This window comes from Hevea brasiliensis, chromosome 15 (assembly GCF_030052815.1).
Source record: "Hevea brasiliensis isolate MT/VB/25A 57/8 chromosome 15, ASM3005281v1, whole genome shotgun sequence".
NCBI lineage: Eukaryota > Viridiplantae > Streptophyta > Magnoliopsida > Malpighiales > Euphorbiaceae > Hevea > Hevea brasiliensis.
In genome coordinates this window covers 69,824,716-69,968,894 of record NC_079507.1, presented here as the reverse complement: position 1 = coordinate 69,968,894, position 144,179 = coordinate 69,824,716, and the positions used below count along the sequence as shown (strand labels likewise).

The 144,179-nt window shown below is 34.5% G+C and overlaps 10 protein-coding genes, 1 non-coding gene and 2 pseudogenes across 15 annotated transcripts; 9 read left to right on the top strand and 4 right to left on the bottom strand.

Annotated features, from left to right (window-relative positions):
• The first annotated feature begins 10,798 nt into the window (after positions 1-10,798).
• Positions 10,799-10,905, top strand: LOC131174297 (small nucleolar RNA R71). Its single transcript, XR_009144545.1, has one exon. It is a non-coding gene; the product is annotated as a small nucleolar RNA R71 (small nucleolar RNA).
• Positions 10,906-13,360: 2,455 nt separating this feature from the next.
• Positions 13,361-18,304, top strand: LOC110640936 (beta-glucosidase 18-like; annotated as a pseudogene).
• A 1,468-nt stretch (positions 18,305-19,772) lies between these two features.
• LOC110651723 (uncharacterized) lies at positions 19,773-25,216 on the bottom strand. 2 transcript variants are annotated; one of them, XM_058136573.1, is made up of 12 exons: positions 24,987-25,216; positions 24,804-24,887; positions 24,068-24,163; positions 23,908-23,983; positions 23,727-23,816; positions 23,528-23,598; positions 23,300-23,407; positions 23,059-23,196; positions 21,931-22,033; positions 21,359-21,576; positions 20,244-20,321; positions 19,773-20,099 (listed from the first exon to the last, which is right to left on the bottom strand). In XM_058136573.1, exons 1-11 carry the CDS (start codon positions 25,053-25,055, stop codon positions 20,253-20,255), a joined length of 1,122 nt encoding a protein of 373 aa, XP_057992556.1. In that variant the 5' UTR covers positions 25,056-25,216; the 3' UTR covers positions 19,773-20,099; positions 20,244-20,252. The 2 variants fall into 2 exon arrangements, with proteins under 2 accessions (XP_057992556.1, XP_057992555.1); XM_058136572.1 differs by having other exon boundaries at positions 19,773-20,321.
• A 21,593-nt stretch (positions 25,217-46,809) lies between these two features.
• LOC131174118 (CLAVATA3/ESR (CLE)-related protein TDIF-like) lies at positions 46,810-47,148 on the top strand. Its single transcript, XM_058137184.1, has one exon. It carries the CDS (start codon positions 46,810-46,812, stop codon positions 47,146-47,148), a length of 339 nt encoding a protein of 112 aa, XP_057993167.1.
• Positions 47,149-66,519: 19,371 nt separating this feature from the next.
• On the bottom strand, positions 66,520-68,121 carry LOC131173904 (glycine-rich protein 23-like; annotated as a pseudogene).
• A 13,790-nt stretch (positions 68,122-81,911) lies between these two features.
• Positions 81,912-90,107, top strand: LOC110636203 (transcriptional corepressor LEUNIG_HOMOLOG). 2 transcript variants are annotated; one of them, XM_021785786.2, is made up of 19 exons: positions 81,912-82,070; positions 82,172-82,263; positions 82,422-82,493; positions 82,611-82,708; positions 82,981-83,090; positions 83,188-83,477; positions 83,556-83,610; positions 83,731-83,842; positions 84,448-84,497; positions 84,582-84,851; positions 84,961-85,029; positions 85,232-85,462; positions 85,977-86,118; positions 86,196-86,305; positions 86,829-86,978; positions 87,427-87,582; positions 87,687-87,803; positions 89,440-89,637; positions 89,806-90,107. In XM_021785786.2, the coding sequence occupies exons 3-19, from the start codon at positions 82,462-82,464 to the stop codon at positions 89,947-89,949; spliced, it is 2,334 nt and encodes a 777-aa protein (XP_021641478.2). In that variant the 5' UTR covers positions 81,912-82,070; positions 82,172-82,263; positions 82,422-82,461; the 3' UTR covers positions 89,950-90,107. The 2 variants fall into 2 exon arrangements, with proteins under 2 accessions (XP_021641478.2, XP_021641476.2); XM_021785784.2 differs by having other exon boundaries at positions 83,556-83,631.
• Positions 90,108-95,939: 5,832 nt separating this feature from the next.
• Positions 95,940-99,880, top strand: LOC110636218 (cyclin-dependent kinase inhibitor 4). Its single transcript, XM_021785828.2, has 3 exons — positions 95,940-96,601; positions 98,923-99,126; positions 99,271-99,880. The coding sequence occupies exons 1-3, from the start codon at positions 96,087-96,089 to the stop codon at positions 99,347-99,349; spliced, it is 798 nt and encodes a 265-aa protein (XP_021641520.1). The 5' UTR covers positions 95,940-96,086; the 3' UTR covers positions 99,350-99,880.
• Positions 99,881-102,197: 2,317 nt separating this feature from the next.
• LOC110636193 (26S proteasome non-ATPase regulatory subunit 1 homolog A) lies at positions 102,198-109,254 on the top strand. Its single transcript, XM_021785768.2, has 13 exons — positions 102,198-102,462; positions 103,837-103,906; positions 104,569-104,674; positions 104,948-105,059; positions 105,132-105,300; positions 105,466-105,941; positions 106,069-106,204; positions 106,336-106,584; positions 106,676-106,896; positions 106,977-107,235; positions 107,384-107,616; positions 107,767-108,286; positions 108,522-109,254. The coding sequence occupies exons 1-13, from the start codon at positions 102,317-102,319 to the stop codon at positions 108,843-108,845; spliced, it is 3,021 nt and encodes a 1,006-aa protein (XP_021641460.2). The 5' UTR covers positions 102,198-102,316; the 3' UTR covers positions 108,846-109,254.
• Positions 109,255-110,567: 1,313 nt separating this feature from the next.
• Positions 110,568-112,944, top strand: LOC110636184 (transcription factor FAMA). 2 transcript variants are annotated; one of them, XM_021785757.2, is made up of 5 exons: positions 110,568-110,721; positions 110,898-111,022; positions 111,124-111,810; positions 111,969-112,397; positions 112,572-112,944. In XM_021785757.2, the coding sequence occupies exons 2-5, from the start codon at positions 110,999-111,001 to the stop codon at positions 112,659-112,661; spliced, it is 1,230 nt and encodes a 409-aa protein (XP_021641449.1). In that variant the 5' UTR covers positions 110,568-110,721; positions 110,898-110,998; the 3' UTR covers positions 112,662-112,944. The 2 variants fall into 2 exon arrangements, with proteins under 2 accessions (XP_021641449.1, XP_021641448.1); XM_021785756.2 differs by lacking the exons at positions 110,568-110,721; positions 110,898-111,022 and having other exon boundaries at positions 111,061-111,810.
• A 1,786-nt stretch (positions 112,945-114,730) lies between these two features.
• Positions 114,731-116,564, top strand: LOC110636229 (60S ribosomal protein L13a-4). Its single transcript, XM_021785844.2, has 4 exons — positions 114,731-115,089; positions 115,488-115,604; positions 115,702-115,789; positions 116,272-116,564. Exons 1-4 carry the CDS (start codon positions 114,818-114,820, stop codon positions 116,413-116,415), a joined length of 621 nt encoding a protein of 206 aa, XP_021641536.1. The 5' UTR covers positions 114,731-114,817; the 3' UTR covers positions 116,416-116,564.
• Positions 116,565-117,164: 600 nt separating this feature from the next.
• Positions 117,165-123,221, bottom strand: LOC110636227 (uncharacterized). Its single transcript, XM_021785842.2, has 14 exons — positions 123,071-123,221; positions 122,910-122,986; positions 122,665-122,776; positions 122,327-122,409; positions 121,841-121,906; positions 121,147-121,247; positions 120,804-120,922; positions 120,229-120,269; positions 119,749-119,837; positions 119,009-119,171; positions 118,806-118,922; positions 118,332-118,376; positions 118,121-118,249; positions 117,165-117,802 (listed from the first exon to the last, which is right to left on the bottom strand). The coding sequence occupies exons 1-14, from the start codon at positions 123,126-123,128 to the stop codon at positions 117,668-117,670; spliced, it is 1,335 nt and encodes a 444-aa protein (XP_021641534.2). The 5' UTR covers positions 123,129-123,221; the 3' UTR covers positions 117,165-117,667.
• Positions 123,222-128,344: 5,123 nt separating this feature from the next.
• Positions 128,345-130,031, bottom strand: LOC131173882 (uncharacterized). Its single transcript, XM_058136518.1, has 5 exons — positions 129,812-130,031; positions 129,651-129,727; positions 129,405-129,516; positions 129,067-129,149; positions 128,345-128,646 (listed from the first exon to the last, which is right to left on the bottom strand). The coding sequence occupies exons 1-5, from the start codon at positions 129,867-129,869 to the stop codon at positions 128,467-128,469; spliced, it is 510 nt and encodes a 169-aa protein (XP_057992501.1). The 5' UTR covers positions 129,870-130,031; the 3' UTR covers positions 128,345-128,466.
• A 4,323-nt stretch (positions 130,032-134,354) lies between these two features.
• LOC110636202 (protein PHR1-LIKE 3) lies at positions 134,355-141,183 on the top strand. 2 transcript variants are annotated; one of them, XM_021785783.2, is made up of 6 exons: positions 134,355-134,771; positions 139,476-139,552; positions 139,642-139,696; positions 139,971-140,040; positions 140,123-140,192; positions 140,486-141,183. In XM_021785783.2, the coding sequence occupies exons 1-6, from the start codon at positions 134,576-134,578 to the stop codon at positions 140,933-140,935; spliced, it is 918 nt and encodes a 305-aa protein (XP_021641475.2). In that variant the 5' UTR covers positions 134,355-134,575; the 3' UTR covers positions 140,936-141,183. The 2 variants fall into 2 exon arrangements, with proteins under 2 accessions (XP_021641475.2, XP_021641474.2); XM_021785782.2 differs by having other exon boundaries at positions 134,381-134,771; positions 139,959-140,040.
• The last annotated feature ends 2,996 nt before the right edge of the window (positions 141,184-144,179 follow it).

Below are 144,179 nucleotides of genomic sequence, written 5' to 3'. Positions count from 1 at the left end.
GATATTGACCGTTGATACGGTGTGTCCGCAAGTGCACGGGTCACAGTAGTATAGTTTTAAAAAATGATATCGATCCCACAGGGAATTGTGCTTAAATTGGAAATAAAGGTATAAGCTAATTAGAATGACAAAATTTAAAAGATATTAAAAATGAAATCTAAAAATTAAAATTGGTATTTAAGGAATTTAAGCTAAATCAAACAATTAACTAAAATTAATTAAACTAGATTGCCAAAATTTAATTTGAAATTTCTATTTATGAAATTGAGAGGAATTAAATCTAAATTCAATAAAAATTAAAGTGATTCTAGAGATTGGATTTTTCAATATTGTTTGCATGTGGTTTATCCCTAATTTAGCCAAACAAATGAAAATTGCAATTTTGAGGGAAATCAATTCTTAAATTTTTGAAACCTTTTTCAAGCATTTCAAAGTTGGTTTTCATTAAATCAAACCCTGTTTTCACGGTATTTCAAACCTAACAAAAACCCAATTAAAGCTCTAATTGATTTTTTTGGAAAATTCCCCTTAATCCTCTTAGCTTATTTCTAACACCAAGAAAATAAAGTTTATTGCAAGATTATCTATCCTTAATATTCACTTTTCAGTCCATCTATTAAGGATTAAAGCTTAACTTAATGAGGGCCCATTCATCAAGCAAGGCAACAAGCTCACAAGCAATAAATCAAAATGTAACAAATCCCATTTAAATGGCTAAATCAGTTCAAAACCACAATACAAATCAATATTTACAAACCCATCTCTAGAATCTCAATCAACTACTCACTATTTATAGTTTTAAGACAAACCCAAATGTATAAATGAAGAAATAATGGAAATGTAAGCTAAGGGGTAGAAAAACCCAAAAATATGCAGCAGAATCTGCTGCAAAAAAGTGCAGAAAATGGGTTCTGCAGCTGCTGGAGAAAATGCAGAACGTGCTCCCTCCTTCTCTCTTTCTAATCTTGCCAAAAATGCCTCCCTTGCTCTCTATGGAAAGAAAATGATAAAATGAGACTTTATATAGGCTAAGGGTCTGCCCTAGAATGGGTAAAAAGGGGGAAGGTTCCAGAGAAAGTGAGGTAAAAAGCCAGAGTAACGGAAATGCCACGTCAACTATTTCCAGTAAAAATGACATAAGCCGAGTCAGTTGTGTCGTGGGTTGTGTTGCAGGTTGTGTAGCTCTCGGCCTGAATATCTGACGATCGACACAACCTGCGACATAAGCTAATTCGGTTGTGCTGCAGGTTGTGTCGCTCTCGGCCATTTTTTACTCAACTTCAAAATTTTTGCAATTCGACTTTAATCTCCTCCAAATGGCTACTCTGATCAAAATACATCAAATTTCTCCAAATTTACCCTACAAAACAAATAAATTCCAAAAATTAAACTAAGAAATGTGAAAATTGTAAAATTGACTAAATATATACTAATATCTATAATAATGGCTATGAACAAGGGTAAATTATGTGCAAAAATTACTCCTAAATGATGATATTAAATGCATGCATCAAATTCCCCCATACTCAAACTCTTGCTTGTCCTCAAGCAAAATTTCATTGAAACTCATTTGGAAGGGAATAGAATCAGTCTTTGAAAACACAAAATTCACTAATCCAAACTACCAACTTACCTCTAGCCTCCAACATTCTAAGTTCCCACCAGCAAAGCACAAAGAATGAAGCAATCACTCTCAACAATTACAAAATAGCTAAGAATTAACTAATCAACCCAAGCAACAAATACCAACCAACTACAAGAGTCAATTGTGCCAAAACAAACCTAAATGAAATAGATAGCCAATGTGTCTCAAATAGAAGGTGAGTAATGTATGGAAGATTATGTTGCCAAACCCATATGCAAGCATAAAAGATCTAACTCTACTAATGTAACAAGCATTTTTCAAAGAATCATTAGGTCTTTTTAAGGGTTGTAATGGGGTCATATAAGGTAAAATTGTGGTTAACAAAGAAAGGGAATAAGGTAAACAAAATATGAGAATAATATTAATCATGAAACTCAAAGTGCATCCATTTTTTTTTTAAAATTTTTTTTTTTTCATCAAGAGGAAAGAAATTCACAATGAATCTCAAGTGCTATCACAATGATTATATAAAGGGACTACTTTTTATACTTTTTTTTTCTCTTTTTTTTATTTTTATTTTGTATGTGTCCCTATTTCATGTCACACCCAAAATTACCTTTGGGATATTTTGGCGACCATTTTTTTTTATCAACTTTTCACAATTACTCTAGCACTTTTCAAGATGTTTCAATCCTCCGAGTTTTTTTTTTTATCATTATTTTTTATGCACTTAATTGCTAAAATATTATTCTCATAGATAGGTGGTAGTGTTTAGGTTTAATGGCTAGGTAAATGATTTGGGTTCCAAAGAAATTAGGGAATTAAGGTTCAAGGGGGTTTGCAAGGATTGAAATGAGATTAAGGTAGGTTAAGGCTAAATGTGAGGTTTAAAATATGAAGGAATGCCTAAATCATATTCTTATCAAATGCAAGTTAAAAATTTCGCTTTGAAAGATCTAAGATGCTTGTTTTAGGAATGGTGAGACGACAATGACCATTTTCTTCCTTAAAGGCTTATCCAGACACTCAAAACTCAAAATAACTAATCAGAATCTGCATACCTAGATGAATGTATTAATTTTCAGCTATTAAGTAAGAGAAAGAATGATGCTTAAGACTTTGTACCCAGCTGGAACTTTCATTCCACTAACCATCTAAAGGCAAGTTGGATTGCTTGAATAAGCAACTTATGAAATTCAAAGACTGGTTTAAAAATTCAAAAATTTTAAATGAATGAATGAAATGCATGAGTGTATAAATGTATAGTCAACCTATATGTAACTAAGTATGCATAACTAAGTATATGAAGCTATATGCAAGTGTATGTGTGTGAATATGTACAAGTATGAAGTAATGAATGAGTATGTCACTATATGCAAATGAAAAAGAAAAATAATTTTTGCAAAAAATTTACCCTCTCCCCCATACTCAGAATGAACATTGTCCTCAATGTTAAAAGAGTGCAAGGAATGGGATAATTTGGCTATATGTGCATAAAGAATTATTACCCTGTTGCATAAGCGATAGCACAACTTGTGTTGAAAGTGACACAAGCTGAGATGAGAATTGTTACCTCATTGAAGTGCAGCCAATTTAATTAGATAAAATTTGGACAGCTACTGCACTCATTGCAAAAGAAACAGTGCGATGGAATCCATTAAATCAATTAAACTCAAAAAGTTGAAATAGGAAGTTAAGCTCAAAAATGTAACCATCAAGTGTAAATCCGAAGTAGCACATAAAAGCAAGTGAGCAATGTACTAAAAATATAAAAGAAAAATGTATTTTATGAGGAACTAAAAAAAACTGAATAAGTAAATGGTTTAAGTAAAATAAAAACAACACAAGCAAAATAAGTTCAAAATATGAAGTAATTAAGCAATGAAATTAAAGACATGAAATGTAAATGGAGAATAAAAGCTGGTCAGTCAGGTATGAGAAGTCCTTTGCCCTTGTCATCTTGTGGAGGTGGTGGTGCTTGTGGTGGTTGCTGTGGAGAGATGATGCTCAAAACCAGTGCCTGGTTTGTTTCGATCTTCTCCAGCTTAGCTCGCATGACTTTCAACTCGTCTTGCATTTCAGCACTTCTATCCAAATATATGTCGGCTAAATCTCGTAGTGTCTGAAAAGAGACATCCGTCATTTGCCGAAAAGAATAGATTTCATCACTGAGATTCTCCATGAATGTCAAAAGAGTTGCTAAGGATGGTCCAGAAGCTGTTGATGAAGCAGGTTGAGCAGCTGGTGGAGATCGGCTTGAAGGTTGTGTAAAAGGCTGTGCAAATGGTCGCTCAGATGCTGAGGAGGAGCTAATTGCAGTGGGAGAACCAGGTGGTGGCTCTGTTAGTGCAGGAATCTCATACAGCTTGGTAGCCTCATTTTTTATACAAAATTTTTGGTTGGCCAAATGAGGTCCATCCAAAAATAACAAACCAGTTGGAAGAGCAGGACACTTGTGCATTTGAGGATTAAAGCCAAAATAATGTGCAATGGGTGTGACCAAACCTCCAAAGTCAATGTTACCAGTACCTCTAGTGGTCTGGCGGACCACATGTCGGCAAAAATAATAACCAGGGGAAGCTTTTTTGCCAGTTTTTGCACACCACAAAAAGAATAGATCATACTGTGACATTGTGCCAACACTAGATCCTCTGCCTAAAATTGTATTTGCAATTAGTCGCTGAAGCAATCTCAAGGCATGATTCTCAATCTTGGAGGCCTTACTGTGTCCTGGTTTGAAGGTACCTGCTGAAGGTGCAATTCGCTTCCAAAATTCACACGCATTATAGTCCCATTGGCTAGTAGGTATTTTGAACAGACCATCAGGTGAAAAGCCAAATATATGGTGAAAATTATCCATAGACAGCACCCTATCTTGACCAAGGCATCTAAAATGGATTGTCAAGTCATTGTCCAAGGCAATTTTATGCTCATTAGTGGACAGGGAGGCCATAAATTCCTGCACTAAAATGGGGTAAACCAGTTCCTGTTTATGTGCAAATCGCACCCAACCTAAAGCATCTAACAGAGTCTGCATTTCATCATAAATCTTTAAGGATTTAAGTGTAGACACATCCAAATACCGAGTTTGAACCATTTGTCGGGCGACAACTCTTGCCTTATTTTTCTTCATATCGGCAGTAGGTAATACCCAGTGTGTAGCAGTAGGCGAAGAGAAAGGGAATGCAAAGTTACCTTTAGATGTACCAGGGCGCTTGACCGCTGACTTCGGAATGCCACGTCGGACAGCAGGTGCTGCCGGCATTGGGGGCAGAATTGGGGGTTGTTGTGCGGTCGGGTCGGGTCGCTTCCTCTTAACGCCGCCCGTTGATTTGTGAGGTTTAATACTTTTCGCCTTTTTCTTCTTGAATGTGGCGATCGGAGCGTCAGCAGAATGGGCAGGCGATGGGTCGGCGTGCATGGGTGGGGTGCCTTGGGGCTGCGGCGGCTGTGAGGAGTGGGGAGGCGAGTTTTCGAATGATAATGGGGAGTCGGACATGGCGAAATGGAGGGGCGTGATCGGAAAAGGAGAAATATGGGAAGAATGGTGGGTGGTGGAGGCGACGGTGAAGATGAAGGTGACGACGGGATGGGAGGGTTGTGTCGAGAGCGATGTCGAGAGGGAGAAGGGGTTATGGGTTTACGGGTTGTGGGCTTGGGGATTGGGGTTTAGTCGGTTGGGCTGGTTTTAGGTTTGGTTTCGGGCTTGTAGGCTTTGGGTTTTTTTTTTTTTTAATCGGTTGGGTTTTAGATTTAATTTTTGGGTGTGGGCTTTTGGGTTTTACTGCTGGCCCATTCCGGTGAAGAAAGTTTTTATCCCGTTTATGTCGCAAGTTGTGCAGTCTGCTGCCCAAAAATGACCGAATTTCATAGCACCTAAAAAAAATTGAAACAAATTATATTTCGAATGATTAAACCTTTATAACATGAATTCTAATTGTTCAATTTGTCATGTTCATCAAGTTCTCATAAAAGAATAATTTTTCAAAGCACCAATTCACACATCCAAATTCAAATAATTTTCCTTTTAATCCAAGATGTCAAATTTGGAAAAATTTTCTCTTGAAATTAACCAAAAGGGCAATGAATCCAGCAAAAATCACCAGCAAATACTCAACAAAAGAAAGATGAAAATTATAAGTGAACAAATTTAAAACTAAAATTTAAAGCTAAAAATAAAATTTTTATTGCTCATTTGCTTGCAATGCATTGTATCCCATCTGCACAAGGAAATTAGAACAATGTTAAACTCTGAATAAGGAGTATAGAAAAACTTAAAACAAATATATATATGAAAGAAATAAAGAATCAATAAAAAATTATGAGTTATGCACAAAAATACTAAGTTTAGGTCTTTAGCTTGACCATACTCACTCAAGATGTTATGGAGAATGAGAGAGATAGCAAGTTGCTATCTTCTCAATTGGCTCACCAACTGAATAGTGCCTCAACCTTTGCCCATTTACCTTGAAGTTACCCGATTTTTCACCAAAGATTTCCACAGCACCGTAAGGGAAAACTTTCACAATTTTAAATGGACCTGACCACCTTGATTTTAGTTTTTCTGGAAAAAATTTCAACCTTGAATTGAATAAGAGAACTAAATCTCCTTCTTTAAAGTCCTTTTTCTTGATATGCTTATCATGCCATTTTTTTGTTCTTTCTTTATAGATCCTAGCATTTTCATAAGCATCAAGTCTCAATTCTTCTAACTCATCAAGTTGCAAAAGTCTTTTGTGTCCAGCGGCTTGTAAATCAAAATTGATTGCTCTTATGGCCCAATAAGCTTTATGTTCTAATTCTACGGGCAAATGGCATGATTTCCCAAAAACTAACCTATAAGGTGTAGTTCCTATGGGGGTTTTAAATGCTGTTCTATATGCCCAAAGAGTGTCATCTAATTTAAGGGACCAATCTTTTCTGGACTTATTGACAGTTTTCTCCAAGATTTGCTTAAGCTCTCTATTTGTGATTTCTACTTGGCCATTTGTTTGAGGGTGATATGGTGTGGCAATCCTATGCTTTACCCCATATTTTCTCATCAATTTTTCAAATTGGTGGTTGCAAAAATGGCTACCACCATCACTGATTATGGCACGTGGGGCACCAAATCTAGTTAAAACAAATTTTTTCAGAAATTTCACCACTACTTTTGCAACATTGGTAGGTGTAGCAATAGCTTCTACCCATTTAGATACATAGTCCACCCCTACCAAGATATATTTATTCCCATAAGAAGATGGAAATGGCCCCATGAAATCAATTCCCCACACATCAAATAATTCAACTTCTAATATGGACTGTTGGGGCATCTCATCTCTCTTGGAAATGTTGCCTACTCTTTGACACCTATCACACTTGCTTACAAAATTTCTCACATGTTTAAACATATTAGGCCAATAGAAACCTGATGTTAAGACCTTTTCAACAGTTTTTGAGACACCAAAATGACCACCATATTCAGAGGAATAACAATGGTAAATAACATCATGTATTTCTTCCTCTGGTATACATCTCCTAATTATTCCATCATTACATCTTCTAAACAAAAGAGGTTCTTCCCAAGAATAAAATTTAACATCATGCAAGAATCTTTTCTTTTGCTGCCAAGATAAATCAGGTGGCAAGACACCACAAGACAAGAAATTTACAATATCAGCAAACCATGGAAGTGCAGAATTCAACACATACAACTGTTCATTCATGAAAAATTCATCAATTGGCACAATTTCATCATCTTTATTTTCAGTTTTTATCCTAGAAAGGTGGTCAGCCACCACATTCTCAACACCCTTTTTATCTCTTATTTCCAAATCAAATTCTTGAAGTAATAAAATCCATCTAATCAACCTAGATTTAGCTTCTTTCTTGCTCATTAAGTATCTTATTGCTGCATGATCAGTGAAAACTATTACGTTTGAGTTGACCAAATAAGAACGAAACTTATTGAGTGCAAATACTACCGCAAGGAACTCCTTTTCAGTTGTGGCATAATTAACTTGAGCTTCATCAAGGGTTCGGCTTGCATAGTAAATGGCATAAGGTTTCCTATCTTTTCGCTGGCCAAGGACAGCTCCAATAGCAAACTCGCTTGCATCACACATAATTTCGAATGGCAAAGTCCAATCCGGGGGTTACATGATAGGAGCTGTTGTTAAGGCCGTCTTTAACCTGCAAAAAGCAACCATACAATCTTGATTAAAATCAAATTTAACATCATGATTCAAAAGATTTGTTAAGGGTTTAGCAAGTTTAGAAAAATCCTGAATAAATCGCCGGTAAAACCCGACATGTCCAAGGAAACTCCGCACTCCTTTGACAGTGGTTGGAGGGGGCATTTTTTCAATAATTTCTATTTTAGCTCTATCCACTTCCATTCCCCTATTTGAGATTAAATGCCCTAAAATGATTCCCTCTTGGACCATAAAGTGGCATTTCTCCCAATTCAACACCAAATCATTATCAGCACATCTCTGCAAGATTTTAGACAAATTAGTCAAGCATGAATCAAAATTAGTGCCATAAACTGAAAAGTCATCCATGAAGACCTCCATAATTTCTTCAATAAAATCAGAAAAAATGGCCATCATGCACCTTTGAAATGTGCCAGGCACATTACACAATCCGAATGGCATCCTTCGATAGGCAAAGGTGCCATAGGGACAGGTAAAGGTAGTTTTTTCTTGGTCATCAGGATGTATTGGAATTTGAAAGAAACCAGAATATCCATCTAAGTAACAAAAGAATGAATGCTTGGCTAATCTCTCTAACATTTGATCCATAAAAGGAAGGGGAAAATGGTCTTTTCTTGTGGCATTGTTCAACTTCCTATAGTCTATGCACATTCTCCAACTGTACTTGATTCTAGTGGGTATTAATTCATTATTCTCATTTTTAACAACTGTCACTCCACCTTTTTTTGGTACAACATGCACAGGACTAACCCACTCACTGTCAGAAATGGGGTAAATAATTCCAGCAGCTAGTAATTTTAGGATTTCCTTTTTCACAACATCCTTCATTGTAGGATTCAATCTTCTTTGGTGTTCAATGGAAGGTTTACTATTTGGCTCTAGGAAAATCCTATGCATACAAACTGTTGGACTAATTCCCTTTATATCATCAATTGCATAACCCAAAACTCTTCTATATTCTCTCAAAACTCTCAACAATTTTTCATTCTCAATATCAGTCAAACATGCATTAATTATAACAGGATATGTTTCATTCGGTCCAAGAAAAGCATACCTGAGGTTGGAAGGAAGAGGTTTAAGATCTACCTTTGGGGCATCCTCTACCTTTAATGATGGTGGTTTAATCTCTAAATTTTGTACTCCTTCAAGTTGAAAAATTGTGGCTTCAGGATGTGGTGGAGAACTCTCCAAGTGTTGTGCAAAAGCAGCTATGTTGTGATTATCATCATCAATGCTCCTGCCATGGACTAAGCAATTTTCAAGTGGGTCTTGTAGGTAGCTTTTTCTGAAATGCTCTTGAACAATCTCATCAATAATGTCTACCCGCAAACAAGACTCAACTTCTTCATGTTTCCTTTTCATGGCAGGATTGATGTTGAATATCATTTGATCATCTCCCACTCTAAGTGTCAATTTCTCACCCTTTACATCAATTAATGCACCAGCTGTTGCCAAAAAGGGTCTTCCCAATAAGATAGGAACTTTTGTGTCTTCTTCCATATCTAGAATGACAAAGTCCACCGGAATGTAGAATTTCCCAACCTTGATAGGCACATTTTCTAGAATGCCTTCCGGATATTTAATTGAATGGTCAGCCAATGAAAGATACATGTTTGTGGGCTTCAACTCTCCCATATTCAACTTCTCATATATTGAAAGAGGCATTAGGCTGACACTAGCTCCAAGGTCACATAAGGCATTTGCCACACAATTATCACCAATATGACAAGGAATGGAAAACACACCCGGATCTTTGAGTTTGGGAGGTAACTTCTTCTGAATTATAGCCTCGCATTGCTCTCCCAAGTTGATGGTGTCATAATCTTCTAGCCTTCTCTTGTTGGAAAGAATCTCCTTCAAAAACTTGGCATAACTTGGCATTTGGGATAGTGCCTCAGTGAATGAAACATTGATATACAACTTCTTTAGCACTTCAAGGAATTTGCCAAATTGTTTATCTAGCTTATGCTTGATGAATCTTTGAGGGTAGGGAAGGGTGGGCTTGTAAGGTTCAGGTGGGATGTATGGTTTCCCTCCTTCATCTTGCTCACTTTTGCTTTCTTCTTCTTTTTCATTTTTCTTGCTCTCAACTGAATTTTCTTCTTTTGTGCTCTCTTTTTCTTCTCTCTTGTTTTCACTCTCTTGACCAACTTTCTTACCACTTCTCAAGGTCACAACCTTACATTGTTCATGAGGGTTTTGTGGTTGGCTAGGTAGTTTCCCATAGGAATTGCTTCCAGATGAGCTTGCTTGTTGAGCCAATTGAGTCTCCAACATGCGGTTGTGGACTTGTAATTGATCCATGGTTTGTCTCATGTGTTGCATTTCTTCCTCCAATTTGCTATTCATCTTACTTTGTTCAGCAAAAAATTTCTCCATCATGCTTTCCAAGGTTGGCTTCGGTTCATGAGGTGGAAGGGATTGTTGTGCTCTTGCTTGATATCCAGGTTATGGCTGCCTTGTGGGCTGAAATTGAGGCTGAAGTTGAGGCCTATTTTGCTGCATATACTGCTGGTTATGAGCATAATTTGAGCTTTGGCCTTGTTGAGCAAAAGTTGCTTGTGGTCTCCATGTTGAGTTGTTCACATTAGAGTAAGAATTTCCCATAGGTTTCTGTTGATAATCTCCTGCATAAGCAGCTTGCTCTTGCAAATAATCATCACCATAAGAAGAATAATCAACTCCACAACTTTGGGTTCCATTTGTGAAGGCAACTTGTTGCATAGTTGTAGGAGTTGAGTTTGTTGCCTTTGTGCAAAAATCACTAAGAAGCTGAGTCAACTGATCAAATCTTGCATTCATGTAGCTAACTGAGTCAAGTTCATAAATCCCAGCTTTCTTTGGCTCAAGTGCTCTAGGATTTCCCCATAAATGGGTATTATGAGCAATCTTCTCTAATAAATCATAGCATTCTTCACTTGTCATTCTCATGAAATCTCCTCCTGCTTGTGAATCAATTGTGTTTCTTATGGCTGGAGTAACTCTGGTGTAGAAATTCTGAACAATCATCCATTTTGGTATTTCATGATGAGGACATTGCCTTTCAAGCTCCTTAAATCTCATCCAAGATTCATACAAAGTTTCATCATCCCTTGGCTTAAAAGCTACCATCAAATTCCTCAAATGAGTGGTCTTCCCAGGTGTGAAAAATTGAGATAGAAAAGCTTGAGATAGCTGCTCCCAAGTAGCTATAATAGCTTGTGGAAGTGAGTCATACTACTCCAATGCTGAATCCCGAAGAGAGAATGGAAATAAGGTGAGCCGAATTACTTCATCTGAAACTCCAGGTTGTCTTTGTGTACCACATATCATCAAAAATTTCTTCAAATGAGAATGAGGATTTTCAAGTGGACTCCCTCCAAATTGTGAATTCTGAACCATTTGAATGAGACCAGTCTTTAACTCAAATTGATTAGCTCCAATAATCGGTCTATTATCTCTCACATCTGCACATCTAGGAAAAGCATAATCCAACATGGATCTTCTTTGAGGATCATTTTGATTAACAACTACATTTTGCCCGTTTTGCTCATTTCCTCCATTGTTTCCACCAATAGCTCTATTTTGATTCTCCATATTTTCAATTGTCTCCTCTTGCTCAAATCTTTGTTGTTCTTCTTTTTCTGCTTCCTTTCTTCTCTTGTACTCCTTTTTGTTGGCTCGACAGAATTTTTCAATTTCTGGGTTGAACAACAATTCAGTGTCACTTGTGCTTTTCGATCGTCTCATAAACAAGAAAAGTACCTGAAAAACACAAGGAGTAGTAGTGAAAATAAAAGAAAATAAAAATTCTAATTAGCTTAAAACAATTAAAATCCAACTTAAAAATAAACAATTCCCCGGCAACGGCGCCAAAAACTTGATACGGTGTGTCCGCAAGTGCACGGGTCACAGTAGTATAGTTTTAAAAAATGATATCGATCCCACAGGGAATTGTGCTTAAATTGGAAATAAAGGTATAAGCTAATTAGAATGACAAAATTTAAAAGATATTAAAAATGAAATCTAAAAATTAAAATTGGTATTTGAGGAATTTAAGCTAAATGAAACAATTAACTAAAATTAATTAAACTAGATTACCAAAATTTAATTTGAAATTTCTATTTATGAAATTGAGAGGAATTAAATCTAAATTCAATAAAAATTAAAGTGATTCTAGAGATTGGATTTTCAATATTGTTTGCATGTGGTTTATCCCTAATTTAGCCAAACACATGAGAATTGCAATTTTGAGGGAAATCAATTCTTAAATTTTTGAAACCTTTTTCAAGCATTTCAAAGTTGGTTTTCATTAAATCAAACCCTGTTTTCACGGTATTTCAAACCTAACAAAAAGCCAATTAAACCTCTAATTGATTTTTTTGGAAAATTCCCCTTAATCCTCTTAGCTTATTTCTAACACCAAGAAAATAAAGTTTATTACAAGATTATCTATCCCTAATATTCACTTTTCAGTCCATCTATTAAGGATTAAAGCTTAACTTAATGAGGGCCCATTCATCAAGCAAGGCAACAAGCTCACAAGCAATAAATCAAAATGTAACAAATCCCATTTAAATGGCTAAATCAGTTCAAAACCACAATACAAATCAATATTTATAAACCCATCTCTAGAATCTCAATCAACTACTCACTATTCATAGTTTTAAGACAAACCCAAATGTATAAATGAAGAAATAATGGAAATGTAAGCTAAGGGGTAGAAAAACCCAGAAATATGCAGCAGAATCTGCTGCAAAAAAGTGCAGAAAATGGGTTCTGCAGCTGCTGGAGAAAATGCAGAACGTGCTCCCTCCTTCTCTCTTTCTAATCTTGCCAAAAAATGCCTCCCTTGCTCTCTATGGAAAGAAAATGATAAAATGAGACTTTATATAGGCTAAGGGTCTGCCCTAGAATGGGTAAAAAGGGGGAAGGTTCCAGAGAAAGTGAGGTAAAAAGCCAAAGTAATGGAAATGCCACGTCAACTATTTCCAGTAAAAATGACATAAGCCGAGTCAGTTGTGTCATGGGTTGTGTTGCGGGTTGTGTAGCTCTCGGCCTGAATATCTGACGATCGACACAACCTGCGACATAAGCTAATTCGGTTGTGCTGCAGGTTGTGTCGCTCTCAGCCATTTTTACTCAACTTCAAAATTTTTGCAATTCAACTTTAATCTCCTCCAAATGGCTACTCTGATCAAAATACATCAAATTTCTCCAAATTTACCCTACAAAACAAATAAATTCCAAAAATTAAACTAAGAAATGTGAAAATTGTAAAATTGACTAAATATATACTAATATCTATAATAATGGCTATGAACAAGGGTAAATTATGTGCAAAAATTACTCCTAAATGATGATATTAAATGCATGCATCAACCGTCATGTTTGATCATCATATTTGACCACAATACGTGCAATTGCATTGGCAGGCGCATATCCATCAACTAGTAATTAAAAAAATATAAACAATGCCAATGAATTCTCTATATAAAGGTTCGACATCCCAGCATTAACACAAGCCAATTAAGAAGAAAGTTAAACTCATTATTAGTTGTGCAAATGCGAGAAGAAAAAAGAATAGCATTAGCAGTGAAGGATGAAGAAAGCCAGTTTTGTTTTGGTTCTCTTCCTATCATCAATAGTGTTGATGATAGATAGGCGTTCATGTTTGGATCGTGGCCAATTCCCTCCATCTTTTCTCTTTGGGACTGCAACTTCTTCTTATCAGGTAGCTATATATATGTATGATTCTCTTCTATATATATATATATATATGAACTGAATTAAACAAATTTATACCATTACAATCCAGCAAGCAACATTTGCTTTGGTCTATATATATTCTACACGTAAGCAATGTAACTATTACGAAGTCTGCTTGCAAAGAAGCCATCCAAAATTTCTGCATATATAAAAATAAATAATTCCTACATACATATGTCCTAGTATGTATTTCTTTTAATATAAAATTCTTGAAGGTCTGCTGGCAATGAAACCATCCAAAATTTCCTTTTAAACTGATGAAAAATGAATCCATTCAATGTGTTAGAAGAAAATCCCATATTTCTTTTGCAGAGTCATAATTAGCAAATTGGATGTGGATGGACGAGACAGAGGTATTGCGAAACGGTGATGATCGATGATTTTTACTATTCCAATCCTCAAGACGGTCCAAATTTTGCATTAGTTTCATCGTTCTCTCTTGTCGGCGTAATGATATCTCCGGTAATAATACGCCAAAGCTTGCGACCTATCAAAAACTTTTCATTCCTTGAACCCAAAGATTATAATTGAAACCAGTCGGAATCATTGCAATAGGTTTTGAAATATCGATTTCTCCATTGATAACAAGATGAAAAGAAAAAATTGGTATAATAACAGAATGAAAGAATGAACCAATAGAAAGAGAAGAGAGACTCCAGAAACTAGAAATAAAAGCTTTACGGCTCTAATACCATGTTAGAAGAAAGAATACAAGTAATGAAGGAAATAATTGTGTATTTGTCTGTGTCTTATTTACAGAGACATTATATCTATTTATACATGAGAATATGAGCTAATTTAGACAAGAATAATAATTACTGTAATTATGCTATACAAATCTCTCATAATCATGCTAATTACTGTAATTATGTTACACAAATCTCCTATAATCATGTTAATTGCTGTAATTATGCTAGACAAATCTCCTATAATCATATTAATTGTTGTAATTATGCTACACAAATCTTATAAATTCTCTCATAAAAATATAATTTTCTGAGAAATTTGTAACCATCCTGGACAAACTTTCTCATAGAACATGTACTTGAGTTGCATGCAGACAATATTTCCCATACATAAATTAATTTCTACATATGCTTATTCCTGCAGATTGAAGGAGCATTCTCGGAAGGCAACAAAGGCCTCAGCAATTGGGATGTATTCACCCACTTATCTGGTACAAATATTCTCTTTTTTCTATTATTTTTATTTATATATTACCTGCCATCCTATGGAATTACTAGTTCTTGACATATAGTTGACTTTATCTAGTTTGCTATTGGTCAAATTCTCATTTTGCTATTTATCCGCTTACTTCAGGTTATTTAATTTTTCTCAACATGAAATTAGATCACTGACTAAAGTCTTATTCTAAGATTACGAGTGAACCATTAATGACCAACATCAGTCACGTGATTGTATTCGCCCTCTGAGTTTTTTTTTTTTTTTTAAATTTTGTTTTTCTAATTAATGAAACTTCTCAATTAATCTCCTTTTCTTTTCCTTTTCAACTTACATTATGAGTGGAAGGTCGATGTATGTATAATTGATATGTAATTTTTTTTCATGTAGCAAATTCAAAAAAAAAATGTGACCACTGTTGTTATCAGGAAAAATCGCGGATGGAAGCAATGGGGATGTAGCAGATGATCATTATCATCTATTTTTTTGTAATTGATCATTTTCTCCACTTAAATAATTGTTTATCAGGTTAAGTTGTATTAGATAGGTCTCAATAAAAGGTGGGAAATAATAGGAGGTGATGGTTCTTCTTTCCCTTCTAAAACTAATAAAAAAAATTACTCAACAATATAATATATTGACAATAAAATATTGAAAATATTATAAATTATGCTTGTATTATGAGAGGACGATATCGAGTTAATGCATTCCCGTGAAGTAAATTCATACAAATTCTCGATTTCATGGGTTAGATTTATTCCAAGTATGTTCCCCAAGAATGTTGCTTTGCATGTGGATTTCTTTTTTATTTCTTGATGTTTTAATTAATTCTAATCTTAATTAAAGAGGGTAGATTTGGAGAAGTCAATTAAGAGGGCATTGCATTTTACAACAAACTTATTGACGCTCTTTTTCTTAAAGGCAAAACACATTGTCTCATGTTATGCTACTTTGGCACTTCGGTTTAACATTTTTTATTAATTATCAATTTTATATATGCCTCTTTAATCGTGTAGGAATAGAACCAGTTATTACTTTGCACCATTTCAATGTTCCTCAAGAACTAGAAGATCGATACGGTGCTTGGCCAAGTCCACAAATACAGTAAGTTTCCTCTCGGCTCATGTTTTATTTAACAAATATATATTAAAGAAAATTTTGGAAAAAAAAAGTTATTTGAGTTTTTAGCAATAGAAAATAGGCAAATTATATGTTTAGCATTACTTGCAGTTGCAATCAATATTAATAAGCAAGATTATTTAGCATTTACTTTACAATATTTATCTGGTCGTAGGGGTGATTTTGGCTACTTCGCAGATATCTGTTTCGAGGCTTTTGGACACAGGGTGAAACATTGGATTACACTCAATGAAGCTAACATGGTGGCTCAATATGGCTACTATAGTGAAATATGGCCGCCAAACTGATGATCTTACCCTGCAGGCAAATGCAAAGCTGGAAACTGTGACTTAGGGGGTGTTTGGTTTATCTGTTAGGTGTAGCTAATAACTGATAGATATTTAAATAGGCAAATTATAGTATTTGGCAAGCTTAAAAAAATAGAGTTGATAACTGATGAGCAACTAATATGATACCCATCAATTTGCAGTTGTCTTAGCTAAATTTTTTTTAGAAATGATAAAATTATTTGATTTTATTTTTTATTTTGACTATATTATCATTTTTTATTTAACTTGAAAATTAATATTATTAATATTTTTATTTTTTTATTTGTAATTTTAACATTTTAATTAATGTATTTCAACTTTGTTAAAATCTTTTTTATTAATAACATAAAATATAAAATATTTATTTATATCTAAAAACATAAAATTAATTATAAATTTTTCTATTAACAATAGTAATTATTTTATTATTTTATCTATATTTTGAAAATTATTTAATTATCTTAAAAAATAATTATTTTCTTATTTCAATAATAAAATAAATGATATAATATAAAAGATTAATAATTATATATTTATTTAAATAATATAATATATTAATTTAATAATTATATATTTAATTTAATAATAAGATAAATAATATAATGTAATAAATTTATAATTTTATATTTATTTAAATAATAAAATAAATTATATGATATATACCCTTATTAGTCATTTCACATATCAACAGCAACAGTTAAATATAATTTTACCAAACACTCAACATAAAACATCTATAATCAGCTATCAATTATCAACTATCAGTTGTATTCAACAATTAAACCAAACAGGCCCTTAGAACCCTACATTCCTGCTCATAATATGATATTGGCGCATGTCACAGCAACTGAAATTTATAGAAAGAAGTATCAGGTATTACAAACAATAGCACATCAAATACTGAGTAAAGAGAACTCTTTCTCTTGCTATGTTTACTTAATAAAATTATTACATGAAATAGGAAAAACAAGGAGGGAAGATCGGCATTGTACTACATATCTATTGGTATGAGCCATTGAGAGAAATTCCAGCCGATCGTGTGGCTGCTCAACAAGCTCTAGGTTTCATTGCGGCTTGGTAATTAATTACTCTTAATTCAAGTTTTATACTTTAAAGTTGTTGCTTCCTCTTAAATGAATTAATTGGATTTCAATTCTTTTGTTTTGTGTGTAGGTTTATGGATCCCATTATGTTTGGAGAGCACCAACCAGAAATGCAACAAATAGTAGGCATAAGGCTACCATCATTTTCAGCGGAGGATAAAAGGAAATTGGCAAACAAATTGGATTTCATTGGAATCAACCATTATAGCACCCTCTACGCAAAGGATTGCTTGTTGGCACCATGCAATTATCATGATGATTTACTTAAAGATACATTTACTTATGGAACTGGAGAGAAAGATGGAGTTCTTATCGGAGAGCCGGTAAGATCTTGCAGAAGCTTACAATCTAATAAATAAAAAACCAAATGATGATAACGATAACATTGCTTCTTTTTTTTTCTTTAAACAGACAGCAATGCCTACCTTCTATGTTGTTCCAAATAGCATGGAGAAGACAATAATGTACTTCAAAGATAGATACAACAACACGCCGATGTACATCACAGAAAACGGTATATCAGTAAATCCCAATTACCATTTTCTTAATTATTTTCTTCTAACTTAATTATGTGTATAATCTAGCAACAGTCAAACAGAGATTAGTAATGCAGTCTCAATACTTAAAGAAATATACATTACTTGCAGGATATGCACAGCCTGATAGCAGAAACATTGAAGATATGCTCAATGACTCGAACAGGTTAAAGTACATGCAGGGTTATCTCACTTCTCTAGTTTCAGCAATAAGGTAAATTCGCGTTTCCTTGTCTATCCATATTCTTGAAAATCATGGGTTATTATTTTAGGTGAAATGGTGAGCATATAAGGGTTAATAATAATTACAGGAATGGACCAGATGCATGTGAGGGGTTACTTCCATTGGTCTCTAATAGATCATTTTGAGTGGACTTGTTGTTATACAATAAGCTTCGTATTGTATCATGTAGACAGCACATCAATGCAGAGAACACCAAAAAGATCAGCCAAATGGTTCCAGCATTTCCTAAAAAATGAATCTACTTTCCTCCATGCTAGGGAATAGCAACAGAACAATATTGTGCAAATGTTCATTCATTTATTTATTGATGTCATGCCATGTACCATAATAGCCAAGCTTCTGTTCTTTCCATGTACAAGTTATTAATAAGAAAGCTATATTCTTTTAGTACATTTGACTCTGATTAAGATTCGAACTCGAAAGTTTATAGTTCTGTAAAAGACTTCAATACCATTTAACTAACTACAGTTTATTGGTAGAATTTAGCTATATTTTTACTTCACATTATCTTTTCTTTACCAGAAAAATAAAAATGCAAGATATATCTTAATTGAATTATTACAATTGAAAAATTGATCAAAGTCAAAATGTATTTGTTAATATAAAATAAATAAAATAAACAATGAAGAAAGCTAAAACTTGAGAGCCTTTGGCATCGAGACTTCAATTCTATCTAATTTTACCAACGAGACCAAAATTTTATTAACCATGTTACCCATTGTTTTAGATGTTGCTTTTGGGAGTTTGCATCTCAACTAGGTTTAGCAAAACCTTTTATTAATTGAAATAATGTTTAATTATGTCATCAACCAATTTGGCTCAATAAATCTACACATTTTTGTTTAAGTTCACATAGGTTTAAGTTTTTGTAAAGGTAAAATAAATGATTATTTTTTAATTTAAAATTTTTTAATCAAAATAAAGAAAAAATAAAAATTTAACCTCAACTATAAAAATGAAGAAAGCTAACCAAAATTTAAAAATTCTCAATCAAGGCAAAAGCCCAGCAGAAAAATCAAACACCAACTGCCCAAAAATTTGTCCCCACCCAGTCGTCTCTATCAGTTGATCGTTGTCACAGCTTAGAACATTCTGGCTGTCCTCCTTCCCCCCTAAAATCTTCACAGCCCTTTGGATAAATCTCCTTGTTATGGCTCTATAGATGTTCAATTTTATCTAACCCATCACAGTCATTTATCACGTGCACAGATACTCTCTGATATTGCTCGATTCCTTTTCAATCTCACCAGCAAGCAAATCCTATACTCAACCCAACGGCTTCGTCGAGCTATGACCCAATTGGATCTTCTTTTACGGACTTCAACCCAAGTTATTCCTTTGCCGCTCTAACTCGATTGCAGAGCCAGACATACAACTCCACTTTTAGTATTGAACTATTCAAAACCGTGAGGGGGAAAGAGAAGGGTAGACACAAGTGAAGAAACACCAAGGCAGAGACCGGGTGAGGAATCGAGCAGCGGGTGAAGAAACTAGAGTTTTGAGCCCATTCCTATCCCATCAGATCACATTCTCACAGTGGCCTGTACAGGGCAATATGCAGATCGGTCATTGTTAGGTTTGTCTCAAACTGTCACGACAGGCAACCTAGTCCATGAATCGGATAGCTCAACCAAGGCAAAGGCCACCAAACGGTTCCTCTTGTCTATGGATTGTTGGCATTAAGGCAAGGCCCATAAAACATCAATTATATCTTCAAACATTACTAGAAATATAAGAAGGGAATCTCAACAATTTTCTTTATTCAAAATCTCATATGACATCAATAAATGAAAAAAAAAAATCTGAATAACTAAAAACACATATCAATATGATGATAAAAACATATTACCCAACAAATGCACAATATGACAATCTATTTAACCGCCAACTTAAATTGTTGCATAATCATCTTCGTTCCACATTTCAATTCCCCACGCCCATGCCCCAAAGTACAGTGCCTAAAACGACCTTGCATCAACCAGTAACTTTCTTGTATTTTTCTTGGTTAAGCACCGGCTACGGATGCTTAAAAAGAGGGCACCTGATTTGCCAAAGCAACCTACCCAATACCACACGATAATTAGGGAACAGGTTTCACCGTAATGTAAACAGCCATGGGTAATAAGAAATCTACAAATAACTCCCATAAAAGGCCCAATGCCATCCCGTGCCACTTCTAGTAGCAAAAAGATTCATCAACTACCTTTCAACTTTAGTCAAGCTTGACATTAGAGTAGAGAAGCGTGTCCTTGGTGAGTGGCATATTGAGCAACAGATATATCTACAGCACAGAGAAAACGAAAATCTCAGAAATGGTATTCATTCTACTGAAATCTGCTGAAAAGATGTAGATATATATATACATATGTCCCAATAGAAGACAGAATATATATGTGTGTGTGTGTGTGTGTGTGTGTGTGTGTGTGTGTGTGCGCGCGCGCGCGCGCAAATTTTGCATTAAGAAGCCCCATGGGCACAAACCAAATATATAAGCAATAAAAAATATGTAAAAATAATATAGCATGAAAACCATAGATGCCGTGAGTGGAAATTAAGTTTTAATCAACTGATGCAAGTCCTGAAAGCCAATATACTTTAACAACATAGACAATTTTTCTATTGAATCTTTACCCTGTGTTTTGCATCTTACCTCCAACATATAATAATCTCAGACAACAAAAGAGGATATTACTGGCATCAATTAATGTGTCATTGACATGTACACTACAGGATAATGGCCTGTATTTTTACCAGATGCATAATGAAGTGTGTAATTCAGATAATACATTAATGCAATAGGTCCTTATAGTGCAGAGTTAAACATTAACAAGATCCAGTGAACATGATTTTCCATGTCAATTTTAAGTCACAGCAAATGTTGACTTGCCATGTGAAGGAAATTACAATTAATAAATGACATGACCACTTGTTCTATGTAGCAGGCAAAGACTTGTTACATTATTCCTATATACAAGATTGCCCCTACTCTTCCCACTAAGCAATTAACAATTCCTACTCTTCCCACTAAGCAATTAACAATTGCTACACTTTCTCTACACACTAGACATATAAACAATCTCTATTTCACTCTTGCAACTGAATATTTTAGTAAGCAATTTCCAGTTTTTCATGCTTTAGAAATATAACAAAAATTAGGAGGGGAGTGGTAGGTAGGCAGAACAAGAGCAGGTAAGAGAATGTTTATGTCAGCACATTTCATTTCTGCTGTCTTTGTAACTAGATCAAAGAACTTTCTTTTAGGTGGTGGAACAAGAAAAGGAAAAAAGGTGCACAAATTTTGTTGTTAGATAATCTTACCCCTAATAAAGTAGAAATGAGAAGAATAATTCCTGTCACCCAAGCCAGGGTCTTTCTAACCAAGGCTATTTCTGCAATGGTTGTTGCATTAGTTGCATTTGATCCTTCTTTCTCTGCCAACCAACGTGCAGATGGCTGAGCAGTCAACATCAAATTCAGCATTGTTCCTGATTCTGGAGAAGATATCTCATTACAGATGATAACTCCAACGATTTGACCTGCCAATTACCATTATTGCCAAAGTTGACAAACAGCAATAATTACTAAGAAACAACAGCATAATTTAATCACAAATACCGGCAGTAAATATGAAGAAAGAATTGTTACGTGAAATTAAAATTACTTGTAAAATGCATAAAAAGCCACATGGTTCTTTTCAAATTCTACCGTACTTGTCTAATTAAAATAACTTATAATTGTCACACAGACACACAGAGTCTAGCGGGTTGAACGAGTGTAAACAATAATCAGGAAAATTAGGTTTCTTGTTTCACATAAATGGCAAGGACAATTATAATATTTTAGCTTAAGAAAAGGATTATATAATCATCCTCAAAAACAAGAAAACCAACCTTTGTATGCTGCTTGGAATGAATCAAGCATTTTAGATAATGTAGCAAGCAATAGCACCAATCCTTGCTTCACAACATCACGTCCATATTGCTCTTGCAAAGCCTAGTATATTAAATAAATAAGAGACAAAGTAAATAGGTATCCAAATGGGATGATAGATAATTTTACATTTCTCAAACTTGGATAGCCAACACAACACCACTGGTCCACCACCAAAACTCCAACATTTCAAATCATATAAATTAAGAATGAGATGCAGCAATGCTATAATCAAGGTTGTCTAAATTTTTTCCTACATCACAAGCAATAAAATTTTACTAATTAAAAGATGGAAAATGTGAAAAATCTCTATCACCCAACAGAACGCGAAGAGACCCATTATCCAATATTTTTTACAAGTCATTATAAGATATTTGCTCGAAACCCCTTCAGAAACCAAACAATAAAAAACTAAACAAGAAAAATAAGCATTTAGGTTTTTAAGCCTCAGGGATTGCTGAGTTCAATCTGTTCACAATTCTTTCATTTTTCCTTCAAACATCACAAATTCAGATTAAAGGAAAATCTCTGAAGTGATGATTATCTAGACATAAAAGTTCCAACTGAGCAAGAAATTCTATCAAGGGAAGAGTAAAACCCAGGAACCCAAACAATGTGTCATATCAGAACAGAAGCGTAATGAGGAGATGATCAACTGACTTCTCCAAGTGGGACAAAGAAGCTGATAAATTATTCCTTCATTCTGCTCATCAGCAAACTCTAAACGATAAGGACAGTTTTTGGGAAATAGAAAGATGATCTCTATTCAGAAAGCAATCCTTGCTTTACAATCTGTGCCACAAAAGTGTTTCTGCTAAATACTACTACAATGCATTCATAAGGCAGGTGATCCATGTGCGGTTTAATTATTGTTAGATATATCTTTCTTATATATATTTTTCATAACAAACACCATGGATCATGTCAAGAATCATTTTTCCTTGTTAACATGCACTTCAGGGGTTTTTTTTTTTTTTTTTTTTTTTGTATTACGTAAACTCTTAACTGATGCAGAATGGGACAAATGAATTCATTCTTGCAAAATAATATATAAAAATACAAAAAAGGAGGATGCCAAATGTCATCACCTTAATGCCATCAAAACGACCTACAATTAACTCTGCAGGTCCTTGACTAGCCTGCAACAGATCTTCATGCATTTCTATTGCTCTTTTACTATTGCGGAACAAAGCCAAGAGACTTGCTATGAATTCCTGGTCTGCTTTCTGCAAACAATAAAATGTTATTCTTAAAATAAAATTCCAAGAATTAAACCAAGAGTTTCAATCTGAAATACAGTGAATCTGTTAGTAACAACAAACAAAATACCTTTGAAACATAAAGATTCATATCAGAACCACTAGCCAAGGGGATGATCAACTTTCCATTTTGTGGTTCCAAAGCATCAATACTATATGAACCACCCAACCAAGATGCCTAAAATAAATAAATAAATAACACCAAAGTCACACATATAAAATGTATAATCTATGACTTTGAAGAGGCCAGCAGCAAGGAAATGAGTAATGAGACAGGGTAACACAAGTGAAAACTAACCAAACTACTTAGTTCCTCGTCATTGCAATCTGCTACTTTTTCATCTAAAGAAACAACAGAGACTTCTTCACCTGCAACAGATCTCATAAAACACTCATTCATGAGAAATTAAGATCATGTGATCCAAATGCAACAAATAGTCACAATCATGTACAGGTTACTTATGAGCTATGATTCAAGTCTACAAAAGGGCAGGTACCTGGCAGTTCAATTTGCGATTTATCCAAATCAAGAATAACCTTGCTTCTATAGGCATTACTGAACATGGCATTTGCTGGAGCAACCAAATCTGCATGTTAAAAGAAATTGATAAATCCTAAGCAGAAAAAAACAAATAAAGAGTTCATATAATAATTAATTTCAAAACAAAGTGCTAGGACCATTGACTCCTGTGACTTCCAGCATGAAAACAGAGCGAGGCCTATCAAATGGATTCGGCATGAGAACTTCATTCAACTGCAAAACGATCACAAACTTCAAGAGCTTAAAATACAAAGAAACTGAAAATTTTTTATTTGCAAAACTTATAACTGCAAGGACCTTAGATGAACCAGCAGCTGAAAGTGTAGCAGGTGGTGCAAAACCAAGCAATACAGACACAGCAGCACCCAGTTCCAGCGGCGACATTAAGTGAGACTGAAAGTGAAAAATAGTTATTGACAGTGAGAAACACTGACAAAAAAAACACATAATTCATTATAGATCCATTATAGATACAGGTATATGTCATAATAAAACAGAAAAATAACCAGGGAACAACTGCTTCATGTATTATAAATGTATATCCCAAACAAAAGGCATATTGCAAAATCAAGATGCAGTTGCTGGACCTCCCAGACAATGCATCATAACATATATTTTCTCATCAATGAAAAATGGATATACTGCCTCATATATAAGAAAGAGACCAAATGGCATATCCCCGACGCAGCCATTTCCGATGGATAACCTTATCTCTCCAACGGGGAGATGCCCATGGAAAATATAAGAATCCAGGAGCTAATTCCGATTCGAATATCATCTTTTCCTGTTCGCTTTACTCTCATTTCTAACAGAGAAACTCTATCGATTCATGATGTCTAAAGAAAGCGTAAATCATCACATCATTTCGCGTTCCTGATAGTTTAACTAACAATCAAGTAACTGCCTAAACGCATAGTGACCAACATAATCAAAACAAATTCCGCATAAATTTATATAAAAATTCTCCATCAAGCAACTTTCATTGAGGAATTGCATCGGCTAAAAAAATAGAAAGAGAAGTAAACAAATGAACCTGAACGACATCGTTTGCTGATGGAGTACGAACATATTGGCGATTTTGGCCATCAATGAAGAAAACTGAACCACTGGTTTCAGCCTGGACTCCATAATCAACCGAATCAAGCCACAAAATTAGCTGATCAAATGAATTGAGCTACACATATACGTGTCTAGGAAATAGAGCGAGAGAGAGTACCCTAGCTAGCGAGCAGATAATAGAAGAGACGATAAGCAGGCGGAAAACGCTGCGTATATGAAAATCCATTGCTCACAGATGCACAGGCAGAGAAAGAGATCTGGTTTCAGGACCGAGATGACAATATGCAATGGAGAGAGGACGGGACGAAGTTTCGTTTGTCCGTGCAAAGCAAGAGCGACGCCGTTGGGCTAGATTGTGCCGAACGACGTCACTTAATGCGAGATTAGGCTCATGAATTTAGGCTAGTGCTTTTGAGCTTCTCAAGTTTGCAAACTGGTTAAAAAGTTACAGCGTATTAATGGGCCCAAATTGTGTATCAATAGGTCCGATGGATAAATCTCTTATAGGCCCAGAAGAGCAACTAATGGTCTTTGCATCTTTGAAGGTTAGCTGTTTATACATTAAACATCCGAAATCGATTTAAAAAAAAAATAATATATATATAAAGTAGTGTCATAGAATGGAAAAACCTAATTATAAAAAAAAAATAAAATAACTATTGAAATTATAATTTAATCAAAGCTTTTAAATTTGATAATTTGTTAAAATAAAATATTTTATTACTTTATTCAATGCTAGAAATTAATTTGAAAGTGCATTTATAATGTGACCCGTTAATTTTTTTATTATTAATGAGCGAAATTCATACATTACATAATTGTATTTTTAATGAATAAGACCCATATACAAATGATGTATGATATATTGTAATTAAACCAATAAAAAATAAAATGTGATTGCCCATTTTCAAACTATTCTAGTTATCTCACTTGACGTGCTATTTTTTAATTAATACAATGTACATTACAAATTTTTAGATAAATATATTATGAATGAAATTAGAATTATTAGCTCAAGGAGTAATAAGGACGAGTCCGCCTCTCAGGAGAAATAAGGATGCCGTGTTTTTAGGCTTGAGTAAAGGAGTGATAAGGTGAATTCTGTAAATATTGTATATTTGAATGAGTCTTTGTGGTTGAGATTCTTTGGGTAATTCGTTCCCTTCCAAGTGATAGTCTTCATTATTTTTCTCCTCCTTTTCAGCAACCTCTGTTATTATTCTTTTTATTTAAGATGAATGTATACTGTCAATTGGATTAATTGAGATTTCACAGTAATAAAATTACATCTTCTTCAGTATGTTATCTTGGTATCAGAGCCTCAACGACCGCTCACCATGGCTTCTTCTCTGAATGTAGCCAATTTTGTTATCTTAAAGCTCAAACAATCAAACTATCCTCTGTGGAGAGAACAACTTTTGAGTTTAGCTGAAAGTCAGGAATTGTCGGATCATTTGGTTAATGGCTTTCCTGAAGATCAGAAATTCGTTACCCCTCCCAATCCAATTCCGTAAAACTATCAACCACAAAGAATCGACATCTTCAAGGCGTGGCAAAAGTCTGATAGATTACTTCGTGGGTGGATCTATGGCACCCTTAGTGAGGAATCACTCGGACTTGTCATCGGACTAGAAACAGTTCATACTGTTTGGAGTGCATTAAAAGATGCATATGCACAAGATTCTCAAGAGAGGGAATTTACCCTCAGACAAAGAATTGACCTATTTTCGCAAAGATGAAAATTGGTCCATCACTGAACATCTGCGTTTGTTTAAAGAACTCTGCGACAGTTTAGCCGCTATCGGGAAAAAAGTACCCGATGAAGAAAAAGTCTTTTGTCTCCTTACGATGCAGGACCCAAAGCGAACGCTTACTACGACGATGCTTAAACCACCGCGACCCAATTTTAATGAACTGGTCTCTCAACTTAAGAATTTAGACCAGCGACGAGTGTGGTTTTCCACACAGAACGAATCTGGTCTTGATCAAATTTCGCATGTGGCTTTTTATGGAAATCAACAGAATTCATCCGAATTCCTCGAATCGGCGTCCTAGATTTAATTCCCAAGGGCGTGGTTTTCAAGCCCAGCAAACGCAAAACCCTTTTCCAAACAAAGAGTCGTATTCTTCCCAACGGCGACCTCCCCCGGCTGGTCGTAGAAGAATGACACCAGCTGAACGAGAGCTGTATAAGAACGAAGTGTGTCAATACTGCAACAGAGATGGTCACATCGCGAAGATTTGCTGGTGGATTCCACAAGAAAAACAAAGCAGCCCTGCTCAAGCTCTTTCGGCACTCACATTGGATACTGATGTTGTAGATACTGACTGGGTTGCAGACTCTGGTGCATCGAATCATATGACAGGTAACAAAAATCTATTCCATAAACTTACTGACTATTATGGACCTGATTCCATAACCATCGGCGATGGAACGTTTCTATCCATCGATGGTGTTGGAATGACGTCTATAGAATGTACAAAAATTATCACTTTCAAATGTCTTTCTGTTCTCGCTCTAAAAAGAATTTACTTTTCGTAGGCCAATTATGATGATTATCTTGTGAATTGTGAATTTTCTAATGTTTCTATTTCGTTAAGGATCGGCAGACGATGTGCATCGCTACAAGGGCCACGGAAAAATAACCTTTATATCTTGTCGTGAATCCAAAGCATATTTTTCCAATCGATTTAGGTCCGAATGAGACATATGGCATCAACGATTAGGACACCCTCAACCTTCTCGATTTCTATTTTGTTTAATAAGAACCTTATTGATGTTAAAGGTTCCTTGCATTCTAAATTTTTATGTGATAGCTGCCAATTAGGCAAATTGAGCAAATTTCCATTTAGTTTGTCTTCCAATAAAAGTACCATTGTATTTGAAAAAGTTCATTGTGATTTATGGGGACCAGCCCCTGTTTTATCTTTTGCCAAATTTAAATATTATGCTTGCTTGGTAGATGACTATTCTAAATACTCTTGGGTTATACCACTAAAGAAAAAATCGGATTTCTTTGTTGCTTATAAAGCTTTTGAGCTTTGTGCTAAGACAATTTGGGAAGACCATCAAGGTTTTCCATTCCGATGGAGGAGGTGAGTTTTTGAATAATGCTTTATCTTCACATTTTCTTTCACAAGGTATTAAACATCAAGTGTCGTGTCCTCATACACCCGAGCAAACAGGTGCTGTCGAATGACGACACCGTTTTATTCGTGAATTAGGATTGACGATGATGTATCATAGTCATGTGCCATTGTCTATGTGGGTCGATGCTTTTCAAACTGCTGTTTTTAATAAATAGGTTGCCTACTACGTGCTAGGGAATGAAACACCATATTTTAAATTGCATGGAACTCATTTTGATTATAGCTCCTACGTGTCTTTGGTTCTAAGTGTTTTCCATATATATGGGACACAAGAGGTCATAAGTTTGATCCTAAGTCTTGTTTATGTGTTTTTATAGGGTATAGTGAAAAACACAAAGGTTACAAATGTTTCAATCCCAAAACTAAGAAAATAATAATATCTCGACATGTGAGCTTTGATGAAAATGTTTTTCCGTATAAATCGCATCTCCTAATAAAATGTTTGTTGACAAGCTTATGGATTCTTGGTTACCATCCACGAGATTACCGATTTTCCACTAAGTTCTGAAGAAAGTGCAGTCCAGATGTATTACCGTTCCTATACCAAAGAACACATGACAATCGGACTATAGGAGATCATGAAACAGACCGATCCTACAAGTGAGTCTCCACTAGCACTCATCATTCACACTCGATCTTTGTTCAAGATGACGGATGCATCTAGAACAGTCGAACAGAGCAAATTGTCTCCACCTCCATTGTTTTTGTCAAATAGAGTTGAAGACACGCTTCAAAATTCCTTAGCACAGAGGACGTTGTTGGTAAACAAGTTGTCGCAATTGAATCGAACTTCGGTGTTTTTGTCATCTCCAACTAATACTCATGTACCGGTACTTCTATGATTGATGGTAATCAGAATCGCCTACCAACAGTTCATACGGATCAAGAAGAGTTGCTTCCTCAAGTCTGCTCATCATCTTTGGCTGAAATATCACCGAACAAGTTCAGACGAAGCATTGCACCTCGACATTCGATGGTCACCGTGTCACATCCCGAATAGTTAAGCCAAACCCAAAGTATGCTCTACATGTGTCTATATCTCCGATATACCTCCCGAGCCTAAATCATAAGAGTGCTCTTGCACATCCAGTTGGAAACAAAGCTATGATAGAGGAGTATCAAGCTTTACATCAAACCACACTTGGGAACTTGTTCCTAGACCAGCGCATGTAAATATAATAGGGTGTAAGTGGGTTTTTAAAGCTAAAATAAATTCTGATGGGCATTTGGATAGATTGAAAGCTAGACTAGTTGCCAAGGGGTTTCATCAACTAGATGGTGTTGATTACACCGAAACCTACTCCCCTGTTATTAAACCAGGAACCATACGCTTAGTTCTTTCTGTGGCTTTAGTGAAAAATTGGCCAATTCGCCAATTAGACGTGAAAAATGCATTTTTGCATGGATTTATAATAGAAGATTTATATATGGATCAGCCACCTGGAATGAAAGATCCTAATTATCCTAATCATGTTTGCAAATTACAATGAGCATTGTATGAGTTTAAAACAGCTCAGAGAGCCCGGTTTAATAGGTTGAGTATGTTTTTAATTGATTATGGTTTTTTTGCGCTTTAGCCGATCCATCCTTGTTTGTCATGCATACATCGATGTGTGTATTGGTTTTATTAATTTACGTGGATGATATGTTGTTAATGGATCGTCTATGGCTCTAGTTCGTAATTTTTGCGTGTCTTAAGCAAGGAGTTTTCCATGAAAGACCTTGGGCCATTGCATCATTTTCTAGGCATTCAAATTCAATCGATCGACTGGGTTACAATTGAATCAAACCCGTTATGCCTATTCAATTTTGGAAAGAGCTCGATGGTGGATTGTCAACCGATGCCCACTCCACTTGTTCAAATGACACGATGTCGCATGCACTGACACCATGGCCGATCCCACCTTCTTTTGAGGGCTTGTGGGTTCGTTCTGATTTGACACTAACCCGATCGGATTTGTCCTATAGTGTCAACTATATTTCTCAATTCATGCAGTCCAACTTTGTCTCACTTAAAATATGTTCGTCGATATTACGATATCTCAAAGGAACAATACATTTTGGCTTATTTTTTAAAAAGATACCTCACTTGTTCTTAGTGCATTTTCCGATGCAGATCGGGCCTGATGTCCAACCACACGACGCCTACTACAAAGCATCAGATTTCTTTTCTTGGTTGCAATATCATTTCTGTGTGCCAAGAAACAACACACTGTTGCGCGTTCTAGCACCGAGGCCGAGTATCGTTCCATGGCTCACATCGCAAATGAGCTTACTTGGCTTGGATATCTCTTACAGACTTGCAAATCTATCCCAAGCAGCTGCCTATTTTATATGGTGATAATCTTAGTGCACTACATTTAACAGTCAATCCAGTATTACATTCACGCAGTAAGCATGTTGCTCTTGACTATCACTATGTTAGAGAGCGTGTTGCTCAAGGGGTTTTGATCACAAGATACATTCCTCAAAGATATCAAATCGATATATTTACGAAGTCCATGACAAAGGCTCGCCTAGCACAATTTCGACGCAAACTATGTCTCCACCCTGGACATAGTTTGAGGGGGGATATTAGCTCAAGGAGTAATAAGGACGAGTCCGCCTCTCAGGAGAAATAAGGATGCCGTGTTTTTAGGCTTGAGTAAAGGAGTGATAAGGTGAATTCTGTAAATATTGTATATTTGAATGAGTCTTTGTGGTTGAGATTCTTTGGGTAATTCGTTCCCTTCCAAGTGATAGTCTTCATTATTTTTCTCCTCCTTTTCAGCAACCTCTGTTATTATTCTTTTTATTTAAGCTGAATGTATACTGTCAATTGGATTAATTGAGGTTTCACATTAATAAAATTACATCTTCTTCACTTTGTTATCTAGAATAACTAAGGGGCGCAAAGTTGATGAGTTCATGAACATTTCTTTCCATATTAATAAAATTAAACAATTTATGAATTAAATTATTTATAGCAAGATATATAACCATTTAGGAAAAAAAAAATGCACCAATGTATAATAATAACATGCCTTATTTCTGAAATTGGGTATTTAATGGTTTTAGTTTTTCTAATTTTTTGACTAGTCTAGATAGGTTTAGCCTTATTTGATTTAATTGTTGAATTTAATTGATAGCTAATAACTGTTAATGTTAATTAATAGCCGATGATAATTGATTTATATTAAGTGTTTAGTAAATATATGTTTAATTATTATTGTTATATATAAAATGATTAATAAATGTATATATTATATAATTTATTTTGTATTAAAATAAATATATAATTATTAATTTATTATATCACTGAAATAAATAAATATAAATTAAATTATCTAAATTAATACAATAATATATATATACAGAGCAACGGTGTAATATCATACAAAATAAAAGTAGTTGTGACCGGTGAATTTGGTACTCTCCAATTTATCTATTCTCCACTTGTTTAAATGATTATATAAATAATATATCAAATTATGATTCTCTCTTCCTGCACTGAATATCTTGAAAAGTTTCATTTTATATTGAGTACCCAAAACAACGTATAAACCAGTAAATAAAATAGTTATTATTGTCCAAAAGTTCAAAAAAAATATCCAACAGTTATGAAACAGCTTATATCTTAGAGTTGTGATAGGTATTTTATCGGCTGCTTACCAACTATTAGCTATATTTTTTAAGATTTACTAAATACTTAGATTCAATTGTTTATATTAAGGGTAAGTATTATTTAGTTCAAATAGAATAAATCGAATCCAACTACATTAATTAGGTAATTCGGTTCAATTTTTAAAATAATTCGGTTCGATTTGGTTTTATATTACAAAAATTTAGATTATTTTGGTTCTGTTCAATTTTAAAGAGAAAAAATCAGTTAAACCGAACCGAACCGAATAATTTTATTATTTTTTATTTGATTTATTTTTGTGGAGAATTTATAAATTATATGTAATTTTATATATATAAATTATTTAATTTCATTGATTATTAGTTATTAGGTATTAAAATCAGATCAAATAACTTGAAAATCAAGTCAAAATTAAAAAATCAATTAAAATTAAGAACCGAATCAAATTGAAATAGAGCAGTTCGGTTTGTTTCTAAAATTTATAATTCAATTTTCATTATTTAATTTGGTTTAATTCGATTTAAATCAAATGTTCACCCTTAGTTTAGATATCTATTAATTTATTATCTTAAATAGCTGAACTAAACATCCCTTAGTAACTAAAGTTATATCTACTTACTTTATAGGTGTAAAGTTTAAATCTCCACTCTCTTATTCCTTATATTAAAAGATAAAAAATTTTAACTTTTAATGTTTCATTTTAAACGAAAAAATAAACGAAAAAGATTATATCATGAAAGCATATATAGAAAATATGTGCACTGGACTTGTTCAAAAAATGCACAAACACACACACATATATATATAAACAAAAGAAATTGACAAGTGACAAGCATTATCCATAAAGTTAATAAAATAGAATCATAAAAAGATCACAAAAGCTAGCAAAAAAAATTTTGTGAAGATCCCCTGCGTAACCTTTTGCACTACAAATTTCACCTGCTTAGTGTCCTTCCCAACAAAACTTCTTATCACACGCTAATGTACAATACTTTACATATGATTATGTCCGCATCCATCTGTAAAGACATTTCCATTTAAAGCATGTATCAAGAATTCACGCAGATTTGATGTGTTGGTTGCCCTAAAGCAAATTTTTACAGCTAAGCTTGGAAGGGTTATATAACTCTAGCTTGGGACAAGGAGTAGTGCCAGCTGGGGTACGTGCAGCACAGGAGCTGGTCTCAAAGTTAAGTACAATTAGTCTTAATTTGCGAGAACCGATTGAAAGACCAAAGTGCCTAATGGAGTGGTAATGCTTTGTGATTCCGAAGATCAGTAGGAAGGAAGTTTGTGGCATATTAGTTGGCCAATAATGAGGTGAATGTGACTCCCAAACTTGCATAACATTTAATATATGCTTCTTTCATACATGTAATCATAGAAAGCTTGATCTCATATGAAAATAAATTCATTAACTGTTAAATTAAATATTTTTATATAAATTTATGTATTCTACATAATTATGTACACATATTGATATAAACATCACTCATGAATTAAATATTTAAATATTGATTCGTAAGCTTTCTATAGTTATTTTAATTAATTTTATAGTCTTTAATTAATACATTTAAAATGTTTTTATAACATAAATTAAATAATGCGTTGTGTGAATATTTTTATTATTTTATTTTAATTTTATATTTATAAAAATGATGTAAATGTATACAACTTAATATATTTATTTTTTAAAAACGTTTGCAAGAATTTATGTGATGGCATTGGTATATATCTATATATATTACGAGCAGGTCTTATATAATCGCCCCGTGGCATAATGGTAAATTTGGAACATTATTACTTGCATATCCGTGTATTTCACACGTGCCAATTAGCATTTTTCCTCGAGACATTGAGAGAGAATTATGTAAATACATACTGATTAATAGTTGGTAAATGCGATTATATAATTAGATAACACGTGTGGAATATTGTTAGGTATGCATCAAAACAATGTTTGCCTAACATTATAATGCGCGGAAGGATAAAAGACAAAAATAAAGAAAGAAATTATTTATTTATAATTTTATTGTTTGGATGAAAGGAAAATAAATTCGAGAGAAATAAAATAATCTTAGTTTCTCTTCTTTAAAAAAGTTAAAAATATGAGAGGAAATAAAATATTATGTATTTTTGCTTCTAAAAAAAGCCTAACTATAAAAATAATTCCTAAAATGTTTTAAAATGTTATCCAATTTTCATTAATTGAATTTTGAATTTTATTTTTTGATTTATTTATAACTACTATTAAAAATCATTCAACTTCACCACATTTACTAACCCTTTCATAATTTTATTTTAATAATTATTGAATATCAAATAGTAATGAAATTTGAACAGTAAGAAAAGAGAATGTGTTATTAGAACCGTCTAATTTGACCAATAGATAAGAATATTGATGAACCATAGATATCAAAGTGAAATTTGAAAGTAGTTGATGATAATAGTTAGGTTAGATTAACAAGAAAAAAAAAGTGAAAAAATATATTGAAAAAAATTAAATAAAATTAAATAAAGTCAAGGGTCAAAAGTTCACCAATCAAGAATTTGGAATACATCAATGACTTCATTATAATGTGACGAACTACGTAAACATAATGAATATATTTATATATATTTATATTAAAAATTTATCTTTAAAGGGGTTAAAAATAACTATTTAACTAAATGAAATATTAATAAAAATATAAAATATTAAGAAATTAAAATTAAATAATATAAAAATATGAATGAAATTTATATAAAAGTGTAGAAATTAAAATGAAAATTTTAAAAAATATATTAAAATTTATAAGCAAATTTTAATTTAAAAAATTTTTGACCTCCCTATTTTTGCTTATATATATATATATAATTTATTAAAAAAAATATTTAAAAATATTGAAAATGATGAAACAAATTTCATTACAAATTTAATTCCACGTTTAAATGCGATGGATGTAATTATTTTTTTATTTATTAATGATTTAAGTAATTAAATGTTTTGTATACAAAAAGATAGTTGTGAAAAGGTAATTAACGTGTTTTCTATTTTAATTGCATGATTGGCTGGGGTGAAGGATTGCTTAAGTGTAAGTGTTGGTAAGATAAATTTTATCCTCTTATGTGTGCGTGCATCCTTGACAGAAAAAAAGAAAACTACAAGATCAAGACGACAACGAAGATGACGGTGAACTTGTCTTTATTAGGGTTGATAGCGGAAACCTTGAAAATGGGATTGGGAAAAATTAATGCAATAGAGAGAGAGAGAGAGAGAGAGAGAGAGGCTAATCTCTGATGATTGAAGAAAAAGCATGTGTGAAAGCTTTACGTGGAAAACATGTTGCTTTTTGCCATGCAACGGACGTTTTTGCTTTCTTTTTCTTTCCAGTATTTTCAAAAGATGATCACTCTGCTGGCAAGTCGTAATGTCCTACAGCCCACTGACAACCAGGCCACCATCGCCCAACATATATTGTACGGAGAAATTATCTCAAAGCTTGAACGCCGTAATCACATCATTAAACAAAAACCAATTTTACTGGATTAATAACCTGTTGTGGTGAAGAATAGTTTAATTTCATGATTTGGACTCAGAATAATTGATTTTTTTTTATAATTAATTTTGATTAAAATTTGAACTTAAAATTTACATTAATTGAAAATAATTTTATTATCGTTAAATTAAAATTTATTGATAAAACAGTTGATTATTAATTATATGAAAGACTGCTTCGGTGTTAATCCGAAATATAAGAATAAATCGCAATATATTCAAACAACCCAGGAAAATCAAAACAAAATAGTGAAATATTGATGCAAGCTCTATGCATCACTTAGTTATTTTTAGGAGAAATTAATTATTTCTACTGCCCTGTTTCATTTTTAATATATAGTCACCTATGTTGTCACGACCCAACCCATGGGCCGGACCGGCACTAGGACCTGGGCCAGCCTAAAGCCCCCGAGGCCTGTAGTAAACCTAACTATTCACTTAACCCAACTCTAAGGCCCATTTGGGCTCAATTTTAAGAAATCAACCGGACAGAGTCCGACCATAAAGTGGACCTTTCAACGGGGAGTTTTTGACTCACTCGACCTGTAAACAAAATATAACATCAATTGGGGAGCTCAGCTCACCCTCCACATACTCATCATCATAAAAATAAATTGGAGCTCAGCTCCCTCATCCAATCCATCAATCATGCATAGAATATTTTTACAGGTCCACATAACAATTATATTACAGACCCGAATCATTTAAATATTTCTAACACATGCGAAAAATCTAGGAGTAAATAAAATTACACAAATATTGAATAACAACCTACGAAGAAGAAAAGCAGGTTAACCATAATAAAATCCTCCTGTAGCCTGAAAAAAATATTGAATAGGAGTGAGCGTTCGACTCAGAGAGTAAAATATCAATTTTAACCATAATCTCTATAACTATCTAGAACTAGTGCACCCTGTAGAGTGAAATGCAGCATCAGCAATAAATTCACCTCATAACATCAAAAAGGTAATTTTGAGCACTCATGCACCCAGCAATATCAATCATATATATATGGGAGCTGATCCCCTATACAGCTCTCTTTATTCCAACTGTGCCAGCGAAGAACTCAGCTCGGACTTCCACTTAATAACCAAATCGGGGTCCCAGCGAATAACTCAAGCCGTGTCTACCCCGAAGGACCGGGTCCCAGTGAAGATCTCAAGCCGTGTCTACCCGTCCTATCCATAGTCCACACCACATCACACGCACGCCAACGCACACACACTGCTCCAAATTACCATAACAACATACATGGCACTTTCACAGTTATGAATGCAACATAAATCGTGCCTAAAGTTTATCTACATAGATATATGCATATAAGTGATGCATGGGCATGCTTGAACATATAATAATAGTGAAATTACAATTAAAATTAATATTTTACTCACAGACTTGACAACGGTTACTGTGGCGGCTGGGCGGAGGAAGAAGGCTGTCCCGGCTCACCTGACAATTACATTATAATTATTTAGTACAAATGACTCAATACAAATCAAGAAAGACCAAGTACGTCCTAAGTCGTGCCGAAAATCCGACAGAGTCTCCCCTATACCTAGGACCTACCCAACCTGCAAAATGGCTCAAAACACACTTCTATATTCACAATCCATATATCCACAACTCAATCACATCACACAGCCCCTCCTGGGCCCATCAAATCAGTCATCCATCACAATATGTAAAATTTCAATTTAGTCCTTATAATTGATCATTTTTGCAAAAACTAACCAAACAAGCTCTAAAAATTCTAAAACTTTGCCCCGCGGTCCTTAGCAATATTACTAGGCTATTGCAAAAAGAATCATAATTTTCTGAGCTACCACGAATATTTTATGAATTTTTAATCATATTTAAGCACTAGAAAATTACGAAAAAGCAAGGTTCGGGTTTACCTTTGCCGATTCCGACTTCGGGAACGTGCTCAGGACGTCTGACAATGGGGGGTAGCCAAAACTTCGGTCCAATTTGGAGACTTTTCCGGTAATAGGTCTGTCTGGCCGGAAATTCACAAACCCGGTCAACTGTCGAATTTCCGGGGGTTAGTACATAAATTTTTCAGAATTTTCTAAGCTCATTTAATGCTCGGAAAAACACTGCGAAGTTCCGTGGGACCCACAGAAAAACGGTGTCGAAAAAATTTGAAATTTATGTCGCCGCGAAGCTCTCGACGAGTGGAGCCCTCTGGTACTCTCGGTTTTCTCGTGGGATTCACGGTTTGCAAGAAATCTAGCCCGAAAGTCAAAATGGGTTAAAACTTCCCGGGCAAAAATTGGACAAACCGCTGGTTGGATTTCAGTGTTCTTGGTGTCTATGAAAAGCTCTCGCCGAGTAGATAATTTTAGACACAAGACCCGATCCAATTGGTGGCCGGATCAGCCGGATTTTGGTCAGGAAGTCCAGGCGTCGCGCGCGCGTTGCGCGTCCTTTCTGAGGCCGTTTTCCGGCGTTCCAGGCGGCGGCCGGCTGTGGGGGAGGACCGAGGTGGGGCGCCGGCAAGGTGGGAAGGCAGGGGAGGCGGCGGCGCAGCAAGGGGAGGAGGGAGGAGAGAGAAAAGAGAGAGAGAAGGGAGAGGGGTCAGATGCGCGCGGGAGGAAGAAGGAAGAAAAAGAAAAGGCCGGTCCGATTCGACCGGTCCGATCCGGTCTAGTTCGATTTGGCCGGTCCGATTCATGATACAAAATTTTGAATTTTTACTCTACCTCGGGACCGAAAACGAGGTCCAAAAATTTCAAAAAATTTCCAGAAAACTCAGAAAAATACGTAGACTCCAAATATATTTTTAGTTTTGCTACGTGGTCTTTAAATTAATTTTTAAAAATCATCAAAGTTTATATTTTCGGAAAATCGAACCCGATTTTTAAAATCCGAAAAATCTCAAAAAAATTTCTAAAATTTAAATAAAATTAAAATACCAAAAATACTCATAAAATAATAAAATTTAAAATTTTGGGGTGTTACATTCTTCCCCCCTTACAGAAAATTCGTCCTCGAATTTTACACAAGGCAGAATAAAGTACATGATTATACATTGAACAGATAAGGGTACTTGCTACGCATGTCCCGTTCTGACTCCCAGGTGCACTCTTCCACTGACTGGCTCCTCCACAATACCTTAACCATAGGGATCTGTTTTGATCTTAGCTGTCTCACTTGGTAGTCCACTATGGCTACAGGTTGCACCTCAAATGTCAAATTCTCCTTTAGCTCTATTAGCTCCGGCTGTAGTACATGAGAAGGATCTGGAATATATTTCCTGAGCATGGAGATGTGAAATACGGGATGAACGTGAGAAAGGTTGGGTGGTAGCTCAAACAGGTAGGCAACTGCTCCAACTCTATCCGTAACCTCAAAAGGTCCAATATACCGAGGTGCCAACTTGCCCTTCTTTCCAAATCTCATGACTCCCTTCATTGGAGAAACCTTCAAAAATACATAGTCGCCTACTGCAAACTCCACATCCCTCCGTCTGGGGTCTGCTAACTCTTCTGTCTACTGAAAGCTGTTTTCAATCATTCCCTGATTAAGGGAACCATCTCTGATGTGTACTGCACTAGGTCTACATCATGTACCTTCGCTTCCCCCATTTCTGTCCAACACAGAGGAGACCTACACTTTCTTCCATATAGTGCCTCATAGGGTGCCATCCTATCTTTGGAATGGTAACGGTTGTTGTAGGCAAACTCCACCAAAGCTAGCTGATCATCCCATTGACCTCCAAAATCCAAAACACTCATGCGAAGCATGTCTTCCAGTGTTTGGATTGTCCTTTCGGATTGTCCGTCTGTTTGAGGGTGGAAAGCCATACTAAAGTTCAACTGTGTGCCAAGTGCCTCCTGCAACTTTCTCCAAAACCGATAAGTGAATCAGCCCTCTGCCGGATATTATGGGCGGAACTCCATGCAATCGACTATTTCTCGAATGTAGAGTCGGGCGTCTTGTGCCACGTAATATGTAGTCTTCACAGGCAAAAAGTGAGCTGATTTGGTTAGACGGTCCACAATTACCCATATCGAATCATATCCTCGCGTGGTACGAGGCAACCCAGTCACAAAATCCATAGTGATCATCTCCCACTTCCATTCTGGGATAGGGAGCTCTTGCAGCTTCCCTGACGGTCTCTGGTGTTCAAACTTCACCTTCTGACAAGTCAAGCACTTGGACACAAAGTCTGCTATGTCTCTCTTCATGCCATTCCACCAATAACTATCTTTCACATCATGGTACATCTTGGTGGAACCTGGGTGGACACTGTACAGGGTATAGTGTGCCTCTTGCATGATTTCATTTCTGAGATTGTCCACATCGGGCACACATATCCTAGAACCTTGCATAAGGGCGCCATCATTGGCAAACCCGAACTCACCACCTTCACCTTGCTGTACTCTTTCTATGATCTTCATCAATTGTTGGTCTCTGTGCTGGGAAACTCTAACTCTGTCTCTCAAGTCTGGCCTCACTGAAAAATGAGCCAGCAATACCCCCTCATCTGAAAGATCTAGGATTAAACCTTGATCCATCAACTCATGTAATTCCTGAATCAACGGTCTCTTCTCTGCTGAAATGTGCGCCAAACTGCCAGAAGATTTTCTGCTCAAAGCATCTGCTACTACATTGGCTTTCCCAAGGTGGTACTGGATGGTGCAATCATAGTCTTTCAGAAGCTCCATCCATCTCCTCTGTCTCAAGTTTAAGTCCCTCTGTTGGAAGATGTACTTCAAACTCTTATGGTCGGTGTATATCTCGCACACTTCACCATACAGGTAGTGTCTCCAGATTTTTAGTGCAAAGATTACAGCCGCCATTTCCAAATCATGGGTGGGGTAGTTCTGCTCATGCCTCTTCAGCTGTCTTGAAGCATAAGCCACTACTTTTCCATTCTGCATCAAAACACACCCTAGGCCAACTCTGGAGGCGTCACAGTACACGGTGTATCCTTCACCACTCATAGGTAGTGTCAACACAGGGGCGGTGGTTAGACACTCCTTAAGCTTTTGGAAACTCTCCTCACAGTCATCTGTCCAAATGAATGGAACATTCTTCCGGGTTAACTTAGTTAGGGGAGCTGCTATCCTGGAAAAATCCTGTACAAAACGCCTATAGTAGCCAGCTAGACCCAGAAAACTTCGCACCTCAGTGACTGTTGTAGGCCTAAGCCAATCAGTTACAGCTTCAATTTTCTTGGGATCCACTTGAATACCTTCTCTTGAAACCACGTGTCCCAAGAATGAGATGCTTTCTAGCCAAAATTCACATTTCGAAAATTTGGCATATAGCTGGTGCTCCCTCAAAGTCTGCAACACCATCCTCAAGTGCCACACGTGTTCTTCCTCGGTCTGAGAGTATACCAAAATGTCATCTATGAATACGATGACAAAACGGTCCAAAAATGGCTTGAACACCCTGTTCATCAAGTCCATGAAGGCTGCTGGTGCATTAGTGAGTCCAAAAGACATCACCAAGAACTCATAATGACCATACCTTGTCCTGAATGCCGTTTTGGACACATCCTCATTCCTGATTCTCAACTAATGGTAGCCTGATCGCAGGTCTATCTTGGAAAAGAATCTAGCCCCTTGGAGCTGATCAAACAGATCATCGATCTGAGGAGGTGGATACTTGTTCTTCACAGTCACATTGTTCAGCTGTCTGTAGTCAATACACAACCTCAATGACCCATGTTTCTTTCTTACAAATAGCACAGGAGCGCCCCAGGGTGAAGTGCTCGGACGTATGAAACCTTTGTCCAACATCTCCTGTAGTTGCTCCTTTAACTCTTTCAATTCTGCTGGGGCCATCCTGTAAGGTGGCATTGATATGGGATTTGTACCCGGAACAACATCAATGCAGAACTCTATTTCCCTTTCTGGTGGCAACCCTGGAAGCTCTTCAGGAAAGACATCCATAAATTCCCTGAGAACAGGAACATTTTCCATGCTGACACCTTCTACAGATGTATCTCTCACCAATGCCAAATACCCTTGGCATCCACACCTCAACATTTTTCTAGCGCTAATCGCTGACACCAAATTATATGGAGCCACGCTCCTGTCACCATCAAAGCTAAACTCTTCCACACCAGGTATGTGGAAATACACCTTTTTGTTCCTGCAGTCTAAGGTGGCATAATGAGTTGCCAACCATTCCATCCCCAAAATTACATCAAAATCCATTACTGGTAGAGGAACCAAGTCTGCTGGGAGGATCTTCCCATCCACTACCACTGGGCTACTCGGAAAAACCATATCTACATCTATGTTGTCGCTAAGTGGGGTAGCTACCGACAAAGAGCATTCTAGAGTTGTAGGGTTTCTACCCAATCTTATGGCAAACATAGGGGAGACAAATGAGTGCGTAGCACCCGGATCTATCAAAACACGAGCCTCATAGGAACAGACCAGAAGAATACCTGCCACAACTGTATTTGAAGCTTGAGCATCCTGGTGGGTTAGGGTGAAAACCCGAGCTTGACCCCTACCCTGAGTGGCAGAACCTTGATACTGACTTCTCCCTCCTGATCTGCCCCCAAATCTACGTCCCCCTTGTCCTCGGCCCTGTTGGCCACTGAACTGACTGCCTGCCATGCTGGAAGCACCCGGATACAACTGACGAGGAACATTCGCAACAGAACCCTGTGACCCCATCTGTGGCTCACTGAACACGGGGCATTCCCTAGCAAAGTGACCTGGTTGGCCACACCTGAAGCATACTCCTGAACCCATCAAACAAGGTCCTGAATGTCCTCTTCCACACTGTGCACAAGGTGCTAAGGAAGATCCTGAACCAGACCCAGAACTGCTGTACCCTGAACTATGACCACTGCTGGATCCGTATCCTGGTCTGAACCCTCGGGATTTGTGTCTAAAACCACTCCTCTTATTCCTGCTTCTTCCTCTGTAAGTAGTTTGGCCACCACTATCCGCAGTACCCATGTGGGGAACACCTGAAGAACCCTCTGCTCTGTTTTTCTTTGCTCTACCGCTGTCATCCGCAGCATAGCTAATCTCTATCTGTCTGGCTCGATCAACTACCACATCAAACAACTGATCAGACATCATGGCCAGGTTTGTATACCTCCTGTCAAGTCCCTTTAGGAATCTTTTCACCTTCATAGTCTCTGTAGATACTGTTGTGGGGGCATACCGCCGATTCGAGAAGTGCAGCATACTCATCTACAGACCTGCCATTCTGTCTTAAGGCCTCAAAGGCCCACTGCTTTTGATCCCTGAAGCTTTCTGGTACAAACCGGTTGATGAACAGTTCCACAAACTGAGTCCACGACAAACCCTCCATCCGAGGTAATATGTAGTCATTCATCCATTGTCTAGGCATAGGCCCCATGACATGCTGCATACACTCTATTAGTCTTCTATCAGTCAACTGCAATTCTGTTCTTGCCTGTCTGCAGGAATCCAAAAACCGATATGCATCGTCTGACACATCATAAGTACCAGGCACTAACTTCTTGAAATTGATGATCTGTTTGTAAGGTTCCCCTCTTGGTACAGTGGACTGCTGCTGCTGTGGAGGGTGGACCATATACTGCGCCATCATATCAATGGTCCTCTGCAAACCAGCTAGAGTGGCTGCCATGGGGTCCATGGGACCCTGTGCCATAAAAGACTGATCCTGAACTGTTGGCAGCTGCTCTTCTACTTGAGCAGCTCTAGGCCTCCTACCCCGCCTCCTCGGGGCAGGCGCCTCATCCTGTGCCGACACCTCGTCAGGCACATCTGGTTCTGGTGCAGTGGCAGCTCTCCTGCTTCTGCGCATTTTCCTGAAATTTAGCAGTATTAGCCTACAAAATTCAAAATTTCTCATTACACAGCTCTATAAACTCATATTTACACACAATATATGAAGCAGAAACTAGAAGCAAAGATGACAATGCAAGATGAATGTGGACCATATTTTTCCGCATGTGACTCCTAGTAGACTCTTCCCAACACTTTAGATGAACATTCCCTAAGAATCTGGAGCCTAAGCTCTGATACCACATTTGTCACGACCCAACCCATGGGCCAGACCGGCACTAGGACCTGGGCCAGCCTAAAGCCCCCGAGGCCCGTAGTAAGCCTAACTATTCACTTAACCCAACTCTAAGGCCCATTTGGGCCCAATTTCAAGAAATCAACCGGACAGAGTCCGGCCATAAAGTGGACCTTTCAACGGGGAGTTTTTGACTCACCCGACCTGTAAACAAAATATAACATCAATTGGGGAGCTCAGCTCACCCTCCACATACTCATCATCATAAAAATAAATGGGAGCTCAGCTCCCTCATCCAATCCATCAATCATGCATAGAATATTTTTACAGGTCCACATAACAATTATATTACAGACCCGAATCATTTAAATATTTCTAACACATGCGGAAAATCTAGGAGTAAATAAAATTACACAAATATTGAATAACAACCTGTGAAGAAGAAAAGCAGGTTAACCACAATAAAATCCTCCTGTAGCCTGAAAAAAATATTGAACAGGAGTGAGCGTTCGACTCAGAGAGTAAAATATCAATTTTAACCATAATCTCTATAACTATCTAGAACTAGTGCACCCTGTAGAGTGAAATGCAGCATCAGCAATAAATTCACCTCATAACATCAAAAAGGTAATTTGGAGCACTCACGTACCCAGCAATATCAATCATATATATATGGGAGCTGATCCCCTATACAGCTCTCTTTATTCCAACTGTGCCAGCGAAGAACTCAGCTCGGACTTCCACTTAATAACCAAATCGGGGTCCCAGCGAAGAACTTAAGCCGTGTCTACCCCGAAGGACCGGGTCCCAGCGAAGATCTCAAGCCGTGTCTACCCGTCCTATCCATAGTCCACACCACATCACACGCACGCCAACGCACGTACACTGCTCCAAATTACCACAACAATATACATGGCACTTTCACAGTTATGAATGCAACATAAATCGTGCCTAAAGTTTATCTACATAGATATATGCATATAAGTGATGCATAGACATGCTTGAACATATAATAATAGTGAAATTACAATTAAAATTAATATTTTACTCACAGACTTGACAACGGTTACTGTGGCGGCTGGGCGGAGGAAGAAGGCTGTCCCGACTCACCTGACAATTACATTACAATTATTTAATACAAATGACTCAACACAAATCAAGAAAGACCAAGTACGTCCTAAGTCGTGCCGAAAATCCGGCAGAGTCTCCCCTATACGTAGGACCTACCCAACCTGCAAAATGGCTCAAAACACACTTCTATATTCACAATCCATATATCCACAACTCAATCACATCACACAGCCCCTCCTGGGCCCATCAAATCAGTCATCCATCACAATATGTAAAATTTCAATTTAGTCCTTATAATTGATCATTTTTGCAAAAACTATCCAAACAAGCTCTAAAAATTCTAAAACTTTGCCCCGCGGTCCTTAGCAATATTACTAGGCTATTGCAAAAAGAATCATAATTTTCTGAGCTACCACGAATATTTTATGAATTTTTAATCCTATTTAAGCACTAGAAAATTACGAAAAAGCAATGTTCGGGTTTACCTTTGCCGATTCCGACTTCGGGAACGCGCTCGGGACGTCTGACAATGGGGGGTAGCCAAAACTTCGGTCCAATTCGGAGATTTTTCCGTGCAGTGCATCTAGCCGAAATTCACGCACCGGTCAACTGTCGAATTTTCGCGAATTGAGGATACCTACACGAAGCCCACAACATGGGGGTTAGTACATAAATTTTTCAGAATTTTCTAAGCTCATTTAATGCTCGGAAAAACACTGCGAAGTTCCGTGGGACCCACCGAAAAACGGTATCGAAAAAATTCGAAATTTATGTTGTCGCGAAGCTCTCGACGAGTGGAGCGCTCTGGTACTCTCGGTTTTCTTGTGGGATTCACGGTTTGCGAGAAATCTAGCCCGAAAGTCAAAATGGGCTAAAACTTCCCAGGCAAAAATTGGACAAACCGCTCGATGGATTTCGGTGTTCTTGGTGTCTATGGAAAGCTCTCGCCGAGTAGATGATTTTAGACACAAGACCCGGTCCAATTGGTGGCCGGATCGGCCGGATTTTGGCCGGGAAATCCAGGCGTCACGCGTGCGCTGCGCGTCCTTTCTGAGGCATTTTTCCAGCGTTCCAGGGGGCGGTCGGCCGTGGGGGAGGACCGAGGTGGGGCGCCGGCGAGGTGGGAAGGCAGGGGAGGCGGCAGCGCGGCAAGGGGAGGAGGGAGGAGAGAGAAAAGAGAGAGAGAGAAGGGAGAGGGGTCAGACGAGCGTGGGAGGAAGAAGGAAGAAAAAGAAAAGGCCGGTCCGATTCGATCGGTCCGATCCGGTTCGGTTCGATTTGGCCGGTCCGATTCAGGATACAAAATTTTGAATTTTTACTCTGCCTCGGGACCGAAAACGAGGTCCAAAATTCAAAAATTTTGAAAACTTCGGAAAAATACGTAGACTCCAAATATATTTTTAGTTTTGCCACGTGGTCTTTAAATTAATTTTTAAAAATCATCAAAGTTTATATTTTCGGAAAATCGAACCCGATTTTTAAAATCCGAAAAATCTCAAAAAAATTTCTAAAATTTAAATAAAATTAAAATACCAAAAATGCTCATAAAATAATAAAATTTAAAATTTTGGGGTGTTACATATGTTAAAAAGAAAAGAAAAGAAAAAATAACCTTAAAATGTAATTATAAGAGGTGAAAATTGAATTTGAATTTTTTTATTTATTAATTTTAAAATTTATTATATTTATAATGAGAGTTGTTTTTTTTTTTTCTCTTTTAGTAGGAAATTAGGGAGTGAAAATTTAAACCTAATTTTATTAAGTGAGTATTATGTTTTCAATCAAGTTAGGCAATGAGAGTTGTTATATAGAAGGAAAAAATATATTTTAATATATAATTTATTAATATCAGATTTATATTAAATTAGAAAAATTAAATTAAATATTTTTCAAAACAACATTAATTAGTTAATATAAACGGTATGGAGTAGGTTTATATATATATATATATATATATATATATATATATATACATAAAGTGGGGACTCATGCATCATATCAGGGAGACAAGCCCTGGATTTTCACAAGCATAGAAAAAAAGAAAGCAGCGATTAAAGTTATGATACTTTGCTTTCTCAATGGCTCTGTAATTTCAAATTTTGATTAAAAAAAAAAAAAGAGGCAAAGTAGAGATAACACAGCACCTCTAATACAAGTCAAAGAAGAGAGATTTCTTCAGCAAACAGCCAAGCCACAAAAAGCCACCTCCATCTCCATTTTGCTAAATCTTGTTACTTTCCAGATTTGCTTTTTTTTTTTTTCTTTTATGTTTAAAAGTCGCTAAGATATAAAATTATTTTTGGATTCTCACTTATAAACTTAAACTTTTATATTATGTAATTTCTTAATAAAAGTAAAATTTATTGGTCAATTTCTTCTATCAATCAATGATGTATTAATATTAATTACCAACGAAATTTGCTAAAAAGAAAGAAGGGTAATAACGGCATCACAAAAGAACACATTAGGTACACAGGTAACTTGCTAAATTTTACTTTTAGCAACTTTACAAATTGCTTTCCATCAGCAGCTAAGTTATCTAGCTATCCACAACTTTATTTTCTTTACTTTTCTTCTTCTTGATAGACATATTGATGTTTCGATTGGTTCATGGATATTGATCCCTTGTGGATTACTGCGGGGTGGTTAATTACTACTGGTTCTAGTTTCATGGCACCAGCTACCAAATCAACAGTACTTCCTGAATCACAAGCTATGTTGCTGTTTCTTGGCCTTCTCTTGGTTGTTTCTCTTCTTGCTCGCCCCATTGATCCCAAGAAACTTACGCAAAGTCCCACCACAGAATTGCATCCACAGCAAACAAAGCATATACCACCTTATGCTTCTTCTTCTGTTGCAGCTACAATTTCTGGTTCCGATTCAGGTCAACAGTTTAAAGCAGCTGCACATGAAGTACCAAGCGGTCCAAATCCTGAATCCAACAAGTAAGCAAAGAGGGTTCATATTCACTGTCACGTACGGAACCACTATGGCCAATATCATGATTAATTATCACCATCCTCACTTCATACATCAATCAAGACATCATTGAGTTTCCCTTATCGATGTCTTTTTGCCCAGCAAGCCAGGCGTATGAATATAGCAAGCGTAATCTCATTTCTTTCCTAGTTTGTGTGTATGTTTGATTGTTTGTTTGTGTAATTATACTACTTATGATCTATATATCTTGAATCCATTGATGATCAGTAAGACATTTCGAAAGAAATGAATAAATTAATATGCATATATATAAGCCAATTTTATGCATTATATATTTACTTTCTTTGATATACACATATGATATATGAAGACGTATTCATTATTTTTCCTATCTTTTCTTTTCTTTTCTTTCTTGACGAACATAGTACTTTAGTTTCAGCAAATTAGGGAGGGAAATGTAAAATAGACGGTAGCCCAGAAAGCGACTGAGATGAATGGTGTCAGTCTGTGTGAGGGGTCAATGGTCATCATGTTCAGAAGCTCTTTGCTTTTATGCCTATGTTGTTATTCAGAAGACCATCGATTTTTGCGCTCGTCTCGTTAGAAGCACAAAACACGAGGAAGCTGACACAAAAAATATATATATTTAATATAAAAAATTCATACCTAAATTTAATTTTTTATTAATTTAAAACATTAAATATATAATAAAATAAATTTAAATAAATAAGATTTATATATTTATATTTTAATTAATTATATTTAAATAAAAAAAATATATTAATAAAATAATTCTTATCTAAATTTAAATATATACACTTAGCTAAATTATCAATTATTATTTTAACTCAAAGTCATGGTAGATCTATTTAAAAATATAAAAATTTAATTTTTAATTAATGAAATATTTATATAAATTAAAATTTTTTATCTAAATTAAGTTTACTATAAATTTAAAATATAATTATATAAAATTTATATATTTAATAAATAAACTTTTAAAATATATCTTATATTTTAAATATATCTTATATTTTGAATATATAATAAACTTAATTTAAATAAAATAAATCCTATATAAATTATTGTATCTAAGAAATTTCTTGTAATCATGTAGTAGAAGCGACAATGATTGGACTCGCTCTTTTTCATTCACACTTACTTTTTCTATCACCTTCTCAATTATTTTCACCATAATTATTAATTATATACCAAATATTAATTTTTTTATTAATTAATTAATAAATCTCTAATTAACATTTAAATTTATAATTTCATAATTCTATAAATAATTTTAATATTTTTAATTCAAAATTAATTATTTTAATTATTAATTCTTTCTATTTTATGATTTTAAATAAATTTTTTATTGATTTGATTTTAATTGGAATTTGAAATTAATATTTTACATTTTTTTAAAATGATTTTAATTATATTAAACTATAGTTTAATCGGTTGACCATATTGAATACGATTTGCGTATTTACATGGACGAAAAACGTCATGATTGGCCTTTTTTTGGGTTAATCCCATCAAGTGACACGTATACAATTATTGACCAAAAAAAGGCATGTTTTGCTTGATCTTGAAGGAAGAAATTTTCCGCTAGATATGCAAGCGGCCATCCGCGCAAGGGAAATTTCTTCTCTAAATCGCGACCCATAAACACGCTGAATATAGAGGTCAACTAAATATATGTATATATTTACATGTATTGAATTCTTATAAATTTAATTATTAAATATTTTAATAAAATTTAAAATTAACTAAATAAAAAAAATAAATACTATGTATTTAAAGTTTATATACTTTTAAAATTTAAATGTAATTTTTTAGATAATAAACTTTATCAAAGTAAAATAATATAAAAGATATTAATATTATGTTTTTAATTTTTATATAATATTTTATTATTTGTTTTTAATATTATCACGTATACGTACCTTTTCTTTTGTTTGGTAGTGTGGGACAATATTCTTTTTTTAAAAAATATAAATCAAGGATTTTTCCTAGTAGTTTTTATTTTATTTCTATATATATGTTTGATTTAATTTAAATATTGATCCTCTTTGTAGACTTAGTTTAAGTTTTCTCTTATGATAGAAAGATTAAACAACGTCTTTACTTCTTCTTCAACTCTTGTATCACGAAGAGTTCCATTTTAGGTTGGAGCTTCCTCTACAGACAGTTCAACGGCTTTAGGTTGGATCTTCTGGCTCTGATTCTCTCTGCTTGGGCTAAAGTTGCTGGAGCTAAATGTTTTAGAATAGGGTTTAAATTGCCTATGCGATATTGTAACTAGGCCTTACCATTAATGAATTTCTTATCTTTAAAAAAAAAAAAAAAGCCAATAGTCAACAAACAGCATGTATCATGTAGGAGACTGGAGATAAAATAAATGGGCGGAGTGGTGGTTCCATTAGTCCTGTTTTCCACTGTTCGAGAGCTTGTGTAACAATGGATGGTAAGAGCTTTTAATTATTTCATTAATTATGCACCTGTGCATTCTTCCATTAACATGCTAGCAATGCCTGCTATACACTACAATAAAATGGATGTTATATATAATGTAGTAGTTCTTACGTACACCAAGACAAGTAATTGTATGTTTACAAGCTTTCCATGCGCGGAAGGGCGAAGAACAGCTTCCCAAACAAATACTATGAGAAAATTCAACCAAAAAAAACGAATGCTAAACTTTTTGACTAATATATATTCGGATGAAATTTAGAGCGGCCCAAGCGGCGCATCCAAGTACCCAGACATATATGTATTACATATGGGAGCAAAGTACGTCATAAGTAGTGTACTATCCCTTCTTTCTTTTTAAGGGCAAATGACCGTAGTAAGGTAACTCAGAAACAAAAAATACCAGAATGGGGTAACAACTCAAAAAATTACGAAAAGGGGGTGGGTGGCAGTGGTCAACGCATAGGACGCTGTTCAAAATAGGGTCTGAACAAGGGACACTATTCATAATAGCATCCGAAGCTCGGACGCTATTTTGAATAGCGTCCGGATTGAGCCACCTGCAATGGCCCCTTCACGCGAGGAATATTACGTCCCATCAACTCCGGATGCTAATTATATTAGCATCTTGTACCTCCGGACGCTAATATAATTAGCATCTTTGTGGATGGCGTGCAGTCCAAGTCCAATCTGCAGGGAATCTCCAGTGAAGGGGGACGCTATTTTTATTAGCATCCCGTGTTCATCTACAGGGAATCTCCAGTGAAGGGGGACGCTATTTTTATTAGCGTCCCGTGTTCTCTCATCTGCTTTGGGACGCTAATATGATTAGCGTGTTTCTGCTTTGGGAGCGGAGAGGTGCTCTGGGACGCTACTTATAGTAGCGTTTTGCTCGCTGGGACGCTACTATAAGTAGTGTTTTGCTAGCCGACGCCATCGCCATGGTGTCGTCATGTGACGCTTATTCAAAATAGCGTCCCCACGTAAAAACGCTATTTTGAATAGCGTTTTTACGTGAGGACGCTATTTTGAATAGCGTTTTTTTTGCACGCTATTTTAAATTATATTTTATGTGTTGAGACGCTATTATAAATAACGTTTTTTTGTTTCTCACCTGTCACACCTTACCCCTCTGTAAGGCATCACATGATCCCGTAGAATACCTAATGAACTACCGCACTTCACCTACCGATAACTCATTAAGTACCCTACAAGGGATTTTAAAACAATTTTCCTATTTTTGATAAGTGGTGAGCATTTCTAATAAGTGTTTAAAACATTTAGTTGAAATTAAAACTAATTAATATTTTTGGCCATTTTAGTTTTCCGCAAATTTTATAAAAATTTTGACAGAGTTTCCTCTGTATTTTGAGAAAACCGTTCTTCGAATACCTGTAAAAAGTACTTCTAAAAGTTTTTCTCAACCCCTACTTCGGTTTCACAATCAAACTCAATCAATTTCTCAAAATACTGTCAATCAATATCATTCATATTTCATTAAAAACAAAATAATTTATACACAACCTTACAAATTTATATCAAAAGAAACACAAACTAAACTTTATTACAAACTTCATACAAATTTATGTACAAGCTGCTCAAGACCCATTTTTACATGTCCATACATTTATGTGCAATATATACATCAAAAGAAGTATTTACGCTAGGGTATAAATTATACCCAAAACTTTAGGTCAGTAGCTTCTCACACCTCAAGAAATTACCGCTGCTCCTCTAGTTTCAGATTCATGACAAAGAATAAAGCTATCGCTGAGTACTAGGACTCAGTGGTGCACAATATACTAAAATAATCTTTATGCAAAACTTAAAGCACATTCATTCAAAAATTTGGCTAAACATGAAAATTTAATACAATCATGCATTGTAAGATTTTACATGTAAACCAAGTTCATTTCAAAGTATCAAAACACATTTCATAAAACCCACGTTAGATCACGCCATTCAAACAAATAGAATCTCAATAGCCGAGGCTAAAGAGAAATCACATGAATCTCAATAGCCGCAGGCTAAAGAGAAATCATATCACGAAGCTAGCTCAAATATATGGATATCCATTCACATCCTCTTCTCTGGCACACCTCAACACTTCTCCAGAAGGAATCAAAATTGAACTAATTACCCCCACTAGTCGTAGTGAGGTGTTCAAATATATGGTCATGACACTGTGGTTTCAAAACTTATCTTAACAATTTGCTAAACATTGTCATTTCAAATATACACAATAACTTTCACAATTTAAATCAAACATCATAAAAATGCTATAATCCAATATTTCACATTATTCAAAACATTATGCAAAAGATGATTATAAAAGTATATGTTGTGCACAAACCTCAAACAGTCGCTGTTGGCCTTGACTCGACTCCTCGGGTTACGTCGGTATTTTTTTCCACAGAAACACGAAATTTTCCAATGTTTCAGTACTAAAACTTAAAATAAATCCAAAATAAACTTAACTTCATATTTAGCTAGCTCTAACGTGTTAAATTCGACGTTCTCAAAATTTTGTGTTTCGGGTTACTATTCACTGCACTATTCAAGTCAAATTATTGACTTTCTAAGACTTAATAGGTATGGGAACTCCAACTTCACCCACATACCACATTTTGGTCACCAAACTTGTTGGTTTTGGTCATTTGTTTAAAGCTTAGGTCATTTTGGCAAAATTGCCAATTTTCGCTTTGGTTCTCCGGTTGTACTGTTCCATTGGTCGATCTACTGTTGGAATTTGACAAAACTTCCTTCATAGAAAATGTTCCTTATTGTCTTAAGTGTATTCTCATTTTTGGATCACCCCAATCGGAGTTTTGTAGCTCAAGTTATGGCCAAAATAAGTTTACTGTTCACATGTTGTCACACCTTACCCCTCTGTAAGGCATAACATGATCCCGTAGAATACCTAATGAACTACCGAACTTCACCTACCGATAACTCATTAAGTACCCTACAAGGGATTTTAAAACAATTTTCTTATCTTTGACAAGTGGTGAGCATTTCTAATGAGTATTTAAAACATTTAGTTGAAATTAAAACTAATTAATATTTTTGGCCATTTTAGTTTTCCGCAAATTTGATAAAAATTTTGACAGAGTTTCCTCTGTATTTTGAGAAAACCGTTCTTCGAATACCTGTAAAAAGCACTTCTAAAAGATTTTCTCAACCACTACTTCGGTTTCACAATCAAACTCAATCAATTTATCAAAATTCACAAGTTCAATAATTCTCAAAATATCATCAATCAATATCATTAATATTTCATTAAAAAATAAATAATTTATTAATAAAATTAAAAATTTATATCAAAAGAAAAACAAAATAAACTTTATTACAAACTACATACAAATTTCTGTACAAGCAGCTCAATACCCATTTTAACATGTCCATACATTTATGTGCAATATATACATCAAAAGAAGTATTCTGATTAGGGTATAAATTATACGAAGGCTTCAAACGATGACTTCACACACCTCAAGACTCGATCTTTGCTCCTCTAATCTCTCGTATCTGCGACAGCAATAAAGCTATCACGAGTACTAAGACTCGATGGTGCACAACATACTAAAATAATCTTTATTCAATTCTTAAAGCACATTCATTCTATAATTTGATTAAACATGAAAATTAAATACAATCATGCATTGTAAGATTTTACATGTAAACCAAGTTTATTTCAAAGTATCAAAACACATTTCATAAAACCCACAGTTAAATCATGCCATTCGAAACAAATAGAATCTCAATAGCCAGAGGCTAAAGAGAAATCACATCACAAGGCTAGCTAGCTCAAATATATGGATATCCATTCACATCCTCTTCTACTGGCACACCTCAACACTTCTCCAGAGAAGGAATCAAAATTCGAAACTAATTACCCCCACTAGTCGTGCTAGTGAGGTGTTCAAATATGTGGTCATGACACTGTGGTTTCAAAACTTATCTTAACAATTTGCTAAACATTTTCTTTTCAAATATACATAATAACTTTCAACAATTTAGATCAACATCATAAGAATGTCATAATCCAATATTTCACATTATTTAAAACGATATGCAAAAGATGATTATAAAAGTATATGTTGTGCACAAACCTCAAACGAGTCGTCCTTTAGCCTCGACTCGGTTCCTCGGGTTCCTTCCCGATATTCTTTTCAACTGAAACACACAATTTTACAATGTTTCAGTACTAGAACTTAAAATAAATCCAAAATAAACTTAACTTCACATTTAGCTAGCTCTAACGTGTTAAATTCGACGTTCTCGAAATTTTGTGTTTCGGGTTACTATTCACTGCACTATTCAAGTCAAATTATTGACTTTCTAAGGCTTAATGGGTATGGGAACTCCAACTTCACCCACATACCACATTTTGGTCACCAAACTTGTTGGTTTTGGTCATTTGTTTAAAGCTTAGGTCATTTTGGCAAAATTGCCAATTTTCGGTTTTGGTTTTCGAGTTGCACTATTCCATTGGTCGATCTACTGTTGGAATTTGACAAAACTTCCTTCATAGAAAATGTTCCTTATTGTCTTAAGTGTATTCTCATTTTTGGATCACCTCAATCGGAGTTTTGTAGCTCAAGTTATGGCCAAAATAAGTTTACTGTTCACGTGCAATGTTCATACTGCAATTTAGGTGCTGGCAGATTTTTGGTCCAACTTTGGTCAATTGTTTGATCAAGTTAAGTTCATAATTCGGTCTCACTTTCTTCATATGAAATGTTGTACTATGTCTTAGGTTTCCATCGATTCAAGAATCGCCTAAATCCGAGTTTTCTGGAGAGAGTTATAGCCCTCCAAACATTGCTGCTCAATGAAAATTCTGCAGAATTTCAGTACAGTAATTTTAACTTTGCTCAATGATTTGAATGAGTTAATGGCCTAATTTGGGTTGGTGTTCTTCATGAAAGTTTTAGGTCTATATCATATCTAATTGCTGGCAAAATTTCAGGTCAATTTGACCTACCTAGCTCGAGTTATGACCAAATGAACAGTTACTATTCATTTGGTCAGTTTTGTGCAGTGGCAGCCTGCAATCAACTCACTTTGGTCAATTGTTTCACCAAGTTTTGGTCAGTTTTTGGCCATGGTTCCTTAATGAAAATTGTGCTCTTTTATGTCTATTTTCATCTCCAATTGGTGGCATATCAATTGGGCTTGTAAAATTTGAGTTTTGGTCCTTCAGTGGGTTTGGTCATGCTGCCAGCAGCATGACCATTAACCTCCGAATTTAGTTTTCATTCCTATCATTCCCACACAACTTATTTGGTCATAATTGACCATTATTTCATTTCACAATAGGTTAAACATGCCATTTATGCATTTCTCCAAATTTTGGTCCATTCTAGCATTGAAACCTTAATCTCACTAACTCTTGCATTTAACTACTTCTAATAATTTTAATGTTAATCATTTCACTAAGTAAAGCTTCTAAACTCACTCAATTGCATCATATTCATGCAAACCACACTCTCTCAAGCTGCCCAAAATTTCAATTTAATTCTTTCCCCATATTTGTTTCATTTAAATCAAGTTATTAGCTCACTTAATTACCTAAACATGCATTTGAATGGAAAAGTAACAATTTAACATACTAACCTTTTGTTAAAGCTTCAAAACCCTATCTTTAATTCTTCTTTCTTCCTGTAATCTCCTTCTTAAGTTGCAATAACAAGCTCTAGGGTGGTTTTAAGAGAGTTATTTGGATTAAGTGAAGAAAATTAAGCTTAAATGTAAGCTTAAATGGAGGACCATTCATGGAGGAATTTGGGAGGAAAGTGGGGTGGCAAGGAAGAAGAAAATCCTAATTTTTTCCTTTGGTTTCCTTTACACGTTTTTTTGGCTTATGGAAGACCCTAATTCCCAAATTAAATAATTCAATTTATTACTTTAGTTATGACATCATGCATGATGTCATAACTTTGACTTTTTCATTTTCATCTCTTTTTCTCTTTTTTTTTCTATTAGTTCTTTAATTTAATTCTCGATTCGAAATTTTCTTTTCTCCGATTTTATTTGTGATTAGGTCGAGTCACTCTCGGGGTCAATTGACCAAATTGCCCTCGCACATTCATCGGTTTGCAAATAATCCAATATTTCTTCCGCTCACGACCTAATTATTTGGTGACTTAGATTCTTTTTCATGATTTTCTCTTTTCCACTTTGTGTTCATAAGGGTCCTAAGGACCGCGTCACTTTTTACGGTTCAAAATTTGAGTTTAAAACGACTTGCGATCGTTCAGGAGGTCACTCATCGCTGTGACTCTCGGCTCGTTTAACCTCTTATGTTTTGTTTTTCTTATTTATAGTTAACTAATTAAACATTACTAATTATTTGTGTTTATGGCTTCTCAAGTTGTCTTAAGTGTGGCCCTAATCCCATTAATTGTCCGGACCGACACCGGTCTCCGGAACAGTGAAATATACCAGGCTATATAACGGGGGTGTTACAATTCTCCCCCTCTTAAATAAATTTCGTTTGAAATTTTACAGTATCAATCTCACGACATTTGTGGGTGTTGTCTCCTCATGTCCTCCTCTCGTTCCCAAGTAGCTTCTTGGCCCGAATGATGGTTCCACAGCACTTTTACCAACGGTATCTGCTTATTCCGTAGCTGCTTCACCTCATAAGCCAGAATCTTTATGGGTTCTTCTTCATATGTGAGGTCTGGATTCACTTCTATTTCTTCTCTTTGGTAGTACATGAGATGGGTCTGATCGATACCTCCTCAACATAGACACATGGAAGACATTATGTATCTTTTCCAACTCTGGAGGTAGTGCCAACCGATATGCCAAAGGACCCACTCTTTCCAGAACCTCATATGGCCCAATGAAACGAGGACTCAGTTTCCCCTTTCTGCCGAATCTCATAATTCTCTTCCAAGGAGAAACTTTGAGGAAAACTTTCTCACCCACTGCATACTCAATATCCCTTCTTTTTAAATCAATATAGGACTTCTGACGGTCTGATGCAGTCTTAAGTCGATCTCGGATCACCTTGATTTTCTCTTCAGTTTGTTGAACAATTTCGGGTCCAATCATCTTTCTTTCACCCACGTCATCCCAACACAACGGGGTTCTACATTTTCTGCCATACAAAGCTTCATATGGAGGCATCCCAATGCTTGATTGGTAGCTGTTGTTGTAAGCAAACTCAATCAAAGGCAAGTGTGTATCCCAACTACCCTCAAACTCAATAACACAAGCCCGTAGCATATCCTCCAAGATCTGAATTACCCTCTCAGATTGGCCATCTGTCTGTGGGTGGAATGCCGTACTGAAGTTCAATCTAGTTCCTAGGGCTCTCAAGACTACCCGAGAATCTAGAAGTGAACCTAGGATCTCATGCGATACAATGAATCTGGCACTCCATGCAATCTCACAATCTCATCGATGTACAACCTGGCCAATCTGTCCAAATTGTAGTCCATCCGAACTGGCAGAAAATGAGCAGATTTAGTCAGTCTGTCAACAATGACCCAAACTGCATCATGACTCTTTTGTGTCCTCGGAAGTCCCATCACAAAATCCATCGTTATTCTCTCCCATTTCCACTGCATCGGTAGTGGATGTAACAACCAGGGTACTTGATGCTCTGCCTTCACTTGCGACAAGTTAGGCATTTGGATACAAACTCGCCACATCTCTCTTCATACCCATCCACCAAGAATGCTCCTTTAGCCCTCTATACATTTTTGTACCACTGGTGCATGGCAAAAGGAGACTCATGTGCTTCCTTTAAAATGATCCTCCTCAATTCAACATCATTAGGAACACACATTACGCCTGTGTAGCAATAGACCATCATCTACGAGTGAGAATTCGGTTTCTTGCCTCGGGCTTCTTCCATCGACTTCGATACTTCGATCATTACGAGCAGCCATTCTAATCGATCAATCAACACTTTGTACATGCCATGCAAGCTGCAATCTGCCCCTCATCATTAATCTCTAAGCTGGCATGCAATGATCTTAACTCATGTACCAAAGACAAAGGAGTAACCCGTAGACTTGCCATAGTCTTGCGACTTAAGGCATCAGCCACAACATTAGCTTTCCCTGGCTGATAGTCTATCAGACAATCATAGTCTTTTATCAACTCTAACCATCTCCTCTGTCTCAAATTCAGCTCTTTCTGGGTGCCCAAATACTTCAAACTCTTATGATCTGTGTAGATGTAACATTTCTCCCCATACAAATAATGTCTCCAGATCTTAAGAGCAAACACAATGGCTGCAAGCTCCAAATCATGTGTCGGATAATTCCTCTCATGCGGTTTTAGCTGGCGTGATGCATAGGCAATGACATTTCGATCTTGCATCAACACACAACCTAACCCGTTGTGAGAAGCATCGCTGTAAACTGTATATTCTTTACCCGGTGTGGGTAAAGTTAGGACTGGAGCTTCAGTCAAACATCTCTTCAATTCATCAAAACTCTGCTGGCATTTATCCGTCCACTGAAATTTTACATCTTTTCTAAGCAGCTTGGTCAATGGAGATGCCAACATGGAGAATCCCTTCACAAATCTACGGTAGTATCCAGCTAAACCCAGAAAACTACGAATCTCTGTGACATTTCTGGGTGGCCTCCAATTAAGGACAGCTTCAATCTTACTTGGATCTACCTTAATGCCCTCTTCTGATACTACATGCCCCAAAAAAGATATTTCTTTCAGCCAAAATTCACACTTCGACAATTTGGCATATAGCTGTTTCTCCCTCAAAGTCTGCAGTACAATCCGCAGATGTCTATCATGCTCTTCTGCATTCCTCGAATATACCAATATATCATCTATGAATACCACCACAAACTGGTCGAGGTATGGTCTGAAAATAGTGTTCATCAGATCCATAAAAGCAGCCGGAGCATTAGTTAACCCGAATGGCATGACCAAGAACTCATAATGGCCATAGCGGGTTCTGAAGGCAGTTTTAGAAATACTTTGCTCTTGTACTTTCAGCTGATAATAACCTGATCTCAGGTCAATTTTGGAGAACACAGCTGCACCCCTCAACTGATCAAACAAGTCATCAATGCGGGGTAATGGATATCTATTCTTTATTGTCACCTTATTCAACTGCCGATAATCAATACACAAGCGGAGAGTGCCATCTTTCTTCTTTACAAACAACACTGGCGCTCCCCAAGGTGACACACTAGGGCGGATAAAGCCCTTGTCAAGCAATTCTTGCAACTGCACTTTCAACTCTTTCAATTCTGCAGGTGCCATTCTATATGGCGTTATAGAGATTGGATCCACACCAGGCATAACATCAATTTCAAACTGCACCTCTCTTTCTGGAGGTAATCCTGGCAATTCTTCAGGAAATACATCCGGAAAGTCACATACCGTAGGGATGTCCCTTAGTGCTGGACTCCCCACCTGGGTGTCTATCACATGTGCCAAGTATGCTTCACACCCCTTTTTAATCATCCTTCTGGCTAGTGCAGCCGAAATGATGTTTGATGGCAGTAAATGCCTCTCCCCGTGTATTACCACATCACCGTACAAAGGGAGACCAAAAGTGATCTTTCGCCTGATCCAATCATGGCATGATGCCTGGCTAACCAATCCATGCCCAAGATGATATCATACTCTCTGAAGGGCATTTCAATTAAGTCTGACAGGAAAATATGTCCTTGGATCACCAAAGGACAGTCTCTATAGATTCTGTTGACCCGGACCTCTTGTCCTAATGGACTAGTTACTAGCACTTCAAAACCCATTTGCACACATGGAACAGCAAGTGAACTGACTATGCTAGCACTAACATATGAATGGGTTGAACCCGGATCAAACAACACAAATACATTTTGACCAGAGATAGAGAATGTACCAGCTACCACATCGGAAGTCTCAGCCTCTTCTCGTTGTCTCATCGTGTAGACTCGGTGACGACTTCCTTGTGCATCGACCAATCGTGCCCATGCTGACAGGCGGTGCCTCTACCTCTGCCTCTTCCTCTGCCAACAGACTGTGAACCTCTAGGAGCAGGACTCTGAATAGATCCCTCGGCAGTAGTAGGAGCTGGACCATATCTCGGAGCACTAGTACAATCTTTAGCTATATGGCCCTTGCCTCCACAGTTAAAGCAGGCTCCAGTGGCCCAATAACATTCCCCATGAATCTTGCCACAAGTCTCACAGTGGCGGGAATGTGAACCCTGTGATCGCGACCGGACCTAGGGGTCTCGACGGAAAATCTGCCTCGCCAAATCGCCACCTCGACCCTGCGGGTCCACAAAACTTCTTTTTCTTTCCGGAGGTAGCACCAGAACTCTGCTCAACTGATTTTTCCCCCTTGTCTTTTTCTGATTTCTCAGCTTTTTCCTTCACTGGGGTTGCTTCTGCTTCAACTCTCTCCAGTTCAAGTGCTTGGGACATAAGTTCTGAGAAGTTGCTGTGTCGAAATCCTATAACTTGCATCCGTATGCTGGGCTTCAAACCCGTCTCAAATCTCTTGCATCTTGCTTTACTGGTAGTAAGGAGACTCTCCGCATAGTGACTCAGGCGGGAGAACTCCCTCTCATACTCTGCCACTGATATATTCCCTTGTTTTAGACTCAAAAACTCTTGCAAGTTCGATCAACATATGCGTCGGATGTATTTGTCTCGAACTCTCGATAAAGTCATCCTGTGTTAGCATCGTGGTTCACCAAGCGTGGGGATGGTCTTCCACGATCCATACGCATCCCCTTGCGGTAGAGACACAGAATACTCAAACTTTAATTCATCTTGGCGGTCTGACTTCTTAAATACTCTGTCCATTCTTTCAAGCCATTGCTCTGCCTCAAGTGGGTCTACTGTACCCTTAAATTCTGCAGCCCCATACTTCAATAATTTATCATATTGTCTGGCTGGAGGCAGTGGTTGTGCCACAGGTGGTTGGGGTGGAGCTTGAGCAGGCATACCCCCAGCCATTTGTTGAAACATTGCCGCTGCTTTGTCTGCGAATCGTGCAGAATTTGCGGCATTTGTGGCTAGTCTTCTTGACCCACCGACATTCGGTAAAGTGGGCTTCCCTTGTGCCTCGGCTTCAGCAGATCGCTCAACTGAGCGATCCCCTTCTTCCATTTCAAGCTGAAGTTAGGGTATCTCCTGAACAAGTAACACAAGGAGATTTCCCTCCGTTAGTTCATATTCATGATGTAATGCACTGTATGTAACAAATATGGACATTGAGCAGTTGTACTTAACAAAGAAAAGACACAAATTCACAAGCTAAAACATACTTCAAAAATTTTGCTCTGATACCACTAAAACATGTCACACCTTACCCCTCTGTAAGGCATAACATGATCCCGTAGAATACCTAATGAACTACCGAACTTCACCTACCGATAACTCATTAAGTACCCTACAAGGGATTTTAAAACAATTTTCTTATCTTTGACAAGTGGTGAGCATTTCTAATGAGTATTTAAAACATTTAGTTGAAATTAAAACTAATTAATATTTTTGGCCATTTTAGTTTTCCGTAAATTTGATAAAAATTTTGTGAGTTTCCTCTGTATTTTGAGAAAACCGTTCTTCGAATACCTGTAAAAAGCACTTCTAAAAGATTTTCTCAACCACTACTTCGGTTTCACAATCAAACTCAATCAATTTATCAAAATTCACAAGTTCAATAATTCTCAAAATACTGTCAATCAATATCATTCATATTTCATTAAAAACAAAATAATTTATACATAACCTTACAAATTTATATCAAAAGAAACACAAACTAAACTTTATTACAAACTTCATACAAATTTGTGTACAAGCTGCTCAAGACCCATTTTTACATGTCCATACATTTATGTGCAATATATACATCAAAAGAAGTATTTACTGATTAGGGTATAAATTATACCGAAGGCTTCAAAGCGATGACTTCACACACCTCAAGACTCGATCTGCTGCTCCTCTAATCTCTGTATCTGCGGCGACAAGAATAAAGCTATCATTGAGTACTAAGACTCGATGGTTCACAACATACTAAAATAATCTTTATGCAAAACTTAACGCACATTCATTCAAAAATTTGATTAAACATGAAAATTAAATACAATCATGCATTGTAAGATTTTACATGTAAACCAAGTTTATTTCAAAGTATCAAAACACATTTCATAAAACCCACCGTTAAATCATGCCATTCGAAACAAATAGAATATCAATAGCAGAGGCTAAAGAGAAATCACATCACAAGGCTAGCTAGCTCAAATATATGGATATCCATTCACATCCTCTTCTCTTGGCACACCTCAACACTTCTCCGGAGAAGGAATCAAAATTGAAACTAATTACCCCCACTAGTCGTGCTAGTGAGGTGTTCAAATATGTGGTCATGACACGTGGTTTCAAAACTTATCTTAACAATTTGCTAAACATTTTCTTTTCAAATATACATAATAACTATCAACAATATAGATCAACATCATAAGAAAGTCATAATCAAATATTTCACATTATTTAAAACGATATGCACAAGATGATTATAAAAGTATATGTTGTGAACAAACCACAAACGAGTCGCCCTTTAGCCTCGACTCGGTTCCTCGAGTTCCTTCGATATTCTTTTCAACTGAAACACACAATTTTACAATGTTTCAGTACTAGAACTTAAAATAAATCCAAAATAAACTTAACTTCACATTTAGCTAGCTCTAACGTGTTAAATTCGACGTTCTCGAAATTTTGTGTTTGGGTTACTATTCACTGCACTATTCAAGTCAAATTATTGACTTTCTAAGGCTTAATGGGTATGGGAACTCCAACTTCACCCACATACCACATTTTGGTCACCAAACTTGTTGGTTTTGGTCATTTGTTTAAAGCTTAGGTCATTTTGGCAAAATTGCCAATTTTCGGTTTTGGTTTTCCGGTTGCACTATTCCATTGGTCGATCTACTGTTGGAATTTGACAAAACTTCCTTCATAGAAAATGTTCCTTATTGTCTTAAGTGTATTCTCATTTTTGGATCACCTCAATCGGAGTTTTGTAGCTCAAGTTATGGCCAAAATAAGTTTACTGTTCACGTGCAATTCATACTGCAATTTAGGTGCTGGCAGATTTTTGGTCCAACTTTGGTCAATTGTTTGATCAAGTTAAGTTCATAATTCGGTCTCACTTTCTTCATATGAAATGTTGTACTATGTCTTAGGTTTCCATCGATTCAAGAATCGCATAAATCCGAGTTTTATGGAGAGTTATAGCCCTCCAAACATTGCTGCTCAATGAAAATTCTGCAGAATTTCAGTACAGTAATTTTAACTTTGCTCAATGATTTGAATGAGTTAATGGCCTAATTTGGGTTGGTGTTCTTCATGAAAGTTTTAGGTCTATATCATATCTAATTGCTGGCAAAATTTCAGGTCAATTTGACCTACCTAGCTCGAGTTATGACCAAATGAACAGTTACTATTCATTTGGTCAGTTTTGTGCAGTGGCAGCCTGCAATCAACTCACTTTGGTCAATTGTTTCACCAAGTTTTGGTCAGTTTTTGGCCATGGTTCCTTAATGAAAATTGTGCTCTTTTATGTCTATTTTCATCTCCAATTGGTGGCATATCAATTGGGCTTGAAAAAAATGAGTTTTGGTCCTTCAAAGTGGGTTTGGTCATGCTGCCAGCAGCATGACCATTAACCTCCGAATTTAGTTTTCATTCCTATCATTCCCACACAACTTATTTGGTCATAATTGACCATTATTTCATTTCACAATAGGTTAAACATGCCATTTATGCATTTCTCCAAATTTTGGTCCATAAACCCTAGCATTGAAACCTTAATCTCACTAACTCTTGCATTTAACTACTTCTAATAATTTTAATGTTAATCATTTCACTAAGTAAAGCTTCTAAACTCACTCAATTGCATCATATTCATGCAAACCACACTCCTCTCAAGCTGCCCAAAATTTCAATTTAATTCTTTCCCCATATTTGTTTCATTTAAATCAAGTTATTAGCTCACTTAATTACCTAAACATGCATTTGAATGGAAAAGTAACAATTTAACATACTAACCTTTTGTTAAAGCTTCAAAACCCTATCTTTAATTCTTCTTTCTTCTTGTAATCTCCTTCTTAAGTTGCAATAACAAGCTCTATGGTTGGTTTTAAGAGAGTTATTTGGATTAAGTGAAGAAAATTAAGCTTAAATGTAAGCTTAAATGGAGGACCATTCATGGAGGAATTTGGGAGGAAAGTGGGGTGGCAAGGAAGAAGAAAATCCTAATTTTTTTCCTTTGGTTTCCTTTACACGTTTTTTTTTTTTTGGCTTATGGAAGACCCCTAATTCCCAAATTAAATAATTCAATTTATTACTTTAGTTATGACATCATGCATGATGTCATAACTTTTGACTTTTTCATTTTCATCTCTTTTTCTCTTTTTTTTTTTTCTATTAGTTCTTTAATTTAATTCTCGATTCCGAAATTTTCTTTTCTCCGATTTTATTTGACAGTTAGGTCAGGAGTCAGCTCTCGGGGTCAATTGACCAAATTGCCCCTCGCCTGTTCATCCCGGTTTGCAAATAATCCAATATTTCTTCCGGCTCCCTGACCTAATTATTTGACTGACTTAACAGTTCTTTTTCATGATTTTCTCTTTTCCACTGTGTTCATAAGGGTCCTAAGGACCGCAGCGTCACTTTTTACGGTTCAAAATTTGAGTTTAAAACGACTTCGCAGTCGTTCCCGAGGAGGTCACTCATCGCTGTGACTCTCGGCTCGTTTAACCTCTTATGTTTTGTTTTTCTTATTTATAGTTAACTAATTAAACATTACTAATTATTTGTGTTTATGGCTTCTCAAGTTGTCTTAAGTGTGGCCCTAATCCCATTAATTGTCCGGACCGACACCGGTCTCCGGAACAGTGAAATATACCAGGCTATATAACGGGGGTGTTACACATGTACTGTTCATACTGAGATTTTAGTGCTGGCAGATTTTTGGTCCAACTTTGGTTAATAATTTGACGAAGTTAAGTTCATAATTTGGTCTCACTTTCTTCATATGAAATGTTGTACTATGTCTTAGGTTTCCATCGGTTCAAGAATCGCCTAAATCCGAGTTTTCTAGAGAGAGTTATAGCCATCCAAACATTGCTGCTCAATGAAAATTCTGCAGAATCTCAGTACAGTAATTTAATTTTGCTCAATGATTTTGAAAGGGTTAATGGCCTAATTTGGGTTGGTGTTCTTCATGAAAGTTTTAGGTCTATATCATATCTAATTGCTGGTAAAATTTCAGGTCAATTTGACCTACCTAGCTCGAGTTATGACCAAATGAAAAGTTACTGTTCATTTGGTCAGTTTAATCTTGATGGCAGCCAGCAATCAATTCTCTTTGGTCAATTGTTTCACCAAGTTTTGGTCAGTTTTTGGCCATGGTTCCTTAATGAAAATTGTGCTCTTTTATGTCTATTTTCATCTCCAATTGGTGGCATATCAATTGGACTTGTAAAATTTGAGTTTTGGTCCTTCAAAGTGGGTTTGGTCATCTTGCCAAGCATGACCATTTACCTCCGAATTTAGTTTTCATTCCTATCATTCCCACACAAGTTATTTGGTCATAATTGACCATTATTTCACTTCACAATAGGTCCAACATGTCATTTATGCATTTCTCCAAATTTTGATTCATAAACCCTAGCATTGAAACCCTAATCTCACTAACTCTTGCATTTAACTACTTCTAATGATTTTAATGTTAATCATTTAACTAAGTAAGGTTTCTAAACTCATTCAATTGCATCATATTCATGCAAACCATACTCCTCTCAAGCTGCCCGAAATTTCAGTTTGGTCCTTCTCCCATGTTTGTTTCATTTAATCAAGTTCTAAGCTCACTTTCAACCACTAATTATGCATTTAAAATGGAAAGTAAGGAGTTTAATATACTAACCTTGCTTGGAGGATTTTTAGGCTCCCCTTTCTTCAAGTCTTTCTTCTTTTTTTTACTCTCTAATGCTCTCTCAACATGTAAGGAGAAATTTTTGTGTGGAGACTTTGTGAATTTATAGGTTAAGGTAGGGAAATTCAAGCTTTTATTCCCTTAACAATGGTGGAATATGGTGAAGGAGTGGGAAGAGAGGAATGGGACGGCAAAAGGGAAGAAAGAAGACCAAAATTGATTTTTTTCATTTCTTTTCTTTATTTATTTTAGTGTATGGAAGACCACAAAAAGTCCAATTAATAAAATAAATAAATGAAGCCTTTATGACATCATGCATGATGTCATCCCTTTGACTTTTCCATCTTCTTCTTTTTTTTTTCTATTTATTTTTCTATTAGTTCTTTAATTTAATTCTCGATCCCAAAGTTTTCTTTTCTCTGATTTTATTTGACAGTTAGGTCAGGAGTCAGCTCTCGGGATCAATTGACCAAATTGCCCCTCGCCGGTTCATCCCGGTTTGTAAATAATCCAATATTTCTTCCGGCTCCCTGACCTAATTATTTGACTGGCTTAACAGTTCTTTTTCGTGATTTTCTCTTTTCCACTGTGTTCATAAGGGTCCTAAGGACCGCAGCGTCACTTTTTACGGTTCGAAATTTGAGTTTAAAATGACTTCGCAGTCGTTCCCGAGGAGGTCACTCATCGCTGTGACTCTCGGCTCGTTTAACCTCTTATGTTCTGTTTTTCTTATTTATAGTTAACAAATTAAACATTACTAATTATTTATGTTTATGGCTTCTCAAGTTGTCTTAGGTGTGGCCCTAATCCCATTAATTGTCCGGACCGACACTAGTCACCGAAACAGTGAAATCTACCAGGCTATGCAACGGGGGTGTTACATCACCCCTTTCCCGTAATTTTTCAAAATCCTACCCCGTTTCAGTATATTAATTTTTTAATTGCCCCTGTACGGTCAATTGCCCTCTTTTTAACCCCTCAACTCTAGTGACCACCCCCACCCCCACCCCCAGCTCCAAAATCAGCACCACCACCAGCACCAAATCCACCACCTCCACCTCCCCCACCACCACCAACGCCACCTCCTCCTCCAAGTCCTCCTCCGCCACCTGCACCACAGCCAAAGCCACCTCTGCCCCTCCACCACCACCAAGACCACGCACTCCACCAGACCGCCTCCTAGTCCACCACCACCCCGAACCCCACTATGTGCACCACCTAGACCACCACGGCTCCCCTCCCGTGCCTCAACCATGCCCAATGCTGCCTCCTAAACCACCACTGCCACCTAGACCTCCCCCCCACCACCTCCACCTAACCCACCAACACCACCACCTAGACCCCATCCTCCACCTACTCCACCGCCAATCCCAGCACCTCCACCTCCTCCTATGCCACTACCACCGCCTGCACCACCCCCGATGCCACCACCAAACCCGCCAGGTTTAAAGCCCTTCTTATAAATGCCATGACCTATGCCTCCTCCTCCTTTTAACAAAGGTCGATGAAATAACAAATGTTTATCATCCTTATTATCGCCACTATCATGATCAGCCAGTACTAAAACATGGATGATGTCCCAAATTATGTCCAAGAGGGGGGTGAATTGGACTTTAAAAACAATTTTCGGTTCTTGCTCAAAACCTTTGAAAATTGCAGCTAGGTTCAACTAAATTAACTAATGTGAGAAATGAACAATATAGCTCTATTGACAAGTTGACTCAAGGTTAAGCTATATGCAATCGGATATCGATATAACAGACTATATAAGCATTCAAGAAATATATCGATGTCAATACGTTTTTAATACAAAGAACGAGCAGTATACCAAATATTTCAACTGACAGCAAATCAAACAACATGCAGATTAAATCAGATATCAGCAGTTTTAGCAGTAAACTAATTTTCTCAGTCAGTAGCAAGATCAACAGCATATGATATCAATTTTCATATCAGCAAAAGTATATCAATCATAAAGCTAAATTGCAAAAATGTAAAGAGCAAGAGTTGAGAAAATGAACACTGGAATTTTTATAGTGGTTCGGCTTTAACTAGCCTACATCCACTCTCTCAAAGATCTCACTTTGAGTCTTCACTCCACTATTCTTCTCTTTTCAAGGCAAGAGACAAAGCCCTTTACAAATCTTCTCAACAAAGCTTTTACAAGTAGCTTCACACTTCTACCAAGTGTTATCCCAAACACTTATCACAACCAAGCTTCAATAGGTGCTTGAATGACCTCTCACAAATGATAATAATGTGTTTAAAAACTCACTCTCACTCAATTACAACAGAAACTATAAAGAAGAGTTGAGTAAATAAGCCAATGATGAGCAATAAATCACTTTGAGCACTTTGAATGAAAGCTTTAAAGATTTTGAACAGTAGAGGGACTTTCATTAAGTGCAAAATGGCCAAAGGAAGGTGTATTTATATCTTTGGAACATTTTTTACCGTTGCAGAACTCATTTGAACGTTACAGATACGAATTTCAAGAAAATAGCCGTTATTTTGTCGTTTTCTGCGATGTTGTGCAGAGTTGAAACAGTTAGCGTACTTGAGAAAATAGCAAACCAGTTAGCATACTAAAATAAGTAGCAAACCAGTTAGCATACCAGGAAAACTTTTCTGCATAACTTTCAAAACTATAAAACTTTACACCAAATCATAGTTAAACATTTTTTTAGGCCAATAATAATGATGTTTCAAAGAAAAAATCATTTGAGGGATTGAAAATAAGGATCATTGACTTTTACTCCTCAATTCTTTTCACAAGTAATCCTAAGAAATAAAACTAACTCTAATACTATATGTACCTTCAATTCTGATTTTCAATGCAGCCTTGGAAGGTAACCTTTTCTTTTTTTATCTCTTTTGCTTCGTCTTGTGTTATCCTTAGAATGTCATCCTTTCTTCATAAGCACGAATCCATCATGAAATCCTTTTGTCCTTTTTCTTTGAGATACACAACACTTAAAACAATGTTAGTTTGATTCTAGTTGAGTTTTGGTATCATCAAAATCTATGCTCCTTTGAGCTTGTGGGGTCAACAATCTCCCCCTTTTTGATGATGACAAAACTCAATTGAATCACCATGTAAATATTGATGAGTGTGAGTATGTGTATGAATGTATATGAGAGAATAACTCCCCCTATGTATGTGCTTATATCAACAATTAATCACAAATAACTCCCCCTTAATAATTTCAATAAAACATCCATAAGCATTTTCTTAAGGAGTCAAGTGTGACTAAAGATACTAACTAAATATGCACAATATATACACTAATCACAAATTGTATATCATTCACAAGTGATATCAACAATATGCACACCATAAAGTTATATCAACAATATACTATTCACAAACTATATCATGCACAAGTAATCACAAACTATATCAAGTATCAAGATTACCATTCATTACTTTTCTCCCCCTTTTTGTCAGCATCAAAAGAATATGGGAGAAATCATGCATGTCAAAAATCAGTCGAAATGCAGTGAGTAAACAGTCAAAACAGTAACTGATATAGCAAACTAATTAAAAGTTCAGAAAAAACCAAAAGTAGCAGACTAAGTAGCAAACTAACAAACAGACTGTTAGACAAAATTCAATTAAAATTCAGTTCATCCTTTCAGCCTGGAACTTCTCCTGATTGGTTTTGGAGCAGCCATTTTCAGCTTTTTGGGCTTGACAGGTTTGTCACTCAAGGTTTGAAGAATTGCAGCAGCCAATTCAGTTCCGGGTGTCAAAGGAACAATAGGCCCAGCTGCTAACTTAGTAGTACCAGACTCAGCTGCAGACTTTTTGCCAGTTTTAGTCTTTTTGCCAGAAGGTTTACCAGTTTCCTCTTTCTGTTTGCGTCTTTGTTCTTGTTGAGCTGTTTTGCCCTTTCCTTTTGCAGGAGCAGCAGGAGCAGGTGTCTCGAGTTCTGCCTCAGACTCTGAGTCACTCATATCTTTCCCACTACCTTCTTTGCTGCCTCCATTACCATCATCAGAGTCATCGTCATCTTTTTCTGCTTCAGCTTCTTCCTCTTCTTCCTTTTCTTCCTCTTTCTCTTCTTCTTCTTCTGTTTCTTTCTCTTCCTCTTCTTCTGTTTCTTCTTCCTCTTCCTCTTCTGTTTCTTCTTCTTCCTCTTTTTCTTTTTCTTTCTCTGTTTGAGGAACAGAACCAGTAGCAGCCTTACTGGTTTCTCCAGCCTCAGTGGTTGAAATACCCAAATGGACTTTGATTTTAAACAATTCTTCCACAATCTTGTACATCAACATCAAAGTTCCATCAACTTTAGAGTCAAGAGCATTCATAAGAATAGTTTGAAAACTTCTAAATTTCTGTAGCTCTCCAAGTTCCATTTCAACAAATTCTCTCAAGTTGTTTACTTCCTCCAAAATACCTTCAACATTGAAAGTACCACTTGCACTATCTTTGGAGCTAGCACCTTGCTCAAATCTAAGCTTTCTACCATCATCATCTTTTTGCAAACTAGTGATTGGGATCATATTGGTCCTAAGCTTCTCGGTTTCCAAAGGTATCCCAAAGTCTCTAAATAGACCATTAAGAAGATGAGCATAGGGTAGCTTGTAAGGTGGCTTCCATTTCATGATTTGTTTCAGCATAAAATAGGCAAGATTAAACTCAATTTGGTTCACTATATGCCAAATTATGCAGAGGTCAAGGGTACTCAAATAGTTGGGACTGCCGGTTCTAGGATTCAACACATAAATAATAAAACTATGAAGAATTTTAATGTGTTGATGAGCATGAGTAATGCTAGTTTTATCCTTCACTTCCCCTTTAAACACTTCACCCTCAAAATCTCTTTTGTTAAATCCACCAACAGCAAAAACATCTTTGTGGGAGCAGATTTTGTTCCCACTGTTTGGAATTCCTAGGGCTTTAGCTAATCTAGCTACTGTCACTTCATAAATTGTCCCTTTCATTTTCACCTTAAAAGACTCATCTTTGTCAGAATCATCAACCCTCAAATTTTTATAGAATTCTTGCACTAAATCCACATACACTCCTTCAGTTTCAGAACACAGTTTATCCCATTTTTGATACTCAAACAAAGATTGCAAAGGAACGGAAACTTCAACAAAAGCAGGCCAGTGAATATACCTTGGCTCATGAATAGCCCTCTCCATATGCACAACTGGAGCTTTTGAAATCTTTTTCTTTTTGGTTCCCTTCTCTTGAACTGGCTCGCTTGTTCTTTTCTTGGTTGTTTCTTTTGGTTTACCAATTACCAGAGGAGCATCTTTTTGTGGAGGAGGTGACGCAGGGATACTTCCGTCAGTTGAGTTTGATGATGAGAATGTGGTGATTTTGGCTTTCCCTTTTCCTTTGTCTCGCGCCATAACCAATCTCAGAAGCAAAATAGGCCGTAAGGACAGTGAGGACTGAGATTATAAATTTAGCGATGTGAGCAGCCAATATATATATATTTATATATATAATCAATTTAAGCATATCAACATCCATTTATCACAACAGAGCGCAATGACACAAAAAAAAAATTAGAACAGACAGCAAAAAAAAAATATTCGAGTTCTTACGAATCCATGGCAGTCGATTTATTATTATATACCACATTTCACGAAATGTTAATGCCCAAAAAAAAATTAACAACAAAGCGCTGGAACAGAACAAACAACCGAGAGCAAATCAAAAAATATCAGCACATTACGAAAGCAGAACAAACAGGCATAGAAGAATATGAAACACGATTCCATTAAAGGTTTAGACTTTATACCTGAAATATACTGAAACAGAGTGTGCGAATCGACAAAGAAAAATAACCAACAGCAAATGATTTCTTTCGGCAGATTCAGTGAAATAAAGGAAATGAAAAATTTCGGGGATTTTCTTTTCTGTAAATAATCGATTTAATCGATTCACTGCCAAAGGGTTTCGAAAGTATTTGAGAACAATGAAGGGAGACGATGGCTTGGAATGGTGCGACCGAAATGGGTTTGCAAGTGGAGAGAAAAATGCAGCCGTTCGGGTTCTGAGATACGAAACGACGGAAAGAGGAGTTTTGAATTTTAAAACTGAAAAGACACAACTGTAGGTTTTTGCAGGGAATAGGTAGCGTGTAGCAGAGGAGAGACGGCGAGAAGACTGATGGTTCAGAAGAAAAATTGAATCCCGCGCAAATCAAAGTGTTAAAAAGTCCATTTTGCCCTTAAATACATAATGATGCAATACTTTAAGTAGAGGGGTATTTAAGTAATATGGGCTTTAAACATGCAGAATAGGCGCTCAAAAAAATAATTTTAGAGTTTTAGAGCAATCAGACCTGACTTCCAGTTTGCCAACGAAAAAGTAGGAGCAGTGGTAAAGTAGCAAACAAGAAAATTAGCAAACGAATTAGTATGCCACTGAGATCAAATTCTGCAGATTACTGTTCATATCTGATATGATCCAGAATTTTTCAAATTACACCAAAAATATCAGAATGCATTTTCAACACTGCAAACCAACATATATCACTTCATTTTCATATAGAAACATGAGAATGCATCAAAACTTAATCAAAAGCATCAATCATACCAAGTTCTCTTCTCACTAAGTGGCTTTGTAAAAATATCAGCAAGCTGTTTTTCAGAAGGGACAAATTCGATTTGAATATCACCATTTTGAACATGATCCCTAATAAAATGATGTCTAATTTCAATATGCTTGCTTCTAGAGTGTTGAACAGGATTTTTTGATAGGTTTATAGCACTAGTATTGTCACATCTTATGGGAATGTGATCAAATTTAATTTCAAAGTCTTCAAGCTGTTGTTTCATCCATAAAATCATGCAACACAACTTCCACTACAATATATTAAACCTGATAGAAAGTGCAACAGAAGTTTGCTTTTTACTGTGTCATGAAACTAATGCATGACCTAGAAATTGACAAGTTCCAGAAGTGTTTTTTCTATCCAATCTACTACTAGCAAAATCTGAATCACTATAACCAATAAGATCAAATGATTCACATTTTGGATACCACAAGCCAATATTGTGAGTGCCAATAAGGTATTTAAAAATTCTCTTAACTGCTACAAGATGAGATTCTTTTGGACATGACTGAAATCTTGCACATAAACATACACTGAAATGAATATCTGGTCTAGATGTTGTTAAGTAGAGTAAAGAACCAATCATACCTCTATAAAATTTGTTATCTACCTCTTTACCTTTTTCATCTTTCTCCAATTTAATTGTTGAGCTCATGTGAGTTCCAATACTCTTCATATCCTCCATTTTGAACTTCTTTAGCATATCCTTTATATACTTGGACTGATTTATAAAAATTTCATCTTTCATTTGCTTAATTTGCAATCCAAGGAAGAAAGTAAGTTCACCCATCATACTCATTTCAAATTCACTTTTCATCATGTTGGAAAATTTCTTACAAAGAGAATGGTTAGTGGCACCAAAAATAATATCATCTACATAAATTTGCACAATAAGCATGTCTTTTCCAATTTTCTTAATGAAAAGAGTGGTATCCACTTTTCCTCTTTTAAAATCATTTTGAAGCAAAAATTTACTAAGTCTCTCATACCATGCTCTAGGAGCTTGCTTTAAACCATAGAGAGCTTTAGTAAACTTGTAAACATGATTTGGAAAGTGAGGGTCTTCAAAACCAGGAGGTTGAGCTACATAAACTTCTTCATCAATATATCCATTTAAAAATGCACTTTTAACATCCATTTGATAAAGCATGAAATTCTTAAAACATGCAAATGCACACAACATTCTAATAGCTTCAATTCTAGCAACCGGAGCAAAGGTTTCATCAAAATCAATACCTTCCTCTTGGTTGTATCCTTGAGCTACTAGTCTAGCTTTATTTCTAACTACATGTCCTTTTTCATCCATCTTATTCCTAAATACCCATTTAGTTCCAATAACAGTGCTTTTTAGGTTTAGGAACAAGTGTCCAAACTTTGTTTCTTTCAAATTGATTTAATTCCTCTTGCATAGCAAAAAGCCAATTTTCATTATTTTGAGCATCATCATATGTTTTGGGTTCAAATTGAGAAACAAAAGCAACATTACCAAAATATCTTCTAAGTTGAGCTCTTGTCATCATTCTTTGTGATGGACTATCAAGAATGTCATCTTTGGAATGATTTCTATGGTATCTCCATTCTTGTGGAATATCTTGATGTTGAGGTTCCTCAATTTGTAGTTCTTCCACATTTGGTTGAGAGTCATCTTGAATTTCAATATTTGTGGAGCAAGGGAGTTCTTCTTCTTTATCATTTTGATCATCCTCCACTTGTTCTTTTGATTCAAGCTCATCATTATTCGAATTCTTTGAATTTAGAATCTGCTCAATTTCATCATCACAAGAATCTTTCCTTTGCAAGGAAGTGTTAGCATCATCAAAAAGTATATGCATTGATTCTTCCATGGTCAATGTTTTTCTATTGAAAATCCTATATGCTTTGCTATTTGTTGAGTAGCCTAGAAATATTCCTTCACAGGATTTAGCATCAAATTTCTTGAGATTGCTGTCTTTGTTATTCAATATGTAACATTTGCAACCAAAGACATGAAAATATGCAATATTGGGTTTACTTCCTTTCCAAAGTTCATAAGGAGTTTTCTTTAAAATAGCTCTAATGGAAACTCTGTTCAAAATGTAGCATGCTGTATTTACAGCTTCTGCCCAAAAATATTTTGGTAAACTGTTTTCATTCAGCATTGTTCTTGCCATTTCTTGCAAAGATCTATTTTTCCTTTCAACAACTCCATTTTGTTGTGGAGTTCTAGGAGCTGAAAATGTATGATAAATACCATTTTGAGAGCAGAAATTTTCAAACAAATTATTCTCAAATTCTTTTCCATGATCACTCCTCAAAGATGTAATGCAATACCCTTTTTCATTTTGAGTTCTTTTGCAGAAAGCTTCAAATATATCAAAGGTTTCATCTTTATGAGCAAGAAAGAAAGTCCATGTGAATCTTGAAAAATCATCAACAATTACAAATGCATATGCCTTGCCTCCTAGACTTCTAGGTGTGATTGGACCGAAAAGATTAAGATGTAATAATTCCAATGGTCTAGACGTAGTTACAACATTTTTTGATTTAAAAGATGATTTTGTATGCTTACCAAGTGCACAAGCTTTGCATTGAAATTCTTTTTCAAATCTTAGCTTTGGAAGTCCTCTAACAAGGTTCTTTCTAGAAAGTTTAGCAAGTGTACTCATGCTAGCATGTCCTAATTTTCTATGCCATAACCATGCATTATCATCTGAAGTCATAAAGCATGTTTCACAATTTTCTTCAAGACTTGTTAAATCAAGTAAGTAAATATTATCTATTCTAGCACCAGCAAACATAACATTATTTCCATGAATCTCACAATGTGAAAAAGTAAAAATGACTTTAAAACCATTGTCACACAATTGACTAACACTTAGAAGATTATACTTTAATCCTTGAACTAATGCAACATTTTCAATGCAAGGATTTTTACCGATAGTTCCACATCCAACAATTTTAGCTTTACTTTTATTACCAAATTTCACATAACCTTCTTCTTTCAAGGTAAGAGAGGAAAACTTGCCTTTATTTCCTGTCATGTGCCTAGAGCAGCCACTATCAATGTACCAATGTTCTATTTCCAAAGATACTCCTTAGGCAGACCTGAAATCAGTTAACTGTTCTTAGGTACCCAAGCAACTTTGGGTCCTTGGATGTTAGTAACATTAGGTAGGGTTCCTTTGGGCACCCATACTTTCTTTGCCTTAAAGGTTCCTTTCCTAATAGGACAAGCATTAATCATATGACCATTGTGATTGCAATAAAAGCATGTAATACTAGGTTGAGAAAAGGATGTAGCTTTAACAAAAAATTGTTTGTATTTTCCATACTTCATAAATCCATCATATCCAATTCCAGATTTTTCATTTGTAAATCTTTGATTCCCAAGAAGTATATCAAGTGTTTCTTTTCCTTTTGTAAATTTAGATAAATCTCTTGTCAAAGATTCAACTTTTCTTCAAGAATTGCTTTTTCTCAAGAAGTTGTTCACACACTTCTTTTGATTTTTGAAGCTCATCATTAACTTCCTTAAATAATTTCATTTGAGATTTATAAAATTCATTTTCCTTTGAAACCATACTCAATGAAATATTTTCTGATCTTAAAGCACAATTTTCATGAACTAAAATTTTACATTTCTTTTTAAAAGTTCTATACTTATCATATGTCTTCACAAATGCAAGTTCTAATTCATTAACATTAGAAAGTTCAAGATTTACCTCATTTTCACTATCTTCGATGTGTGAGCTTTCACCTTTTTCTTCAATTGCCATCATACAAGTGTTTGCAGCCTCTTTGTCACTTGTTTCATCATTTGATGAAGAGTCACTATCACTCCATGTTGCCGCCATTGCCTTCTTGCTTTTGTCCTTTCTAAACTTATTTTTCTTCTTCAAAGTAGGACATTTTGGCTTAATGTGGCCTGGTTTATTACACTCATAACAAACTATTTCACTTGAATGATTTGGAGTCTTTGGAGCATATTTCTTTGTGAACTTCTTGTATTTGCTTCCACCTTTTCTAAATGCTCTTTTGAATCTTTTGACTATCATAGCCATATCTTCATCATCATCACTTGAAGCACTTGAATCATCACTTGAATTAGCTTTAAGAGCAACATTTTTCTTTTTCTCATCTACTTTTTCGGATATGAAAGCTATCCCTTTCTTTTTCTTTTGATCACCTTCATTCTCATCTTTCTTATAAATCATCTCATGTGCAATGAGAGAACCAATCAGCTCATCATAGGTGTATTTTCTGAAATCCTTGGTGTCTTGAATAACAGTAGTCTTTGCTTCCCATGTCTTTGGAAGAGACCTCGTAATTTTCTTTACAAGTTCTTGTTCTTCAAATCTCTTTCCAAGAGCTTTAAGTAGATTTACAAGGTCTGTAGAACTGGTACTCATCTCAAAGAATGGTTTCACCAGGTTTCATCTCAAATAATTCATAATCACGGATGAGGAGGTTTGCCTTTGACTCTTTTACCACATCAGTTCCTTCATATGTGACTTCTAGTTTGTCCCATATCTCTTTTGCAGTTTGACATCCTGAAACACGATTATACTCATTAATATCAAGAGCACAATGAAGAATGTTAATAGCCTTGGCATTTGTAGAAATTTTCTTCCAATCATTATCATCAAATTCAACTTCGCTTTAGGAATTTGTATGCTTCCTTCATCGGTTTTATAAGGAATATAAGGACCATCTTTAACTATTCTCCAAGCATCAATGTCAACAGATTGTATAAAGTTTCTCATTCTAGTTTTCCAAAAGGAGTAATTTGTGCCATTAAAAAGTGGTGGTCTAGTGATGGAATAACCTTCACTAAGGTGGAATATACAGTAATTTCTAGATGAACTAGCTATGTGTGTGGATCACTCTAAGTGGTTTAATCCTCAAGCAAGAGAGACAAGCTCTGATACCAAATTGGTGTCCCAAATTATGTCCAAGAGGGGGGTGAATTGGACTTTAAAAACAATTTTCGGTTCTTGCTCAAAACCTTTGAAAATTGCAGCGAGGTTCAACTAAATTAACTAATGTGAGAAATGAACAATATAGCTCTATTGACAAGTTGACTCAAGATTAAGCTATATGCAATCGATAATCGATATAACAGACTATATAAGCATTCAAGAAATATATCAATGTCTGAATACGCTTTTAATACAAAGAACGAGCAAAGATACCAAATATTCCAACCGACAAAGAAATCAAACAACATGCGATTAAATCGATATCGCAGCTTTTAGCAAGAAATTAATTTTCTCGATCAAGAAGAAGATCAACAAAGATATGATATAAATTTTAATATCATAAAAAGTATATCAATCATAAAGCTAAATTGCAAAAATGTAAAGAGCAAGGGTTGTGAAAATGAACACTGAAATTTTTATAGTGGTTCGGCTTTAACTAGCCTACATCCACTCTCTCAAAGATCTCACTTTGAGTCTTCACTCCACTATTCTTCTCTTTTCAAGGCAAGAGACAAAGCCCTTTACAAATCTTCTCAACAAAGCTTTTATAAGTAGCTTCACACTTCTACCAAGTGTTATCCCAAACACTTATCACAACCAAGCTTCAATAGGTGCTTGAATGACCTCTCACAAATGATAATAATGTGTTTAAAAACTCACTCTCACTCAATTACAACAGAAACTATAAAGAAGAGTTGAGTAAATAAGCCAATGATGAGCAATAAATCACTTTGAGCACTTTGAATGAAAGCTTTAAAGATTTTGAACAGTAGAGGGACTTTCATTAAGTGCAAAATGGCCAAAGGAAGGTGTATTTATACCTTTGGAACGTTTTTACTGCAGTAACTCATTTGAACGTTACAAATACGAATTTCAAGAAAATAGCCGTTATTTTGTCGTTTTCTGCGATGTTGTGCAGAGTTGAAACAGTTAGCGTACTTGAGAAAATAGCAAACCAGTTAGCATACTAAAATAAGTAGCAAACCAGTTAGCATACCAGGAAAACTTTTTCTGCATAACTTTCAAAACTATAAAACTTTACACCAAATCATAGTTAAACATTTTTTTTAGGCCAATAATAATGATGTTTCAAAGAAAAAATCATTTGAGGGATTGAAAATAAGGATCATTGACTTTTACTCCTCAATTCTTTTCACAAGTAATCCTAAGAAATAAAACTAACTCTAATACTATATGTACCTTCAATTCTGATTTTCAATGCAGCCTTGGAAGGTAACATTTTCTTCTTTTATCTCTTTTGCTTCGTCTTGTGTTATCCTTAGAATGTCATCCTTTCTTCATAAGCACGAATCCATCATGAAATCCTTTTGTCCTTTTTTTTTTAGATACACAACACTTAAAACAATGTTAGTTTGATTCTAATTGAATTTTGGTATCATCAAAATCTATGCTCCTTTGAGCTTGTGGGGTCAACAATGGACAGGGAAATGACACAACAAGAGAGCAAGCACAACACAATTGGCAATGGCACCCATTACTGCTATCTTAAACAAAAGAAACCAGAAAGAAAATAAAGCAGCTAGCTACAAATGCTCGCCGTGAGTAGTGGTGAAATGGAAGTGGGAAATTAATATTTATACCCTGACCTCAGAGAATAGAATGGTTATGGAATGAGTAAATAAGGCTCATCTGTCACGGGACAAAAAATTTATTGTTCCTCCCCAGCAGAGCTCATGTACAGGTTCATGCAATGAAGGCTCTGCCGCACATTACTCCGAGGCCGATGCTATGCTTGTATCAGATTAGGTTTTTTACTTTAAGGGCTTCTTTAATATTTTTAAAATCCAAAAGATGTAATCAACTTGCATTCAAGTTGAGTTGGCCAGTTTTGCGGGTAATCAGATTGAAAGCTCAAAAGAGATTCACCTTTAGGGTGATTACCATAAATTAATGGGAATACTATGCCGTTACATGACCGACCAATTAATTATAGCTTTTCGTTGGTTTTATCTGGGCATGCATGGGTACACACACACACACACACACACACACACACACACACATATATATATATATATATATATATATATATATATATATATATATATATAATTTCATGATTAATTATCAATTTTATAATTATAAAATCTATTTACATTTTCTAAAAAAAATAATATTAAAAAGAAAAAACAAATCTATTTAATATAAATTCCTATTTATTACAACAGTACATTTATTTCAAAACCGTTTCTGATTCAAAATTAAAATTAAATCAATTTAATCTATAATCAAAATTAAACTAATTAAAATTAATCTAAAATCAAATCGAAATCAATCAAATTAATCCAATTCAAAATAAAATTAAATTTAACAATAAAATAGCCACTAAGTTTAATTAAAATAAAATCAAACTAAATCTTTTTTTTTCTTGAAAACTAAGATATGCATTATGTTAAATGAAATTTAATCAAACTAAAATTAGAATAATCTTAAATTAAAAGGTTGTTTAATTTGATTTATAAGTCAATTAAATATATTTATAAATAAAAAATTATAAGTAAATTACTGTTTCATTTAGCTTATAAGTTAAAATAAACTATTTAAAATAAGTTATAAGTCATGAATACCCTTACTTATGACTTATCTATTTATTTTAAAACTATTATTTGATAAAGTAAAATATTATATTATTCTAATGACTTTTAAAAATATAAATATTATACTCATTTTAACAACTACAATACTCAGTACATTTCCTTTATGGTTATTTTGACAAATTAAATTACTTTTAAGTACATTTTAACTAACACACATTTAGGTTACATTTGGTACAATGTAATGTAATACAATGTAATCAATTATACACTACAAAAATACTGTAATATAATATAATATAATTTAATTATTATATTCATCTGTTTTGTTATAAAATAAAAATATAAGCAATGAAATGTAATGATAATTTTTATTTTAATATTTAATTTATTTATAATATTAATAATAAGTATAGTGGCTAAATGATAATGGTAGTGGTGACAGCGATAGTTATATAGTAGTGGTGACAAGATAAGGTAGCAGTAATGGTAGTGGCCAAGTATGGTAGAGTTGACAATAATTAAGTGGTGATAACAGTTTTCAAGTGATGGTAATAGTGATTATGGTAATAGAATGATGATGGTGATAGTGATGATGGCAGTGGTGGTGATTGTGGTGATGGTGACAAAATAGAAGTAATAGTGGTAGTAATAAGCATTAGTTGAGTAGTGATGATTGTGCTAGTATTAATAATAAATAAAAAAAATCAAAATACGTAATTATGATTACATAAATTTTTATATGATAATAATCATTATATTACTTCAAATAATCAAACCATACCCTTTAAATTGATGAAATTAAAAGATTTAACTAAAATAGAAAAAACTTATGATGGTTTTGAATTTTGTAATCACTAGGGAATTAGCCGTATCAATGCATGTGACTATCAATAATTTTAATTTATAAAAATAATGTAATATTTTAAATTTTTTGTTAATTATTTTAAATTTTACTTTTATTATTTTTATCTTTCAAACTTTTTAATAAATATTACATAATAGAAATAATTACAATATATATATATATATATATATATATATATATATATATATATATATATTTGTACAAGTTAACTTATAATAATGCTACTCATTATAGTATTAATAAGGTAATTATTAAATAATTTATAACTTACATATAATAGAGAATGCCACGTAACAATACTATAAAAGATAATACCATGTATCAAACTCTTTTATTAATTATTTCAAATTTTATTTTTGTTATTTTTATATTTAAAGGTTTTTAATAAAATTTCATAATATAAATAATTAAAAAATATATATATATATAATTAATATATATTAATATGTTGCAAGTTACCTTATAATAATATTTTTTTTATTATAGTATTAATAAGATAACCATTAAATAATTTATAACTTACATATAATAAAAGAATGTTATGTGTCATGCTCTGTCATGTGATAATACTATAAAATGGAATATCATGTGTTAAACTTTACTATATATTAGCCACATGGTAATGCTATGTAAGAAAATATTAAGTGAAAGAGTTATATATACACACACACTAAGAAATTACCCATGCTAATACACACATAGTTATTAATAATTTTAATATATAAATAATCTTAATTTACATTTTTTTTAATTTTAACATATATAAATTAAATAATATCTTAATTTTTATTAATTATTTCATATTTTATTTTTTATATATTTATTTTTTATTAATTAAATATTATTTCATATTTTTATTAATTTATTTATCTATAAAATTTTTAATGAAAATTTCATAATAAAATATAGTAATATAATAGAAATATTGTTTAAATATATAGTTATTTTTATATATTTTATTTTTTATTAATTAAATATTATTTTATATTTTTTATTTTTCAAAATTTTTAATAAAAATTTTATTATAAAAATAATAAAAATATAATAATATAATAAAAACATTACTTCAAGATATAAAATTATTTGAAATTGATTAAATTATATGATTATTTTTATAATTTTAAATATTAAAATTTTATTATATAATTAAAAAAAAGAAAAAATTAAATGAAAAAAATGTCATATAACAATATGTAAAAGAGAATGCTACGTGATTACCTTCTTTGTATATATAGAAAGATATAGATTTAGCCTAAAATTTCTTTCCATATATTTATTTTATAAATTTTTTACGGAAGGCTCAGCCACGATTCCGAAGCCAAGTCACACAGTTAGGCCCTCTTACTTGCAGACCTTTGTGAGGAGAATTTACGGTCATTTATTCACTTTCGTCCACGTCACCAACTCATAATCCGTCGGCTATTACGAAGCCCACCCTTACTTCAGCTCTGGTTTTCAAACCTCAGCTTCGGATCCAGCTCTAACTCTTCTACCCCCTAGCTCCTGTGTTAATATACTTCCTTCTAGCCCAATAATCGCGAAGCCCCAATTTTACTCGTTGCAAATCGCCAAAGCATGGGTAACTAAATCTAATTGTTTATGGTTCTTAATCAAAGATTATTGTGTTAATTTTCGGATTAGTATTTTGAAATATTATTATTTTTTTGCTGGTAAATGCAGAGACAACGCTTTGATCAATGGAGATCGCTGTTGCAGGAGTCCAAGATTGGTAATGCAGGCTTTTTGATCCATCTAAATTATCAAGGTTAAAGGTTTGTTATCTTTTAATTTTCAATTTCATTTCCTAATCAATGTTGCTCCCGCAACAGCATAATTGAATTGAGCTAGTAGATTTTGAATTTGAATTGGAGTTTGACCGGATAAAATTTTTATTACTGACATTGATTGAGAACTTTTCTTTGTTGGTTAGGTTTTTAAGCAGCTTTGATTCGCGTTTTTGAGCTGAAAACATGGCGCAGAGCAACTGGGAAGCAGATAAAATGTCTGTACTTGTGCTTTTTTTTTTTTTCGAAATTTCAATTTGTTTTGCAGTTGTTCTAATTTATTTATTTGTAATGAGATAAGGTTGAAATTTGGTGTGCTTTTCATATATGGTTAGGCTTGATGTGTACATATACGATTATTTGGTGAAGAAGAAACTGCATGCCACTGCAAAGTCCTTTATGAATGAAGGGAAAGTAGCCCCAGATCCAGTAGGTAAATTATGCACTTGGAAATTATGAGTTTTACTCCACATTTGGAGCGACATTATTTACAGATAAATATTTTATGTTATGGATGTGGATATTTTTGAAATTAATGAGTGACAAATTGACAACAATTACTTTGCTTTTGAAACAAACGAGAAAAATATTTCTTTTTTGGCATGCCTTTATGGTTACTTAAAGATAGTGAATAAAGGAATTGGAAAATACTGTGGGAGAGCCTGTAAATGAGGAATTGACGTAATTACTAGCTCGAATTTGCAGCAATTGATGCTCCTGGAGGGTTTCTTTTTGAATGGTGGTCTGTCTTCTGGGACATTTTTATTGCAAGGACAAATGAGAAACATTCAGAGGCTGCTGCAGCATATATAGAGGTGGCTTTTGAGATTTCAATGTGTAATTTAAACTTGCTGATCATGTATTTTATGTTTTTTTTTTCTTTTTTTTTGAAATTCTGATTTTATTGCATAGGCACAACAAGTTAAAGCAAAGGAGCAGCAACAACAACAGTTGCAAATGCAGCAGTTGCAACTGATGCGTCAAGCTCAATTCCAACGGGGAGGTCCTAATAATCCATCTCTTGGCGGTCCAGTAAATGCTATTGGTTCTGAAGGAATGCTTGGTCAATCCACTGCTAGTGCAATGGCGGCAAAAATTTATGAGGAACGTATGAAACACTCTAATCCAATGGATTCAGAAACATCCCAGCCACTCCTTGATGCTAGGATGCCTCTACTAAAACAAGCAACAAATCATCCTGGGTAAATTTGGTTATATGATTTTATAAGACCATTGTGTCCCCTACTTCAATGCATGTTGACTTTTTCGTGCTGACACAGCCAGTTGGTCCAAGGGAATTCTGGGAGCATTACAGCAGCATTGCAGCAAATCCAGGCACGAACTCAACAGACTACTGTAACTACTTGGACAATATATTCATACATTTGCTTCCAATTTTTACTTCCTCTTTATTTTTTTTCCTCTATCTGTTTGGTGATTGGTTTGAATTTGTAGGACATCAAAAGTGAAGTGAACTTGGGTACTGCTCAAAGATCTTTGCCTATGGATCCTTCTTCAATTTATGGGCCGGGAATCATGCAGTCAAAACCTGGAATGGTAAATACAGGTAAAATACATGGTCCTCAGTTGGATAATAGGATTTTAGGACAAGGATATGTAAACATGTTTTTTTTAAAAAGAAACTCTTTAGTGAAATGATTTCCATTTATATTCCTATTTTCGATTGCTAAAGTTTTAAGACACTTGATTTTTTGTTTAGGTCAGAATTTTTACATGCAATCATGGGCCTTTAAGACACTGTTAAAGAGACATATAACATGTTGCTATGTTTTATGTGACTTGTGTGACTAAAAGAAGGGACACTATCTAGAATGATGTGAGAAAAGAAATAGATATGAACAATATTGTTTCATTAGAACAGAGGCTAGATGAGTTACAGGCAAAAAATATTTCAGTGTTCCTTTAATATGTATGGATAAACAGATTAGAAACAACTTGTCTGGTTTGAATTGCTCCAGCTCATGTGTTTGTGTTCAAATATCTACTCTAGGTGTAGAAACTAGTAGCTAATCTTGTTCTCTATTTAGTTACTCTGTATGTTTGCTTCCAAAACATTAGACACATTTGATCAGTTATGTTTTCTTTACTTGTAATGTGTGGTGTTTTTCCATTGAATAATTTTCTAATTTACTTTAATTCCTTAAATTTCAGCTTTGAACCCTGGTGTTGGCAGTCTTCCATTAAAGGGGTGGCCCCTAACAGTAAGTTTTAATGTTTTACGATGAAGCTCACTTCTCAGTGGTGATTCATTTTGTTCCCATTAAGGGTGTTATCATATCATGCAGGGGATTGACCAAATTAGACCAAGTTTGGGTGCACAAGTTCAAAGGCCTCTTTTGCACGGTGCAAGTCAGTTTCAGCTTTTGCCACAACAACAGCAACAACTCTTGGCACAGGTTCAAGCACAAGGCAATCTTGCTAATTCACCAATATATGGAGATATGGATCCAAGAAAGTTTAGGGGATTTCCTAGAGGCAATTTGCAAGCCAAAGATGGCCAACCAAATGCAAATGATGGATCTATTGGTTCTCCAATGCAATCAACTTCATCTAAGGTAAGATTTTCTTCTTGTTGCCATTGAGAAAATATCAAAACTTTCATGACAATTGTTTTGGCAGGGTTAAGATTTGACAATGCTCATTGTGCTAATTTTTCTTAAGCAGATGAACATGCCACCGATGCAACAGTCGTCCTCTCAACAGCAAGATCCTCTACAATCGCAGCAAGTACAGGTTGTATCCTAAACTGACATAATGACATTAAACATTTTTTTTTGGAGAAATTTCAAGTTACCTTAAGTTCACTTGCTTATGCCTTATTGTTTCACATATCTATGAAATTCTACATTAAATACTAGTTCAATGAATTCTCCTTTCAGTTCTTTAATAAATTGGAAAATTAATAACTACTGCATGTCTGTTTATGGTGTAACAGAATAATCGAAAAAGGAAAGGTCCTTCATCTTCTGGACCTGCTAATAGTGCTGGCACAGGAAACACTGTAGGCCCTTCTCCTAATTCTCAACCATCAACACCATCAACTCATACTCCTGGTGATGGAATTTCCTCAGCAGGCAACTTGCAGCATGTCAGTAGCATGTCGAAAGGCATGATCATGTATGGTGCTGATGGAACAGGAGCTCTTGCATCATCAACAAACCAACTGGTATGTACTGATAACAAATTTATTAGCTGAATAACCTAGAGATTTGAAGTGGACATTTACAATCTGAACTGCTAGAACCGCCATAACAACTCCATATCTGCTATGCTCCTTATATTTAAAGCTATAGGACTCGCAAAACAGTGTTCTGCTTCAGATACCTACTTTCTGAAGAGGAGGTAGTTAATAAATGTAGAATTGTGTCAGCTACTGTAGCTACAAAATTTTTATAAAATTCTTTAAATTTTCTCTTGCAAAGCTATTATGACAATGTTCTTTGGACTATTTATCTGGATGTCCATATTATGGTTGGCCCCTCTAGTGAAAAATGAATTGCATTATTGATAATCTTAGTCCTTATCTGACTTCAGTCCAGAATGGTGTATTAACGCATCTCTTCTCAATGTGTATACACACCAGTGTACCTGCATTGAAACATTCCCTTGAAATTACCACCCAAAAGTGCCCCTTCATAAGTCACTTTACATGTCAGATTCTTATTTTTATCTCATTGCAGGAAGACATTGAACATTTTGGAGATGTTGGGTCCTTAGATGATAACGTTGAATCTTTTCTCTCACATGATGATGGAGATGGAAGGGATTTGTTTAGCACATTGAAAAAGAATCCTTCTGAACATGCAACAGAGGCTTCCAAGGGTAAGCAGCATTTCTATCTTCTTGCAATAATACCCGTTCAAATTGACCATAACATTGTCCATTTCTCTTCACCTTAGGTTTCTCATTCAGCGAAGTTGGTTCCATTCGTAAAAGCAATGGCAAAGTTGTTTGCTGTCATTTCTCCACAGATGGGAAGTCATTGGCCAGTGCTGGGCATGACAAGAAGGTACAATGCAGTAACAAAGAATTGATTTAATGTAGAACAATATGATTTATCACTGGAAATTTGCTGGTGAAGTTGCTTGCATACATTTGAAAACTAAGATGCAGAAGGCATGTATACTTTGTGGAGAGGTGTAAATATCTTTTAACGCCCTCCCAGTAGTGAACTTAAACATTGTCTTTATGATGCTATCATAGGTCTCCTTTTATTTTGATTGTTTTGTTATTGCTTCACTCAATTAGCTGTCTTAAAAGATGATTCAGGTTGCTTATGAGGCCAGTGCTTTTATAGTACAATGAAATTAAGTATGAAATATATGTGATATGGTTCGTGTCATAGTTATCATTTTTTTTTTATCAACTTAATTGTTATTAGGTACTTAAACTGCTCCTTTAACTTGTGACCTTTTCAATACACAGACATAGTACTTTGGAAGTTGATTGAAATCAATACTTGACTTGTAAAACTAAAAATCATAACATGTAGTTGGATAAGTGACAATGTGAATATGTTTTCATGTCAGTAGGTTGTTCTTTGGAACATGGAAACTCTGCAGACGGAATGCACTCCTGAAGAACACAATCACATAATTACTGATGTTCGTTTCAGACCAAATACAACTCAGCTGGCAACATCTTCATTTGATACAAGTGTTCGACTCTGGGATGCTGTAGATGTAAAATTTCTACCTCCACTGCTTTCATAAGGAAAACGTTCATTCTTCTGTCCATATAAGCTGCAATTGCAGGAATTAATATATTGAAGCATTTGATTATTTTTTCTTGCTTAAATCTGTTGTATGTATTTTAGAGTGCACAATGCATTCCCTTTTCCTTCTCTTTTCTTGGTAAAATAGTATAATGATTTTTTTTCCTAAACATGTAATCATTTATTCAGTTGTGTCACATATACTTCTTTTGACATCATTTTTAATTTCAAGTTTAAAGCCTCCTCGTGTCACATATATTTTAATATGTGAACTTATGGAAGTAACATCAGATGCTCTTTGTTGTATTTGAATGATCTGAAAGCAGTTGGCATCAATTATTTTGTGTTGCTAACTCCATATCAGTTACCATTTTGGTCTACATGTCATTGGCACTAAATGCAGCTTTTTCTTGCAGCCAAGGTATTCCTTGCAGACATATACTGGGCATACCTCACATGTGATGTCTCTTGATTTCCACCCTAAGAAAAATGACCTTTTCTGCTCTTGTGATGGTAACAATGAGATACGCCTCTGGAACGTCAATCAGTATTCTAGCACCCGCATATCTAAGGCTAGCCTTCGGCTTCTTTTTTACCTTAGTTGTTTTACATTATTGAATTTCTAATGGATTTGAATCCTTTTAATATTCTAAAACCCAATCATTTGGTGGAGCAGGGAGGTACTGCACAAGTTAGATTTCAGCCAAGAATTGGGCAGCTGCTGGCTGCAGCTGCGGAGAATGTTGTGTCCATATTTGATGTTGAAACTGACAGACAGACGCACTCATTACTGGTATCAGTCTTAAATTCAGAACTCAACAGAAAGAAAAACATTGAAGTGACATTTTGTTCTTTAGTGCATTAACTAGTAGGGCTAAGCTGTGTACTGTTATAACAAAAAAACTGAACCAAACCGTTTTAATCAGTTTTTTTGGTTTGGTTATTTGGATTAAATGGTAGAGTTATGTTCAGTTAATATTTTTGGGAAATTCGGTTCAGTTATTTTTTGAAAAACACACACATAATAACCAAATCGACCAAAGTTTTAAATGGCAAGTCAAATGCTGTTTATTGCTTTACCGTATCCTCTTTCTGTCTTTCTTTCACAATCACGGCCTACCTCTTGCTCCTCTTCTTTCTCTCTTCTCACCCAGTCCTCTCGTCCTCACTCAATCCATCTCATTCCTCAGTCCTCTCTGCCAATTTCACTCACTCTCACATTGCACCTCCTTTGCTTCTCACTTCACTGTCAATTGTTTCAATTTCAAGCTTCTATCCCCAAAATCTCTAAAATCCCTAATTTCAAGTCCCAAAGATTCCAAAGTCAAGAAAGAGGATTTCTTTCCGGGGGGAAAAAAAAAAAAAAAGATTTCTAGTTGATGATGATAATTCCACACCCTCCCCTTGTTTTTTCCCATAAGTTTCCCTAAAACAGAATTTCATTTTCTCTCTCAGTCGTTGAAATTGAACTAAAACACCAGATTAATGGCTGCTTCTTCCTCCCCCTTGCTTCTAGCAAACCCAGATTCTGATTTCATGTTCCTTATGTGCAAACTCAAGATACATTATAAAAATAACAGCTACTACAGCTCTTCCCATTAGTGCTGCTGCTGCTTCTTCTTCAAGTAATAGTCAAACTCTTCCTCAAAATCGTAATTTGATCACTTGGCAAAGGTGGCTCCAGAATGACCACCTCCTTGATTTTCATTGCTTAGGTGCTTCTTTCTTTCATAACTCTGCATTCTTTTACTCCGATGCTAATGTGCATGATTCTTGAGTTGCTAATCCTTTATTACTCTGTTAATGTTTTGGGCTGTTTCTTGTCAAGAAATGCTCAATTGTCCATCCTTCTTGATTTTGAATTGTATGGTGACATTGCGGAATACTGCGATTTGAAGGAATTTTATTCCTTTTAAGGTAAATATAAAGCTTGTTGCTATTGGTGCTACTATAGGTCTAGCATAACTGATTAGAAATCATTGTCATATACTTGCCTTAATTCTGCTAAAAATTGTAAAAATTTGTTCTCATTTTCAGGAACAAACATATGGTTACTTCAAATTATTGGGATTAATTCTCTCCCACATTTTAGTTTTAGTGAGCTACTAGAATTTCCCTTTTCCATTCATGGCTGTGGTTTTATTTTGTTTTATGGATTAATTTGAACTGAGGTAGTATTTGTTGCTTGATTTATCTTACCATTTGTTCCTTCATCTGATCTTTTTTACTGAGGATTTGGTGCAATTATGTGATTCCACAGAGATACACTTAGTGCAGTCCCAAATAGGCTTAAAACAAAAAAGCCAAACCAAACCAAATTAGTTGGTTCATTTTGGTTTCTATATTTTAGTATTTCTGTTATTTAGTTGCTGAACACCATTAGCACACCCATATTAACCAGTATACTGTATGACCTCTTTCGTTATTAGGGTCACTCCACTGAGGTACACTCCATTTGTTGGGATGTAAATGGAGACTTCTTGGCCTCTGTCAGTCAAGAATCTGTCCGAGTGTGGTCATTGGCGTCAGGAGAGTGTATTCACGAACTTATTTCCAGTGGGAACAAGTTTCATTCTTGTGTTTTCCATCCAAGCTACTCCACTCTCTTGGTCATTGGAGGCTATCAGGTGATTTTTCCCCCTTATGTTGATATATATAGTGGTAGTAGTATTTGTAAGTTCCAAATGTTTTTGAATATCCCATGGAAAGTGAGAGCATTACTTTGTGTTTGATGTTACTAATGTTTGTTTTATGTCTCTTCTTTTTCCCCTTGACAAACCGTCATTATTGTCAAGTCACTGGAACTCTGGAACACGGGTGAGAACAAGTGTATGACGATTCCTGCTCATGAGTGTGTGATATCAGCTTTGGCACAATCGCCGCTTACAGGGATGGTTGCGTCTGCGAGTCATGATAAATATGTGAAGATATGGAAATAAGTGCTGCCATTTGCTTTAAGTGCTTCATATCAACAATATCAAGTATTTGATGCAAGTTTGAAGAAATTTTCAAGTATTTAAAATATTAACATTCTGATTTATAACCAGTGATGTCCTGAACCTGTATCATATCTGATCAATTTTCCCGATTCTGCCTATGATTTCGATATTGTGTGGTACTGGAGGCCGGCTTGCTTCCCGTCTTAAATCCCTAAAACCTGCTTTAATAATAATATATTATTTTTTTATTAAAAAATTGATTTATTTTTATATATTTAAGTATTTAAATATTATAATTTTAATAAATATATATTATATTTAAAACTTGATTTTTAACTATAATTTTTTTAATAAATAAATTTATATTTTGTAATGATGTATTAAAATAAAAATTAAAAATGCCCATTAAAAAATCCACTTCGATCCGATCTTCTATAAAGCAGAGACGGGCGAGATATTCTCGCCCCAGACTCTACCCGTCACCATTCTTTATGTTTAGGAGAGGGCAGAAAATGGAGGGTAGATTTTGGGAGAGAAATGGCCTGTGGAATAAATAATTTTATTTTATTTTTTAACATGCTCACTTTCTCCCCCAAAATATCTCTCCATTTTCAATCCTTTCCTAAACATAATACGTAATAAATAAATAAATAATTTTTTCATTTAAAATATTTTGAATTTTATTTATATTTTAATAAAATATAATATGAAAAAAAATACTATAATATCATGTTCTTTTTCTTTATGTACAGTATAATCTCTCCTAATTCTGGACGTGGGAATGAAAATGTAGAAGCGCGTCCCATATTTTGTTTAATTTACACAGTTGTGGGGGAAAGAATAGCGTCTATTATAACATGAAAATGAGTATTAAATTAATGGGAGTTTGCAAGCTTATATTCAATGGAGATTGAGAAGAAGACTATTGAATCATATTTTCATATGAGGATGGAATTGATTACAAATTTTGTGCATTCCAAATAGAAATCGGGATCAGTGAAAGACAAAAGAATCACGTGCAGAACCTCACGTGTGGATGCACCATAACTATTTTCAATTTTCAGTTAACATTAACGGCATGTTGTTTCATATGCACCCGTCTCTTCCTCTATTATCACGGCATTAATGTAAGTAAGCTAATTAGTGGTCTCCACGCACCTAAAGAGCGGGTAGAGCAAAGGGCAATGAGCGGCTTTTAAGAGAGGAGGAAAGCTCATGAGAATAGGAATCCGTGAAAATGGAGGGAACGCCCATCATTGGCTTATTCGCATTCACCCGTTACCTTTCTTTTTCCTTTTATGCCCCGTCTCGTACGGCGGCCTTAGGCTTATAGCCATAGCTCTCGTTGAATTCGAGGATTATTATTGTTTTACACAGGGATGTGATGTCTGACACCATTTTTTACTCTCTAGGTAAAAAAATCATGCAGTAATTTTCATCTTACGTTTTTTTTTTGTTTTACCGTGTTGTTTAATTTTCTTTTTTAATATAATTTTAATTAATAAATAATGATCTTTTATTTTTATTAATTAAATTAATTTTATTAAGAGATTACAAAATTTACTCTTTTACCTTAGCTACAGCATGATAAGGCTGGCGTGTTGTATAGTCGTTAGTCTTGTTTATGGGGTTTGGTTGTCCTTTTTTATTTCCAAAAAAATTACTATAATATATTTAAAAGAATTAATCATATTAATTAAATAATTTATTTAATTTAACTATTTAATATAGCTAATAATAATTAATAGCTAATAATTTTAATGATAGTTAATTACAGTTAATATATCTTAATCGTATCAAATTATATATTTATATATAAAATAATTAATTACAGTATATATTATATTATTTATCTATTATTAAAATAAATGTATAATTATTAATTTATTATATAATATATTAAAATTATAATTATTTTTAAGTATATATAATAATGAAAATTATAGTTATCATATCTATAATATTTTTATGTTTATTTATTATTTATTATAATTTTTAATAATTTATCGATATAAAATAATATTTTGAAGACATAATAATTTTGTACTTAATAAATTTTAGAACAATTGTTAACTATCTATTTAAAAAATTTAATAAATAACTTTATTTATCTATAGCTACATCCGAATATTTTATATATATTTATATATATATATGGCTTAATAAGGGATGGGATGGCGCGTGTGAATGTGATTAAAGTTTTAAGCCGTAGGCTAGAGAGCCTTCAATAAGATTCTCTATGTCGAGAATGATATGATTAAAGGATTTAACATTTTTCTAATTTCTAAATCAGTGGGGTGTGGACCCTACTTTCTTCTAATGCAGGCGTGATGACGTGGCTTGCACGGTAGGCCTTTCTTTGGTCCCAGCGTATGCCTTTCGTCATGGGCATATTCCCTCACTTTTCATATTTTCTTCTTAAAATTTCAAATTTTGACTATCTTTATCATTTTAGCTCCACATTTTTTTACTTTATAATTTAAATAAAATCAATTATATATTTTATTTTGTGTCCGTTAGTATTGAAATTTATGAGTTAAAACTATTTTTCAAAAAAATATATTTTACATATTATCAAAAAAATTTTAAAAAATATTTTATTTTTTAAATATTTTTATTATTAAAATTTATTAAATTTAATTTTAAATTATTTTTTAATACTTTTCATTATATACAAACGCTCTATATGTATAAAGATATTCAATAAAAATAAAAATAAAAATCCAAAGAAAAAAGGAAAATTAAAAAGAGAAGTTTACCGTCAACAGAAAGTAAAACAACTTTAATCAAACCCTCTGGTCCATTGAAAACCAGAGAAGTTATATATATATATATATATATATATATATATATATATGTGGGCGTTGCGCAGTGCATTGCAGGAAGAATTAATAATGTTAATTTGTCCAGTTTTGATGAATACAAGAAACAAAAACGAACAGGATGACAGCAACGATACACGTCAACCTCATCTGCAATTAATCAACTACATTAACATTGAAAATTCTTTAAAAGAAAATTGAATTAATTATTTTTGTTATGAATTAGATATTTAATTATTATATTTTAAAATTGAGTAATTTAATAGCAGTAGACCAACTTCATGCACCTTTAATGTTAATTAATTTGTATGATTCTAATTTTACTTCATACAAAAAGATAAAAGGAATCTTCAACTCTATCAACTCAAAGCGTTAGTGCAAATCATTGTACCTCTACAAAAGCAAGTTACACTAGGCAACATTAACAAGTGCATTAAAAACAAAACTCTTGTTTTGGGAGAAAATAAATTAAACATAATTTTATTTAAAATAAATTAGGTAAACTCTATTTAAAAAATTAATTAAATAAAATAAATTTATTTAAATATGAAGTATAATGTAAAATTTTTATTTCAAATTAATGGGAAACAATATACTTTTTTAATATTTGACATCATATATAAATTTAATTTGTGATCTTTATAAGATTTGTTTACGTAAATGGTTGAAATCATAATAAATGATCACATCTTAATAGTCGATGGTTAATAATTAAAGAATGAAAATATATTTTTTTAATTTTTTATTATTAACTTTAAGATATCGTTTCAAATGGACTAATATATATTTGTCAAACATCTCAAGTAAGCAATTAGAATATAAACGTAAAAAATTTTCTCTCAATTGCTTAATAAATGGTATTTAATTATTTTATTAAGTAAATAATAAAATATAATAATTTAAACTAATAATGACAGGGAATTTTTAATTCTAAAACCTCAAATAAAAAATAATTTAATTCTCATATTTACTAATTTAAATTAAATATATTTAAATATTAAATCTTGTAAACGTGATGAAATATTTATTTGACAACAGAAAAGGTTAAATAAGGACCCAATTATGAGATCACTGACTGAACCTCAAGGAGCACAGATGGCGACGTATGTGTTAGGGCACACAACAAAAAAAGTGCCACCGCTGGAACTTACACACTCACTCGCACTTATAAGATTTTCTAAAGATAGGGCGGCCAGATTTTGATTTAAATTAAAAAATTAAATTAATTTAATTAATTTAATTTTAAAATTTAATTAATTTAATTAAATTTTATATTATAAAAATTTTAATTACTTCAATTCAAGTTAAATTTAAAAAGAAAAAATTAATTAAATTAAACTGAATCTAATAATAATTTTATATATTTAAATCGAATCAAATAGAATCGAATCAATTTTTGAATTGATTTATTTTTATAAGAAATTTATGAATTATATTTAATTATACATATATAAATTATTTAATTTTATTAATTAATAATTATTAAATTTAAATCAAAGTTAAAATTAAATTAAATGACTTGAAATCAAGTATGAATTAAAAAATCAATTAAAAATCAAAATCAATTAATTTGAATCGAACTAAAATAGATTGGTTCAATTCGATTTGGTTTTTTATTTATTTAGATTTAATTCAATTTCTAAAATATACAATTCAATTTTCATAATTTAATTTGATTTGGTTCAATTTGATTCAGTTCAAACTGAATACTCATCCAGAGACAAAGGCTATTCTAACACTGGAGTGTCTCGTGTGGCCTGAGTTGGGCGTATTTAAGAATTAATCTTTTCAAATTTTATATTAAATATAAAATATATAAGTTACATAAAAATAAAGATTTTATTTAAAATTATTTAAATTTAAATAATAATTTATTTTTATCATTAACTCTTATATACTCGTGTTTTATTTATTAATGAGTGAATTTGCCAATCAACTAAAAAGTATATTTAAATGATCATTTTTTCTTGGAGATAAATAAATTAGAATAGTGTAGGCTCCAAAATTAAATTCAAATGTCTATGTGGCATTCAGCATCGCTCACTTTCTATTCTTGCCGTATTTTACGAGGAATCATACAGTATGTGTCAGGTACTATATAATTAATTGTGCACTGTATAATCTTATTCCATAATTATATAAAATTTATTTTTTTAAAATTTAAATTTATGTACTCAGTAAATATAATAAAATTTTTATAATTTTATCTTGCATGACTATTTCAATCGAATAATAGTTAATGAATTAGATAATAAAAGATAATTATTTTTTAATTTTAATGGGTTAAAAAAAAAATCCTAGTGTAATATTAATGACAATTTTTGTAAGCATGGCGGTCAACATAGAACCAGTGAAAGGGAGCGTGCGGAAACAAGCCCAGGAGAGGGTGGGGCGTGAGCGTGGCCAATTAAACGAAGAAAAATAAGAAAAGGGAAACAAAAGATAAAATAAAATAATCAAAATGCACTTTCCACCTGGCCACTTGCTAAGGGTATCCAATGACTTGGCCGTCCTTTTGAGCTTTTTATATCATATCGCGATATAATAAAAAACACAATTTCTGAGTTCGTACTCTTCAAAAAATAAATGCTCAAATTTATATGCCCAAACTGCTCCTAAACTTGGAATACTCGCTTAATTTTTGTACAATACTTGGGCTTAGTTTTGGCGAAGCTTTGATTTTGATCTAAGGGGCAAAATTTTTAATAAAGTAATTAATTAATATTCAAATTTTTTTTTTCTTACATTAATAAAAATTAAAACAATAATTTTTTATTGCAATAGAATTATAAAAAATTAAAGTCCAATTCACATATTTTTTTCACTAAGTTAATTTAATATTACATTAAAAAATTAAAATTTTGTATAATAAAAAAAAATAAATAAAATCGACTAGGCTTGCCCGAGATTTTTTTTTCGCATGTATATAAAATTTAGAATTGCAAATTGCCTAAAATATTTTTTATTTTTTTTTACATTAAGAAAATAAATATATTTTTTAAAGTTTACCTTTAAAATGTCACGAGAAATTAAAACGTATTGAACGAAACACATGAGAGTGGCCGCTGAAGGCCCACATGACACGCCCTAACCTGCCCTTTCTCCTCTTTGCTCACAACTCCTCCACAAGTACAAATACAAATCCACCGTTCGATTTCCTTCTTTCTTCTTTCAATTCCTCTCTCTCTCTCTCTCTCTCTCTCTCAAGTCTTAACCAACAACCGCAAAAACCACCTCCAAGCACTCTCTTCTCTCTCTACTACCTTCTCTAGTGCTCGCGCTTTCGTTCTGGCTCTCTTCCTCCATGAAATATAAATGGGAAAGTATATGAGGAAGGTTAAAACGACAGGCGAGGTTGCCGTTATGGACCTCTCCCTTGGTGTCCGTACCCGCGCCAAAACCCTAGCCCTTCAACGCCAAGCCAGAGTGCCTGCGTCTCCGCCTCAACCACCTCCTGTTCCCTCCCAGTCTCCTCTGCCGGTTTCCTCCTCTGGGTATCTCCAGCTCCGTAGCCGCCGCCTCGTCAAGCTACCGATTATTGTACATGATTCCAAGCGGCAAAAACATGGCCACAATATAGAGGCGCAAAACCCTAACAACTCCAATTCAATGGCGGGTTCGAGGGTGCAGGTGGGCTCAACGGATTCCGGAGCTAATGGGTCGGGTCAAAAGAGAGAAGTGAATAGAGAAAATAAAGAAGAGGAGATTCAAGAGGAGCCCAGCGAAGACGATCATAACAACAACAACGATAACGATATTAATGAGAGCAAGGATTTGGGTATTGAGGCTTCGTTTGGGGAGAACGTTCTGGACATTGAAGGTAGAGAGAGGTGGGTGTTCTGGTAATATATATTTTTTTAATTTTTTTAGTTAAGGGTATCTATTATAGAGCTTCGTGTTGTTTTCTCTATGTGTTTGGCTGGTGGGAAATGGAGAGAAAGGGAAGGGTTGGCGTTTTCTTTAGTCTCCATTTTGGGGTTTTAGATGATTCTGTCTCTTGTTTTGCTTTTGAGTGCCGACAATTTTGAGGGTGTGATTTTAGTTTCTAGTCATTTGGGAGTTCAGATATGTTTTAGGTTTTGGTTTGAATTAATTTATTGAGTTTTTTCAAAGGGATTTTTTTTATCGTTTTGATTGGTTAATAAAACTGAAGTGAACGAGCGATTTAGCTACAATTTCACTCTATCAACGTTTTAATTTTTGCTTTTTTCTTTGTTTTTGAAGAAAAGGGGGAGAGGGGGGGGATGTTCTTGGTTCTTACACTTTTTCAGTGTTGCGTCTGTTTGGTTTCTGAGAAAACGGGGCATTTTTTTTTTTATATTTTTGGGGCCCGAAACTAGAACGCGGATTTAAACAGTGCCCGTGGCAGCTTTTTCTTAGCTTGTTTAGGATAGACTTTATTTATTTTTTTATTATTGTTATTATTTATTATTACTTCATTTATGTTCCTAAAATTTCCAGATTGTTCAAAAGTTTCTGCTCTACTAAAACATAAATTTCACACAGCCTTTTGTCCTTCTATGTGATTTTCTCTGTGTTAAATATTTTTTCATGCTATGTTTTGTTGCTGGAAAAATGTGGATTTGAGACTCTACAGATGCCTTTAGTTGAAATTTTCCCACTGAGATCAAACGAAACCATTCATGTTGGTTGATTCCATTTCGTTTTCACCCAAACTTTACCCTCTTACAGGAATTTATTTTATACCTGCTCCAATAAAAATTGCTTGTTTTCCATGTTTGCATGATTGTTTATTTTAGTTTTTTTAGACCTTAATTCAACTTCTTCCTTTATTATTTGATTTTTAAATACTTGAAACATTTTTTTGTGTTATAGTCTTGTGGCTGTGTGATATATGTTGAGGGAATTTAAGGCTTTATCTGATTGATATTTTGGGTTTTTATGCTTTTGGTTCAAAACTAGTTTCTTTTATCAATTTTTTTGGTTTTGAAATTCCTGTTTTCTCTCTGTTTGCCTCCAACACCCCTCCCCCTCCCCCTCCCCCAGTCTTTTACTTGAGCTGTTGTTTGTTTCGAAGTTTTAATGTATTAAATTTTTATTGCAGGCTAAGTGAATTGTAGTCTTGTTTGCTTCTGCAGCGGGCCTGTGTTTGAAAATGACTTAAATCTTCTAATTTGCTTTGCTTTTGGAACTTTTATCTGCAGAGCAAAAAAATTATTGTGACATCATTGCTGCTGGTTTTTTTTATCTGTAAAGTTTTTAAATCTCATTATACTCTGTTCCTTGAAATATGGCAGCTTGCCTTGTGATTAATTTTGCTCATTCCTTCAATTTGGTTGACATTTCTAGAATATTGGCGAATGTGTGCGTGTGTGCGTGTGTGCGTGTGTGCGTGTGTGTGTGTGTGTGTGTGTGTGTGTGTGTGTGTGACATTAGGTGCTTAGTTAGGGATCCCATTGCATTATTTAATTACAAGATATGAAGGTTTTCTGTTGGTTTCTTTGTCAGTGGATGCCTTTGCAATTTTTTAACATTATTAGTTTGCATTAGGTTATAGTTGAATATAAATATGCTTAAAGTGTGGTTATCTTGTTTTGATGCTTAACTTTAATATCTATTTTTTCTGTAATATATGCTTGGAATGGGATACTTTGATGGAATTTCTTTATTTTCTTTATTTAGCTGTAACATTTTACCTGCTGCTTTTTTTTTTCTCGTTATTCTTTTAGTAGAGGAAATCTTTTGTTTGACTGAATAATGAAGGCTTTTTCCCCCACTCATGTTATTGTGGCTGAACTGAAAAAAAAGGTCTCGCTGATATTTCTGTAGAATGATAATGTCCTTTGCCTTAAGCTTTTTCAAGTGTCTTTTGTGTTTGTAATAGTTTCTTGTTACCTTGCAGGGATTACGAGAAATACTTGTAGATGTTCTTTAATGGGCTTGTAAAATTTGAGTTGTTAACTTTTAGATGCTTTTCAATGGTATGATCATTTTCATGTTTTTGTAATCTATGATCTTTTTTATGTTTTTGTTCTCGTATGATCTCTTTCATGTTTTTGTTATTTGTTATACTTGCTACAAAATACAGTTTTGTGCTATGAGTTTGTATCGTTGATGTTATTTGTCCTTCTAGTTTTACGCGGTTTAACTTGTCTATAGTTCTGTATCATGTTTGTCTTCTTGGTGGCAGGAGCACTAGGGAATCCACTCCATGCAGTTTGATAAGGGACCCAGAAACCATAATAACCCCTGGTTCGACTACTAGACCTGCCAGCTCAACTGAAACTAGCAGGAGAATACAGAACTCCGTGCATAGACACATCCCAACTGCACATGAAATGGATGAGTTCTTTGCTGGAGCTGAAGAAGAGCAGCAGAGACAATTTATTGAGAAGTACATGCGCTACCTTTGTTTATTTATTTATTTACTTTTAACATCTCTCTTGATTGCTTTTTAGTTATTGAGTTATCTTGCTTAAGATGCTTCAAGTGCAAACTTGCTTTTCATTAGCTAATAGCAACATGGGTTTTTGGGCAGGTATAACTTTGACCCTGTTAAGGACAAGCCACTCCCTGGACGTTATGAATGGGAGAAACTGGATCCTAGAAGACATTAGTGTTCCATCACAAGTACTTTTCCTGCCAATTCTCAGTTGATCTTGAGCTTAGGAATTTTTTTGAAGTAGCAGGAATTAGTCCTAGAAGACGTTAGTGTTCCATCAGAAGTACTTTTCCTGTCGATTCTCTGTTGATCTTGAGCTTAGGATTTTTTTGAAGTAGCTGGAATTAGTTTAAGTTCTAATTGTGATGGTGTTATTTCCATTTTCCATCACCCTTCTTTTACTTGTAAAGAAAGAAGTAGGATAAGGATTATCAAAAATGTGTAGACTAATGGTCTGTAACATAACAGGGGTTAGACTTACATAACAAATAGAAATCAAAGTCCTTTGTCTAACAGATCATCTGAGAGGGGGAGGGAAGGAGGGTCTAGGGTTAGGCTTCAGTCAATTAGGTCAATATCTGGTACAGAAATTTTCTAGATTTCCTTTTTTGTACTGTATTTTCCTCCCCTTCTTTGTCTATACTTGTACTGATGGAACTCTTAAACGACTTTCTTGGAATAAAAGATGGCCCATTTCCCCTCTTCATCTTTTTGTCTTTGCCTCTATCTTTATCATCTACTGTTGTATGCACTGTTAAATTTTGGTCTTTCCTTTATTCAACCATGTGGGACAGAAATGACAATGCATCTTTTATTAACTTTAATAAATGACGCAGACTATCACTGGAATGAGCTAAACATTGGCCATAACCGACTACCTATTTTAACCATACACGTGAGAATGGTTGCTGGTAGTTGTGGTAGCTGGTAGGGTTGCTCTTTCTGCGTTTAATTATATTTGGAAGAATCTTATCTCTAGTGCCACACCCAGCGTTAACTTTCTTGTCTTGCTTTCATACTCGACAATTAAAAAATTTAGCAGCTTCAAGATCCTGGAAGGGCAGAAGGCTGGAAAGCTCTTGTGTGGAGCTTTTAACGAACTGAAATTTCAGAATTTTGCTGTTCATACAAGGGACAGGAAAGCAGAGGAAATCGGTTCCCTTCCCTGTAAGAATTTCTGTTTTAGCCTTGGCTGATGAAATTACTATCTGCCATAAGTGGGAAATTTAGATAATCTCGTTACTATTTGCTGTTCATACAAGGGACAGAAAAAATCAAGTTTGAAGCTTGGCGTTTATTTTGTTTTCTTTTTAATCTTTTAGGCAGCCAAGACAGGGACATGATTACATTACCAGTCATGTGAACTTGCAAAACCATGGTCTAAAACAGGTACTTGAAAGAACAAAAATGCCAAATCGTACGATTATTTTCTTCTCAGTTGGTAGGCGAATGGACATTTTAGCTGAAAATGGTGAATCATGTGACAGTCCCAATAGTGATCGAGTCATGCGTTCTCTCGTATAACCTGAGAAAATCTTGTCAAACCATTAATAATAGGCCTGTGGGTGATCAGGTATCCTGGTGGTTATAGTGGTGGTGGGTGTTAGTGTTGCTTTGGTTAAAACTTTTAGAGAATCTTCAATTTCCAATGAAGCTCTTTTTCTCTTTTCAAATCTTGGAATGAAGAGTTGTATCAATTTTCAAGTGGGCATTAATTGCTTGTTTGCCAATTTTAGACCCTAACGAGGAAAGTACCTTGCACGTGAATGTATTGGCCTTGACCGTTATCTCCATTGCAGTTCAGGCAAATCAAACATTTATCAAGAAAGGGTAGATTTGTCTTTAAACACCGGCAAGGGAGGGTGGTTGCCCCCTGCCCCTGTCCCATTTCTCAGAATCCTTCTGTTTTGTGATGATGATGGCAGCTGGTTGAACTGTTGAATGGTTGATCTTTTTCTTTTTCATTGGACATGCCCTGGGATGGGATGTTGTTGTTTCTAGGAGGTTTGATGACTCACTCGTAAGAGGCACCCTTGTACACATTTCATTTACTATTTGGCAGAGGAATGACACAATCTGATGCCTTACCCAATAGTCACAAATGATAAATGCAACATCTCAAGTGAGAAGGATCATTAATCACAACTTAACAATTTTTTTTTAAATAGTTTTATGCACAATGCTGAAAAAAGAATATTAAAATATAATAAAAAAAATTAAGGAAAAAGAAATCCTTTTTCTATTGAATCCCTAATTTGACTTAAAACATTCTATTTCTTCACCACCTCCGGATGTTGCAAGAGGACTTCGTTCTTTCAAAATCATAATAAAAAAAAAAAGGAAAGAATTTACAGGGCCCAATTTCAAATTGCATGGTGGAGGATGCTGTGAATTCCACTGTTTTCTGCTTAGGCCCAGGCAAGCAAGAGAGCCCTACTGCCCTGTGCGGGGTAGGGCTTCAAATTTCCAATGGCCCAGGGTCACTGCCCTTGCGCAAAATAGTCTAACTTTTTGGTGCGCTTTTGAAATAGTCACAAAATATAAATTAGTTAAAATATTATAAATTAACAGTATTTTTTATAATTTTTTAATTATAATTTACTTAATTTATGTTTTATTCTTTTTCACTACTAAATTAACTTAAACAACACTTAACAAACAAATATATAAAAAAAACCTCCGATTGCATTTTAAAAAAATTTAGGCTTTTTTTTATAAATAAATCATATAAAAAATTAAATTAAATTAAATTTTTACATAATTACTTATTTTTTTATCTATTTTTTAATAAATTATTTTTAATTACATAATTACAAAAAAATTATTTTTATTTTCAAAATTTTCTCTGTGTCCTGGGACTGGGTGTTTCTTAACAACTAATTCACTTCGATAACAAAAAACCCTAATTAATTCAATTGTCCTAATGACCTAAATATATAGCGGGGCGATTGGGATTTTTCAAATTTTTTTTTTTTTTTTGACTTGTCCAGTAAGTTTACTAAATTGATGAAAATAATAAATATATAAAAGAGGTGTTCTCCGTCGAGGGTCCTCTTTTTTTTAGTTCTTTCCTCTCATTCATTCCTTTCTCTTCAACATCAACACCGGCAGTTTCTATATTCTCTTCCCCCCGGCCGAAGCAATGGCAGCGACGATGGTGAGCTCGGCCGGTGCGTTGCTGGCGATGCTTAACGAGAGCCACCCGCAACTCAAGCAACACGCCCTGTATAACCTTAACAAATTTGTAGATCAGTTCTGGCCTGAGATCTCCACAAGTGTGCCACTAATGTAATTCTCTTTGCATCCTCTCTATCTCGCAACTAAGATTTGGGATTTGTGTTTTCATTTGTAGTTGGGTTTAGGGTTTTAGTTGTATTTGATCTGCTTCGCTCCTAGGAAATTGGGAAAATGGGGTAGACTTTGCACTATTATAGTGCTCTTTTCTTTTCTTTTCTTTTTTTTTTTGGTAAATGGCATAATTAAGTTATTGTTCATGTGGGAAATAGTTTATTAGATTGTTTCGAGTTTGAAATATTGATTCCTTTAGAAGTTCAGTATCTGATTGCCTATTCTTATTTGCTTTAAGCTCTGGTGTAAAGTTTTCTTTTGTTCGTTGCCAAGCGCATTGTATCAATTTTGATGTTCAGTTCATATGGTTTAGTAAAAGAGAGTTTTATAGCACTGGAATATTTTGGTTTTATTATGGTTTGGGTATGTTGTCCACTTGTACTTCTATCAGGCATAGAAATTTGGGGTTTAGGATTTGGTGTTTTCATAGCGACATCACAATTGGTGCAATAACTGGGTGTTTTGGGATGGAAAATGGAGGACAGAAAAATCCCTTATCAAAATTATCTGTCTATAATTTATGTTGATACATTTGTCAGCTGGCAGATTAGGAAGATCTTACTGATTTATGTTTATAGAACTCAATTTAGTATTACTGGATGAATATAATGGTGTGGGCCTATTCTGTTTTAACCTTTAACAAGAGAATTGAGAACGAAAGAATGTTACAGCGTGCAGGCTGATCCATACCTGGTGATGATATGAAAAAGGTTGCTTTTATCAAAACTCACTCCTGTTCACTTTCCTTTATGTGGAAATTGCCACTCAGAATATTTAGAGAGCGCTTTGTGATGGCATCCAATAATAAACAACATAAAATGGCTGCTACATATTTGACAAACACAAGTCCTTGATTTGTTTATAATTTGGTTTTTTGAAGTATAATTGTGTAATTCTACTTCATGAAGACGCAAATATCTCCCTGTAACTTTTTGATGATTTATATTGCAGATATCGAGCAACTTATAAAATATTTTCTTGGCAAACATAGTCTGAAATTTGTGAGGCGTGTGTAACTGTATTAAATATTATCATTTTCCATGCGAATTCTTTTCTTTTTTTTGTTTAAACCACCTTGTGATTGATATTTGTCTTCAGGTACTTGTTGTCAATGTACTTGCATGTATATTTTATTGCTGATATTGTTTGTTTATGTGGTTAATTACTTCTACCACCTTCCACTCCAATTCAGATTCCATTATTTTCAGGACTCACTTGAGTTGTGATATTGAGAACTTAAGTGTTTTTGGCTTGATAATTGTATCTTTTAAATTTGCTATTGGATATGAATGCTTATTGGACTTTATCATACAGAGAGAGCTTATATGAAGATGAGGAGTTTGATCGGCACCAGAGACAGCTTGCTGCACTGGTTGTTTCCAAGGTCATAACTAGTTCCTTTCTTCTACTCCTACTCTTCCTCCTCCCCAACTCCTTGGCAACACAGATAAAATGAACGGAATACTTCAACTGTCTGAAACTACAATGGCTGTAACTTTTCGATATCTGCATCTTTCTGTTCATCTTCCCTGGATTCAATCAGAGAGAGAGAGAGAGAGAGAGAGAGAGAGAGAGAGTTATCTTTACTGTGTATGCCTTTTGTTTTCTTAAGTAAACAAGCTATTACTTTTAGAACTCTGCATGAAATATATGAGAGATGAGACATCAGGTGAGCTACCTTTTTTGGTTATGCTTGTTATGTCCTTAATGATGTTCCTTATTTTAGAGGCTATGCCTTTCACATGTCAATCATTATATATCAAACTTTTTTTGTTTGTCCTTATGTGGTTGATCAAAGAATTAGAAGAGAGGTAGATAGAGCTGGATTGGTCAATGGGGATTGCTTTTGGAAAACTTTTCATTGGATTTGAATTTTTTCACAGGATCCATTTACTTTACATTTTATAATGAATTGTTTTTTTGGTTGAACTTAATGCAAGAGAGAAGCATAGGAAGGAAGACACTTCAGTTTCTAACTGCATAAACTATGTGATTTTGACTATTTCATTCTTTTGTTTAGTGAATTTTTCTCTTTTCCTTCCTTAGGTTTTCTGTTACTTGGGTGATTTAAATGATTCCTTATCATATGCCCTTGGAGCTGGTTCTCTTTTTGATGTCTCTGAGGATTCTGATTATGTTCATTCTCTTCTTGGTAAGCATCCTCATCATCCTGGAGTTGTCTTCATGGAAACTTGTGACATTACCCTAAAGACATTAAAATTTATTGTGCTACGATTAACCTTGAAAATATGGAAATTTATTGATTTGATGGGTGACTATAATCATTTGGCTGACCCATATTTTAGATTCTATAATCTTTAGAAGTGCCTTAACATTGATCATTTAAGGAGTGTTGTTGATATATTCAAGTTTGCTGGTGCGTCCCTGGTTTGCTTGACGTTTTTGTTTCTGTTCCTAACCTCAGCTAAGGCGATAGATGAGTATGCTAGTCTGAAGGCAAAGGCAACTGAATCAAATGCTGAGGCAGCAAATGTGGACCCTAGGCTAGAGGCAATTGTGGAGAGAATGCTGGACAAGTATGCAAATGCTGAATTTTCTAGTTTGATAAAACTTTATAGTTCTTAGTTTCTTATCGTTCCTTCATTTAGGTGCATAATGGATGGTAAACACCAACAAGCCATGGGAATTGCAATTGAATGTAGAAGATTGGACAAACTGGAGGAAGCAATAACAAGGAGTGATAATGTTCATGGAACTCTCTCATATTGTATCAATGTTTCACATGCTTTTGTTAGTCGTAGAGAATATCGGTGCGAGGTAAGGAGGACGAAGGATCCATGATTCATCTTTATGTTGTGGCATCGCACTGAAGCAATTGTACCTTGGCTTGTTTTATTGAGATTTGCTTCATGCTGTGGACTGTCACATGGAGTGCTACCATTGAACAAAAATGTAAATTGATATCTTTGGTTTGTTCTATAGGTGCTCCATCTTCTTGTTAATGTTTATCAGAAGCTGCCCTATCCTGATTATTTGAGCATTTGTCAATGTCTCATGTTCTTGGATGAACCTGAAGGTGTAGCAAGCATACTGGAAAAGCTTTTGCGATCTGAAAATAAGGATGATGTTTTGCTTGCATTTCAAATAGCATTTGATCTTGTGGAGAATGAGCACCAGGCTTTTCTACTAAATGTTAGAGATCGCCTTTCAGTTCCAAAGTCTCAATCTTCAGAAATGGTGCAGCCAAAATCTAGTGATCCAGATCCTGCACAAAATAATAGTTCTACTGCTTCAGAGGATGTTCAGATGACAGAAGGAACCTCAGCTTCAATTGCTATTGTGCAGGAAACAGATCCAAACGACGCAATATATGCTGAGAGGTTGACAAAAATCAAGGGAATTTTGTCTGGAGAGACATCTATTCAGTTGACTCTACAATTTCTATACAGTCATAACAAGTGAGGCACTTTTTTTTTAATTTTTCTTTTTACCATTTTGTAAATTTTTTAAACTCAGAAGTATTCTTTTATGTGTGTGTAAGATAATGAAAAGGAGTTATCACTAATGCTTGTGATTTGCTTTTAGATCGGATCTTCTTATTCTGAAGACAATCAAGCAGTCTGTTGAGATGAGGAATAGTGTTTGTCACAGTGCAACTATCTATGCTAATGCAATTATGCATGCTGGAACGACTGTGGATACATTCCTCAGGGACAATTTGGTGAGTAAAGGATTTTTGTTTTATATTTCTTTTTTTCCTTTTAAATTATTGGTGCATATTATATATATATATATATATATATATATATATTTTACATTTACTTAAGTGTTTTGGGTTACATCAATTATCAGGATTGGTTGAGCAGGGCCACGAATTGGGCCAAATTTAGTGCCACGGCAGGGCTTGGTGTTATCCATAGAGGTCACTTGCAGCAGGGGAGATCGCTAATGAGACCTTATTTACCCCAGGGCGGATCTGGTGGTGGAGGTAGTCCATACTCAGAAGGTGGTGCTCTTTATGCTTTGGGTCTTATTCATGCGAACCATGGCAAGGGCATCAAACAATTCCTTCGAGATAGCCTACGTAGCACAAACGTAGAGGTGTGGTTACTTTCTGATTCTACTATAGATTTCTTTTTGAATTAAGAGTCCTTAGATGTTTCAGAAATTCATATTGAAATGTCATATACAGGTTATTCAACATGGTGCATGCTTAGGTCTGGGTTTGGCAGCTTTAGGAACTGCTGATGAAGATATATATGATGACATCAAAAGCGCTTTATATACTGATAGTGCTGTTGCTGGTGAAGCTGCTGGTATCAGTATGGGTTTGCTCATGGTTGGATCTGCAAGTGAGAAAGCAAGTGAGATGCTTACTTACGCTCATGAGACACAGCATGAGAAGATCATTAGGTAAATTTGAATCAGATTCTGGTTATTGGGCTGAGCTCTCAATTCTGTTCTTTGCTTTGTAATGTTGTCAATGGTTGCAGGGGATTGGCGTTAGGGATAGCCCTTACAGTTTATGGAAGAGAAGAAGAAGCAGACACGCTAATTGAACAAATGACTCGTGATCAGGATCCAATACTTCGTTATGGTGGCATGTATGCTTTGGCATTGGCCTACAGGGGAACAGCAAACAACAAGGCAATCCGACAACTGTTGCATTTTGCCGTATCAGATGTGAGTGATGATGTAAGGAGGACTGCTGTTCTTGCTCTTGGATTTGTACTGTATTCTGAGCCAGAGCAGGTATGTTTATGCCTCTTTAGCCCTCTTTTTATGTTCAGCATTTCTGTGTATGGTATTCCCATCCTTGTTATATTATGCTATTTCTTGGTCAAAGTCTCCCTCAAGATTATTAACTTCTGGTAAATTGCACTGCACCATGCTACTGCAGACTCCTCGAATAGTCTCCTTGCTTTCAGAGTCCTACAACCCACATGTGCGATATGGTGCAGCTCTTGCAGTAGGCATTTCCTGTGCAGGCACTGGATTGAGCGAGGCTATATCATTGCTAGAACCTTTGACATCTGATGTTGTCGATTTTGTTCGTCAAGGTGCTCTTATTGCAATGGCTATGGTCATGGTGCAGATGAATGAGGCCGGTGATTCTCGTGTTGGAACATTCAGGTACTACATTATTATTATATTCTGGTGGTGTTCTTTACATAAAACTGCTGATGCCTAATGCATTTTATCACTACTCCTTTTGAAAAAATTGATGTGGTTCTCTATGCCTCTTCTTTTTATTTTATTTTATTTTATTTTTTTATTTTTAAGGCGACAATTGGAAAAGATAATTCTTGATAAGCATGAAGACACCATGAGCAAGATGGGTGCAATCCTTGCTTCTGGAATACTTGATGCTGGGGGAAGGAATGTGACAATAAGATTGCTTTCTAAGACAAAACATGATAAAGTCACTGCAGTAGTTGGTCTTGCTGTTTTTAGCCAGTTTTGGTATTGGTATCCTCTCATTTATTTCATAAGCTTATCATTCTCACCCACAGCTTTTATTGGGCTGAACTATGACTTGAAAGTTCCAAAATTTGAATTCTTATCAAATGCGAAGCCTTCCTTATTTGAGTATCCAAAGCCAACCACTGTGCCCACCACTACATCTGCTGTGAAACTTCCCACTGCAGTTTTGTCGACTTCAGCAAAGGCCAAGGCTAGGGCCAAGAAAGAAGCAGAGCAGAAAGCTAATGCTGAAAAAGCAGCAGGGGCAGAGTCTTCATCTGCTGCAACAAATACCGGGAAAGAGAAATCATCCAGTGAGAAGGATGCAGATTCCGTGCAGGTAAATATCATGCGTCTTTTCTTTAGACAGGGTACAATTTTAATGGGGAAGCAATTTTATCTTTTCCAATTTAACTTGTAGATTACTGTTTCACCATTATTTGCGGGAACTAGAGTATGTTAGCATGTAATTATTTTGCTCTGATACATTCTGTGGGTGCCCAAGTTTTAGGATTGAAAATTTGAAAATGATCAAATTGATCAGATTTGTCATGGTTGATTACATCTTTTGGTAGGTTGATAGCCAGCCAGAGAAGAAAGCAGGGCCTGAACCTTCTTTTGAAATTTTGACCAACCCAGCAAGAGTTGTTCCTGCTCAGGAGAAGTTCATTAAATTTATGGAAGACAGCAGATATGCACCGGTGAAGTTTGTGCCTTCAGGGTTTGTCCTCCTGAGAGACTTGCAACCAACAGAACCAGAGGTCCTTTCTCTTACAGATGCACCTTCGTCCACAGTGTCACCCGCTGGTGGTTCAGCTACAGGACAGCAAGGTTCTGCATCAGCCATGGCTGTTGATGAGGAACCTCAGCCACCTCAGCCTTTTGAGTACACCTCGTGATTCTGGTCATATTGATTTTCTTACTGGTCCTCATTTGAAAATCACTGTGCTTTTAACTGGTGGAGAAAATCAATTGCGTCTCAACAACCACTTCAATCTTGCGTGGATATGGCCAACAACCCAAGGCAAGTTTGTCGGTTTCAAGGTTTTCTTATCTGCAGCATGCCTTTTCTCGAGCAAAAAAATTTTTATAGGTACTTCATTGACACCTGATCAGTGTTTGATTGACACACAGTAGGACTTTCTATGGATGTTCTTGAAATGGAATTTAAGTCCATTTTGTAGTCATTTCACATTTCAATTTACTATTTCAATGTGTTCTTTTTTATTGTATTCATTATGCTGTGACTTGTTCCTCTATTGTTTTCCTTTGCCAACGAGTTTCCAATTTTATGTGATTTTTCTCCTAGCGTCAACTTTTACCCCGATTGTACGTTTTTACGTTTCGTTGGTTTACTTCTTTGTATTCTCGGGAGATATAATGCAACATAGCCTTTACATTTTGATCAAAAGGCACTACGATTTGACAAATAAAATCTTTTATGGACATACTGCATTATTATTATTATTATTATAATATATTCGTGAGATTATAATTTACTTTTCAAAATCACTTTAAAAGATGAGTTAAGCAAGAATTATATTGTCAAAATCCTCATTTGAAAATCCTTCTATCTTAACAAGTCATTGTAAGCTCTAACTTTATGGGGCATTCCTCTTGCATCATGTGAAATCTTATCTGGACGCGGTTGCAGTTCCTTAAAAATCATATCTGTCTTAACTTATAAATAAAAAGTAAAATGAATTTAAATTAATTAAAGTTGAATTTGAACTCAAATTAAATTGAAATTATTCGATTTAATTTTATTTTATTTTAAATTAAAATTAGTTTATTTCTTTAAAAAATTTATTAAAAAAAAATTTAATTATTAAATTTGATTCAAGAAGGACTGATGAGACTACTTAAGTCTAGCCCCGATCCTCTGGCCGTGGAATCAGACTAATCATTGGCACGATTCTTGTTCTGGCCCAGAAGTGGAATCGTGGCCGGCCCAGAGTTGCATCTAACAACCTTGTCAGAAAAATTGAACATACTAAGATTTATTAGCAGACTTCATTGCATTAGATCAGAAAGGCTTCAGAAAACAAGGTTAAAAAAAAAAAAAAAAAAAGGTAATGTTCGGAATTTTCTTGTTAATATCATAGTTGTGATGAATTTATATAATAGCAATTCTATTTTTATTGTGACGTATAAAATTCAGTTTAAATGGCATTAATTATTGTATTGGACGGGTAGCTGTATATATATATATATATATATATATATATATCCTTTTTCCTTACCACCATTAGAGCTGTCACATGAAAGGTTAGCAGGAATGTCACATGCAAATCAAGCTCGATATTATCCCATATATGCAAATCTAATTTTCAAAGTTGAAAGTTCAAATGATCGAACATAAACTCTGCAGCCCTTCATCTCTTTAATTAGGGTCATGAAAAGAGGTGGTAAAAAGCAAGGGCAAGAGCGTTTGTATGCCTGTGACACACATTAATAATGGGAGGTGAAAGTGAGAACTAGCATCAAACCATGAGGTCTACATTAATCCACAAGGCTCCTGATCTCTTCTCTCTCTCCAAAGTCAAACCAGGCAACCTGGCCCAACGGACGTATATAAGACAAACCCAGCACCCCTATCTCTAAAATTTTCCCACCTTTCAAAAAAAAAAAAAAGAAAGAAAAAAAAACAGCAAAGCGACCATGGTGGTACCCCATGCTACCATCTGCTCTTCTAACGTCATAACCCCACTTTCATTTTCTGCTCTTGCCTTATTATAATACCCTCTCTCTCTCTCTCTCTCTCTCTCCAATCAGGTTCTCTCTTGGCTACTTCCGTTTTCCCCTAACTTCCATGCAACTTCTGCTTCATAATTTTTTGCACTTAATTGTCTACCCCAAAAACTAGTCTCATATTGTAGCATATTTACCTGAATTTTCATTTACTTGCTGTAAATTATTAACTAGGTTATTATCATTTTTTTTTTTTGCAGGAGGAGGACCCATCTGGGAAGATTCACTAGGGTTTTTGTCCTTGCATGAATTGAGCTATCACTTTAGGGTTTTTCGATTAAAGTTATCCATATATATAGCAATGGATAAAGAAGACAACTACTCGGTATCTTTAGCTTAAAGTTTATCATCATTATTGTTTGTATGTTTTTGTTGATAGATCATTTCATCACCATGTTACATTGCTCTGAGCTTCACTTGTTGCAGGCAACCTTTACTGGTCTAGACTACTCTCTAGACCACCACCGTCACCATCCACAGCAAGATCACGAACTCATTAAGTCTCGAATTGGAGAAGCTTCTGGTGATAACAGCAATGGCGTGATCGACTATATGCTCAACAATCCTCATCAGCAACAACTGTCATCTGGGTTTTGCACTTCAACTTCTCTTGATAAATTGAGCTTTGCAGATGTTATGCAATTTGCAGATTTTGGGCCTAAGTTGGCCTTAAATCAAACTAAGATATCTGAGGAAGAAACTGGTATTGATCCAATTTACTTCCTGAAGTTTCCTGTATTGAACGATAAGAGGGAGGAACAGTCTCTAATGGTTCCCCATCTAGGTGGAGAAAATGAAGAGAGATTTAAAGGATTGAGTAGTGTGGAAAATAGGGCAGGAATGATGGGAGAAGATATTAGAGAGGAAGAAGAAGCTAGGGTTTCAGATAATACGTCGGTGCAACTCCAGTTTCTCGGAGATCAAGATCTTCAAAACAAGAACCCTATACCGGAGGTGAAGAACAAGAGGAAAAGGCCAAGAACTATCAAGACAACCGAGGAGGTGGAAAGCCAAAGAATGACTCATATTGCAGTGGAAAGAAATCGAAGGAAACAAATGAATGAGCATCTTCGAGTTTTGAGGTCTCTCATGCCAGGATCTTATGTACAAAGGGTATCAAATTTTACAAGTTGCATCCTTGAAAAGATCTCAAATTGGCTTTTTTTTTTTTATCAAAATATTTCTTGGATCTAAAACCATTTTGTTCTTTTTTTATATTCTTCAAAGAGAAAGCACTAAAACTAGATTAGGTTCTGTGGATTTTTTTTCAGGGAGACCAAGCTTCAATTATTGGTGGAGCCATTGAATTTGTGAGAGAATTGGAGCAACTCCTTCAATGCCTAGAATCTCAAAAGAGGCGAAGACTCTATGGAGAAGCTCCAAGACAGATGGGAGATTCTTCTCTCGCAATCCAGCAACCTCAACCACCATTCTTTCCTACTCTGCCTCTTCCAAATGATCAAATGAAACTCATGGACTTTGAAACCGGACTCCGAGAGGAAACTGCTGAGAACAAGTCCTGCTTGGCTGATGTTGAGGTGAAGCTTTTAGGGTTTGATGCCATGATCAAGATCCTATCTAGGAGAAGACCAGGCCAGCTCATTAAAACTATTGCGGCTCTAGAAGATTTGCAGCTTAATATCCTCCACACCAACATTACCACCATTGAGCAAACTGTTCTCTATTCATTCAATGTCAAGGTATAACACCATCTTCTTCTTTTTTTTGTCCATTATTCCTTGTCTAAAATCATCAGAAACAAACCCAAATTTATTTTTGTGGTGGATAATTATTACTAGACTGTTAAGATAGAATTGAATTGGCTGCATATATATGCAATATCTTTCTTATATTATTGCCTCTAATGTGTGCAGATTGAAAGTGAATCTAGGTTCACAGCAGAAGATATAGCAAGTTCGGTTCAACAGATATTCAGTTTTATTCATTCAAACAGCAGCATGTGATGTAATCTAAGATGGAGGAAAAAACTGAGCTCTGTTATGCATTTCCATATATAGAGAGATTCCTATATGGATCCTTTCTGTACTTCTTTTTTTCCTCTCATGGGATCGATTCCCTTTTTTGTTGTAGGAAAAAAAATTTGATTAGCAAAATTAAGTAGTGGTGATTCTGAAGAGCCCATAAGCTAGCTCTCTTGTTCTTGAATTTACTGTAAATTTTTTTCCCCTTATAGCTAATTATTGTGGCAACATATTTTGTTATATATCCTCGTGAAGTATCATTTGCTGAATAGTTCTACGTCACTATGAAAGTTGGCATGAGAGAAAAGTGAGAATTCAATCAATAAAAATTCTTTAAAACAATCAAATAAAAATAATTTATGGATTCTAAACATTTTTATTTTCTTAAGGGCCTAATTAAAGGAATATTATAAAATATTTTCAGTTTAAATAAAAATAGTGCTCCATCTCTTGTGAACACAAGAGATGGATCCCACATAATTTTAAAGTATAATACATATGCACAGAGTGCATTTAATAATCTTTCATAATTAATTAAGTTACTTGACATGGTTTTGTTCTTAGAATATTGAGATAAAAAAGCCGAGACTTGGCCTGAAAGTAGACACAGTTATCAATTTCAGTAAAGTCTCATGCTAGAGCTCCTTTATAAACCAAAAAAATAAAAGGGAAATATTTTTTGTTTAGTTCTAGAATTCTAAATATAATATATGCAAACTTTCCACAGTTAAAAACTTCAATTCAATGGTGTGTGGTGTAATGTACTGTATCTGTATCCTTCCTAGGGTTGACTATTATCTTTGTAAGGACAAAAACCTGCGACCATGGCAACAGAATAGAAGTGCTGACTTTTTGAACCCATGTGGAATCTCTCTCTCTTGTCTCTCTCATGTGTATATGTGAGAGGAGAGGAAGAAGATGCTAATAGATAGCACAGAGAGAAAAGGAGAGGTGGAGACAGTTTCTGCAATGGTTTTTGTTTGAACTACAATGATTTAGCACTCAATATGAGGTGGTGCAAAGTCAACGCGTCCCGTACCTTCTCGCCGTGGATTGACTTGTCAGAAATCAAGATCTTGTAGTATTAGGCTGCTGATGCTGGCATTTGCTTGTCGGGTCCTCCTCTGAGTCATTTTTGCATTTGGGAAAGGTTCATTCACCTCCTACACCACCCTTTCTCTTTCGTTTTCATGCTTTGCTCACTCTAATTACTTTTGTCCTAACTCGTATACATGTACAAGGTGTTTGATCATGTGGGGTTTCAGTCAAGGCTCCAGAGACTAGCTTGCTTGATGGAACCCTCCGCATTAATGGTTGTGGAGCATAAGGATCGGTTGACAGGATTCCATCTGCCCTATTATTCAAGAAGACTCAACACTGACGACTGCTCCATTATCGAAATGACTAACTTGAGAAACTATTTTGTTCCACAAGGAAAACGTTGCTCATAACAATCAGGACATATCTAAAGTCTCTAAATGAGTGTAGCTAAACTGTAAAAGAGGGGTCTACATTCTAAAATTCGTTTGTAAGCTTTCACTTGATCATGTGGGATTTAATTATCCCTTTTTAGCAGAAATTACCAATAAATTTATAATATATACATCCCATATAAATATATCATATATTTTTTTATAATAAATACATTAAGTAATTCCATAACAGTATGTGCGAAAATTACAAATTTATAAGAATCTAATTCAATTAATTTTTTTTGTCAATTATAAATATAATAAATGAAATAATAATTCCAATACGTTAAATAATTTTTTCAATGATAAAACAGCTCAGCACACACTTGAAAATAATTTTTTTATGTGAAAATAAGCTAAGAATAATGCAAAGAAAAATTACAAATTAAATATTATGTTTTGTTATTCGTATTTCCCCATATACTTGATGGGCTCTAAAAAGAAAAAAAAAAAAGAAATATATTTGATGGGCTTGCAAAATGGACCGAGACGATGCCCAAGACCAATAACTGGGCCGAGAACATTGAAGCCCAAACCCTGCGATGCACAAACCCATGTAAACCCCAGGAAACCCACTTCTCAGAACCCTAGGACCTCCTCATTATCTTCTCATTCTTCGTTTCCCTTACCCAGCCGCTAAGCCAGGCAGTGAGAGGAAGAGTAACAATGGTGTCGGGGTCAGGGATCTGCGCCAAGAGGGTGGTGGTGGATGCAAGGCACCACATGCTTGGTAGGCTTGCGTCTATCATAGCAAAGGAGCTCCTGAACGGCCAAAAAGTCGTGGTTGTAAGGTGCGAGGAGATTTGCATCTCTGGTGGCTTGGTGAGACAGAAGATGAAGTACATGAGGTTCTTGCGTAAGCGCATGAACACTAAGCCTTCTCATGGTCCCATCCACTTCCGTGCCCCTTCCAAGATCCTCTGGCGCACAATCCGCGGGTAAGATCATTTATCTCTGTTTTATGAAAATTTATAACTTTGGGCGAAGAAATGTAGACATTTAGTTTAGAGTTGCCGAGTTGAGTTTAGAAAGCTCACCTTAACGGTGAATCATGGCTTCATTGTCGTTAGGCTAGGATACGATTTTGATGGGTGCATTCGAGTTGGGGTAGGCATGATTCTGCGTTTCAAGGATGATAATAGGAAAATTGATTGTTATATCAATTAGTAGTCAAAAGATGCATAATTTCCTGAACCTTAAGAATCCAAAGGTCTTATTATGCCTTGCTGATTCAGTTTTTAATGCATATGTATGGCAATTTTGGCAATTTGTTTTCTGGTACAATTGAAGAGTGTAGCCGTCTCTTTGGCATTCTAAATTTGTCTTTGTTTTGAAGGATGATTCCCCATAAGACCAAGCGTGGAGAGGCTGCCCTTGCTCGCTTGAAGGTTTATGAGGGAGTTCCACCTCCATATGATAAGATGAAGAGGATGGTTATCCCTGATGCTCTCAAGTGAGTCATTTGAATGTGATATCCTTGCATAACATCTTTTTTGTTTGCTTTCACTGGATATTGATAATCGTTCTCTCTGGATTTTGCAACAAATCAGGGTGTTGAGGCTTCAGGCTGGACATAAGTACTGTTTGTTGGGCAGGCTTTCATCTGAGGTGGGATGGAACCACTATGAGACAATCAAGGTATGGAGTTCCTATCCAGTTTCTTTCAGCTTTTTCCAATGTGCCACATTGTTGTTTAAGTATATTGGCCTCTTCTGTTGATAAGCAGTATAGTGGGCATTTAGGTAGTTCACTGCTCAATACCTTTTTATTAATGCTGGAATCTCAAACTGAATAAAGGCACTGGAAAATGTCTATAGTACTTGCTTTGTCATTTTATGATGGGAGAAATTAAAGCCATCAATCTTATTACGCTAGTTTTTCTTTGTTATGTTGAGTTTTACATTTCCAGCTGGCATCCCATAGATATGCATATGAACATATTAAGAGTTGGGAACATTATTTTGTGGCGGACGTTGCTTTTGGTTCTACTTGTATTTAGCATCTTTTGTTCCTTTGCAAATATTCTCTATGTAGTTCTATATGACATGATATCTTCTTATTATATAATCTAGATATGAATATATATTGATACCTTTTCTGGTGTCTGTTATTCTCTGCAGGAGCTTGAGAGGAAGAGAAAGGAGAGGGCTCAGGTGGCTTATGAGAGGAAGAAGCAGTTGACAAAACTAAGGGTTAAAGCTGAGAAGGTTGCAGAGGAGAAGCTTGGATCCCAGCTAGACATTATTTCTCCCATCAAATATTGATTTGGAGTTTTTTTTTTTAAGCGGGAAATTTGAGATTATTGTCGTTGCAGCTAAATTTGTTTTCTGTTTTAACAATTTCTTTTTTGACTGGATTATTTTCGTGGTAGTTATTTTATTTTATGTCATGCCATATAGATTTCTTTCTGCAATTTTGAATTATGAATTATTTATTTTCTATTGTTCATTCCGTAAAAATTTTATGAACTTCGTCCTTGAAAATGTTGGAATGGAGTTGCCAGCGAAGAATGCAAGAAACAAAGTAAATAGTTGTGAACTGAATAGTTTAGATGCATTCTTGTATACTTGAGGTGTTGCCTTGCTATTGCCTTGGATGCTTAGCTAACTAGCCATTCAAATCTGCTGTTAATTCCATTCCATCTAACAACGCGCGGTGGTTTTATATATATACCAAGGCTGGCATATATTGGTAACTTTATACGACAAACCGTAAATCTTTATAAATGGAAACTGGAAAAGAACCCTGGTTACTTGGGGTGACCATGATTCCACTGCACAAAGGCCTGCTTTGCTGTTTTTACCAGACAACATAATAGCTTGAAGCATTACTTTGTGGTAAGCAATCATTAATACCAAAAAAAAAAAAAAAATCATTAAAACAGTACTTGTATAATATTGAAATTCATACAATTAACTGATTTTTTTTTTATTTTGATATTTTGTCTATAAACTTTGAATTTATGGTCATAACAAAATAATGAAATTGATTAAACAACAGAGTAAATACCAAATAAAAAAAATATAATCCCTTGCAATACTCCAATAAGTAGTATTTCTCGACTTAACATTTATTCTTGTTCTGTAAAAATTATATAACTGAGAAAAAAATGCAGCATCTGCTTCTTTGGAAGGAAAAATAGGTAGTAAAACTGAGACAACAGAAAAGAATCAACATAAGAAGATATTTCTGATCTTCAGAGCATCCAATGTTACCATCCAGCATTAGAAGATGTCTCTTCCTTGGAGAAATGTGAAATCTAAGAACAACCAATTTAGCTGCGTTGCTTTTGAACAATCTTGTAGAAAAGCTACATAACAAAGCAAAATGGCTCCAGAGAAGCTATATCAAATTTGCATATTGTGTCTCACTTGATTTATATTGCCCATTTTTCTTTAGATGATTTGATCCAGACTATGTTAGCACTTCGAAGAAGTGTCAACCTCATGCTTCCTTGGAAATCAGTCGGAGAATTTAAATTGTAGACTGTATCACTCTTCCTTTTTCAGATTCTGTCTACTTTATGTTATGAGTTGGAACACTAAGATAAAATTTAGTATTCTTGAAGTCATCTAGAAGTGGGTTGTATCCGTCCTTGGTCCTTGTCTTGGAGGGCAGACCAAACTCTTCCATGAATGATGACGTGTCAAGCTACAAAAGATTATGCAAGTTAGAGTAACATGGAGAAGTAATTATGTTAGGAAGAGTGAGGATGCATCTCACAAAGTTTTGGGTGGGCTATTTACATTTATTTGGTACACATCGAGCACAATCTAATTTGTTCACTAACACTAGGGGCGAATCATAATTCATAAACACCAGTCTTAAACCAAAGAATTTTGTTAAACTGATATGTAGTTTTCCACGTATGACAAGTATGGTTTACCACCCAAACAATTTAATCATCATTTAGATAAGGTAATTATGAGCCAGAGAAAAGCCAACGCTACACTGTAAGAAGGAACTTACTACAAGGGTTCGCCTCTTCTTCCCTTGCTTGGATGATTTATCTTGATGCATTTTCAGCCAGCCAGAACAGTAATGGTCCATACGTTCCAAAAGCCAAAAGTCAGTGGGGAAAAAGATATCAGCATCACCCTGCAATCACTATGAGTTTCTTAAAGGAACCTAACTAATTGATTCATAACAGGGGGGGGAGAGAGAGAGAGAGAGAGAGAACCTTTGCTTCCAGATAGCTTTTGTAATCAGAGCTGTGGCCATCTTTCTGTGGATCAAAAGGTCAATAAGGTAAATCATCTTTGGCATCGTGGTCTATTCTTTGAGGGAGAAACTAAAGGTGAAATCATATTTAAGTGAGAAGAGTACAATCGTGTTCTTTGTATTTGAGAAGAAAAGGAGACTCCTTAGTTGTGATTTACTACAGATCAAGCCAAGGATAATGAATTTTTTTTAGAAGTGTCAGTATTATCTTTTAGTCTTTTAACTATCCAGAATGATGAGACTATGGCCTTTCAATACTTCACATTTTCCAGAATAATGTTACAGCATAAAGTTTAAAATGACAATGAGTTATAATAGGAAGCAGAAGCTGCAGAACACACAACTTAAAAGAGTTCTAAATAAAACATAAAGAGTAAATGTAAGAGGACATGATAAGCTTGAACATAAATAATTATAACAGTAGTAAGGTTACCTTGGTTGAAACCAAAGGAGCCCTTTCACCAGGTATGCTTACATCAGGTAGGTAACTAAAGTCTGAGGCAATTAATGACATCTTTGGTAATGCCTCATGCAACACCTGTAGTAATTTCTGCATGTCCAATGAAGAGTAAATGTAAGAATTAAGTTTTTATACATTAAACAAAATTTATAAAATAAGAATCATCAATTCCTCACCAAGCAGCTGGTTGGTAACCAACATCTTCGGGGTTTTGGAAACACCTTAGACCAAATGCTTCTTGCTTTTGATACAGGTTGATTACTGTCCAATTCCATAATCTCAACACAACACTTAATCAATGGGTCTTGTAGTGGCTTGTACAGCTCTGAGAGTGTTTTCCTGCAAATGCATAATACCTAAGCAACCAAGGATAAAATGAAGTAGGCCAATGGTAGTTATATTTAGTCAGAACTTCAATTATTAACTGTAATTAACAAACTATTGGGTGTGAAACTTCAAGATTTTAACCCTTTTACAATTATATTTCTTAGAATCAACTAATTCCAAGTAAAAAGCTTGCAAAGCATCCCCCAATTTGCCACAGGTAAGAAATGTCAGCCGACAACATTGCACTTTGTAGCAGAAGTGTTAAAAGTACATAATCACAGAACACTAGGATGCTTACTGTTCCAAGTAGGTGAATTTATGAGGTTATAGTAAATCTTATTAAAAATTTTAAGTGGATATAACCATATAAGATAGAAGAAGCATGTGATGAAAGGAGGTAGTACATGCACATGCAAATGAAAGATTTTTGCGGAGTTGGGTCATGGTTGCACAATAATGTCACTAGTAAGATGTGTACAAAATGCTGCTTGATTTCTCAAAATACTATTCATGATGTGAAAAGTCATAAAAGCAGTTACATACTTGCAACTAAGCAATTCAAGGATAATGATATCATACTGTTTCTTACCTATCAGGTTGCTTCTCAACCCATACTTCCTTCCATGGCAAAACTTGATTTTCAGAATAAATAAGGTCATGCGCAAGATTATCAAGAACCTGCAAGAAATAAACGTATATATGTAAACTTGCAGGTTAGGCATTCATAAGTATAATTGCTTTCAGATTGCAAAATAGGGATAGGAGAGCCATTCTCTCTACAGGGATAAGGAAGCAATCTATTACTGTTATTTTATCACAGTGGTTCTAGTCCAAACATGAGGAGGACAAAGAATTAAAAAATTTAAGGCCAAAATTATTTGCTATTTCTATTGCGTACATCATATATAAGATTAAAATTCTTATGTGCAAAATGTTCCTTACCAACAAGATCAAGTAGGTAGGAAGCAATAGCGGAATGTTTATCATACCCAAATATTTGAGGAATAACTTATGCTATTGCTCCAATAGCAGCAGTCTGTACCCAAAAATATAGTAACTCAAAACATACCTCAAGCATGATTACCCAACATGGCTGTTGCTCCATATCCCCTGTTAGAAAAGAAACCAGAAGCACAATTGAATAATCGTATAACTATATCAAAATTAAAAGCAACATAATCCACAAGCTCGTCTCTTTCTTCACAGTGTGACTCTTGAAAGATTGATATGGATAAAAGTAAAATAAACCAACTCTCTATTTGTGCTTATAATAAAGCTGTCTGCTTTATAGGATTTTGAGAATGCTACAGAGTTAAATTTCCCTAGAAGTTTTTTCCATAGAGCCCCCAAAATTTATGGACAATTGTGATGCTTATCCAAGCTGCACTTCAGATTACCTAGGGATAACGGACACTGGAGAGGAGCTGGAGATATAGGTATTAGTCATATCGAATGAGTTTAATATTATTAATGACAAATGCAAATGGATGGCCTTCAATTCTTCAAAATATTGTAATCCCAGCATGGGTTTTGAGTACACTAGGTGACTTAAAATTAATGAATTATGCATAGAAATGGAAATAAAATTTGGGTCAGCAATAATGATGAAAAAGAAGAATAGATTCATAGTTTAATGAACCATACCCCATCCACTCCGGTCAGCAGCATCACGACATTCTACTTTAAACTTTGACAAGTGACTGCGAACTTCTCCAACAGTTTCTTTTTGTATTTCAGCAAGTGATGGACTGATTTCCACTGAGCTGAACCAAATGAAACATAAGTTAAGAACAATAAAATACATGTTAACTTTCTAGTCCAGACATAAAATAAGGCATACTTGTATACATAAATGCATATATTGAAATGATATACTCCTATCCATATAAAGCACCAAATTTAGATGGATATCACAAAAATGTAAAAGCTTAATGTTTGTCATAACAAGGTTTCATTTACTTTATAAAGGGATAGCAAATGCACATACGTGTAAGTCAAACTGTTGTACACTCTTGCAGGTGCATTCAACATTATGTAATCCATTATGCCCTTTGCACAAGTTCCAGATCCACCACCAATTTCATATATCTGAGTGCGCAATGTCCAACAACAGGATCAATTTTCAGACTCAAGTTGTTCACTGAGTGAACCTCGATGCATAAACAGAAATGAGAAATGCAAAAATAATTGACTTGTATAAATCAAATTTATATATTTTAGAATGTGGCATGAAAGCTGCTGAACTCTTACAAACCCAAAAAAAAAAAAATCAACAAAAGCAATGGCCAATATTTAATATGTTGCAAACTGAATCTAAAGAATGAAAGATCAAGTAAGATTACTGCAGTGTATGACATAGCCAATGTGTTATGTAATTATGAAGATTTTCCTTCAAACCCATTAATTTCTCAGAGAGAATAAGAGTACAAGACTACCCATTCAATCCAGCACTTCAACACAAATGCACTGATCACTTCCTGATAAAATTTCAATTTCACCAAATCATCCATGCCATTTACGTCACCAAAGTGATAAATAAACTTTCTCCTTGACACAAGAGAATAATGTCAAGGTAAGTTATGATGAAAAACCAGAAATATGAGCAAATTATCACATGAATAATGATATATACGAACTATATTTGATATGTCAAATGTTTCACCAAGAAAGATGGAGCTTACTTTTAGTGGAACTGAAAGGTTAGCTGTTCGCAATATGGCTTCAGCAATACCATGGGCATACCAAGGCTACAAAGAAGGGAAAGTTCACAACATCAAAGAGATATAAAGAATTACAAACACAGAAAAATAGAAGAAAAGCTCCTTTTAATTTTCATTTGTTAATAAAGGATCAATTGCCGCCATTATGAATGCAAATAACACAATGACACAAACAGAATTTAGATTCTTAATTGTGAGTTATACTGCAATTTACTTTTTTGTTTTAACAGCTAACTTTAGGGAGTCACAGCTGATGACAACTGTACCAAGACGGTCAACACTGCAGGAAGTGGAAATGAAATGGTCTGCCAACTACTCCTCTCGGTAAAAAGTGGCAAGTCAACAAGAGAGTGAAAGAAAGTTGAACTCTAATTTTCTATATTCTTAACTATATTAATAGAGATTTCTCAACTCTGGAAAACATGAGCAGAGAGTGAGAGAGATTACCTTAAAAAGCTCCACTGGAGTAAACCATGATGTGTCACTTTGCTTGTAGACTTTATCCAAGTGGTTCATATAAGCTTTTCTGCCTAAAACATGCAAACCAAGTAACATGTTGAAGCCTCAAAACAACTTCAAACGAACTTGTGATGTAAATCATAATCCATATTTCATTGTTTCCCAACAATTTGCATGGTACCACAGGAAAGGAATAAGACCCAAATAAATACACAAATCTTGAACTTCTGCGTTAATTTCACAAAACCCATATCATAAATCACAAGCTAACAAAATTCCAAATAACTTAGGAGTAACTAAGTGAGAAACCAAAAAGAAAAAAGCACCTTCAAGCTGATTGAACTTAATGCTTTTCTCTAGAACTCCAACTGACTTCGATCTTTGAGAGAAGTAGCCGTGTTTTGGATGGTATAATGCAGAATGGATGAAGTCTCTTACCTGCACAATTAAAGAAAAAAAAAACTCTCAAACACAAACACATTACAATAAATCCACAAAGAATTGAATTGCAGAAGCCGAAAGCAAAACAGTGGAACTGATTAAAAATAAATAAATAAATAAAGTGACTCACAAGAATTGGTTTATCATCGACAAAGTAAGTGGAGTAAAGGGCTTGAAATGGAGGAGTTGTGGACTCATATGCAATCACTGCAGAGGAAATCAGAGTTGAAAAGAGAAAATTGTATTTATGTGCTTATATCTGAGTACACAGGAAGAGAGAAAGGAAGGTACCTCTGCGTCTATGGAACAAGAAATTGAGATTTCGAGAAAGGAGAGAGCGAGAGAACATGGTAATCAAAAGAATGTTAGCAGGTGGATTCAGTGTTAAAATTGAAGGAAGAGATTCTCTCAAGACTCAGGGTTTTGTTGCCAGTTCTTAAACCCCTCTTACGACCTGCCCCTTCACTGTATTAAACGACCCGTCGTTTTGTCAGCCCCTAATCTTGTGTGGCGATGATGAGAATCACAAATTCAGTTATTGGGAATTATTTCCTTGGTGAATGAGAACGACACGTCGTCTTCTGAACAACCACATAACAAAGAAGGGAATTTCCCTTCCATGGACCACAAAACGAAGAAAGCCCATCATTCAAGGAATTGGTCTTCGCAATGTGCCTTGCCCACTGACATGAAGGCCCATCTACGGCCCATAAAATGCTCACATGAACATTTCTAGACAAGTGCGATGACATCTATAATTTTAAGGTAAAAATAATTATATTTAATTTGATATACTCTTATGGCACTCTTCACTGAAAAACTTATTGATTAGTGATAAAAAAGAGTGACCATTTTGAGAGTTCATTTTGCTGCTGACATGCTAACAATAATGTTTAGAGTCATCGAACTTATTTTTTAATGTTCACTTGCAAATTTCTTAACATAATAATAGATTCATGCTTGATAAAAAAAAAAAAAAATTGAATATTAAATATTTTTATTAATTAAATTGGATGAGTGTACCTGTGCCACGTGGTACACCTGGATCTTGCTATTTTAAAAGCATTTGCACATAGACGTTATGATTCTGTTTATATATAAGCAACAACTGGACGTCTGTGTCCTACCCTGCCCATTCGATATTACATACCGTCTCTCATAATTATAAATAAATGAGATTTATTTTTTATATTATAAAAAAAATTTATATTTTTATAAAAAATAATATTATTTTTGTGTACATTAAAAATATATTACAATTTATATATATATAATATATTATTAACTTTATGATTTATTTATAAGAAAGAATTCGATTGAATTTTTATATAAATAAACTTCATTTCTACTTTATTTAAATAAATTTTATTAAATTAAAAATAATTATTTTTTAATTTTAAATATGAAAAATAATAAAAAAAATAAATTAATTGAATTGTATTCTTATAAAATTCATTTTTCAAACAAAGGGTTACGTAATTCAATAATTTATAAAATTGAATAAGAGTAAAAGAAATAATGGAGTTGAGGCAAATTATAAAAACATAAATTTTATATATTGAGTGTAATTTAAACAACTAAAAAAGATAAAGAGAAATAATTAAGTGTGGATAAATTTATAAGAAAATAAATTTTATGGATAATTTTGAAAATGCTCAAAAATTTCCCATACCCTGTTGTTTTAAGCAATGAATTTAATTAAATATTTATTAAATAATGCCACTATTTAATATTTGATACCATATCTCTTTGTTTAAATTTTGTTAAAAAAAAAAAAACTCAAATTTAAAGTCAACTACAAAGTGTATATCCTCATTTAATTCATATAATTGGAGGGTGATCAATGATGGATATGATTCCGCCATCTTTGAAATGAATGATGAGACTTTACCATGCTTGGCATGTGGGGGCTAGAATTGGCCTGAAGGATCATAATTTTTTGGGAAAAATATGAAAAATATTATGTAGTTTTTCATTTTCAAGTATGAGTTATCATAGGTTTTTTTTTTTAATTCCATATCCTATATTTTTTTTTCAATTAACAAATATAATTTAAACTGTTAATTACTATTAAATAGCGTTAACGTGATAAACACGATATAATGACATGTGATAAATATAGTATTTACGTGAGTAGCATCTTATATTTATCTTATTAGTATCGTTTAACGATAATTAATGATTTAAATCATATTTATTAATAAAAAAAATATATAAAATATTAAATTAACAAAAACCAAGCTATCGGTATTTTCACTTGAAAAGCAAACATGGCAGATTCTTTTTCCCTACTTTTTTTTTTTTTTTCAAGAAGTGGTCCATGTTATAAATAGCTTGTATGTTAGATAGTATAGAGAGAAAAAAATTTCTATATTGTTAAAATATAAGAAAGTGAAGGAATGGCAAGAGTGAAATATGTATAGAATTATATATATATAATTCAATATATATTATTCTATTATGACACTTAACAAGTAGATGTGTATAATTAATGACATATATTCTATCAACATACAATCACTAGTTGTATAGGTATCTGTTAATAAGCAGATCTGTCTATTATATACAAATAGTACAACTATTTGTATAGGTATCTTTTAATAAGTAGACATAATTATTACATAATAAGCAGATGATGTATATTGGAGATAGGATGTGTCTATCTAGTCAAGGTGCCATGAGTTTTCATTCTTTATAAATATGGATGAGTTTTTCAATCCATACTACTTCTACTACTTATTCTTTTCTTCTTCTCTAAATTCTCTCTAAAAAGAGTTCTATAAAAATATAAATCTTAGGGAAATCTTGAGGATTCTTTGTTTGCGATTGATTTGTTGTATCACGGAGGTATATTGCCATAACCTTATCTATGGGGCAATTAATACCTTAAAGATAGTGATTCTTCACGCCTCAAAGCCTATTCTACACCTTGCCTCAACAATTTTAAGGTATTAATCGCAATGGAGTCAGAATTTTAGTGTGATGAATCAAGAGTTTGTGAAACTTGATCGTTTTGATGGGACAAACTATGTTATTTGGAAAGACAAGATGCTATTCTTACTCACCACATTGAAGATTTCTTATAAACTTGATCCAAGTGCACTTTTATTTCACCACCAACTCGGAAGATTACGAACAAGTGAAAGCGGATCGAGACAAGCGTGAAGAAGATGAATTGCTATGCAGAGGTCATATTCTTAACAACTTGTCGAATAGTGTATGATCTATTTATACATCAAGTCTCCAATGGAAATCTGGAAATCAACGGAGTTCAAATACAACTCGGAAAAACAAGGTGTGGATAAATTTCTCATCATGAAATATTTTGAATTCCAAATGGTTGATAATATATACATTATGGATCAAGTCCATGAGTTACATGTCTGGTTTCAAAACTTAAAGATTTGAAAGTGATAGTTCTGAATCATTGCAAGTAGGAGGAATAATAGCAAAACTTCCTCCTAGTTGGAATGATTATAGGAAAAATTCTTGCATACCACAGAAGATTTTTCTCTTGAGCAGTTCGAAACACTTGCGCATTGAAGAAGAGACAAGAAATCGTGATAAGAAATTTGTTTCAATCTACTACAAAAGTTAATTTTGTGCAAAGTGAATTTTCAAAGAAAAATTGGAAGTAAGAGAAAGTTTTACGAAGCGAACAGCAGTACTAGTTATGGCGACATGACAAATCAAAGAAAGGAAGAACTTGTTACAATTGTGGCAAGAAAGGGCACTACAAGCGTGAATGCAGGTTTCTAAAGAAACATAAGAAGATACGAATAATAGTGCTCGAATTCCAATAAAGCAAATATAGTTGAACAAACTCGAATTGATTGCAATGATATCAGTTGCATATTGGAATGGTAACAGAACTCAATATGGCTACAACAACCAAATCCAATGATTGGTGGTATGATTAGAGCTCTGTTCATGTTTGCAATGATAAGACTCAATTTAAAAATTATGAAGAAGTTGTAAATGGCGAGAAAGTTCTAATGGGCAATCATGATTCGCTAAAGTGGTGGGAAAATGAAGTGTTGAATTAAACTTCATACGGAAAGAAGCTATTATTAGTAAATGTGTTGTATGTGCGGAAATAAGGAAAAATCTTGTGTCCGCTAGTCATTTGTGTAAGAAAGGTTATAAAGTACATTGCTGGAGTCCGATAAAATAATTGTGTCCATAAATGGACTATTTGTGGGAAAAGGTTACTCATGTGATGGAATGTTTAAACTCGGTATTAATAATAATATGAATATTTACATTTATCTTGTTGAGTCATCTTTATCTTTATGGCATGATCGTTTAGCACATATTAGTTTTAAATCTTTAAAATTTATGGCTAAACATGGTTTAATTTCATATATAGATGATAATAAAAATCTTGTGAAATCGTATTCAAGCAAAAATGATTAAGAAATCTTTTCCAAAAGTTGAAAGATCTTCTAAGTTATTAGAACTTGTGCATTCGATATTTGTGAATTAAATGGAATATTGACTAAAGGAGGAAATAGATATTTTATAACTTTCATAGATGATTTCTCCAAATATACTTATGTTTATTTAATGAAAAATAAAGATCAAGCATTCCAAATGTTTGATTTATAAATCGAAGTTGAGAATCAAAAAGAAAAAAATCAAAATTTTGAGAAGTAGCGAGGTGGTGAGTATTTTTCCAATGAATTTTCTTCATTTTGTGAAGAAAATGGAATTATACATCAAATAAGTGCACCTTATACACCACAACAAAATGGGTTGGCGAAAGAAAGAATAGAACCTTAGTGGATATGCTTAATTCTATGCTTGTGAAATCTAATTTACCAAAAACTTATGGGAGAAGCTTTACTTACTTGCTTGTCACTTACATAATAGAATTCCTTCTAGAAAATTTAAGATTTCTCCATATGAATTATGGAAAAATAGAAAACCTAACTTGAACTATTTAAGAGTGTGGAATTGTTTAGCATATTATAGAGTTTGGATCCTAAAAGGACTAAATTAGGTCCTAGAGCTTTGAAAGGAGTTTCGTTGGTTATGCGAAAATTCCAAAGCTTATAGAATTTTAAATTTAGACTTAAATGTAATTGTAGAATCTAGGGATGTTGAATTTATTGAAAATAAATTTCATAATGACCCTATACATGAGCCCATGAATAGTTCAAGTCAAAGCAATGGTTCTAGTATTGATATTAATTTTGAATCGGCGTCTAGCAACAAAGAAAGTTAGATTCTTCTAATAAAATTAGAAGAAGTCAACGTATTAGAAAAGAAAATAATTTACATCCAGATTTTATATCTTCTTAGGCTATTGTTTTTCTGGTAGAAGGCAATAGGTCAGTTGTACTTAACAAAATACCAATTTTGTTAAATGTAGAAAATGATCCTAAAACGTTTCAAGAGGCAATGACTACAAGGGATGTGGCCTTTTGGAAAGAGGCAATCAATGATGAAATGGATTCATTATTATTTAATAATACATGGGTTCTAGTTGATTTGCCACCTGGTTCTAAACCAATAGGATGTAAATGGGTTTTCAGAAGAAAATATAACACAGATGGATCGATCCAGCACTTCAACACAAATGCACTGATCACTTCCTGATAAAATTTCAATTTCACCAAATCATCCATGCCATTTAGGTCACCAAAGTGATAAATAAACTTTCTCCTTGACACAAGAGAATAATGTCAAGGTAAGTTGTGATGAAAAACCAGAAATATGAGCAAATTATCACATAAATAATGATATATACGAACTATATTTGATATGTCAAATGTTTCACCAAGAAAGATGGAGCTTACTTTTAGTGGAACTGAAAGGTTAGCTGTTCGCAATATGGCTTCAGCAATACCATGGGCATACCAAGGCTACAAAGAAGGGAAAGTTCACAACATCAAAGAGATATAAAGCATTACAAACACAGACAAATAGAAGAAAAGCTCCTTTTAATTTTCATTTGTTAATAAAGGATCAATTGCCGCCATTATGAATGCAAATAACACAATGACACAAACAGAATTTAGATTCTTAATTGTGAGCTATACTGCAATTTACTTTTTTGTTTTAACAGCTAACTTAAGGGAGTCACAGCTGATGACAACTGTACCAAGACGGTCAACACTGCAGGAAGTGGAAATGAAATGGTCTGCCAACTACTCCTCTCGGTAAAAAGTGGCAAGTCAACAAGAGAGTGAAAGAAAGTTGAACTCTAATTTTCTATATTCTTAATTATATTAATTGAGATTTCTCAACTCTGGAAAACATGAGCAGAGAGTGAGCGAGATTACCTTAAAAAGCTCCACTGGAGTAAACCATGATGTGTCACTTTGCTTGTAGACTTTATCCAAGTGGTTCATATAAGCTTTTCTGCCTAAAACATGCAAACCAAGTAACATGTTGAAGCCTCAAAACAACTTCAAACGAACTTGTGATGTAAATCATAATCCATATTTCATTGTTTCCCAACAATTTGCATGGTACCACAGGAAAGGAATAAGACCCAAATAAATACACAAATCTTGAACTTCTGCGTTAATTTCACAAAACCCATATCATAAATCACAAGCTAACAAAATTCCAAATAACTTAGGAGTAACTAAGTGAGAAACCAAAAAGAAAAAAGCACCTTCAAGCTGATTGAACTTAATGCTTTTCTCTAGAACTCCAACTGACTTCGATCTTTGAGAGAAGTAGCCGTGTTTTGGATGGTATAATGCAGAATGGATGAAGTCTCTTACCTGCACAATTAAAGAAAAAAAAAAACTCTCAAACACAAACACATTACAATAAATCCACAAAGAATTGAATTGCAGAAGCCGAAAGCAAAACAGTGGAACTGATTAAAAATAAAAAAATAAATAAAGTGACTTACAAGAATTGGTTTATCATCGACAATGTAAGTGGAGTAAAGGGCTTGAAATGGAGGAGTTGTGGACTCATATGCAATCACTGCAGAGGAAATCAGAGTTGAAAAGAGAAAATGGTATTTATGTGCTTATATCTGAGTACACAGGAAGAGAGAAAGGAAGGTACCTCTGCGTCTATGGAACAAGAAATTGAGATTTCGAGAAGCGAGAGAGCGAGAGAACATGGTAATCAAAAGAATGTTAGCAGGTGGATTCAGTGTTAAAATTGAAGGAAGAGATTCTCTCAGATTCAGGGGTTTTGTTGCGAGTTCTTAAACCCCTCTTACGACCTGCCCTTTCACTGTATTAAACGACCCGTCGTTTTGTCGGTCCCTAATCTTGTGTGGTGATGATGAGATTCACAAATTCAGTTATTGGGGATTATTTCTTTGGTGAATGAGAACGACACGTCGTCTTCTGAACAACGACATAACAAAGAAGGGAATTTCCCCTCCATGGACCACAAAACGAAGAAAGCCCATCATTCAAGGAATTGGTCTTCGCAATGTGCCTTGCCCACTGACATGAAGGCCCATCTACGGCCCATAAAATGCTCACATGAACATTTCTAGACAAGTGCGATGACATCTATAATTTTAAGGTAAAAATAATTATATTTAATTTGATATACTCTTATGGCACTCTTCACTGAAAAACTTATTGATTAGTGATAAAAAAGAGAGACCATTTTGAGAGTTCATTTTGCTGCTGATATGCTAACAATAATGTTTAGAGTCATCGGACTTATTTTTTAATGTTCACTTGCAAATTTCTTAACATAATAATAGATTCATGCTTGATAAAAAAAAAATTTAGATATTAAATATTTTATTAATTAAATTGGATGAGTGTACCTGTGCCATGTGGTATACCTGGATCTTGCTATTTTAAAAGCATTTGCACATAGACGTTATGATTCTGTTTATATATAAGCAACAACTGGGACGTCTGTGACCTACCCTGCCCATTCGATATTACGCACTGTTTCTCATAATTATAAATGAATGAGATTTATTTTTTATATTATAAGAAAAATTTATATTTTTTTATGAAAAATAATATTATTTTTGTGTACATTAAAAATATATTACAATATATATATATATATAATATATTATTAACTTTATGATTTATTTATAAAAAAAAATTCGATTGAATTTTTATATAAATAAACTTCATTTCTACTTTATTTAAATAATTTTTATTAAATTAAAAATAATTATTTTTTAATTTTAAATATAAAAAATAATAAAAAAAATAAATTAATTGAATTGTATTCTTATAAAATTTATTTTTTAAACAAAGGGTACATAATTCAATAATTTATAAAATTGAATTAGAGTAAAAGAAATAATTGAGTTAAGGAAAATTATAAAAACGTAAATTTTATATATTGAGTGTAATTTAAACAACTAAAAAAGATAAAGAGAAATAATTAAGTGTGGATAAATTTATAAGAAAATAAATTTTATGGATGATTTTGAAAATGCTCAAAAATTTCCCATACCCCATTGTTTTAAGCAATTAATTTAATTAAATATTTATTAAATAATGCCACTATTTAATATTTGATACCATATCTCTTTGTTTAAATTTTGTTAAAAAAAAAAAACTAAAATTTAAAGTCAACTACAAAGTGTATATCCTCATTTAATTCATATAATTGGAGGGTGATCAATAATGGATATGTTTCCGCCATCTTTTAAATGAATGATGGGAGTTTACCATGGTTGGCAGGTGGGGGCTAGAATTGGCCTGAAGGATCATAATTTTTTTTGAAAAAATATGAAAAATATTATGTAGTTTTGCATTTTCAAATATGAGTTATCATAGTTTTTTTTTTTAATTTCATATCTTATATTTATTTGTTCGATTAACAAATATAATTTAAATTATTAATTACTATTAAATAACGTTAACGTAACAAACACGATATAATGACACGTGATAAATATAGTATTTACGTAGATAGCATCTCATATTTATCTTATTAGTATCGTTTAACGATAATTAATGATTTAAATCACAATTATTAATAAAAAAATATATAAAATATTAAATTAACAAAAACCAAGCTATCGGTATTTTCACTTGAAAAGCAAACATGGCAGATTCTTTTTCCCTACTTTTTTTTTTTTTTTTTCAAGAAGTGGTCCAGCCTCTTGGATGAGCTGAGCTGAGTTGGTTGACTCATACTCACAATCACAACCATGTAAAAATTTAAGCTGGGTTTGAGCATTCTCCTTCGCAAATGTCCTATTCTAGAGAGTGGTGTGCGATTGAAATTTAACAAACTAGGATTAGGTGGAGGGGACCCAATAAAAAGGTCAATGTTTAATCAACAAAGTTATGCCACTCAATCATTGTCTACACTACATTTAACATTGCTAAAATATGTTATCAACCCATATATTTGTACAATTTTAAATGGGATTTTTTTTAAAGTGTGTTCTAATTAATTTATTCATGAAAGCATTTAGCTTATATGTTGATCAACAGGAATTAAAAAAAAATTACCAAATTATTCAATTTTCTTGAATTCATTCCATTATCTTTACAATTTTACCCTGAGAAAAACTCAAGAGTCATGGAAACAGGCAAACAGCCCTTTTTACCCTGAGAAAAAAGGGAGAGGAAATTCTCCATGATCTGTCTGTACGAAAATGGTGATGAAGGTTGAACCAAAGGGTTGAGACAAGAAGGCAAAGAATCTAAACTCTTTTGATTGGTTGAATTGATTTAACCCATGACTGCAATTTGTCAGTAGCACAAGGAAGCCTAGGTTTCAACTTTAAAAGATATTTCAGTAATAAATGCACATTAGTAAAAGTCCATATATATCCAGATATGCAGTTGTGATGTCCTTATAACTCTGCAGCAACTGGGGTGCATGCAGAGCAGAAAAAGCAATAAAGAAAATGAGTGCTGTCAGTAAGAAGAAGGAAGGAAGGAATACAATTTTTTTGTCTCAAGGTCCATCGTCAGCTTGTCTGCTTTATACATGCTTGCAATCTTCTGTTTTATCTTCAAATACAATTCATTGGCAACCATATGTACACACATATACACAATTTTTGTGGGGTCCAAAACGTGCCGTCCTTGTTTTGCTGGCCTCCAATGCCCTTGGATTGGCCCTGTCTCCCTCCCCCCCACCTCGCCCTCTTATCCACCCACCACCGCCACTATCTGTTGGCCCAGGCCATTGCTCTTGTGGGCCAAAATTTGATACAGCTATCACTTAATTACGGAGATGAAGAGGATTTTAATTACAGCTATCTTAATTTAGTATTTAGACAAAAATATAATTACTATACCATTATTTGCCTATGCCATAAGCATAATTGCTTGTGATTACAGCCCTATGGGGTTTAAACTGCTCAGCATAAATACAATGATTTCTAGAAGAGCATAATTATTAAAAATATAATTATTTTATTAATATAAATTGGCGCATAAAAATTAAGCTAAAATTTTAATAATAAATTTAATAACTAATTATAGGTGAAATTTAGCATTTTAAGAATGCTTATTAATATTTAAGGATCTGTGTAATTTTTTTATGAAGAGATTAGGGAATAAGGACTCAAATCTGATATATATTAGGTGAGTAATTTTTTTACTAAATAAAAGTCTGTGTAATTAAATTATAAATTTTAATATATTTTATATATGGGTATCACGTTTTTTCATATACATTTACAGGAACTCGCATGATTTTCTTATGTTATTTGATGGAAGGCAGCAATAATAATGGTCAAGATTTCAAATATCATGTAACTGTTAGCATATTATAATAATTTTAAACGATTTAAATGAATTTAACATTATGTGAATAAATTATTTTAATTTATATGTAAAATGTCTATTTAGGATCTTAAAGTGTTTTTAATTTAAATAAATTCTTTAAAATTTTAAAAAAAATTAAATAAGTCTTTTAAATTTTTAAAATATATCAAATAAGTCATTTTACTGTTTAAAAAATAAATAGAAGCTTTAACTTTGGGTCTATTCGAAAAATATTAATTGTTATAGCAGCAGCTAAAAATTAATTATTGGAAGGTAATTGTTTATATAAAAATTTAAAATATAAGTGTTTAATAAAAATAATTATTATATTAATTATTAATATAAAAATAATGATATTATCACTTTGACTATTCTTAAACTTCCTTCGACTACTAAAAACTACGAGAGATAATATTCAACTTCAAGTTCAATTAAAATCATACACGAAGATTTTTTGTGGCATAGAGTTCTTATTAATTATATTGTATGCACGATATGTAATACTATAATAGATAATTGTTGTATCATAAAATAGATTAAAAATCTCAATAATACTAATAATAATAATTATTTATTAAATAAAATAATAATAAATCAAATAAAAGAATTAATAAATATTAAATTAATTTTATGCATATTTCGCTAGATGAGTTATTAAAAAAGATATATTAAAGATATTGAATAAAAATAAAATTAAAAATACTGTTTTTCATTTTACCAATTGTTTCCTCTACACCTAACGTCCATGAGCATGTGTATACAAAATACACACACAGAAATCATATATCAGTACGATCACAAAAAATAAATAAATAAATAAAAGGAGAGAGAAAAAAATAAACAAAAGAAAAAGAAAGCCAAAGACCGAAACACAACGCCTCCCACAAATTAGCCCACTCCTGTCTTAACCTCTGCATGCCTTAAGCTCTCTCTCTCTCTCTCTGTCTCTCTCTAAACACAAATACCCATTTGCCGATATATCTCTCTTCTTCCTTCTCTGTTCTTAACCGGGGCTCCGTGCCCCGACACTGGAACCCGAATCGGATCTTCTGCTGCATTTTTCGTTCCATCTTTCTCCGTCGGAGGATTCTTTTTATCCCGAAAAATGTACTCCGCAATACACTCGCTGCCGCTGGATGGGAGTGTAGGACAGGGAGAGTTGCAGGGGTCGCTTGACGGGACCAACTTGCCTGGGGATGCGTGCTTGGTTCTCACTACTGATCCGAAGCCCCGCCTCCGGTGGACTGCTGAGCTTCATGAGAGATTCGTCGATGCTGTCACCCAGCTGGGTGGACCTGACAGTGTGTATAAACTCTCCATTTTCATTTACTTATGCATTTATGTCCATTCGTTTATCTATTTTATTGATTTCTTGGGTTGCTGAGCTTCGGTGTTCTCTGTCCCTGGGTTCTTTAATCTAAAATGTGGTTTTATTTGACCTGAACTGCTTGTCTTCGCTGGTAACAACAAGTCTTTGTACATGAATATAGCATAGTTTGCGTCCCAACCAGTTTGAATTAAGGCTTAGTTGTTGTTGTTGTACAGCATCGTTTGCGTCAGCTATCAGTTATGGTTTTGAATTTGATTGTTGGTTATTAGTAGAGCTTGTAATTTGTGTTTCTGGGTCCACTTAATGAGTGGAAAATTCTTGTTCTTGGTTCTTTCTTTTTAACCCGAGGTTTGGATGCAAGTCTTCAAATTTAATTCAGTGGTTCTTGTGATTGACAACCACTAATCCGAGGTTTGTGCTCTTTGTTCCTTTTAATTTGCCGTGATTCTATGTATTTAATTTGCTGTGAATATGTTTATGGGGGAGTGTAGTAATTGATGTGGTGATTTGCAGGTGGCTAACTAATGGTCGCTGATTTTTTTTTTCCTTTTCCTTTTTTACCTTTATTTTTTGGTTTATTTGTTACCATCAGATATTTTTATGTATTTATTTTGGATGAATCGGCAAATTTCACTGGTGTCATTTTTATTGCTAGCGTGATAATGGGTCATGTTGCCTCTCTGTCTCTCTCTTTCTTTTCTCTCTCTTGTTAGTGAAGATGACCCATGGGTTATTTTCTTTTTCTTTTTCTTAATATGATCTTTTTTTAAATGGATCTGATTTTGACTTTGCAAGAAGCATTACCTTCAGCGATTGCATTCAATTGTTTTTTGTTGACTGATTAATGTTCCTTGATTATTTGTTCTGAGTGTTTTTCTAACTATTTCTTCTGTTAATTCTTGTGTTGTTGTTACGTGCCTGTTGGGCATTTTTAACTTATTTTATCACAGGAAAATACAACTAAAAGGACAAATAGGCACAATAGAACATTGTCTTTGCTTGGGAAAGAATATTTTCTGTTATTTGCTTTGAATTTATAAAGATTTGTGGTTTAGCTGTTGAATGGATACTATATTTAGAAATAAAATACTAGATTTATGGTCCGTAACTTTCAACTGGCTACTTATGAGCAAAGAACCAATAGTACAAGCTTATTATGCTTTTATGTATCTTGTTACCTGTTCTTACAGTTTTTAATTTATCTTTTTCCTACCAATGCAAATGGTAATCTTAGTAGTCACCGGGTGGAATTATGCAATTTAAGAAAAGCAATGTATTTGAACTGCACACATATTAGGCTGGACATCTGGTACTAATTCCAAGGTGTTCAAAAGCTTGGGCTTTTTAGAATCATTTTTTAACATGTTTTTTTTTTTCTTGGTGAATATATAGTATGATATTTTGAATCCATAGAAAGTTACACTACATTACTATTCATTTTCAAAAGGAAAACGGGAAGAAAAATCCAAAGGAAAAATGAGTTATGTAAATGGTATTTCCAACGAATTTTTATGAGTCAAAATCTGATAAGGAAGATGAGCAATTTCTACTGGTTACTGGGTGCGGGGTGGCAGTTTTAGCAGACATGATCTTTCTCTGCATTGTTTAATTTAAAATGCATGATGTTCTTGTACATGTGTTGATCCCACTGATTTTCTTTTTTAATTTTAACTAATTTCCATCCATCATTACTAAACTAAGAACTCTAATATGGTCACTATGTGATGCTGTTCTCCTCTTCTGCGGGTTATGGATGCTGGGTTCAGGTATTGAATTTGCAAAGAAAGAGAGCATCGGTGAGTTAGTTAACTACCGCTCTTCGATACATAGTTATTAAAATTGCGAGTTAACGCATATGATTTTATGATTTTACAAGTTAGAATCATTAAAATGAGTTAAAACGTATGTAAAATCAAAATCAAGTAAAATTGAGGTAAAATCGCCATTTTAAATAGTAAAATCGAATTTTAAACAACATGATTTTACGAATTTACGATTCTATGATTTTACATATATAAAAGTTTTACAATTTAAAATATTTCTTTTTAATTCATCAAAATTATTATCATTTGTTTATTTTAGCATCATTTCTAGATTTTTTAAAGTTTTTTAATATAGTAATAATTATTATTTTTGCTACTACAATCATTATGTATGCATTGTAATTTTTATATTATGTTTTGAACAACTTTTGTTATATTTCAATTATCATAAATATGATCTAATTTCTATGTATTATTCATCAAGTATTTCTATTATTTGTATTTACATATTTTCATAGTTGAATACTTGGAATTATATTTTCAAATATGAAATTTTTATATGTATATATATGTGTATGTGTGTATAATTTTAACTATTCTCATATTGATAACTTGGTGAGAAAATATTTCACTTAAAATTTAAATAATTTGAATATAAAGTTTAAAAATATATTAGAAAGCTTTTTTTATAACCTCTTATACTTAAATGTACATCAAAATTTATTTATGTATTTTATATAAATCTGATTATATATTTTTTTTTGCAAGGTACTTTTTAGTAAGTTTTAAAATCTTACGATTTTACGATACAATTTTACAGCTCCTTCACCGAGTCTAGGTTAGAAAAGCGAGTTTGACGACCTTGCTCCGATGCCTAAGTCAGTAATAAGAATTGGACTGTGATAGGATAGTTAAAATTGGTTGTTTCGCGTACTTGATGGCCCTTATATAGGTTCTGATATAGGCACCTACTAAAATTAGGAGTTAGTAGTTGAGTAGGATTAAGAATCCATCCTGAGTCCTATTGTGAACGAACCTTTGGTTACAGCAAATATCTCGGGATCCTGGTGATTCGAGTATTATGTGCATAGTTGGGCAATTAATTCCTTGTTCAAGAGTCCGAGTTTCCCATAGTTACTCGGTTAGGGTCTTTACTGGGTACCATTTTGGTGACTATAACATCATGATGAATTGAAAATTGGAGTCTATGACTTTCTATGAATATATGAGTTTCACAAAATGGAGGACCATTGGGAAAGCACATCTTAAGATAAGAAAGTATGAACACTTTGATTTTTTCCCCCTAGAGCTCTGAGTGTTTTGGTTAAACTAGCTACTTAGAAGACCACTAGGAAAGCACATCTTAAGAAAAGAAAGTATGAATACTTTGATTTTTTTTCCTCTAGATCTCTGAGTGTCGGGTTAAACCAGCTACTTAGAAAGAACTGAAGATTCAAACTTCAAGTCTTCATTATCTCTTTCATAAAGGAATGGGGATTTTTAAGTGTCCTCCTATGTTCATTTGCATTTTGGTGATTGGCTAGGAAGAAATTATTAGTTACGTGCCTAACCCACCGAACCCTCATATTTTCCACATAAGTATACACCCTTGCTTTGTCAAGTGCCTCTCAGGTGTTTGAGGAGGTATCAGGGCGCTCAAATTGTTGTGTTGGAGAAGAGAGGTTGTTGCTAACTTGTTATATATGCTGTCGTGTTTTTTGAACAAATGCATTGTCTACATTATGGTGAGCATGATATGTGCTCCAATTTCATCTCTTTGCTTCATTGCTAGATTGTTCTAGAATCAATCAGGTTTAATGGTTTGCTTTATTGCTTTATATTTGGGTATTGTGATATACAATGCTTATGAAATAAAAGAAATAGATAAAGAAAAAGTAGCATTAAAATTATGGGCATTTGATCATGGCACTCTTATAGAGAACATTCACTATTAAAATTATGGGCTATTTGATCATGGCACTCTTATAGAGAACATTCACTAATAGGACTGGATGGTGGCTTGAATGTTCAATCCTTTGAAGTGCAGTAGTGGTGATAGATGTGGTGTGGTTGTGTTTTTTCGTGGATGTTATCTAGTGGTTACAATCATGAATCTTTTTAGGCTTGCTCAACCTATTAGAAAGACAGTTTCTTATTTTGATCTTAAATTTACTCAATCCAGTGTTTTCATTTCTCACACCTTTTATTTCACCACCAAAAATGGTTTAATAACAGTAATTAGTTTGTGTCTGTTTCGAGTTATTGTTGCAAGGAGCTGTAGCTGCTCTAAAAGTAAGTCATCTGCAAATGCTGCACAGGGTGTAGTGCCCCTTAGTTGATGCAGCATCCTATGATCCACAATAGGGTGTGAGGTGGCCACTGTTTAATTTGATGAATGCAAGGCCTAGTTTGATGCCTTGAGCACAGACATCAAGGTTTACTTCGAGGCTCAGGTGTTGAATAACATGCACAAACTCCCGTAATAACTTGACCTAAAAAGCTAGAAGTAAATCTGTAAATGGTCTGTATAGGGCACTGTGCTCTGATATTAAGATGTTTGAATATGATTAGCCAAATATTGGATTTGACTTGTTAAAGATGATGCTAGTTGCTTTTATTGTGGGTTTCAGTGTTGTGGACTTCATACTTGGCTTGCAGTACTCTGCTATCAGTGATAGTGGTATCATCGCTCATTTCAAGCGGAAAGATAATTATAAAATATAGGTCTATAATCTTTGTTCTCAATTTGTCCTGGCTTGGTTCTAGCTAAGCCTAGCATATTGTCAACTTGAATCCTGAAATCCAATTGTGATCAGGCAACACAAGCATGTTAAGTGAACTTGAATTACCATTCTAGTGAATGATTCTTGATTGATTAAGTAAAATTTCTGGTTTCTTGACATGCTTTGCAGAAGCAACACCAAAGACTATTATGAGAACAATGGGGGTAAAGGGCCTTACCCTTTATCACTTAAAATCCCACTTACAGGTTTGTTGATACAATTATTTCTTAAATCATTTGATCCTTGAGGTGTTTTTTTAATCTTCTTTTGATTTCATAGTTGTCTTTGAATGCAGAAATACAGGTTGGGAAGGCAATCTTGCAAGGAATCAAATGATAATTCTAAAGATGGTATGAAACTCAATTTCTTTGGAATCCTTTCGAGTTTACACATGCTATCATTTTCCCCGCAATATATAGTTCTTTTCAGGGGCTTAAGACAATTATTAAAATGATCCTGCAAGATCATAAATGTTTGAGAGAGGGTGGCAATGTGAAGTGTGTTTAGGCAGGTAGAATTAAGGAATAGAATGAAATCGTTCTCTTTATGCAAAATGAAATTCTGGTGAGAGAATGAAGTTAAAATTCTAATTCATTTAGTAATGGCGTGTAGTTGGGATTGCAGCGTCTGTTGCAGAATGTCAGGATACTGGTTCATCAACATCATCAAGAATGATAGCACAGGATCTGAATGAGTATGGCATATTTTCCCTTTTTGTGCCACTTTGCTCTATCTCTGTGTCCTCATTGAAATGTTGCTTTTCTTCATCTTAACAGTGGCTACCAGGTTACTGAGGCTTTGCGGGTACAGATGGAAGTCCAACGAAGACTGCATGAGCAGCTAGAGGTTAGTTTTCACTCTTGCTCTTGCATTTGGTGTGGCTAACAAATTGTGGCTTTCAGACTTTTTGAGGTTAGCATATGACAGTTGAGCAATTTCACAGTGGGTTAGTCATGAGTCATAACCTAGCATTTATTTGACGAATAAGATTTTTGGAAATGGTTTATAAACAAATACGAGCGGCAATCTATATTTCTGTTGCCTTTTGTTGTATAATTTGCAATCTTTTCTTTAATACAAAGTGTGCTAGCATAGTGATGGTTTTTAGAACTTTTTTTGAGGGTTTTAACTGTAAGCAGGTGCAACGTCATCTTCAACTTCGAATTGAAGCACAGGGAAAATACCTACAGTCAATTCTTGAGAAAGCTTGTAAAGCTCTGAATGATGAGGCTGCTGTATCTGCTGGGCTTGAAGCTGCCAGGGAAGAGTTATCTGAACTAGCAATCAAGGTTTCCAGTGAATGCCAAGGAATTGTCCCAGTTGATAACATAAAAATGCCTTCATTTTCTGAACTTGCTGCAGCTTTGGAGAACAAAAATACTGCAAATTTGCCAGCTCGAATTGGTGATTGCTCCGTTGAAAGCTGCTTGACTTCAACGGGGAGACCAGTTTCTCCAATGGGTGTTGGTTCACAGGCTGCGGCTTCCATAAAGAAAAGACCAAGGGTTGGGTTTGGTAATGGAGACTCGTTGCCTTTGGAAGGCAACATGCGGCAAGAAGTAGAATGGATGATGAGTAATATTGGATGAATGGCAAGAGATTTCCATCCTAGAAACAGAAACATATTTCCATCCTAAATGTCACGGTGACCCTAATCAAGTGTATCATCAGTAGTCTGTATAGTTTTTGGATCAGGTGGATGCCTTTGTCTTATAATTTGCAAATCTTTCCCATTCTGCATAAGATTAGTGCGTTATGTAGTTTGCTTTCCATTTGGCATAAGAATGCTTTATTCCCATTTTAAGTGACGTTCTAAAAAAAAAATTATTTTGTCCCACTTTATTTCTTTTTAGAAAATTAAGTATTAATTATTTTTTTTTAACTTTACTCTCATTTATAGTTATTTTTAATGTATTTATTTTTTATTTATTACTTTTTTTCTATTTTAATTAAAATATAAAAATAATTTGGTCATTTTAATTCTCATGTAAAAACTTAAAAAGACTTTTTTATTAATTAATTTTAATTTTATTTTTTTAAAATTTTTTAACAAAAATTTAATAATAAAAATAATTAATATATATATGTAATTAATATGTATTAACATATAAATTATTGTATAATAATGATTATTTATTATAATATTAATTAAATAATTATTAAATAATTTATAATTTATATATAATAAAAAATATTATATAATATTATAAGAAAGAATATCACATAATAAAATAAAAATATTATATATTAACCACGTAAAAATATCATGGCACATATAGATTCATGAGAATATCTAATTGTTATATATATATATATATATATATATATGAGATATCCAATGACGCAGGATCGATGGGATATTCAACAGAGATAAAATTAATATAAAGAAGAAGAAGAAAGAACAATAAATAATAAGAAGATGCAGTAAAATGAAAATGAGAATGCAATAAATCAACAAGTTATAAAAGCATAAAAATATGGGCGGTAGAACCAGCCACAGATATAGATATAAAGAATAAAACAAATAAAGATTGTAAGAAGAAAACAATTAAAGATTGTAAGAAGATAGTTTTATTGAAGCTCTGATATCGGACACTCACAAGGAGATAGGATAAGGAAATGGAGAGGTATCCCTAAGGAAAACTTGTAGAGAAAAACTTGTAAAATGAAGTAGAGAGCCTCTTCCTTTTATAGATGAAGGAAAGAGGTTTACAATTATTATAAGTTACTATTACACATGTGAAAGGTAAAAAGATATATAAGTGGAGTGAAAAATGTCAAAAGTTGTTGCAAGATGTCAAAAGTTGTTGCAAGTGGAGTTCCTATAGCCATGTGATGACCAGAGTTGTTTTGATGATAGCCGGAAAAGTTGACCTTGAACTGTAGGCATGTGAAGAGTTACTGGTGCTTTAAGGCAGACAATATTCCGAAGCAGTCATCCTCGTTATCATTACCGAGACTGACGACATCAGAAGATGAGCTAGCTTGGCTTGGAGTTTTTGAAGTGGATGACCTGTTACTCAGCAATTGTTGCATGATAGTAAAATATTCTTCTTCAGACTTGGCATGGGCCAAGAGAGATTGAGCATTTGATTTTTGGGCCAAAAAAGTCATAGGGTTTTGGGCAGAAGTCGGAGGAAGTTGTCTTTGCTCCTTAGGCTGTTTGAGTAGCCATTGTTCCACAGCTTCTAAAGAGGCCTTTTGATATTTTTGGAATTTGGACCACCATCTAATTTTGAACTTGCGAATTAGAACTGGCCCTTGGAGAAGTTGATAAGTTTTGTAACCATAGTCCCATGAAAGAACCCATGGCACAAAGAACTTTGAAGCAAATAGAATGAGGGGGTGAAATATGTCTTCCACAGTTGTAGGCTTATAGCGAGCCTTGAAAGTTGTATACCCTTGATTGATTTCGGAGGGCAATATTTTAGGGATGGCTCCCATCCAGTTCCACCATTGGGCGAACCATCTAAGAAAGTGAAATTTGGAGACGGTCTGGAAGAAAAATAGCCAAGTGTGACAGTTGCTGGGGTTTTGGATTAGAAAAGCATTCATCCAAGCTTGGTGGTAATCCCAATATGTGAAAGTTGTAGTAGAAGGGAGGCTTTGACCAAATCTAGCTTGAAATTTCTTTGGGGTAGATAAGTCTTATCCCCAATTGGCAGGGTGGATAACTTTGAATATAGTGCAGGTGGAATAGTTTGGGACAGGGGAGTTTTCTGGGAATTGTTTAATTTTGACCAACCCAGTTTCAATCAAGATACTTTGGTAGTAGGCTGGATCTTTAGACTTATCCCACGGCTTGAAGTGCCAAGAACCGAAGAACTTAGCTGCACATAAACGAGGGTTAGAATCATAAAATCCATCCTCAACAGTTAAAATACTTTGATAAGAATCTTTTAAAATCCAATTGAATGCTGAACCAGAGTTTTGAGAAAAGTTTTGTGAAACCACTGGTTCGTTTGATTTTAAAGTCAAATCCGTTGAAGGAACAAGTTTAGGAGTTGAAACAGTTTGAGAAAGTGATTTTTGAGAGAGAGTTTTTTGGTTTTGAACAATAATTTCTCTCTCAGCTTCTTGAGAGCAAGCTTGGGTCAAAAGTTTTTTGGGCTGTCCTTCTGGGAGCGAATCTCTGAGGGACTGGCAAAGTTGTGGGTGATTAATGAGGCCTGCAAGCCAAACTTGCAAGTCACTTGGAGAAAGTTGTTCTGAAGTAGTTTGGGAAGTTGAAGGTTGGTCAAGTTGATCTATTTCTTTCTGGAATAAAGCATTCCATGAGACAATAGGGCTTTGGGAAGTCATCTTAGGTTGGCTTAGTGTAAGTTGTTGAGAGGAAGCTTGGGGTTTGGGTGAAGTTTTCTTTGAGGTAGAAGCTGAAGCTTTTTCTTTTGTTGATTCTTCAATCTTCTTTCAGCTTTTTCTTTTGTTGATTCTTCAATCTTCTTTCTTGGGATCATTGTGAGGAGTCTGCAAGAATTCACGAGTTAGGGAGTCTGCAAGAATTCACGAGTTAGGAAGTCAGGGATAGAATTCATATCTCCTCTAATATATTCGATATCAAAGTCAAAAATACTTAAAATAGCTTGCCAACGAGCAAAGATTTGTTTGGAACCAATGTTTTGAACATCCTTTTTCAAAACCTCTTTTGCAGATTTGCAGTCAATTTGAAGCAAAAATTTTTTATTAAGCAAATCACTTTGAAATTTTTGAATGCAGATGACTATGGATAAAATTTCTTTTTTAATAGTGGAATAATTTTTCTGGGTTTCATCCCAATGTCCAGAAACATACTAAACTATAACTTCTTTGTTATTTTTAAGTTGCTTTAGAATT

Bases quoted from the DNA above. Each gene is read 5' to 3' on its own strand.
- LOC110636218 (XM_021785828.2), top strand. From the start codon at position 96,087: ATGGGAAAGTATATGAGGAAGGTTAAAACGACAGGCGAGGTTGCCGTT. The intron at 96,602-98,922 runs GTGGGTGTTCTG...TCTTGGTGGCAG, and splicing joins GACATTGAAGGTAGAGAGAG to GAGCACTAGGGAATCCACTC. The intron at 99,127-99,270 runs GTACATGCGCTA...GTTTTTGGGCAG, and splicing joins CAGAGACAATTTATTGAGAA to GTATAACTTTGACCCTGTTA.
- LOC110636202 (XM_021785782.2), top strand. From the start codon at position 134,576: ATGTACTCCGCAATACACTCGCTGCCGCTGGATGGGAGTGTAGGACAG. The intron at 140,041-140,122 runs GTATGGCATATT...TCATCTTAACAG, and splicing joins ATAGCACAGGATCTGAATGA to TGGCTACCAGGTTACTGAGG. The intron at 140,193-140,485 runs GTTAGTTTTCAC...AACTGTAAGCAG, and splicing joins GACTGCATGAGCAGCTAGAG to GTGCAACGTCATCTTCAACT.
- LOC110636227 (XM_021785842.2), bottom strand. From the start codon at position 123,128: ATGTTCTCTCGCTCTCTCCTTTCTCGAAATCTCAATTTCTTGTTCCAT. The intron at 119,172-119,748 runs GTAAGAAACAGT...ATGCATTTGCAG, and splicing joins GTTGAGAAGCAACCTGATAG to GAAAACACTCTCAGAGCTGT. The intron at 117,803-118,120 runs GTAAGTTCCTTC...AATCTTTTGTAG, and splicing joins AGAAGAGGCGAACCCTTGTA to CTTGACACGTCATCATTCAT.
- LOC110636193 (XM_021785768.2), top strand. From the start codon at position 102,317: ATGGCAGCGACGATGGTGAGCTCGGCCGGTGCGTTGCTGGCGATGCTT. The intron at 107,617-107,766 runs GTACTACATTAT...TTTATTTTTAAG, and splicing joins TCTCGTGTTGGAACATTCAG to GCGACAATTGGAAAAGATAA. The intron at 108,287-108,521 runs GTAAATATCATG...ATCTTTTGGTAG, and splicing joins AGGATGCAGATTCCGTGCAG to GTTGATAGCCAGCCAGAGAA.
- LOC110636184 (XM_021785756.2), top strand. From the start codon at position 111,061: ATGTTTTTGTTGATAGATCATTTCATCACCATGTTACATTGCTCTGAG. The intron at 111,811-111,968 runs GTATCAAATTTT...ATTTTTTTTCAG, and splicing joins CAGGATCTTATGTACAAAGG to GGAGACCAAGCTTCAATTAT. The intron at 112,398-112,571 runs GTATAACACCAT...TAATGTGTGCAG, and splicing joins TCTATTCATTCAATGTCAAG to ATTGAAAGTGAATCTAGGTT.
- LOC110636229 (XM_021785844.2), top strand. From the start codon at position 114,818: ATGGTGTCGGGGTCAGGGATCTGCGCCAAGAGGGTGGTGGTGGATGCA. The intron at 115,605-115,701 runs GTGAGTCATTTG...GCAACAAATCAG, and splicing joins GTTATCCCTGATGCTCTCAA to GGTGTTGAGGCTTCAGGCTG. The intron at 115,790-116,271 runs GTATGGAGTTCC...TATTCTCTGCAG, and splicing joins ACCACTATGAGACAATCAAG to GAGCTTGAGAGGAAGAGAAA.
- LOC131174118 (XM_058137184.1), top strand. From the start codon at position 46,810: ATGGATATTGATCCCTTGTGGATTACTGCGGGGTGGTTAATTACTACT.
- LOC110651723 (XM_058136572.1), bottom strand. From the start codon at position 25,055: ATGGATTTTCATATACGCAGCGTTTTCCGCCTGCTTATCGTCTCTTCT. The intron at 23,817-23,907 runs GTCCTAGCACTT...TTTAACATGCAG, and splicing joins GGAAGTCACAGGAGTCAATG to ATTTGGTTGCTCCAGCAAAT. The intron at 21,577-21,930 runs GTTGGTTTTCTT...GGTAATTGGCAG, and splicing joins ATTCCAAGCAGCATACAAAG to GTCAAATCGTTGGAGTTATC.
- LOC110636203 (XM_021785784.2), top strand. From the start codon at position 82,462: ATGGCGCAGAGCAACTGGGAAGCAGATAAAAT. The intron at 83,632-83,730 runs GTAACTACTTGG...TTGAATTTGTAG, and splicing joins CACGAACTCAACAGACTACT to GACATCAAAAGTGAAGTGAA. The intron at 83,843-84,447 runs GTAAAATACATG...CTTAAATTTCAG, and splicing joins ACCTGGAATGGTAAATACAG to CTTTGAACCCTGGTGTTGGC.
- LOC131173882 (XM_058136518.1), bottom strand. From the start codon at position 129,869: ATGTTCTCTCGCTCTCTCGCTTCTCGAAATCTCAATTTCTTGTTCCAT. The intron at 129,728-129,811 runs GTACCTTCCTTT...TTTCCTCTGCAG, and splicing joins CTTGTTCCATAGACGCAGAG to TGATTGCATATGAGTCCACA. The intron at 128,647-129,066 runs GTAATCTCGCTC...CCTTCTTTGTAG, and splicing joins CTCCAGTGGAGCTTTTTAAG to CCTTGGTATGCCCATGGTAT.